This window comes from Sapajus apella, unplaced genomic scaffold (genome assembly GCF_009761245.1).
Source record: "Sapajus apella isolate SASKATOON/1434 unplaced genomic scaffold, GSC_monkey_1.0 scaffold16, whole genome shotgun sequence".
Classification (NCBI taxonomy): Eukaryota; Metazoa; Chordata; class Mammalia; order Primates; family Cebidae; genus Sapajus; species Sapajus apella.
In genome coordinates this window covers 10,530,408-10,653,430 of record NW_022436956.1, presented here as the reverse complement: position 1 = coordinate 10,653,430, position 123,023 = coordinate 10,530,408, and the positions used below count along the sequence as shown (strand labels likewise).

The 123,023-nt window shown below is 44.4% G+C and overlaps 4 protein-coding genes and 3 pseudogenes across 12 annotated transcripts; 3 read left to right on the top strand and 4 right to left on the bottom strand.

Annotated features, from left to right (window-relative positions):
* The first annotated feature begins 7,365 nt into the window (after nt 1–7,365).
* LOC116556095 lies at nt 7,366–7,960 on the top strand (annotated as a pseudogene).
* Nucleotides 7,961–18,968: 11,008 nt separating this feature from the next.
* LOC116556093 lies at nt 18,969–19,528 on the top strand (annotated as a pseudogene).
* Nucleotides 19,529–44,189: 24,661 nt separating this feature from the next.
* NRGN (neurogranin) lies at nt 44,190–51,560 on the top strand. 2 transcript variants are annotated; one of them, XM_032285089.1, is made up of 4 exons: nt 44,190–44,419; nt 49,855–50,081; nt 50,308–50,325; nt 50,764–51,560. In XM_032285089.1, exons 1-2 carry the CDS (start codon nt 44,405–44,407, stop codon nt 50,074–50,076), a joined length of 237 nt encoding a protein of 78 aa, XP_032140980.1. In that variant the 5' UTR covers nt 44,190–44,404; the 3' UTR covers nt 50,077–50,081; nt 50,308–50,325; nt 50,764–51,560. The 2 variants fall into 2 exon arrangements, with proteins under 2 accessions (XP_032140980.1, XP_032140979.1); XM_032285088.1 differs by having other exon boundaries at nt 44,242–44,419; nt 50,305–50,325.
* A 263-nt stretch (nt 51,561–51,823) lies between these two features.
* VSIG2 (V-set and immunoglobulin domain containing 2) lies at nt 51,824–57,474 on the bottom strand. 2 transcript variants are annotated; one of them, XM_032285087.1, is made up of 7 exons: nt 56,528–57,474; nt 55,898–56,055; nt 55,056–55,263; nt 54,070–54,228; nt 52,990–53,109; nt 52,731–52,875; nt 51,824–52,013 (listed from the first exon to the last, which is right to left on the bottom strand). In XM_032285087.1, exons 1-7 carry the CDS (start codon nt 56,586–56,588, stop codon nt 51,884–51,886), a joined length of 981 nt encoding a protein of 326 aa, XP_032140978.1. In that variant the 5' UTR covers nt 56,589–57,474; the 3' UTR covers nt 51,824–51,883. The 2 variants fall into 2 exon arrangements, with proteins under 2 accessions (XP_032140978.1, XP_032140977.1); XM_032285086.1 differs by having other exon boundaries at nt 52,731–53,109.
* A 95-nt stretch (nt 57,475–57,569) lies between these two features.
* ESAM (endothelial cell adhesion molecule) lies at nt 57,570–66,553 on the bottom strand. The gene is made up of 7 exons (XM_032285085.1): nt 66,314–66,553; nt 62,598–62,779; nt 60,811–61,012; nt 60,469–60,624; nt 59,100–59,222; nt 58,673–58,799; nt 57,570–58,418 (listed from the first exon to the last, which is right to left on the bottom strand). Exons 1-7 carry the CDS (start codon nt 66,381–66,383, stop codon nt 58,103–58,105), a joined length of 1,176 nt encoding a protein of 391 aa, XP_032140976.1. The 5' UTR covers nt 66,384–66,553; the 3' UTR covers nt 57,570–58,102.
* A 4,246-nt stretch (nt 66,554–70,799) lies between these two features.
* Nucleotides 70,800–106,149, bottom strand: MSANTD2 (Myb/SANT DNA binding domain containing 2). 7 transcript variants are annotated; one of them, XM_032285080.1, is made up of 5 exons: nt 104,860–105,395; nt 82,938–83,027; nt 78,632–78,887; nt 76,887–76,947; nt 70,800–72,338 (listed from the first exon to the last, which is right to left on the bottom strand). In XM_032285080.1, the coding sequence occupies exons 3-5, from the start codon at nt 78,705–78,707 to the stop codon at nt 71,486–71,488; spliced, it is 990 nt and encodes a 329-aa protein (XP_032140971.1). In that variant the 5' UTR covers nt 78,708–78,887; nt 82,938–83,027; nt 104,860–105,395; the 3' UTR covers nt 70,800–71,485. The 7 variants fall into 7 exon arrangements, 6 of the variants coding, with proteins under 6 accessions (XP_032140971.1, XP_032140969.1, XP_032140970.1 ...); XM_032285078.1 differs by lacking the exon at nt 82,938–83,027 and having other exon boundaries at nt 104,860–106,149; XM_032285079.1 differs by lacking the exon at nt 82,938–83,027 and having other exon boundaries at nt 78,632–78,731; nt 104,860–106,149.
* A 10,686-nt stretch (nt 106,150–116,835) lies between these two features.
* LOC116555959 lies at nt 116,836–117,358 on the bottom strand (annotated as a pseudogene).
* Nucleotides 117,359–123,023: the final 5,665 nt, after the last annotated feature.

Genomic DNA, 123,023 nt, shown 5'->3' with positions numbered 1-123,023 from the left:
CCCTCTCCTCCTGGCTTAGAGAGGAAAAGAAATCAATCCTCCAGGATTCCAGCTTCTCATCCCTCCCATTCCACTGAAAGCACCAGCTTCCAACACTTTCCCCTCCTGAACAAAGCCATCCTGCTTAGAGGATTATCAAGGGGGACCCAGAATTTATGCAAAGATTTAGATTCCCTGACTGGGAGAGGAGACCAGAGAGAAAAAGAGATTTTTTTTTCCATAGTGAATATATAGCAGGAAGAAAAAAAGAAATGAGTTAGCTTTTTCAGTAATTCTCTTGTTATACACGTAAAGTAACTAACACTCTGCGTTCCATACACATACACACGCACACACGCATACATCTAGTGGTGGTGATATTTGTAGTGAAGGAGAAAAAGGAAAATTTGAGCAATGGATGTGATATTATGACAATAACACATATGAATGACACTTTCTTAGAACTTACCTGGTTTTCCTCTTATCTCCCTGGCTGTTTCTTCTCAATTCCCTTTCCTGGTAACTCTTCAACTCCCCAACCACTGAATACTAAGTGCGCTTATGCTCAGTCTTTTGACCCCATTTCTATACTCACTTGATTTCCTGCAGTCTCATAGCTTTAAAATCCTTGTTCTTAATGATTACTCCCAGACCTTTCTCTCCTCTGCCTGAGAACTTCTATATCGATATTCAACTGCCTATATAACATCCCCATCTGGATGTCTATAGGCATCTCAAAAGTAACATATCAAAAACGACTCCTGATGTTGTCCCCAAATCTGAAACTTCCTCACACCCAAGTTTTTCTATTCAAAAATGGCTGCTCCATTCTTCCATTTCCTTGGGCCAAAAACCTTGAATTCATCTTTAATGCTTCACTTTCTTTCACACCCCATATACAATCTATCAGCAAAACCTGTAGGCTGTACCTAGAAAATAAATTCAAAATCTGCCTACTTCTCACCACTTTCATTGTTACCACCTTGGTCCTAGTTCATATGATGTCCTTGTGAATTATTGTGATAACCTATACTGGTCAGTGATTGTCTCACTACTGCTGCACAACCCATTCCAAAGTCAGTGCTTTAAGACAATTATCTTTTCTCCTGGGTCTGTAGGTCAGTGGTAATATAGCTGAGCTAGGCTGGACTACAACCTCGAGGCTCACTTTGGGTTTGTGGGCTGACAAGAGGAAGGTCTGCTTCAGGCTGTGGGCCCATGGGTCAACTGCAGCACAGCGCCTCTGCTTCATGTGTCCTATTCTGAGCCCATGCTGAAAGATGTTATCCAGGACAAGCTCTTCTCATGCTGGTCACAGAAGACAAACAGGAAAACCCAGCATTCAAGAGTACTTCAAGCTTTTGCTAATAATATCACTTCCACTGACATCCCATATTTAAAAAAAAAAAAAAGCCATCGAATGAAGCCCAAAGAGGATGAGGAAATACACTGTTCACCATGTATGCATAATACTACTACAGAGTAGTGAAGAATTAAGACCAGTAATTTAATCTGCTTTCTTGATAATTATATCTTTCCCACATGCAAACTAGACCCACTTCTATTCCAAAACCCCTGAAAGTTCCATCACATCTTTGAAGTCCAGGATCTCATGATCTACATCAGGTCCAGATACAGCTCTTCTTGACATAGAGACCTATGAATTAAAACTGCAAGTATCTTTTTCTCACATACCAAACATACAACAAATGATGGATTAGCGATGATAATAACCACAAAAAAATACCCTTATTCACAGAGGAGAAAAATGGAGGCAGATTATAGCCACTGGTCCATAACAATTAGGAAATCTCGCTGGACAATGGTTGTCAGGTTTCTCTATTGGAGGGAATTACGTTTCATGATTAGGCACTGATTCTGCTCCCTAAGAATGATTTTCCAGTCTATCTTCCATAGCTCTTGGTTCTACACTCTAGGGAATCATTCTTTTACCCTCATCTTCCTTAGTCACTTGCAAAGGACATTAGAGAATATGCCCTTTTTGGTGGGTAAATGGGTTCTTCAACCTGCTTTTTGCCTGTAGAAAATTAGAGCCCAATAATCTGTTTATATCCTCTAGAGTGTCAGTCTCTTTCAGCTGGTACTGGTACTTTTGCCAATAAAGTTCTTTTTTAAACTTCATGGATTTCCTGTGAATTTGACTGTAGTCAAGTCCATGTGCCAAAAGATGTGGTGCACTCACAATTTCTTTCAAAATATACCTCCCTTTGTCTCTCTCTCTCTCTCTCTCTGTCTCCCTCCAATACTACTAAGAGTGAAAAACTGAAACCAATATTTCAATATATAAAGACTTCTATCATAACTGCTGAGCATTCACTATCCCTTCTTCTCCCAGCTTCCACCTTATATTACTCAGGGTCTCCAGAGAAACAGAGCCAAAAGGATATATATAGATATATGACTAGGAATTTATTATGGGAATTGGCTCATGCACTTGTGGAAGCTCAGAAGGCCAACAATATGCTATGTGCATGCAGAGAACCAGAGAAGCCAGTGGTGTGATTCCGTCTGAGTCTGAAGGCCTGAGAACCATGGAAGCCAATGGTGTAGCTCTCATTCCAAGGCAAAAGCCCTGATAACCAGGGAGGGGGGCTACTGGTGTGAGTCCTGAAATCTCAAGGCCCAAGAACCAGCACCTCTGGTGTCCAAGGGCAAAGAAAAATGGATGTCCTAGCTCCAAAAGAGAATTTGCCCTTCCTCTGCCTTTCAGTAGGTACTGGTACTTTTGCCAATAAAGTTCTTCTTTAAACTTTGTGGACATCCTATGAATTTGACTATAGTCAACTCCATGTGCCAAAAGGTGTGGTGCACCATTCCCAAGAGAAGTTATCCTTCCTCTACCTTTTTGTTCTACCCAGGTCCTCAATGTAGTGTGCCCACATTGATGAGGGCAGACCTTCTTAGTCTACCAATTCAAATGCTAATCTCTTCCAGAAACATTTTATCAGCTATCTGAGCATCCCTTATTCAGTCAAGTTGTCACAAAAAATGAAGCTTCACATGCCTTTTCCCCTTTTCAATACATCAGCCAGAGTATCCTATTATTATTTAAGTCACATCATGTCATTCCTCTGCTTAAAACCCTCAATGGCTCCTCATTTCACTCAGAGTAAAAGTCTTCCTTATGGTCTACAAAGCTCTCTGCAAATCTTTCCTCCTGTTACCTCTGACCCCCATATCACTTGTTCACTTGGCTCCAGCCACTCTGACCTCAAAGCTCTTCCTCAGACATTCCAGGCATGTTCCTGTCTCACGGATTTTGCATATGTTGTTCCTTCTGCCTGGAGTGCCTTTCCCCAAGCATTGCTCCATTCCTTCACATCTTTAGTCAATGAGCAAGTCAGTGAGACCTTCCATGAACCACTCCTCCTATCTAAAATAGCTTTTTAAAAAAGCACTCCTCTTCCTCCTTTTTATTTATCTCCTTAGTTCTGGACACCATCTAATATATCTTGTTCACAGCCTGCTTCCCTCAGTAAAATCTATGCCATGAAGATAGAGATTTGTTATTCTGTTCACTGCCTGGTGCCTTTTTTACATGCAGTGGGAAGGAGTGAATCACTTCTAGTGGCTCATACAGAAGTTGAAGGAGCCCTAGCAAATCTCCTTCCATCTAATTAGCTTTGATTGAGTAATACATCTCTCCTTGAATCAATTATTGAGGCTGCGGGAAAGGAATGTGCCCATAAGTTTATGCATGTGACTAACAGAACCTGTCCCTGGAGTAGGTCAGTTCTGCCCAAAAATATTTAGCTGAAAGTAGAGGAAATTTGAAGTCTCCTATAGGAAACAGAGGAATAGAGGAATGTTGTCAACCAACAAATATCCACCACAATGCTTTAATCACCACATGGCTTCTCACTACACTGCATTTGTGAATTATTCATCAAAACCAAAGATGAGAGAAGTATCAAGACTAAGAGGAAGAAAAACGAAACAGCATGTGAGGGGTTAAGAAGACATGGGAATGTAGAAATTTAGGTAGCCTGCCACATAAATTGCAGTGCTAATGGTGCTTCCTGGAACTATGCAATGCAAAAAGGAGCAAAAGAAAGAGCTTTGGGTGCACCCTTCAATAGCTCAACCGGTAGAGCAGAGGACTATAGAGTATATAGAAAGAATTTTGGGTCTAGGATAATATGAAAAATCATGAGAGAAAGGGAGAACTTGAACTGTTTTAGAAATATATGCAAAATTTTTCTCTGTGGGAAGCTAAGTGTGAGAGTTTGTCAACATGAATTTTTCATAAAACATTCTTATGAACACTGTACCTATGGAGAAGGAGTCTCCTGTCGAGATCATCAAGCAGTTCTTTTTAATAGACACAAACCCAGCATAATTTGGAGGGAATTTTTCTCTGTTCCATGGTGACATGAAGCTCAGTCAAACAATGTCTCTGTGATCCGAGATGAACCCAGGATAAGGTCTCGAATTGTCACTGTCATTCTGTCTCTAAGCTATTACATCATTCACTTTCTTTGTTCTAAAGCAAACTAAACAGTAATTTCCCCAATTCCTCAATAAAATTAACTCAACAGCTTCTATACCTCAAAACAACTTGAGCTTTCCCTTTTTATATGCTTTCAACTTTTATTATAGATTAGGGAGTACATGTGCAGGTTTGTTACGCGGGTATATTGTGTGACACTGAGGTTTGATTCTGTCACCCAAGTAGTGAGCATAGTACCCAAGAGTTGATTTTTCAGCTCACTTCCCACTCTTTTCTTCCTGGTCTAGTAGCCCCCAGTGTCTATTGTCCCCCATTTTTATGTCTATGTGTATTCAATGGTTAGCTCTCACTTATAAGTGAAAACATGCAGTATTTGGTTTTCTGTTCTTATGTTAATTTGCTTAGGAAAATGGCCTCCAGCTTCATCCATTTTGCTACAAAGGACATTATTGCACTCCTTTTTGTGGCGATGTAGTATTCCATGGTATATATGTACCACATTTTCTTTATATAATCCACTGTTGAAGGGCACCTAGGTTGATTCATGTCTTTGCTATTGGGAACAGCACGGCAATGGATATATGAGTGCATGTCTTTTTGATAGAATGAATAATTTTCCTTTTGGTACGTATCCAGTAGTGGAATTGCTGGGTGAATGGTAGTTCTGTTTTAAGTTCTTTGAGAAATCTCCAGTGCTTTCCACAGTGATGAACTAGTTTGCATTCCCACCAAGAGTGTATAAGCATTTTCTTTTCTTCTCAGCCTCACCAGCATCTGTTCTTTTTTTACTTTTTAATCATTGCTATTCTAGCTAGTGTGAGATCTGTCTCACTGTGGTTTTGATTTGCATTTTTCTGATGATTAGAGATGTTGAAAATCTTTTTCATGTTTATTGGCTGCTTGTACATCATCTTTTGAGCAGTGTCTGTTCATATCCTTTGCCCATTTTTAAATGGCTTATTTGCTTGATTTGTTTTTGGTTTGTTTGTTTGGGGTCTTCTTTTTCTTTTTCTTTTTCTTTTTTTTTTTTTTTTTTTTTTGAGACAGCATCTTGGTCTGTTGCCCCAGTTAGAGTACCATGGCACTATCACGGCTCACTGCAGCCATACTCCCACCTCAGCCTCCCAAGTACCTGGGACCACAGGCTCATGCCACCACATCTGGCTAATTTTTTTATTTTTATTTTTGTAGAGACAGAATCTTCCTATGTTGCCTAGGCTGGTCTCAAACTACTGGGCTCAAGCAATCCTCCTGCCTCAGCCTCCCAAAGTGCGGGGATTACAGCCATAGGCCACTGCACCTGGCCTCATCTCTGATTTCTTTCACCAGTGTTTTGTAGTTCTAGAGACCTCTGACCTCCTTAGTTAGATGAATTCGTAGGTATTCCACTTGAGCTTTCTAACATTTGGATATATTTCGGCAGATAACATATTATCTTCAAATTTGGATTTTCCCCTGTAAAATTATTCCAATGTTCTTGTTTTATTGGGTGGGCAGCAGGGGTATGGGGTTGAGAATCCAGAAACCAGGTACTAATTTCCTACCTGTAGGTTTCTTTGCTTGAGGATGTTTCTAGAGTGCATTATAAACAGGACTAGGACTCTACTTTTATTCCTATTTTCCCTTTCTTGCTATCTGTAATGAACATATAATCCATTTTGTATCAATTTATGATGTTGATAAACTCATTTTTCCAATCTGAAGTGCTTTTTACAAATATAGCTACTCGAATTGACAATTATTTGTGCCTGTGATGCTCTCAGAAGAGAGTGTACATGCAGAATACAATACTTCAGAATGTGAAATTATTTTCATGAATGAAATATGCTTCAAAGTAAGCAGCCTCTGTTGTGTAGAGCCAAAAAATTAAAGCCTGCTGGGGAGTAATGTTATTATAACTAAAATCTCAGGAGCCACCACACTCATCACTGCACACTTTGACAAAGGACTATCAACACTGCAAGACCATCAGATCACCACAGAAACTGTATGAACTACTACCTTAAGGGGGTGAGATATAATGGGAACGTATGAGAATCTGCCACTATTCTACCCCTGAAGACGCACCTTATCTCAGAAGGCTTCTGAACAAAAAGTATAGCATCTTATACAAAAATAACTGAGATGGATTAAAGACTTAAATGTAAAACCCCAAACCATAAAAACCCTAGAAGAAAACCTGGGCAATATTATTCAGGACACAGGCATGGGCAGAGACTTCATGACAAAAAGTATAGTATCTTACACCACTGAAACTATATTACTAAGAAGCAGAGTCCAGTTTAATAAACCAAGTACTAAACCCAATTTTGGAAACTATCAGAAAAACTTGTTTTTTAATTCCTTGAAATGACAGAACATAAGCTCATCTGGACCCTTAATAAGCAGTTGGTAGGAAAGCATGATTCCTACAGTGCTGTTGTCCCAATGAGATTAGAGTCACTTGCCTTTAGATTGCTTGGGTAATGTAGTCAATGCTGTAATGTGCTACCCAGATCTGCCCCCCGCCTCCCCACTCTTTCAGGACTTAAAACTGCCTCTTTTCTAAGAATTGCCCTCAGCATTAAAGTTGTGCCCTCCCTCGGGGCAGCCCCCATTGAATGTCTAGTCAGTAATCTGGTACCAGGGCTGATCCCTCACCTCAAATTTAGACACTTTTGCAGAGCCATCCCAGCTGTCACCCAAGGGATTGACTAAACCTTTATGACAACCTTATTGCAGTTCAACCTCATCTATCCAGTCTTGCTTCTCTGTCATCCGGGTGTTGTTCCTGAATGCACTCTTTAGTAAACCACCTATACTCAAAGTCTGTCTCCAAAACTATGCCCCAAAAACCTGACCTATGACCGATTAAGTTGCAAATCTCTGGCATACTTGTGCATTTTAAAACCCTTTGCAGCTTTGCAGAAGCCACCACCTAGAGCCTTGTAGTATCAGCCATGGTCAACCCCACCGTGTTCTTCAACGTTGCCGTCAACGGCGAACCCTTGGGCCACGTCTCCTTCAAGTTCTTTGAAGACAAGTTTCCAAAGACAGCAGAAAACTTTCATGCTCTGAGCACTGGAGAGAAAAGGTTTGGTTATAAGGGTTCTTGCTTTCACAGAATTATCCCAGGGTTTATATGTCAGGGTGGTGACTTCATATGCCATATTGGCACTGGTAGCAAGTCCATCTACAAGGAGAAATTTGATGATAAGAACTTCATCCTAAAGCATACAGGTCCCGGCGTCTTGTCCATGGCATATGCTGGACCCAACACAAACAGTTCCCAGTTTTTCATCTGCACTGCTGAGACTGAGTGGTTGGTTGGCAGGCATGTGGTCTTTGGCAAGGTGAAAGAGTCATGAGTATTGTGGAGGCCATGGAGCACTGTGGGTCCAGGAATGGCAAGACCAGCAAGAAGATCACCACTGCTGACTGTGGACAACTCTAGTAAGTTTGACTTGTGTTTTATCTTAACCACTAGACCATTCCTTCTGTAGCTCAGGAGAGCTCCCCACCACCCCACTTGCTCACAGTGTCCTAGAATCTGTGCTCTTGCTGCAGTTCCCTTTGGGTTCCATGTTTTCCTTGTTCCCTTCCATGCCTAGCTGGATTGCAGGGTTAAGTTTATGATTATGAAATAAAGACTAAATAACAACAACAACAAAAAAAAACCTGTATAAAAATTCAACGATGGGCATATCTGCCTGTCAGGGGCTAATCTATAACAGAAAAAAATACACATTTCTTCTCTAAATGAATTACAGCTACCAAAACCCCAACTAGTAATGCCATGGCTCAGTTGTGTTCCTCTCAAAATTCATATGTTGAAGTCCTATTACCCCTAATGTGATGGTATTTGGGGGTGGACTATGAGAGATAATTAGGGTTAGATGAGGTTTGAGGGTGGGGTCCCTTATAAGGGTGTGCCTTTATAAGAAGAGACACCAGACAGCTTACCTCCCACCCAGCCTCCACTCACACAGGCACCAAGGAGAAAGGTCATGCGAGGACACATCGAGAAGGTGTGGCCATCTGCAAGCCAGGAAGCGAGCCCTCACCAGAACTCAACCATGCTGGCACCCTGATCTCAGACTTTCAGCCCCCAGAACTGTGAAAAAATAAATTTCTGTTAAGTCACCCAGCTTATGGTATTTGTTATGGCATCCTAAAAAGACCAAGATAAGTAACAACTGAGCACCTGATATGCACAAAACTTAATACCAGGTCAGTGTTTACCATCTTTTCTGAACCACTGACATAGTAATTCCTTTCTGATTTTGCTATAATGCACATACCTGAGTGACAAAGGGAAGAGAAAATTGGAATGGACGAGCTGATGGTGAGGGTTCAGGATTAATTATTGGATATTAAAATGGGAGAAGGATGGCAATGATCAGTTAGCTGCCACGTTGAGCTCATATCAGAATTTTCTGGGGCAACTATTTCTTGATTATTTAGCATCACTTCCACTTCCACCTTCGACCTTTCTACTTGTACCTAACTTTTCTTTTTGGTTTCTAGAACATTCATCAACCCAGAACAAAGGTTGAACCAAACCTGGAGATAAATCTAGATTAGCTTAAGCCAATCAGCACCTTCCATCACTCAGCAGCCTGTCATTATTTCTGAACCCATAATTTAGGACCATTTAATTGGGATAGTATTTCACAACCAAGGGTGATTTCACCACCACCACCACCCCTCCCCACCAGGAGACATTTGGCAATGTCTGGAGACATTTTTGGTCATCATCATGGCTCCAAGTGGAGAAGGGGAGTGCTGCTGGCATCTAATGGGCAGATGCCAGGGATGCTGCCCAACATCCTATAATCCTCAGGACAGATCTTCCCACAACACATTAGTATCTAGCCCAAATGCCTCAAATATGTTTGAGACCAGCCTGGACAACATGGTGAAGCCCCATCTTTACCAAAAATATCAAAAATTAGCCGGGCATGGTACCACGTGCCTGTGGTTCCAGGCTACATAAGAGGCTGAGTTGGGAGGATTGCCTGAGCCTGGGAAGTGGAGGTTGCAGTGAGCGGAAATTGCGCCACTGCACTCTAGCCTGGGTGACAGGGTGAGATTCTGTCTCAAAAAAAAAAAAAAGTAAGACTGTAGAGGATGAAAAAAGTATAATCATGGTCCTTTCCTCAAGGTAAAATAGATATTCACCAAGGAGATAAGACATACATCCACAGAAAAGTTTTACCACAAAAAGCACAAACCATAAAAGAAACATCTGATAAATATGATCATATTAAAATTTAAAACTTTCATATATCAAAAAAACACCATAAGCAAAGTGAAAAACACAGCACAGAATGCGAGGAGATATTTGCAATTCAAAATGCATAAAATTAACAAATGATTAGTATCCAGAATATAAACTCCTACTCAGTATAAAAGCTTTGCTTAGGAATGGTAAACACTAAATTCATGATAGGGAGGAACAGTAGGAGAATAGGATTGAAGAAGGCCCAAAGGACGGCAAATATACATATGTTTTATTTCTTTAAAATAAATAAGACAATGTTAAGATTTAATGAAGCTGGATGGTGGGAATATGAATGTCTCTTAAATTATCTTCTATTCTTATCTATATGTTTCAAATATATTTCACCAAAAAAAATTTTTAAGAATTCCTGCAAATCAGCAGGAAAAAAATTTTCTTTAATTAAACAAAAAATATGAGCAGCCAGGAGAAGTGTCTCACATCTGTAATCCCAACTCTTTTAGGAGGCTGAGGCAAAAGATCACAAGATCAGGAGTTCAACACAAGCCTGGGCAACATAGCAAGGACTCATCTCTACTAAAAATAAAAAGTAAAAACAAATAGTCTGGCATGGTGGCACATACCTGTAGTCCCAGTTACTTGAGAGGCTGTGGTGGGAGTATTACTTGAGCCCAGGAGGCCAAGGCTTCAGTAAGCCATGATGGAACCACTACACTCCAGCCTGGGCAACAGAGCCATACCCTGTCTCAAAACAAAAACAAAAAACAAAACAAAAAAAAATAACACATGAGCAGAAGAGAAACTCAAGTCCAATAAACATATGGCAAAATGATCCTCAGCCTCCTCCACAAGGGAAATGCAAATTAAGCAATAGTGAGATGTAATTTCTCATTCATAGATTGGCAAAATGCAAAAGACTGACAATACTAAGTGGATGACGTGGAAGGACTGGAACTCACTTATACTGCTCTTACAAATGTAAACTGGCAGAATAGCTAATCAACACAGTGATAAGCACACTTAGAGTTTAAGAGGGTCAATATATAATACCCCTCTTCCCAACCCAAATTCTGAACCAACTGAGGGAAACTAAGGAGGAAAGCAGGGATGAAAAGGGTAGTGTTAAGGCCAGGCACAGTGGCTCACACCTGTATTCCCAGCACTTTGGGAGGCTGAGGTGGGAGGATGGCTTGAGGCTAGAAGTTTGAGACCAGCCCAGGCATCATAGCAAGACCCCATCTCTATAGAAAAAAAAGCAAGGTAGTGTTTAGAAACAGAATATCAGATGGGACTATGACTGAATTTGACCAGTAGTTAATATATAGCCCAAAATAGATCAGGAGACTCTCCCCCATATAAATACTATTGCTGCCTGGACTTTGTGCCACCTCATATTGGGGAAAGTGAAAATGCCTTTGTTTGTATGAAGGTGGAACAGTCAATTTTGTGGTTGTATGGAAATTTAAGTGTGTTTAGTTGTGTACATATGAATTGCAAGTAGCCGAAGAAGACCATACCAATTACTAAGCCATGGCTGCTCAGCTTCCAGTCCCACTTTGAGTTACTTTGTGATGCTGGGGTTAAGCTCTGCAAATCACATTTCTCCCCTGCCAGGTGGATCCCTCTTAGACTTGGACAATAGGGGTCCTTAGAGGAGACTGCAAGGCTGGAAGCAGAGAGTGGCACAGTCTTCCAATGCCTGTCAATATCACATTGCTTATTCCTCACTCCCGAGCAGCAATTCAGTCCAGGCACAGTGAAATCCAGTGTCCCAGCACTCCCATTCGGCCTCATCATGCCCTCCCAGAGACACCAGCTCCAGCCCATCAGGTTCCCCCTCAGAGAACTGAGTTTCAGCTCTGTGAGGCTCTTTCTCCAGGTTTCTGAGTTTTAGTAATTCCAGCTTCCGGCCTAGGGATGATAGCTCCTTCTTGAAGTTTCTATCTTCATAACAGCTGTGTCTTCTCTTTGAGCTTTCTCAGTCAGTATGTTAACAATTCTTTATACCTGACTAACAGTTCTTTATATCAAATTCTGTTAAAACTAGTATAGTGGTTTCTGTCTCCTGATTAGACTGTGACTTATTTGGATGGAAATAAAAATGTCTGATTTTTTTTTACTTAGAAAGGTGGATTGGAGGCTTCTAGATTAACATGGATGGCTAAAAACATACAGCTAATTCTGCATCCTCCAAAAATTCCATTAAAACAAAAGCAAATGATTTTAACTAACACATGGGTAAGGCAACAAGAAATGAGACAATATCGACACGTATTGAAAGCTGGAAACCAAATTCATCCAGCAGGACTGTGAGAGCCAAATCCCAAACCCACAGTGAGGAAGGCTGAGAATCAACACAATTTGCATCACAAAATTCACAAACAGCACAGGATTAGCAAGTACCGGGTACCTCCAGAACTAGAAATAAAAGTTGGATCCCAGCACTTTGGGAAGCCGAGGTGGGTGATCACTTGAGATCAGGAGTTCCAGACCAGCCTAGCCAACATGGAGAAACCCCGTCTCTACTAAAAATACAAAAAAAAAATGTGTGTGTGGTGGTGCGTGCCTTTAATCCAAGCTATTTGGGAGACTGAGGCAGGAGAATCACTTGAACCCAGGAGGTGGAGGTTGCAGTGAGTAGAGATCTTGCCACTGCACTCCAGCCTGGGCAACAGAGCAAGACACCATCTATTAAAAAAAAAAAAAAAAAAAAGTAAAGTTGAGAGGGCTAAATATCAAAAACCATGATTAAAAGCCATTTGAAAATTATTCGATCCTTAGATTCCATGCCACTGGAAGCCTGCCCCTCCCTCATACTGGCAGAAATTTGGAGGTGTAGAGTCCAGAGGAAATAGAATAGTCTCTAGACTGGGAGGTACCAGGCCCTTTTGAGGATGGAAATACCATGCCCAAAGAAGAGGATTCAGTGATCATGGGTGTACTGAATCCTAAGTACAGAGACTTCCAGTTATCTTTCCCACACACTCCCCAGAGCACTGGTAGAAAGATCCTAACCTTCTAGATGTGAGATTGGAGGGTCCTTCTCTGAAAACATCTGGCCTAAAGATTACTGACATTAGGAGTTCTCAATAAATGTCCGATAACTTTGAAACTCCAAGTTGAGACTACGCACATCACATGATCAAGACCATGATCCAATCAACTTTCTGGTTCCCCACTCTTGAATACAATCACCCTGGATTGGCCAAGGATTGTGAGGTATTTGGGAAAACAAATACTTAAAAAAAAGTAAATTAACTTTGATATTATTAATATCAGAGAGGAAGCGGAGATGTTACATTCAATTTTTTAAAAGAAACATTCAGAAGTGAATGAAAAGAGCTTTTAGAAATGTAAAGCTTATTAGTAGAATTTTAAAACCCAAATAGAATTTGGCAGTTCCTCAAAAAGTCAGACATGGAATTACCACATGACCCAGCTATTCCACTTCTAGGTATAGCCCAAGAGAATTGAGAACATGCTTACACTAAAACTAGTGAACATGTGTTCATAGTAGCATTATTCATAATAGCCAAAAAGTAGAAACAACTTGAACATTCATCAACTGATGAATAGGTAAACAAAATGTGGCCTATCTATAAAATGAAATATTATTCAACCATAAAAAATGACATATGTATTATTACATGCTAGAACATGGATGAACCTCAAAACATTATGTTAAGAAAGAAGCCAGACACAAAAGGCCACACATTTTATGATTATATTTGTATAAAATGTCCAGAATAGGTAAATACAGAAATAGAAAATAGAGGCCGGGCATGGTGACTCATGCCTGTAATCCCAGCGATTTGGGAGGCCGAGGTGGGTGGATCACCTGAGGCTGGGAGTTCAAGACTAGTCCAACCAACATGAAGAAACCCTGTCTCTACTAAAAATACAAAATTATCTGGGCATGGTGGCATCTGCCTGTAATCCCAGCGACTCGGGAGGCCAGGGCAGAAGAAATGCTTGAATTTGGGGGACAGAGGTTGTGGTGAGCCCAGACTGCACCATTGCACTCCAGCCTGGGCAACAAGAGCAAAACTCTGTCTCAAAGAAAAAAAAAAAAGATTAGTGATTTTCAGTACTGGAAGTAGAGGGGAATTGGGACTAACTGCCGATAGGGTACAGGGCGATGAAAGTATTTTGGGGATGTTGTAATATGTGCAATTATGCAAGCAGTAATTATAATAAAAATATAATGTAATTATAACAAAAACCACTGAAGCATACACTTTCAAATGGTGAGTTTTATGTTATGTGAAGCATATTTCAATTTTAAAATACTTTTAAAGTAAAACTCAGCCAGGCATGGTGGCTCATGCCTGTAATCCCAGCATTTTTAGGAGGCCAAGGCAAGGTTTGGAGTTCAAGATCAGCCTGGCGAATGTGGTGAAATCCTGTCTCTACCAAAAGATAAGAAAATTAGCCAGGTGTGGTGGAACATGCCTGTAGTCCCAGTGACTTGGGTGGCTGAGGCAGGAAAATGGCTTGAACCCAGGAGGCAGAGGTTGCAGTGAGCCGAGATCACACCACTGCCCTCCAACCTGGGTGACAGACCTAGACTCTGTCTCAAAAAAAAAAAAAAAAAAAAAAAAATGCTATCAAAAATAATACTCAATAGAAGGATTGAAGAAAAAAAGTTAAGGAAATATCCCAGAAAGAAGAATAAAAAGACAAAGAGAGAGAATAGAAGAGAGAAAAATAGAAATTTGGGGAAAGAGAGAGCAGTGAAACAAAATAGAGTAACTTATGGATGAAAATTTAAGAAACATTTCCAGAACAAAAGGGCATAGTTTCCAGATTGAAAGAAACTTATAATTGTCTAGAACAATGAATAAAAGCAAATCCAGTGCAAGGCACATGGTAAAAATTTGTGAAAATTTGACTGAGGCAAAAACAAGCTTCTACTAGTTTCCAGATAGAGACAGACAGAGAAAGACAAAACAGTCCACACAGGAAAAGTGAGAACTCCAAAGAATTTCAAACATCTCAGTAGAGTCCACTGGAAATGCCTTCAAACTTTTTAAAAAAAATAAAACTATTGAGATATAATTCATATGTCATACAATGCACCCACAATCTGGCCAGGCACGGTGGCTCCTGGCTGTAATCCCAGCACTTTGGGAGGCCAAGGTGGGCAGACCACCCGAGATTAGGAGTTCAAGACCACCCTGGCCAACATGGTGAAACCCCATCTCTACTGAAAATACAAAAAATAGCTGGGCATGGTGGTGGGTGCCTGCAGTCTTAGCTACTCATTAGGCTGAGGTGGGAGTATCGCTTGAACCCAGGAGGCAGAGGATGCAGTGAGCCGAGATCGCACCATTGCATTCCAGCCTAGGTGACAAGAGCAAAATTCTGTCTCAAAAAATAAATAAAATAAAATAAAATGTACAGTCCAGTGGTTTTTAGTATGTTCGCAGTTGTGCAGCCATCACCAAAATCAATTTTAGAACATTTTTATTACCCCAAAAAAGCTCCATAATTATTAATAGTTACTCCCTGTTTCTCTCTGCCCCCATCCTCTCCCTACAATCCCTCAGGCCCAGGCAATCACTTGTGTACTTTCTATCTCTCTATATTTGCCTATTCTGGACATTTTTTAAATGACAGATAAAATTGTATGCATTTGTCATGTACCATATGATGTTCTGAAGTATATATCCATTTCTGAACAGTTAATCAAATGCATTGCCTCACATGGTTATCATTTTTGTGATAGGAACACTTAGATTCATTCCCTTTGCATTTTTCTTTTTTTTATTATTTTATATTTAAGATGGAGTCTTTCTCTGTAACCCAGGGTGGAGTACAGTGATGTGATCTTGGCTCAGTGCAACCTCTGCCTCCCAGGCTTAAGTAATTTTTCCACCTCAGCTTCCCAAGTAGCTGGGATTACAGGTGCACGCCACCATGCCTGGCTAGTTTTTTTATTTTAGTAGGGACGGGTTTTTGCCATGTTGCCTAGGCTGGTCTTGAACTCTTGGATTTAAGTGATCCATCTGCCTTGGCCTCCCAAAGTGCTGGGATTACAGTCATGAGCCACTGCACCTGGCCACATTTTTCAAGCATACAATATATCATCATTGTGCTATACAATAGATCTCTTGAACCTGTTTATCCTACCTGTAATTATGCAGTTATGCATCTCTTAATGACAGCGATACATACTGAGAACTCTGCCTTTAGACGATTTTAACATTGTGCAAACATCAGAGTGTATTTGCACAAACCTTACATGATACAGCCCACTACACACCTAGGCTATATGATAGTCTATTGCTCCTATTAAGAACCTGTACAGCATGTTACTGTACTGAATACTATAGGCAACTGTGACACAATGGCTAGTATTTGTGTATATAAACATACTTAACATAGAAAAGGTACAGTAAAAATGCAATATAAAAGATTAATAATGATACACCTGTACAGGGCACTCACCATAAATGGAGTTTGCAAGACTGGAAGTTGCACTGGGTGAGTCAGTGAGTTGAGTGTGCGTGAATGTGAAGGCCTAGGACATTACCATACACTATCGTAGACTTTATCATCACTGTAAACACTGTACAGTTAGGCTACACTAAATTTGTAAAAATAATAATAATAAGTGTGCTACAAGGTCAGGATGGCTACAACATCACTAGATTACAGGAATTTCTTCAACAAACTAACTCCCTCATAATCTTATGAGAACACCATTGTATATGTGGTCTGCCATTGACCGAAATGTAGTTATGTGACACATGACTGTACAGCCTTTGACCAACACCTCCCTATCCCCCCCATCAACTACTCAAGCCTCTGGTAATCCACCATTCTACTTTCTACTTCTATGAAGTTAACTGTTTTAGATTCCACATATGAGTGAAATCATTCCGTGTTCATCTTTCTGTACCTGGCTTATTTCACTTAAGATAATGTCCTCCAGGTTCATTCATGTCTGTGTGAGTGACAGGATTCCATTCTTTTTCATGGTCAAGCAGTATTCCATTATGTATATGTACCACATTTTCTTTATTCATCTGTTGATGGACACTTAGGTTGATTCCATATCTTGGTTATTTTGAGTAATGCTGTAATAAACATGGGACTGCAGATAGCTCTTCAACATACTGATTTTATTTCCTTTGGATACATACACAGTAGTGGGATTGTCTTCAAACTTCTCAAGGAAATTATTTTAAACCTAGAATTCTGTATGTCACCAAACTGTCCTACAAGTATGAGGGTAAAATAAAGGTATTTTCAGACATGCAGTGGCTGAGATATTTTCTATTTTCCCTTCTAGACCTATTCTTCGCTGTGTTTATGCACTAGGAGGATTTTTAAAATAACCTTCATCCATGAGCTCCCTGGCCTTCTAGGTTGGACAATGGCAGGCACCGGGAGGAGATCACAGAGTAGGAGGAGAGCGAAGTGATGATATTCATTCCCCTTGCCTCCCTCCTTGGTTCCCATGGATTGCCTGCATTCCTCAACCAAAGGCCACAGCTCTTATCAAACAGTCCTCGCCTCTAGCTACTCTCTCCAGGTTCTACCAACTGCTTCCTCCCCTTGATCCTTTGGCTTACCATCCACATCTCTGAGGTTCTGTCCCATCTCTTGTTGGTTTTTATTTACTCCAGAGCATCAGTTACCTATTGCAACATTAATGCTGCATAACTGCTACCGCAAAATCCAGTGTCTTTTAAAATACTATTTTTTTTTCTCATACATCTGCAGGTCAGCTAGAGCAGGGCTGACTTAGGCTGGGCTCGGTTGTGCATTTTACTTCATGCTTTGCTAGCTAGAGCAGCTATGCTTCCCACTGTAGATCTATGGGGTGGTTGGAGCAACTCTGTTCTCCATGTATCTCATCTTCTTTAGCAAACATGTTTCTTATGGTGTTGGCATTGGCACACAAGAGCAAACAAGAATATGTGATGCCTATGAAGGCCTAAGCTTGGAACTGGAATGCTGTCATTCCCACCCACATGTCATTGACTAAAACAAATCACATGGCCAAGCCCAAAGACACAAGGCAGGGGAGCACGGTCTGCCCATCAAGAAGGCATGAAAGGGTACAGATACAGATAGGGATGAAGAATTGAAGTCAATTATTTAATCTGCCACCCTGCCTTCATCTTTATGAATATTACCTTTATTTAATCCACATCAATTATCCCCATTTGCATGTACCTTAGCACCTAGAGCTTAGCCACATTTGAGTGTGGCTTAGTGGATGCCTCATGTTGCCTTCTGGGGTCCAGAGAAATGTAAGAATAGATACCAGGAAGGGTCCAAGAAAACAGACCCCCACAATAGGATTCTGATATTCTATTGCTTTTGTATTTAAGAAGCACAAAACTAACCTCCTTACCAGGAGAACAGTGGATACTGGTGATCCATGTCTTTCAGTGGCATAACAGTGACTAGACTTACTCTGTTGGTAGCAAGGAATAAATTCAAGGAGGATGGCAATAGAAATAAAGTGACAGTGGTACCTAGTCACCATGGTGACAATAGCGATAATAAAGACGGTAGAGTTAACTGACTGTCTCTGATGGCTCTAAACAGTAAACAGGGAAAAAAATATATTGAAAGCCTTGGATATCCAACTGAAAACATGATGAGAAATCAGAAGGTCTCTAAGATAGCTCCGATGGAGTCCTTCTCCTGTAGTCAATGGACTGATATGGAAGAAGACCACATTTAGAAAATGACGTTGATAGCTGCAAAGATGCAAAACCAACAAAATACTCAGATCCTCCAGTTTCAGTTTCTTACAATAAGCAAAGGGTACTGGCCGGAAAGAGATGGGAACCTGAGAGATGCATTATAGACCTTTGTGCAGACATGGATGAAACTAAGAATCTGAATGCTAAAATCCCCCTAAACCTCTCTGAGGAAGTTTATACCCTACAACCCCAATTCCATTGAATAAAATCCTTTCAATGACTATTTCTCAGGCAGTTCCCTTACAAAAAAAGAAAAAGACTTTCCTCAAGATCCACCGCTACTACCCCTCATTGCTTCCAGATCCACAGGGAAAGTAAAATGACGGCATGGTCCGGATTGCAAAGTACAGAGGTTAGGCCTAGAGGAGATAGACGTTATGCCAAAAGAGTTGCAGAACTTCGGGACAACTCATGGCGGCGGCGGCAGCTGCTTGGGCGCGGTGCGTGGTGACCGAGCCACGAGCCCGGCGGCGGGTGTGCGCCGAGCCCCGGCCCGGCCTGGCCCCCGCGTGCCTCCCAGGCTCCGCACCCCTGATGTTGCGTGGGTGCTGAGCCCACTCCGGCCTAGTCGATGGTGAAGTATTTCCTGGGCCAGAGCGTGCCCCGGAGTTCCTGGGACCAAGTGTTCGCTGCCTTCTGGCAGCGGTACCTATGACCACATTCACCTGGAACATCAGCCACGCCCGGCTGGTGGTGGTGGACCAGCGGTGTGTTTACCGTGTGAACTCTGACAGCAGTGGCTGGACCAAAACCTGCTGGGAAGCCTGGGTCTCCTCTAGCTTATCTGGTGTCTCCAGAGCTGTCCAAGAATTTGGTCTTGCCCGGTTCAAAAGCAACGTGACCGAGACTATGAAGGGTTTTGAATATAGCTTGGCGAAGCTGCAAGGCGAGGCCCCTTCCAAAACACTTGTTGAGGCAGCCAAGGAAGCCGAGGAGAAGGCAAAGGAGAAGACACTGGCAGCTACAGGAAGGCCAAGGACCTCGCCAGCAAGGCGGCCACCAAGCAGCAGCAGCAGCAGCAGTTTGTGTGGCCAGCCCACCGCCACCACAGCACCCCAGACAGCTTGGCTTAGCCCCTCTGCCCTCCCTCCATCATACTTTATCATTAAAAATCAACTTCCAGCCCCCCCCTCAAAAAAAAAAGAGTTGCAGAACTTCATTAACTTTTATCAGCAGGAGTATGGGGAACATTTACTTAAGTGGATTGTAAGGTTGTTAGGCCAAGAAGAATGTAACTTAAGACTTGATTAAGCTGAATTTATTGAAATGGGTGCACAACTGGGAATCAGTATTTAATGTCATGGTTTGAGCACTTGGGAAGTGGCGTTTATTGTCGGCTAGATTGGTCAATCTCAACAGCCAGCCACAGTCGATAAAGCTGAAATGCCAGAACTTCCTTGGCATACTATAGACAGAGGAAGAAGTGTAAATGTGAACAGGCATGAGAAAGCTAAAATGGATCTGTTATATGCAACTTGATTAACCCCTCCCTAGCCATATCCCCCCAGGAGGTCCCAGAGGCTACTCCCTTCAGTAAGGCAGTAAGAAATGAATTAAACTGACTAATTCTAAAACCTGAAATGCCGCCTTGGTTCACTAATCAGAATGTGCTTATGGAAGTCAGGTAAAAGAAGGAGTTTTGGTCTAAGTCCAGTGGGACCATGAATTCATTTTGTGGCTCCCAGTCTCAGGAGGTATATTTGAAATAGATATATTTAGTAATTAAAAGACCCTCATATCTGAGCTGCAGTGAGCCAAGATCGCACCAGTGCACCTCCAGCCTGGGCGACAGTGAGACTCTGTCTCAAAGAAAAAAATAAAAGACATTTAAAAACCCAAAAAACTGCCAAGATCCTTGTATCTGTTTCCTAATTCACGGAGTGAGGTCTATGGCCATAAGGGAGCACCAATAGTAAGTAGAAGACCCTAGAACTGCCCTACCCCAACCCATTCCCCCATGCCAAGCTAGTAACCCAAAGTAAACCTGCCACCCCAGAGGAACTGCAGTGTTAGTGCCATCCTTTAAAGACATGACAGAAGCAGAGGTGGGATTCTAACCACATCTCCACTTAGCTTCCTTCCTGGCTCTTATAAAAGCCAGATCGTTTTGGAGAATGACTATGGATTATTACAGACTTAATCAGCAGTGCCACAATGCAGCCCTTGGAAGCTGGTGTGTAGATATTAGCCTAACAAATTCCTCCTCCCATCCCATTCCTACCACCAAAGGAAATCAGAAGCACTCTCTTACCTCGGGCTATGGTAGTGCTCCTGCTCTTTGCTATTGTATAGTCTGGAGAACCTTGGTTATCTTAATGTTTTATAGAACATCACACTACTCCATTACATTGGTAACATGATAGAATGTTCAAAGGCTTGCCACATCAGTGAAGTTCATAAGGGTCTACAGGTCTAGTTCATATCAAGATATACTTTTTAAAGTAAAAAACAGCCAGGGGCCATGGCTCATCCCTGTAATCCCAGCACTTTGGGAGGCCAAGGTGGCAGATCACTTGAGGTCTGGAGTTCGAGCCCAGCCTGACCAACACAGCGAAGCCCCCTCTCTACTAAAATTGCAAAAATTAGCCAGGAATGGTGACAGGTACCTGTAATCCCAGGTACTCCCGAGGCTGAAGCAGGAGAATTGCTTGAACCTGGGAGGTGGAGGTTGAGTGAGCCGAGATCACGCCACTGCACTCCAGCCTGAGTGACAGAGTGAGACTCTGTCTCAAAAAAAAAAAAAAAAAAATTAAAGTAAAAAATAACCCCCTACCAAAAAAAGGCATAGTGCTTGGGCAGCCTCTTTGGATTCTAGAATCAACAGATACCACCTATGAATATATTCCTTCTACCTATTTATCAGGAAACTCATAATAAGGTAATAAGACTGTCTGTTTTGAGTGGGATCCAAAACAATAAACGACTTTGCAACAGGTCCAGACAAGGTATCCTTTCACTTTGAGTCACACAAGATAACACTGAGCAACTGGTAAGTGAATGCAGCAGGTAGTGCATTCCCTAGAAGGATATCTTGCATAGCTATGTTCAAGGAAAGCTCCTCTGGAATAGTAAAGGTGTGAGGTCATATGCTGGAAATGAAGGGCGAGTCGGGTCCAGTCAGGGAAAACAGCTAATCAGCTGGCGTATTGCCACGTAGCCCTTGTTTTAAAAATCCCAAGCGCAGGAAGTATTCCTAAATGAGAGAGTTCATATTAAGCTCAGAGTTTCCCACCAGGATTAGGACCCATTTCTACTCAAATTCTCCTCTGTGGAACCATCAGGAAGGAATGGAAACAGAGGTGAAGTCCATCCACCACACCACTTCTGCCACTGCCTGCGTCTCTCCGAGAGGGAGATCCGAAGTGAGCATCTGCCCGTCACAGTCCTGTGATGACTGAGGAGCCTGGGCGAAGAGCATAGTAAATAGTTGGCAAACTTAGCAGCCTTCGGAGCGGGAATGGAGAAGGGAATGATTCAGAGAGCAACGTGCAGGCCCCTGTAGCCGGAGCAGGACTTTTGCTCCTATTCCTCAGTGAAAGGGAAAAGGCTGCTATCCCCTGGGCCGGAGGGGGTTTCCAGCACCTTCCAGGGGAGTGGCTGAGCTTGAGGCTATGGGAACCCAGGATGGGGACGGCGAGGGCTGGAGTGGCCGCAGCAGCGAGTTCGCAGTCGGGCTGCGGGGAGGGAGGGTGTCAGCGGCGCCCACAAGATGTGGGGAGCTGCTCTGGGACGGAGATGAAGCAGGGGGAGTTTAAAGCAGCTTAATGAGTTGTTGCTCCCTAACCACACAGTTGTCAGCGGCCGTACTGTCTTTGTGGCTGAGCTCCTGGCAGCGCCGCCTCCCCACGCTGCGCTCCGGGCTGGCGGCTGCGGTTCCCAGCAGCTCTCCCGCCCGCCCCTCCGCACGGGTGCCCCAGCGCCTAGCCAGGGACAGGCCTCCACCTTTGTCTCCCCTTCTCCTCCCCGTCCCAGGGAGCCTGCAGCCAGGGAGCGGGCAGGCGAGATGCTAAGGTACTAGTTGTATTAATGAAAATGGCAAACACACATCCTTTCCATCTGGCAGCACAAAAGGATAGGCTGTTGGGAATGCAATTACCCCCTAGAGGAGACAGTAAAATATTTGTCAGGTTTAGCAATAAAATTAATATCCCCAATTACTAGCATCTCACTAACGAGATGAATACAAACTGCTTTTCCTAGTTTTAAGAGGAAGAACCTGTGACATAAAACCCAAAGCCCAGAATCTCTGCCACTGAGACTGACATCTTCAATGCCTGGAGACTCGGGGAGTTGAAGCTAGAGGAGAGGTTCCGATTGTCAGTGCCCTACACCCTAACCTTGCACAGTGGGGTTGTGTAGGGGGGAGTGTCCATCTGGAGCCTGTGCATCCAGGACTCTTGAGAGTTTGGCCGATCCCAGACCCACGTGACAAAATGGCCAAGGGCCCCACACACCTTGGCGCACTGGTCGCTTTCCCCAATCCATCTGCACAGGCTTCCAGGTCTCCTGCAGCCAGTGGTAGTAGCCTACTTATGGTCAGATATTTCCGCAATTTTCTACATTATTTTCCTTCATGAAATTTGTATATAGCAAAAGCTGACTTTGCTTTAGGCAGAGCATATGCTTCCTATTTATTGGAATAAGTTTTCTAGTTCCTTAGCATTCTGTTCACTGATATTCCATATGTTAAAAATATCTCTGCTTTTTCCCCTGATACTCAGTAGTAGGCAGCCACAGTTTTCCTCTATAGTTTTTCTGGGTAGAAACCAGAGCATGCTCTCCACAGCCTGGGGGAGTATTCTATACCTTTGCAGAGGATGACCTGATTTCCCACCCATAAAGAGAAATACGATTTTCTTACTCTCCACCGGTTTCACGGATAATGCTGTCAGGCAGCCTGATTCCAGGGAGGACCCTTATTTTAGAAAGGAAAAAGCTAAGATCTAACACGTTGTCTCTCACTAAGGGAGTCTGGAATCCTTATTCCTCTTGCAGGTCTATAATGTGCTCTATGTAGGAAGCAAAAAGAAGAGGATCTGAATCCTTTGGTGAGTCTGGGACTCTAGGAGATTACAAATAAGCTCTGCAGGAGCACTCTTCCCAGGAGGAGGGGGGTCTATGACTGCCTGGGGACCTCGCATGCTGAGCCCACAGCTCTGATGCCTCTGCGATTTCCCAGAGGTCCACTGTGGAGGCCATCGTCCCTGCTGAGCCCCCCAGAGACACAGGGAGCTTCGATCTCAGCAATGGGACATTGATTTTTACAACTCCAGCAACAGGAGAACAGTGAGTAAGCCAACACTACCCACATTTGAGAAACAGAATTTGGAGTTAAAATGGCAGAATCAATATTCAAAGTCATAGCTCTGTGTGTGCATGTGTGCACGTGTGTGTGTGTGTGTCTGTGTGTGTGTGTGTCTGTGTGTATGTGTTTCTGTGTGTGTGTGTGACTGTGTGTGTGTGAGAGAGAGAGAGAAGGAAGGAGAGAGACAGGGGAAAAGGGATTTTATGACTAAAAGGGAAGAACAAACAATTCCTTGGAGGGAGGCGATCTCAGTTGAATATGCTCCTCGTCTGTGCTGCTGGAAGACTGGAATAGAGGATGGAGTGGCCAAGGCCAAGGGTGATGACGATACACTCTACTGGCTCCATCAACCCAGAGGTTTCCTGGGAAGAACACACCCCAACCCCACCTCCTCAAAACCCATGTATAGGGGTGCAATCTATTGTCTGACCAGGGCATGATCCAGAGGCTGGGCTATAATAGATCATGGCTTGGTAGAGTCACTAGCATAGCAGGTACCACCCTGGGCCCCCAGATCTGTCTTCTTAGGCCTGCAGGCTCTGAAAGTAGATTGAACTTACATTTCAAATATTATGAACCTCATTGTGTTTCAAATATTCTTTTGTAAGCTGGTTGTCTATAATTTAGAATGTTTTTTCTCATATATGCAACACTCAACAAATGTTTATGGATTGTCTATCAGGTGCTGGGGATATAATGGTGAAAAACAGAGGTCATATTCCCAGATCCATCCATAAAAACCTATTTAATCAATAATAAAGGCAAACTAATCTTTGTGTGTGGAGCATTGCATTCTGAGCTCCATCTTGGGATACCTGGAAAATAGCATTCCCTGCCTTGGCAATAGCAGCTGAAACTCCCACCTGGTCCCTGCGCAACTGCAACCACAAGTAAGAAGTGTAGAAACCAATATTTGTTGAGTGCCTACTGTATGTCTGGCTGTGCTAGCATTTTACATACATCTATGAGAGAAACATAATTGCTCTTGTTTTACAGCTAAAGAATCCGATACTCAGAAGCTAAGCAAGTTCCCTAAGGTCACACGGTTACTAAGCTAGAATTTGAGTCAAGGCTGCAGATACCAAAGCCCATGTTTTTTCTTCTAGTCATCAACTGCCTCATTTTGGGCTTTGGGCAGGAAGGCCGGGGCAGCATGGGAAGGCACTGAGGGCACTCTTAGAGTGCTCTGGCCATGGGGCGCCGTGCAGCCATGGGGAAGTGGAGCATGCAGATGTACGTATGGATCACTTCCAGGCCCATGGTTCTGAAATCAAGCTCTGAGGGCACCAGTTTCCCTGACGTGGCTTGTTGCTGTTATTCACCTTGCTAGCTACCCCGGAATCCTTAGGAGTAACCAGGCATTCAAGCCACAAAGACTCAGCTGGAACTAAGAACCCTCTTCTTCCACTGTGTTTTCTGAGGGGAGATACTGTAGGAGTCTTGCAGGAGGAAGCCAGAGTGTGAGTAATAAAAGACTTGCTTATGTAATAGGAAACCACACTGTCTAGGGCACACAGACTTCTCTGGATCCAGGGAGCCAGAATTCCAGGGTTCTCATTCAAGTTTACCCACACCTGGATCCGTCTTTTTGAGCAAGTCACCTCGCTTTCTCCCGTTTCCTGATGTGCAACCTTGACACAGCAATGTTCTTTTTTACCCTTTCCCATGATGAGACCCCCAAAGAGTGGCTGTGCATAGCGGCCACTGGAGCTGCGTCGCACTCTGAACAACATCCTTTGGTTTCTCCCCCAGCCAACGCCTGTCCCAGCTCCAGGTGCTCACTTTTCTCATTCCCCAGTGGGGATGTGGCCCCCTTTTATGCCTCAAATGTCTTCAGTCTTCTCTAATGTGCCTAAGATGACTTCTGCCTGCCACCCCCCAGGGGCCCAGTGACTGTCTAGCTTGTAACTGTCTATCTGTGAACACAGGAAAGACATTGGCAGCTTCTACTTAAAATGAAATGTGTCAGCCTGGATGCCTGTTTTCCAGTTCCACCCCTGCCACTAATGAGATCTGTGTTCTGAGAACGTCACTTACCCCTCTGGACCAGTTTCTTCCTTTGTAACAAAAGGGGATTGAACCAGACGTCTCTAGGAATCTTGCAGTTTCCTAATTTTGAACCCTTTACCTAGGAATCTGAGCCACCTTGTACATCCATTCATTTCATCACCTTAAAAATGACAAGGCTCCACAGGTTTATTAAAATGGACACGTGGAAACGTGTACACAAATCCAGGCCCTTCCCAACCATGCACCTAGTTAGACCTCTAGTGTCGGTTCTCTGAGAGGCAGCGTTCCGCCACTGCAGTCAGGAGCTGTCTTCACTAGGGCTCTGCTCTCTCCCCCACCCTTGCACCTTTTCCCTGGCACACAGTCCTCTGCCCTAGTCCAGCCCCGGGAGAGTTTCTTCTGCACAGCAGGTGGCTGCCCACCAGCCGGTCCCTCTGGAAAGTTGGAGGGACCAAGCTGTATAAGAAGACATTTTCCTTACCCCAGCCACCCGCACCCCAGCCTCAGGACAGTTTTGCTCTGCTCCACACGCCCTGCGTGGGTTGGCTCCTGTTGCTAGGAGAACCTGACCATTTGCATTTCCTGCTGTTTTTATTTTAGATTAGCAGCCGCACTGCTGCAGGAACACAGGGTATTTTAAGAAAGGCAAAAAAGGGAAGGGTGAGGGGAGAACATAGGATGGGCCCTCCTTCCCATAGGCCCCCAAAACACTCAGACCAAGGTGACAACCATCCCAGACCCTGTCCCCCCCACAGGACTTTAGGCTCCTCTCCCCTGAACAGCACAATCGTTCAGTGCTGACACTTTCACAAACACCTTCAATCCATACAGGAACAAGTGGCCCAGTCTTCTTACACAAAACGCAGACAAAGGTCAAGCCTTGAAATCAACCTCACACACATAGCACCAGCTTTCCCATGTTTAAAGAACCAAACAAACAGAAATGCTTCCAGATTCCCATGTGCATTCTCCAAACCCAAAACACCTGATCTCCAGAGATGGCTCCTGCTTTTTTCTTTGTCCTTGCCGCTTCTCTACCCCAGAGACAAAGATGTGACTTTTCTTTCAAAGCCTTAACACAAATCAGCGTTGCCTTCCCAGAGCCCCCTCAGTTCTACTAATCTCTCCCTCCCCTCTTCTAAAGATCCCTGCTCCTTATCACCATTACCTTTTTATCAGATCTGTAATCTACTCTTCTGTCTCCTCCAGTAGACTGTGAACTTCTAGAAGCCAGTGTCTTTCTCATTTCTTTTCTTTCTTTTTTTTTTTTTAAAAAAAAAAACAAGGTCTCACTCTGTTGCCCAGGTGGGAGTGTAGTGGTGTGATCATAGCTTACTGTAGTCTTGACCTTCTGGGCTCAAGTGACCCTCCTGCCTCAGCCTCCTGAGTAGCTGAGTCTACAGGCATGTGCCATGATGCCTATCGAATTTTTTATTTTTCGTGTAGAAATGGAGTCTCATTATGTTGCCTAGGCTTGTCTCAAACTCCTGTACTCAAGAGATCCTCCCACCTCAGTCTCCCAAAGTGCTAGGATTATAGGTATGAGCCAATGTGCCCGACTGTCTTTGTCGTTGTTAATGTTAATCTCCTTATTACCTCCAGTGCATTTTGCTCACAGCAGATGTTCACTGACACTTTTTAAAGTTTGTTCATCGCCATCAAACACTTAGAGAGTCATATATCATAGACGGCCCAAAACATTCTCTACCATGAAGGCGCTCTTAGCCCTGTGAAGGAAGGCAAGTCGATAGTTTTAAACAATGTGACAGGTGTGGTTGTGAAGATCCCAGAACAGCTACAAGAAGGTTCCTGGGGCAGGGATGGGGGATAGAGAGAATGGTCAAGAAAATCAGGAATGGCTTCATGGACCTGACTCTTAGGAGGGATTCAGAGTCCATCAATGGGTGACCACACCAATCAGACGGAGCAGCTTGTGCAAAGGCTCAAAGATCTAAGAGAAATGAATTGAAGTGAATATATCACCCAGGTCCTAAACAAGCGGAATCTCAGACTGGCCCAGCTCACCCCTCCCACACCCACACCCCAGACCCTTCCTCACTGCATCTTCCCTTAAGAAGTGAGAATGTCTTCCCTCTCCTTGGCCACCTGTTTCAGGCTGTGGGGAGCAAAGTATCGCCAGGAAGAAGGTGTTTATCAGAGACCAAGCAAAGCTGTTCCCACACATACTCTGCAAAGCCTCCTACAAGGCCATGGTCTTCAATGAAACAAGCATCTCCTTTTTTAGCCTTCTTTCTAATAACCAAGCCCTGGTCAGAGGCTAACCCTGCCAACCTCACTCAGGAGGACCAGCTTCTGAGGACCAGTTGTGATCTTTGCAATCCATACCAAAGTAGACATTTCCATGTTAGGCTTTTTCCTCCAGTCAGCTTCGTCTGAGCAGGGAGCACAGAAACCCTTGAGAGATGGTAGCATTTCCTCCCCCAAAGCCAAGGTTCTTGACCTTTTGTGAGACAGAGACTGCAGCAGAAATTCCTAGTTGTCTGCCATTCTCTCCTTTTCTTTCCTACGAACACAAACACTGGTATTGTATGGAGATGCCCCATGTCAGCTAAACTGTCCTATTTTCCCAGCCTCTTTTGCAGGTAGATGTAGACGGTAAGATGGAAATGGATTTCTAGGAAAGTTCATTCACAGAGGCACAGAAAACTGGAGTGGAACTTTCTGATCTTTCCCACCCACTAACTTTTTCCTGCTTCCTGCCTAGAATCTAGGTGTTCAGCTGAGGCTCCAGCAGCTATCTCAAACCATAAGCTGACCTCAAAGATGGTACCACATGCTGAGGATGACACTGTGGATCACATACCAGCCCTACTGGAAACTCTATCTCCAAAAAAACTGGTGATGTGCACAGAAACAGTTTTGCAAACAATTTCCCGGGTTTGATGACCCCTGAAACCAGTGCACAGACCCAAGATTATAAACTGTTAGTCTTAGGCCAGGCTCCATGGCTCACCCCTGTAATCCCAGCTACTTGGACAGCGGAGGCAGGAGAATCACTTGAACCCTGGGCGGGGGGGTTGCAGTGAGCTGAGATCGTGCACAATTGCACTCCAGCCTGGATGACAGAGCGAGACTCTGTCTTTAAAAAAAAAAAAAGAAAAAAGAACTCAGTCTTTGGGAAGTGGGGAAACCCAGTTCTACCTCAACTTCTTACATAACTTGTTAAAGTGGAAAGAGCCTAGGATTGTGCTGTGATGTGTGCTCTGTGACTGGATGCATCCTGTCTTTCCTCTGGAATCCCAGCACAAACACCTTCCTTGCCTTATCAGTCTTAATAGTTCTGACGCAGGGCTGCTGCCGCCACCACCCATCTCTCCCCTCTCCCCAGCTATTCTCCCTGGGCTGCCAATCCCACTCCAAAGTCACTTTCTACAGCAGAGGAAATTAGCATTTGTGTTGGGACAGAAACTGACACTGCTCAGCTCTCACTGTCATTCTGCTCTTAATTAATATTTAACCTCAGAGAGATTGTGTAGCAGACGGAAGTGGCTGATGGGAGAACAAAGCCCTGACTGGCTCTCCTTTTCAACACTACCTCCCCTACTTGCAGCTCCTCCCCCTGCACCTTCAGGCCCTGAAGGACCCAGAGGCCCAGGGGGAATGGGCAGGAGTGGAAGGGGACACCCCTGGGGTACTGTGTACCCTTTACTGTACTGTGTGGATTTTCTCCCTTGGACCTCTTGTCTAGAAAGCCCTTCTGCAACAGAATGAGAGCAGCCAGTGCCCAGAACCTGATTCCCAGTGCCCAGAGCCAGACCCAGGCCTGGCCTGCCAGGAAGGATGAAGAGACAGGCGAGGGGGAAAGAAAAGCAATGCAAATGTGCCCCTCAACAGATTATATTTAATGATTTAATGCACTATTTTTAGTTGCCTTCAATCCCTCGGGGCTGTCAGGGCGGTTGCAGCCCCACTCCCCCGGGAGAGGAAATGACAGGCATTATTACCCAGCCCAGGAACACTGGTGCAGTGCGTGGTGGGTGGGGGAGGTGCTGCCTTGCCAGCTCCAAAATTTGGGAACTTAACTTCCAACGGGAAATCGAGGACACAGAGAAAGATGCAGCCTCAGGACCTCCTCCTCCCTTCCCAGCCAGTCAGCCAGATCACCCCACATGCACGTCCACTGGGCTCAGACCAGGCGTGTGGGAGTCTCCTCAGTCCCCAAGTTGTCTCAAAAACTAGGTTATACAACATCCTTCACTGCCAAGTTCTTCCTTCTCTCTAATCTTAGCCCTGCCTTCGGTCTAAGCCCATTTCCCCTTGCTCTGCAAGCAGAGGCAAAGGAGGACAGCTGGCCATCATCCCCCAGCGAGAGAGCCCTTCTTTGTCTTGGAAATGATTCAGTTTCCTCTCGGTCTTCTCATCTTCAACCTGAGTCATTCCCGTTCCTTGAACCTTTCCATACATCATGTTTTTTTTTAGCTCATCTTGTTGTCACTCCTCTAACCTTGCTCTGAATATATCCCCAACTCCTTCTTGCAACCCCAAACAGAAACTGGACTTTGGCCGGGGAAGCACCTGTGCATCAATTTGAATGAAAGAACTTATTATGTATCATCTGGAAGAGGTTTTCTAATTGCCTTGATTGTCTTGCCTCTCCATAAGACCAAACACATCTTACAGACTGCTCTGAACTTCCCTCACCCTCACCCAGCCAAGTGCAAGACTGATAAGAAGTGGCACATAACTTCCCATGGTGTTTAGGTTTAAATGAGATGCATATGTAAAATGTGTTGACCAAGTGCCTATAATTTACTTTGTAAATTATGCAATGGCATCTAAGTGGTAGTTTTTTTTATTACTGTGGTGCATACCAGATCTTTGGAGAATGCTTGTTTTCTTCACCATAGCATTGTAAATCATATAAACTGTAGCATTATACTATATTCATTCATTCATTCACTAAATATTTATTGAGCTCCTACCATGTGTCAGACACTATGCTAGATGCTGGGATATCAAAATGAAAGTCCAGGAAGCTCATGCCTATAATTTCAGCACTGTGGGAGGCTGAGGCAGGTGGATCAACTGAGGTCAGGACTTTGAGACCAGCCTGGCCATCATAGTGAAACCCCGTTTCTACTAAAAATACTAAAAATTAGCCAGGTGTGGTGGCAAGTGCCTGTAGTCCCAACTACCCGGGAGGCTGAGGCAGGAGAATTGCTTAAACTGGGAGGTGGAGGTTGCAATGATGAGCCGAGATCGCGCCATTGCACTCCAGACTGGGGAACGAGCAAGACTTCACCTCAAAAAAAAAAAAAAAGAAAGAAAGAGAGACCAAATCCTGATTCTACAGGCAGTCACAGCCTAGTGAGGAAGGTAAGACAGAAACAACGACAAGGCAGTGTCAATAAAGCACACACTTGACAAGAAGGCATATAGGGAAACGGGGAGCTGACCACAGCTCTTTACTCTGCAATGATTCCGCCTTGCTAGGCATCAACATAGCCATTTTTTTGACTGCCAAGATCCCTTCCTAGGGCTAGATCACCCCTGCCCCAGTCCATGTGGTCCTGAAGTGTTTGTCAGTAACATGAGCAAACACCCAAGAAAGGTTGCTTAGAGCCCTTTCACGAAATTTTATATACGGACACATAGAGAGAGATGGTTTCTTTTTCTCTTGGGGGTTTGGGGATAATAAGCTTCTTTTCTCCACCAACATAAAAGGCCAACCTGAGGGTAAATCTAACACAGAGAGACCCTGAGGGAGGCACTGCTGAGAACTGGAAAGAGAGACAGAAACCTGATGACATTGTTCTAAGCCCCTGATCCAGCCACGTCAGCCCAGCTAAGTGGCTTCATAACATCCCCAATTTTGTTTGAGCTAGTTATTCCAGAAGGAAGCTGAGGCCTGGGAGAGCCCTCAATGCCAAAATGACCTTTCCCAGAGGGGAGCAGAGAGGCAGAAAGTTGCTTAATATGCAAATTTAGTCTTCTGTCTTAATGGCTTCACACAGATTAAGGACAAATTCATCCAGGCAGGAGAGGTGGCCAAATAGTGGGGACAGCTTTAGAGTCAAACAGACTTGAATAGAAGCCCAGCTTTATTGTCTACCAGCTGTATGGCCTTGTTCAAGTTACTTTTCTGTTCCCCATACATATATTTTTTAACATATAAAACATGGGGGATGGTATTTGCTTCACCAATGCTATTTGCTTGGATTATTGTGGGCGTGACACAACATAAGGTACTGAGATGCGCGTGCATTCTTTAGTCATCCAGTCCAAAACACCCTTTTCTTTTGTGGAACTGCTCTTCCCCCACTCTTACCAAATGGTTCTGCAGGGCCCTGCCAGTCATAGAATCCAGCTGGCCCCACAGTTGTGCCACAGGCTGTGTCAATTATAATATTTCCCTGACCTAGCCACAAGCGTTGGCGCTGGGATGGGCATAAGGCTCATATCTGGTTTATCAGCCATCTCCTCTGGGAATTTTACAATTATTATTAATGAGGTTGGAGTCGAAGAATTCTATTTCTTCCTTGGTCTCAAGGCTCTACTGGTGTAAGTTCAGAGCTGCCTGCAGCCACTGTTCCGGCATTATGGAAATGTCAGCATTATGCAGAAGGAAGCAGAAACAAGAGCCATAAAGGGAGGAAGAGAGTCCGAATAAGATTTTACATTCCTGGAACTCCACCTCTGCCCTTTCAGTGAATCAGTGTTTATGTTAATGTAAGTTGAGTTTCTATCCTTTTCTGCCCAAGGAGTCTTGATCAATACAGTATGTAATGCACTTAGTATAAAGCAGATGGCACATAATAAATGCTCATAACAAAGATTTGGCACAGAAAGTGCTCCCCGGAAAATGGTTTAAGACCTTCCAGACTTATAGAATCTTTGCTTTAACTTGAAATAAATCCTTTCTATTTTTTATTTTTCTATTTTTAGAGGCAGAGTCTCACCCTGTTGCCCAGGATAGAGTGCAATGGTACAGTCCTAGCTCACTGCAGCCTTGAACTTTTGGACTCAAGCCATCCTCCTGCCTCAGCTTTCTGGGTAGCTGGGATTACAGGCATGGGCCTCCATGCCCAGCTAACGTTTTAATTTTTTGTAAAGACAGGGTCTCACTATGTTGCCCAAGCTGATCTGGAACTCCTGGGCTGAAGCAATTCTCCTGCCTTGCCCTCCTAAAGTGCTGGGATTACAGGTGCGAGCCACAGTGCCCAGCTTAAGATACATTTTTAAGCCCTTATATATTGTGTATATACATTGGTTTACAATAATAAAAATGTATAATAAAAAGAAGTGCCCCACCAGTGTCCCAGAGGTTTCCGCCTTGTCAGTATAAACCATTTCCATCTAATAATTAAAAGTAAGTAATACTCATTTTAAGGGAGACAAGAACTATTCGGGAGTCCTTGTCCTAAGAGTATCTAATCAACCTTTCAGAACATCAGAATAACTAGATTAGCAACTGTTATGGACTACCAAGTGCTGTCTGCAGGAATGGCAGAGGAAAGGAGCTGCTTCCAGAAGGAACTCCAAAGGCTGCACAAATGAGGGACTCTAGATGAACATTCACTCTGCCTTTAATTGATCTCCCAGTGCTAACCTTGGAGGGTTTTATTTTTATTCAAAGAAATGAGATGTTTCCTCACTGGGTTGTCTGACACGGTTGATCCTAATTCCCTTGACTAAGTTCATAGGTTAATGACTTCTGTCTGCCAGGCCAAACCAGTGGCCAGTTGGGTGGAATGAGCACCAGCCAGCCACTACCATTCAAAAGGGAGTAAGGACCTACCACCTAACACTTTTTTAAAACCAATATACATTGGCCATTTGGCTAAGAGATAAAACGCCTAAACCCATCCAGTCCTCATCTATCTCTGGGTCCTCATCTTTGTCTTAAAGAAATTTTCCTTAGTTATTAGTAATTCCAATTATAGCAAGCCCATACTCCAGACATAAGACAACTGGGAGAGGTTCACATGATAGAAATAGTGAGAGAGACCATGGCACGAAGGCTTGAGTGTGACTACAGGAACTACAAACAGTCACTTGGAATCCTACAATGGTTCTTTCAGTTAAGCAAAGCTAAGCTAGGGCAACCAATTAGAAAATCAAGGTTGCACAAGATTGCATTAATTTATGTATGAATTACAAGGTGTCCCAACTTAGGCATTTCAGGCCTGTTATCAAAGAATCCGTGGAAACAACTTGCACATGCTGTCCCCATCTTGTCAAAAGATAGGTGCATTGATCTGATGCATTTGAACATTTCTTGTATTATTGTGGCACATTAGGGATTCATTCACATAAATCTGGGTTTGTTTTTGGTTTTGTTTTTGTTTTTTTGAGGCAGTCACGCTCTGTCACCCAGGCTGGAGTGCAGTGGCATGATCTCGGCCCACTGCAACCTTTGCATCCTGGGTTCAAGCGATTCTCCTGCCTCAGCCTCCTGAGTAGCTGGGATTACAGGTACCTGCCACCACATCCGGCTAATTTTTCTATTTTTAGTAGAGACAGAGTTGTACCATGTTGGCCAGGCTGGTCTTGAACTTCTGACCTCAAGTGATTTGCCTGCCTCAGCCTCCGAAGTGCTGGGATTACAGGCATGAGCCACCAAGCCCAGCCTCATTCATATAAATCTTATAGAAAGACTGAATTATAGTGGCTTAAGTCTGTAGGATTATGAGGGTTTTTGCCTCTTGATTTTATCATGTTGATATTTTGCTTCATGGTCATAAGACAGCTGATGAAGCTCCAGACTTCAGCTCTGTATTAAAGGAATAAGAAAAGAGGGACTGGTAGTGCCATCTGCCTTCTCCTATCTGGGAAGTAAGAGCTTTTTCAGATTTCTCAGCAGAAATCTGCTTGTATCTCATTGGCTATATCTGCATCTTGTGACTAGCCCTAAACAGGCTTAGACTATGACCCATCGTCATGTCTGGATCCACAACCACCCCAACAAAATTGCAGTTGCGTTATCAAGCAAGAAGAGGGAATGCATGGATATTGACTAGGTAAGCAACAGTGTCTGCCATGATGGTTTCATTAAGGTCTACACAACCCCACTTATTATCCCAAGTGCAAACCTTCCTGTTGTCATGATCTGATATGTGTTTAGCAAATAGTAAAGTAGCATGGCTCCACCATCCTGTTCCAGTGGGACAGGACGTGTTTTCTCTTCAGCCTGGATGAAGTGGCTCACGCCTATAATCCCAGCACTTCGAGAGGCCGAGGCAGGTGGATCACTTGAGGTCAGGAGTTCAAGACCAGCCTGGCCAACATGGCAAAATCCCGTCTCTACTAAAAATACAAAAATTATCCAGGAGTGGTGGCACATGACTGTTGTCCCAGCTACTTGGGAGGCTGAGTCTGGAGAATCGCTTGAACACGGGAAGCAGAGGTTGCAGTGAGCTGAGATCTCACCACTGCACTCCAACTCGAGTGACAGAGTGAGACTCCAGATCAAAAAAACAAACAAGCAAACAACAACAAAACAAACAAACAAAAAAAAACCAAGAAAGTGTTGTCTCTAAGGATCAAACTATATATTTTTCCTCTTTGGAAGAATACCTATTAGATAGGATTGTGCCCAGTACAAATCTTTGACTGTCTCTACTAGGTGATTATGAACACTGAACATCTGTGGAAGAGTTATGTTAAGACCCCAGGGTCAAAAGAAAGTCTGGTTTTTACCTTCACTTCCTTCTCTCTAAGCATGCCTTTTCTCTAGGCAGAGAGAACATTTCCACTAACAACCCAATCCCAAAACAGCTCATGTTCCAGCTCTCCCCTCATTCATCCCACCCCAACACACAATCCCATGAAGGCAAAGCAAAAATAACACAAATACAGCAACCCAAATAACTATGGGTACATACCTCATTAAACTTAAATGTCCTACCCAAACTGCAGAATAACAAAAGCTTGTAGTTAATAATCCTTTGCCTTTGAGTGCTTCAGTCTGACCAAAAAGAAAAAAATAAGTCAAAACAAACATCACTTTCCAAGATTAGAGCCAAGGTTTATCTGGGTAAGAGAACTCTCATTTTTAAGTAAAGAAAGACATTTGTTCATATAACTAATTCCAAGTGTCATGTGTCATGATCCAAGTCCAAGGGTATGTGAAGTATCTTTCACTTTGGGTGATACCCTTGAAGAAGCTTTGGCTTGCCTATGGCCTGCCACCCAGCCTTTGCAATGGCTGACTTCTAATATCTACTCATCTGTATCTTGGCCATAGTGGATGACAGTCCACTGGAACAATCCTGTCAATGTCTTCTTTCTTCTGAAGTCCTAAACTTCAGAACATGCCAACACTTACTATGAGAGGCTCATATGAAAACTCAGTAGGAGATGATTATTGGTAACACCATCTTCAGCCAGATGGCTGACTTGGATTGGTTTAGAGAAGATGATAGCTAGGTCCTTAATTCCTCATAAGCAGCAGTGAAAAGGTGGTTTTCATCTACCCAACAGGCTGCTGTTTTGACCTGGTAGGCAGAAGTCATTAGCCTATGAGCTTATTTAAGCAACTGGGATATGTCAGAGCACCCAGTGAAAGAAATGTCTCATCTTTTAAAATAAAAATAAAACCCTCCAAGATTAGCACTGGAAAGAAATCTCCACGTGCAACAGGACATCAAGACCACGAAGCCCGAGAGTCGTATCCTCTTGTGATATCTCCCTAAGGACTGCCGCCACCAAGCTGGCTGCCCCACCCTGGCCTCTGGTCCAAGGCCCAGAATATAACTCTTCTTCCAATGTCCCCTCACACAGCTAAGACAAAGTAGAATTGCTTAACCAAGTTAAAGAAAGGAAATAATAAAATGGAACTAGACAGAGAGTGATGTTAAACTAGGTGCATTGGAACAGATGTGGCTCCTTCCTGGCTTTCAGGTCCTGTCTTGTTCTGTCTCCCAGCTGCTCCCGAAAAGTGGCCACCTCAGTATCAACATCCTCTCTGACTCAGCTCCTCAAAATGGAAGCGCTAAGACCAAATCTCAGAAAGATGAAGAGTTGCCTCCCTGTTGAAGGCCTAACTTCTGAGTTCTTGCTGAAAACATACCTGGACGTCTGACAGAATCATGGCCTGCTGCAAATAAGATCATGCCTGACCACAGCAATATGCACTTTTCTTTACTGCTTGCTCCCTCTGACATATATTCATTCATTCTCCTTATTCATTCAATTATTCAAAAAATATTTATTGACTATCCACTATGTTCTGGATATTGTGCTAAGGCTACAGTGGTAAAGAAAACATCTCTAATCTCTTTCCTTATTTTTTTCTTTACATTTTGTATTTTTCTTTTTTTTTTTTTTTTTGAGACAGTCTTGCTGTCTCAGGCTGGAGAGCAGTGGCACAATCACAGCTCACTGCAGCCTTGACTTCCCAGGCTCAGGGGATCCCCGACCTTAACCACCCTAGTAGCTGGGGCTACAGGTGTACACCATGCGTGGCTAATTTTTGTATTTTTTGCAGAGACGGGGTTTCATCATGTTGCCCAGGCTGGTCTCAAACTCCTGGGCTCAATCAGTCTGCCTGCCTCAGCCTCCCAAAATGCTGGGATTTTGAGGCATGAGCCACCATGCCCAGCCTTAATTTTATATTTTTCAAGCTTTATTGAGGTGTAATTGACAAATAAAAATTGTACATATTCAGAATGTACAGTGGGATGATTTAATATACTGGATGTATACGTTGTGAAATGATTACCAGATCAAATTAATCAACACGTCCATCACTACAAATAGATGCCATTTTTGATGTGCATGTGTGTGGTGAGCACGCTTAAGATCTACTCTCCTAGCAAATTTTGAGTAAACAATATACTAGGTTTTTTGTTTTTTTGTGAGATGGAGTCTCACTCTATTGCCAGGCTGGAGTACGGTGATGTGATTTTGGCTCACTACAATCTCCGCTTCCCGGGTTCAAGCAATTCTCCTGCCTCAACCTCCTGAGTAGCTTTGACTACAGGCACGTGCCACCATGCCTGGCTAATTTTTGTACTTTTAGTAGAGATGGAGTTTCATCATGTTGGCCAGGATGGTCTTGATCTCTTGATCTCATGATCTGCCCACCTCAGTCTCCCAAAGTGCTGAGATTACAGGCATGAACCACCACGTCTGGCCCTGCAATATAGCATTATTAACTGCAGCTGCCACATTGTACATTGGATCCTCAGAATCTAATCTCTTTCCCCACAGAACTCACAGACTAATGAACATATGCTTTAAAAATAAGTATTAAAAGGTCCTCATGTTTCGGAGAGACATACTTAGATATTTATGAATGAAATGATAATGGGGGAATCAGAAGGAATATGAATTAAATAAGTTTAATGATAAATTGAGAATTATTGAATGTGGATGATGGGTACAGTGGAGTTGATTACTTTATTTACTTCTGCTTATGTTTAAGTTTTTCTAAAATAAAAAAGTTTCTTTAAGTGTTAATATGAAGCAATAAATACTACATGCCAAATTAATGACACAGTGATGCTATGTCATTAATTTGGCATGACTGTGTCATTAATTTGGCATGTATGACTCCAGATTAGAACGATCAGTCCAAGTGTCCAGAGAGCATCCGCATGGAAAAGTGTGAGCCTGGGATGCTGACCACAAACAAGCAGGCAAGAGCCACTCATTCTGGATGATTTTAAGGGGGTCTCCATCTTCTGGATGAGTTCCCCTCTCCTTCTGCCTTGAGGTAGACAATGATAGGGAGAACGGCCTAAACTTCACTTGGTTCAGTAGGCATGCATTGCTGGTTAAACCAGGAACTTCTTGTCTCTGACTACCCAGCAGAACCACAAAAAGAGCCAACATCCTTAAATGAACTAAGAAATATGGTAAAAACTACATCTCATGTAAATCTTTTTGCAGAAATCAATTAAAACAGGTCTCTGTCTGGACCAACACTGAAATGCTTATTATTAGGTTTGTTCTAGAGTTTGTTATTCAAGTGGTTGGTGCCTTGTTATTAAAAAATTGTGTTGGTCTAATGTTTATGGGCAGGATGTGCTGGCGCAGCAGGGATAGGCGTTGGTTAATCATCAGCAGCTTTCACACATTAGGAGAGGTGGGGAAGCAAGCTGAGGAAAGGGAAGTGGAAAGGTAAGAACAAGTAGGTGTTTGGAGCAAAATAGGAATAATGAGCTACTATGTCCAGGACTTTGAACTACATCTGAGACCTAGAAAAATGGGATGGAGGCAGAAGAGGCAGACATCTGGTACATCTATAGGAGCAAGGACCAGGTGTGCATTAGATCTCTGAGGAACAGCAGGGCTCTGATACTGTACATGAATGCAGAGCACTGAGCTTTGGACATAAAACCCTGGGTAAGAGAAAGGAGAGTGGGATTGCTGACTCAGGGCCCTTCTGGGCTGGGGTGGCATGCACTCACAGTGACACTAAGTGTGGTACGTGGCTCACATTTGCTCCTGCCTCAAATGCTCTTCTGCCCACTCCCCGCCCTCTTCACTCATCTAAGTCCTATTCCTGCGTAAGCCAAAAATAAAATTCTAAGGCTTCCAACAGCCATCTGAACAAACCCCTCCTCTCAACGAAGGGCATTCCAAAGTTAACCTGGAAAACAAGTTCAGGCCATGATGGGAAGGCAGGGGGTCTGACATGCTTCATTGTACCCTCCTTCCTTTTGGAATTCAGGAAAAGCCAACCAGCATTAAGACCAACACAGACCTTAAGTCTGGTAAGAAACATTTACAGTCTATTCTCTCTGCAGCCTGCTACCTTGAGGCTTTGTCTGCATGATAAAACTCTGCTTATCATCGTATCCCAGACATTTCCTTTCTATTGATTCCAGGTCTTTAGATAATAACTCTTTCAACTGATCACCCATCAGAAAATTTTTAAATCTACCTATAACTTGGAAGCCACACTCCACCACAGCTTCAAGTGGTCCCACCTTTCCACATCAAACCAACGTACATCTTACAGGTACTGACTGATGTATTACATCTCCCTAAAAAATATAAAAACAAGATGTACCCCTTGTACAAGCTTGTAAAGCAAGCTTGTATCCAATTACCTTGGACACATGTCATTCCGGAGCTCTTGAGGCTGTGTCAACAGATGCATTATTAACTTGACAAAATGAACTTGCAAAGTTGATTGAGACCTGTCTGAGATACTTTTGGATTCACACTTGCTTCAAACCATCCTCCATGGAGCCCTCCTTGACCATCTGAATTCTCAGTCATTTCTCCCACACCTCAACTCTCATAACATTTACTGTCTGCTTCATTCCTTTGGTATCTATCATTTATTGCTTTATTTTATACATGCAGATGCCCACATATATGTACTTTTTCCATCAGATTACAACATCCAAGAGAAAGAGATTATGTCTGATTTGCTTAGCATATGCTATGCTAGGAGCACTGGAGAAAAGAAACACAGAGTTCAAGGTCAGAACTCCTGGGTTTTCATCCTAGTTCTGCATTTAATCAGAGAGCTAATGCTGGACAAATAGCAAGTCATTCTCCCAGCCTCAGTTTCCTCCTCAGGAAACTCTTTCCAAAAGAGGTTAGAAATAACACCACCTCCTAGGCTGGGTGTGGTGGCTCACGCCTGTAATCCCAGCACTTTGGGAGGCTGAGGCAGGCAGATCACTTGAGGCTAAGAGTTCAAGACCAACCTGGCAAACATGAAAAAACCCCATCTCTACTAAAAATACAAAAAAATTAGCCGGGCATGGTGGTGAGCACCTATAATCCCAGCTACTCAGGAGGCTGAGGCAGGAGAATTGCTTGAACCTGGGAGGTGGAGGTTGCTTGAAATCATGCCACTGCACTCTAACCTGGGTGACAGAGTGTGACTGTGTCTCAAAAAAAAAAAAAACTAATACCTCCTCACACAGTTCTTGACAGCACCACTTTAAATAATGGATGTGGTAGCACTTTGTAAAGCATTATTCAGATTTAGCCTAGAACTCACTCAAGAGTGTTGGTTCTTTCCCCATTTGGCAAATATATTAAATCAAGCCTTCTGTATTGCCTCCCTAGCAGCACCTTGAATGCAGCAGAAGTTCTAGAAATATTTACTTCTCTTGATAATGCTGCTAACAATCCTGATGCCGGCAATGACTGATACCGAAATGACTGCTGGTGAAAATGACTTAATGGCCACCCAATGCCCAGCGAACCTGATTTCTACCTTTGAATGTACCCCTTAAGCCAAGTGCTTTCTCCCCCTCTCCTTTCTGACATGTGGGGTGAGGGTGGGAAGAGGCCTCCAGCCTGGCAGAGGCCCCTTTAAAAATGTACCCAGGCTCCTCCTCTGCCAACCAGGTTGCTAAAAATACCACAACAGCAAAAGCTGAAATATTTGCAGAGAAAACTGAATTTCCTGCTACCTCCACCCCCTCCACTCAAATGGGTAAAATCCTGACCTAAGAAGCCCCCAGATCACTTCCACCAAAGGCACAGGCCTCTTCCTTTCCAGCCCCCTTCTGATTATGAGTCCTACCCTGGGCTTGAGCTGGGATGTGATGTTCAGAAAGTGCCCACTCCGAGGAGGGGAAGCCACAAGTTATTGGCAAATAGATTGTCATGTGCCTTGGCTTTTGTCCCTGCTTACTAGGACCAACCTTCTCCAAATCCCCTTCCATCTGTCCCAAGAAGGATGTGTATTGGACCACAGAAGCTTCCCACTAATCCATCTTTTATCGTCTCTTTTGTCTACCCCTCTCCTCTTCTGCTGTCTTGGCTTCTATTCCTCACCCCTCTCACCTCCATGCTTCCTGCTGGTTCCATCCCACAGCACCCACCAACATGCCCCAGCTGCCTCTCTAACCCGGCCCTTCCCTTCCAGAGCTCATCTCCTTCCCAGGCCAGCAGTCCTCCTTCAGTAGCTATGGGGGCTGGAGACTGTAGATGAGAAGTTTTGAAATTTGAAAAGCCAAGAACAGCTACGAGTTCAAGCTCAGCTGGACAGTAGGTAATACTCCAAAAGTTGACCAGTGGCACCCAGGCCCCAGGCCAGGCAGGCTACTGTGGGGAGTAGTGGGGAGTGACTTGGCATCATTTTGCCAAAGACCAGAGGCCTGTAGAGGCAGACCCAGCCATCCCTTACTGCATCTGTCCTTTCTCCTAGCTCATCTATCTGAGTATCACAAGCTGAGTCCACCAGTCTACCTTGCTGACAAACCCCAGCCACCTAGAGGCCCAGAGGAGGGACATTTTACCAGGGCCAGTGGGTGCCCTGGCCCCACAGTGGTTAAGGGGCCCACGCTGAGCATGTCTTTGGATGTCAGTGGGTGACAACCTGTGCGGGGTGTGTGTCTCTGGGTGTGTGGGCAGTGTGTATGTCTACATCTTTGGGTCTCTGTGTGTGTAATTTCTATGAGGCCATATGTGTTGCTGCTTCTGCCGCTGGTATTTGAGTTTGTGAGTGTCTGTCTTCTCATCTCAGGCTTTGCCTTCCTCTCTGTCTTTTCCTCACCTCAGAGCCTGCCCATCCCCCAGGGCCAGCACTGTGGCCAGTTCTGCGTAGGCGCCTTGAGTGGGCTGTTGCTGAAATGGTTGTTTTGCGGACGGAACTGACAGTTGCCGTATCTGTTCCCCCATGGGCCCTCCAGTGTTCAGAGACACCTTCACCCCACACAAAGGTGTCCTTCGGGAAGAGGGAGGGGCTGTGTTGCCTGCTTGGGAGTTTGTTGGGGGGTGTTGTAAAGATACCCCCACCTTCAGTTCTGACCAGCAGGAAGAAGGGCCCAGAGGCAGCGCAGTCTGCAGAGGGATGTTGCCTAGCAACTTGGGAGACTTTACTGCAAACTCACCAAATCCCGAATTCCTCAGCTCTAATTTGGGAAGAGAAAAGCACAGAGTCTAGGCCTGGAATCCTCTCTGTCCCCCAATTTCCCCCTTTTCTCTCCTCTCTGGATTCTGGAGTTGAAGTTCAGCAGGAATTGGCAAAACCGAAGGCCACAGATGTGCCCGTCATTTAGGCAAGGGCCTGAGTTCCCAGGACATCTGGCCATTTGGTGGAGGTGGGGAGATGGAGGATGTGCCAGAGACAGACTGGGGAACAGATTTTTCATTACAAAAGTGGGTGGGCCCCAAACATGCTGGGAGAGACACCCCTACATCCCAAATCTTGGAATCCCAGTTAGCATCCAGCTCAACCTGGGACCCTGAGCTGCTCACCCTGAATGGACACAGGCATTTCCCTCCCACTCAATTTCCCTTGGCAAGCAGAGCCTCTGGCCCAAACATCCAGGTGAGAAGGAAGCATGTAACCATCATGGGGTCACCGGGCATGGCCAGGGGCTGGGGATGCACTGCAGAGCGGTCTCAGGGTCTGTTGTCCCACCCAGAGCCACAGGGCATTTCCCTCCTTTGCTCCGAGCAGCAGCCATCCCTTCCTCCTTCCCTTCTCCGGGACCTTAGCTGAGAAAGACTTCCTAATTTTCTCAGAGAAGGCCTACCCTACCCACATAACAAGCCACACTGCCAGCTCTTGTACCCTGCCGAGTTGGGGGAGGTTGACGACCACAGCAGTGGCAGGCTGTCCCTCCCAGATGCTCTTTCCATAGCTCCCCTTCCCAGCCTCTCACGAAGCCCACATCCTGCCTCATCATGGACCTAAGAGCCAATTATTTCGAATTCCCTATACTTGGGTTTAGGATATTTTTCATCTTCTCACGAGCAAGGGCGAGGATGGCCAGCTTTTGTCTTAACCTGAGGCAATAGGTCAAGAGGTTAGGCAGAGTCTGCTAGGAAGAGGAGGAGGATACTTCTTCCAAGTTGGTGCCCACATACAAATACATACAAAATAGGTGTTGTGCAGATATGATTTTGTTTGTTTGCTGCAGGGCATGTGGACAGATCGATAATAGATATGTAATGCCGACAGCTTGAGCTGGGTGACTGTCCGTGTGCTTGCTTGAGGGCCGAGCACCGGCAACAGGGTGTCCGCATTTACCTGCAACTGAAGGTCTGCGTAGTTATTTTTGCAGGTTGTGTCTGCAGTGTCTGTATGCTGGAAGAAGGCCTGGGAAAATCATATGTGGACATGTGGGGCTTGTGGGCTTTTGTGTGGACGCATGCCCATCGCCAGGGTGCACCAACAGGTTTCTCCTTCTTGGCAGGAGTGATGATGAGACCTTTTTACCGCACATCTTAGGGAGCCTTTCTTTGCGGACTGAGGGGGAGTGAAGTTAGAGGGAGCCATATTTGGGACTCCTGCTAGGTTGTGGAAGTGTGGAGGGGTGCGTGGTTTTCTGTGAGCGGGAGGGGCTGCTGTGCCCAGATGTGGGTGTGTTTGTGCCTAGGGTGTCGGGGGCCTCCTTCTGCCTACTCCGGCGTACATCTGCCTGGCAGTCTGCCGCCTAGCAAGCCAGGGGACTGCGCCCGGGAGGATGGAGTGTGTAGGCGGCTAGGATACAAGCGTGTAGGCGAAGGGGCTGGGGCGGGAGGCGGAGCGCGGCGGAGGGAGTCGCGAGAGGGCGTGGTCCTCCCTCCGCTTCTCCCCGCCCACCCTGCCGGAGGCTGCTCCTGATTGGCTGCCCGGCCGTGGGGCTCAGGTTACATTCGCGAGCGGAGCCGAGCGCGGGAGACCGGACCCGAGAGCGGAGCTGCTGGTTCGGCGCGGGTCGGCGGGCGGCCAGCTGTCCCAGAGCCCCCACCCGGCACCACACAGACCCCAGGCCCCCGCCCTCCGCCAGCCTCCTTCCCCGCCGAGGAGCCCTGCCACCGGCATGGACTGCTGCACCGTAAGTTAGAGGGCCCGGGGGAGGGGCACTTGGCGGGGTCTGCTGCGAGAGACGCAGGAGAACGCCCTGGAGGGCGAGTGAGGGTTGGAAGTGGACGCGGAAGACCTAGGAGCAGAAAGAAAAGGGGTCCCTGCGGAGACGTGGGTGGTGGATGGTGGAAGGCGCCCGCCCGACTTGGAAGCCCTAGGACAAATGCTCCTCAACTCGCGGGGGCGTCTGAGCGCCCATCCGCCAGGCAGCCTCGGCTGGACCGGGAGCTCGGCAGGGCTCTGCACCGGGGAGCTAACTGCAGGTTAGACGAGAGGAGGCACGTCCTCCCCAGAGAGACGCTGGAAACCGTCGCCTAGAGACACTGCGGCCACTCCTTTCTCCCGCCTTTCGGCCCCCACCCCGTTCCCCATCCCACTGCCGCCGCCGTCGGTGGGCGGACACGCTGATCCTCATGACCCCCCAGCGATCGCCGAAGCGCCCTGTACAGCGCAGGCTGGTGTAGTCGATCCATATTGGTTAGCTCGGTTGTGATGCTGGCTGCAAAGAGCCTAGTCAGGGTGGTTCTGGGGAGGGGTTGTCCCGGCCCCCAAGGCCTTCTCCCTTGGAGAGGGCTGAGTGAAGTGACCGCTAGAGAGCCCTGCTGGCGAGGGAAGGAAGTGTCTGCAATTTGTCAGCGCCCACGCGGAAACCTGGGTACTGCGAGTGCCCAACGCCCGAGGGGGTTACGGTTAAGGTGACTCGGTATGAAAGCGCCTGGCACAGGACCTGGCCCCTGACTCACCGGAAGACTACAGTGATCATACGTATATGAAATTTGTTTGCTTATTTATTTTTTGCCCCTATACTTGGGTAAAGACTATTCCAAAATCCTTGTATTTTCAGCCATTCAGTCAACCAGCAAATGATAGAAGAGGTTACTGACTTTGCCACCCCATGGCATAGAAAAGAAAAAAAAAAAGTGAGCTTTGAAAAGAAAGGATAGCCCAAGTCTGTAATAGGTGAGACTTTCCCATGTCTGGGTACCAAGAGGCAGAGAAATCTTAGGGGTAAGTGGTGGTGGTTGCGATTTTAACTCTTATTAGTGTCAATAATAGTTGTCAGTTTGTGAATGCCTACCCTATATTTAATCATCACATCAACCCTGCAAGGTAGGTATTATTTCACAGATGTGCCTACTGAGGTTTAAAAAGTTAAATGATTTTTCCAAGGAAGCATGACTCCTAAGTGTGGAGGTAGGAGTCAAACGTAGCCCTGTCTTCTTCGAAGAGCTGTGCTTTAACCTCTCCTCTAAATATATAAAAGCAGTCTGCTCATAATAGAAAACGTAAAAAACTAGAGAAAAGTGTGAAAAAAAAAACATGTCAGTCACCTACAGTCCCACCCCCTGGAGAACACCCTGATAACATATCTCCTTCCAGCCTTTTCCCTCTGATTGTTATTCTACAGGAAGCAATGTTGTGGATATGAAGGGAGAATGGGCTCCTCATGGAGGTTCCTGGGCTCCACTGAAGAAGAGCCCCTCCTCCCAGCAGTGTTGTTTAGAGAGGATAAAGGGATGGTGGGTTCTGGGAAAGGAGCTGGGGGGAGGGGAGAGGTAAGGATGAGAGGGGAATATTGCTGGAGAAGGGGAAGTGGGAGACATGGTCAAAGAGGTGAGTAAATAAGCCAAGAGGCGAGGGAAGGAATAGAATTGGTCTCCTCTGTCTGCAGTAGTAATTAGAGTAGGCTGTGGGGGTCTGTGCCTGGAACTGTTGCCCTTGAGTGTCATACTGAGATTAGAAGACATGGTTGGAGTGAGTGTCCCTTAAAAAAGGAGAGGTTACCCACTCAAAAGGTAAAGAAGAAGCAGATACACAATTAACCCTGAGGCCCAGGGCCTGGGGCATGTCCTTCAGTGCACCAGGAGCCTTCCCAAGGTTGGCAGGGCCAAAGGGCTGAGCAAGAGAGAGCACCATTATCAGACTGTGTAGGGGGGCAGGAAGAAGAAGAAGGGGTGATGGGTGGAGGGGTGGGGAAGGGGAGAGCTGGGGTGGGCATTTTCCTCGCCTTTCTGTGGAGGGCTGGACTTGGTGCTGGGAGGATGCTAGGATGCGTAGGAACACCAGCATACCTCTTGGGGGGCTAGAGGCAGGTCCCTATTCATCTTTGATTCTGGAGCTCTCCTCACTGACCACCTCACCTGGTATTTGGGAAGAATCTACTCCTGCGTTATTCCTGTTTCTCCTTGCTACAGAGGCTCAAATAGAAATGAGGAAGAAGAAAACAGATCTGCCTATTTTTTAAGAGACAGAGGAATGGTTTTTTATTCCTTTTGATTCAAATGTTGCAGTTGCTGATTTACATAGCCATATATATGTGACTTTTCCTGCATTCACTGCGTATGAAAAGGCAAAGAATTATTATTATTTTTTTTGATCCTACTCGATTCTTTTGCTTAGTCCAGTTGGCTTGGCCCTGCAGAATTCATAGAAATAATTACCTGCCCTGAGGCAGTGGCTAGCAGCAGAGGCTACTGAATCTGATCCCTTCACTATTTGTCAACTGAGTGACCTTAGGTAAGTTACAAAATGTCTCAGAGGCTGTTTCCTGACTTCCAAAATGGGGATTAAATGAGGTAATATGTGCAAAGTGCTTAGTACAGGGCTTGACACATAACAAGCAGCAAGCAGGAGTAATCCTTAAAGCTATTAGGATTTGGGAGCTGACAGAGACTTTATTCATTAGGTTAAGTTCTAGCTGTGGCTGAAGAAAATGAGACTCTCAGAGGTGAAGTGATGTGCCCAGTTGGAACTAGAAGCCTCAGCTCCTGCTTTGCTGACCTGTGTACCTTCCACCTCCCCTGCCCCTCCCAGAAGTCCCTAGTTCCTATGGAACTCTCAGGCACACACCAGCAACCTTGGAAGGCACCAGTTAGGCCCCATGACCAATGAGCCCCTTCCCAGATCCTTTTAATCTTCCAGTTCCACCTGTGGCCACACTGGCCACCTGGCAGCTCTGTCCTGAAAATTCAGCTGGCAGGAGAGGGAGCTGATTCTGGGGAGGAGCATGGAGTGTCGGGGGTGGCTTTGCCTGTTATTCCAGCTTTCCATTCTGGATCCAGCTGGGGCGGGCGGTGACAGCAGGTCGGGTCTAGCGTGGTTGGAGGCAGATATCCCTTCCTCCACTCAGCCTTCCCACTCCTTCACAGCTGCAAGGCCAAGGAGGAGAGGGAGGTCAGGGATGGTTTTTTATGATTGTCACCCTCTTTTGAGAAGAAGCCTCACTATTCCCTGAGGATATCCCAAGAAAGACTTGAGTTCTAGGAATAAAAAATCCCAAAGGAGTCATTTCTGATTTTAGGTGAGGAATAAGATGTCAGGGAGCATTCTAGACCTGTGTTGGGCCCCTCCACAACCATACCTGCCTCTTTGTAACTCTTTTTTTTTTTTTTTTTTTTTGCGGTGTGGCGGGGTCTTCTACCAAAATGTAATTCCTTTTAACTGTTTTTAAATTGACTGTGGGCATCTTGAGCACAAACTGAAGAATATGAAGCCCAGGAAATGAAGCTAACCTTGGGAAACATGGTGAGGGGAGCCATTTATAAGCCTGGGCTTTGGTGTCTGGAATTTAAGTTTATGCTCCTGGGGGAGAATCTGGTTAGGGCAGTGATCACTGAAGCCTCACTCATATCCTGTCTACTTCTATGAGCTGGATGGGTGATGGCAGGGAGAGTGAATGTGCAGAACTGAACTATCGTTATTATGTGAAACCTTGGTCATCTGGTGTCCTAGAAGAAACATATAATGAAAGCACTAGAAGTCTTCATGAAAAAAAAAATCAAGGCAAATTCTTAGAAGCCAGAGGGCCAGATCAAAAGAGAAATGTCCTTCTAACTTCAAGGTAATCATCCCCATCCCGACTCACGCTAATACTGTAAGTAATGGTAAGCAACAAAGGGACTTGGAGGCTGAATTCCTCTCCATGCCATAGCCTTTCCTCTGCATCCTATACCATCAATTCCCTCACCCCCTCTACTTTCAGCTAGGGCAGGCTGTCAGAGACACATAAACAGTTTGGGGCATAGAGGTGGGCCTGATTATTATTAGGTTGAACTATATGAAACTGTTATTATATGACTGCTTTTGGCCTGCAAAACAACGATTTCACATTAACAATGTTATTTTTAAGGCAATCCTAAGAGCTACTATTTATTGAGCAGCTAGGTTGTGCAAGAGACTTTATGCATAGCGTGCTGTTTATTCTTCCCCACAACCCATACAGGTGAATATTATTATTCTGAAATTTTAGAGGAAGGAGCTGCGATAAGAAAAGATTAGATAGCTTGCCCAAGGCTACACACCTCTAGCAAATGGTAGAGCCTTGGTTGGTTGACTGGGCTGCATTTGCTTATCCTACAAAGTAGGAGTAAAAATATATTCTGGACTCTGAAACACAAAGGTCTGAACCTTGGGTCCACTGGTAACTGTATGAGCCAGGTAGGTTTTTAAACAGTCTAATCATTAGGTTTATTAAGGGTAACAATAAAAAGGTACATCACCGCTTTATTTTGGGGGGACTAAATAAAATAATGCCTGTAAAACACTGTTATTGCACCTGGAACAAGGTAAGTGCTTAAATGGTAGCTGTCACTGTGATTCCTTTCTTCCCCATAAGTATACCCTGGAAAGGGCTTCTTACTCCTGCTGGCCTTTTCATTTTCTTTATTTTCTTTTCTTTTCTCTTTTCTTTCCCTCCCTCCCTCCCCTCCCTTCCTTCATTCTTTTCTTTTTTCTTTATTTTCTTGGAGTGAAGCCTTTTCCCTGTCACTTCTTCCAAATCATCTCCTATCTTCTGTGTTTGAGCTCATTCTTGGGCAGTGGAAAATGAAGAGTCAATGGGAAAACAATTTCTGGGGCTCTAGCCTTAGGTGGGGGAGGCTGGCTCACTGACTAGTATCCCCATCCTTGCCCTAATTCCAGCTGTGAGCTTCTTGCAGTTCTACCGGGGAGAGGGCTGGGGCACTGAGGCTTCACCCTCTCCACGGAAAACCCTGGACTCAGACTGGGTCCTTCTGAGCTGGAGGTACCCTCTGAGAGCGAGGGACAGGTGGCCACTCAAGGAGTGCCTGCTGCTGTTTTCCTTGCTCCTCCTTTCCACCTTCCAAGCAGCTCTGCAGACCCCTAACTGGATGCTGGTGATGGACCTGGCTCTCCTACACCCAATCCTACCTGCACTTCTCTTTCCTGAATTGAGACACGTCTGTCCACCTGGCCCTGAACCTTCCTCTTCACCTGTCGCTGCCCCCACCTCAGTGCCACAGCCCTGCTCCAGGCGCGGCACCCATCTCTGCACCTCCCATCCCCGCGTCGCCATAGTCTCAATCTCTCAGGCCTCTCTATTCCTACCCCACTCCCGCGGAGTCAAGACCCAGTGACCCCACAAGAACCCTCCTGCTCCGCCCCCAGGAGAACGCCTGCTCCAAGCCAGATGACGACATTCTAGACATCCCGCTGGACGATCCCGGCGCCAACGCGGCCGCCGCCAAAATCCAGGCGAGTTTTCGGGGCCACATGGCTCGGAAGAAGATAAAGAGCGGAGAGCGCGGCCGGAAGGGCCCGGGCCCCGGGGGGCCTGGCGGAGCTGGGGTTGCCCGGGGAGGCGCGGGCGGCGGCCCCAGCGGAGACTAGGCCAGGTGAGGCAGCTCGCGGCGAGCTCACAGCCGCAGCCCTCCCCAGAAGGAGCAGGGGGAGAATAAGGGCCGGCTAGGGGGTGCAGGGGGGCATGGAGGGAGCTAAAGATTGAGGGATAGAAATCCGAGTCGGGAGGTGGGTGGGTGGGAAGAGGCTGAGGGTTGAGTGGATTCCAGGAGCTCACCTGTTTCTCCTGCATCCTTTCTGCCCTGCCCTGGACGGAAGAAGAACTGAGCATTTTCAAAGGTAATGAACACGGTCCCGAGGCGACGGGGTAGGAGAAAAGGATTGAATCCCATGTCTTCCCTCTGCTCACCCTCACCCCTCCCAGCGAGGGAAGATGTACCCCGCGCCTTTGCGTTTTCTGATACATTCAGACTTCCAAGGCTGCGATAGGGACACATCAAGACGCCCAAGGCTGCAACAGGGACACACCTGGACTAAGACATGCTCAGTCACCCCATTTGGCTGCACAAGTCTGGCCAAGGGGCAGAAAACACATCATGGCGCGCACACATACCTGCCGCGGGGCTCATTTCAGCACCATGACTCGGGCTGGGGGTTCTGGGTGACTGGGGCCCCTTGGCACTCCCCGCCCAAGGAATCTTGGTACAGAAAGGGGGAAGGGAGTGGGGAGAGGAAGTAGCAAGAGAGGATGGGTTCTCAGACCTTCTCTCCCCTCAGTTCCCGAGGAGAGATGGATGCCGCGTCCCCTTCGCTGCGACGAGACTTCCCTGCCGTGTTTGTGACCCCCTCCTGCCCAGCAACCTGCCAGCTACAGGAGCCCCCTGCGTCCCAGAGACTCCCTCTCCCAGGCAGGCTCTGTCGTCGCGGAGTCGCTGAGTCCGTGCCCTTTTAGTTAGTTCTACAGTCTAGTATGGTCCCCATTTGCCCATCCACCCCACCCCACTGTAAACCCTGCGCTCCCAAATCCTTCTTTTGCTTCTCGCCCACCTCTCCCCGCACCCAGCATGCAGCTCTGCCTCCGCAGCTTCAGTGCGCTTTCCTGCGCGCACTGCGGAGGGCGCCCTAAGCGTCACCCAAGTACAATTACTTAAAGAAAAAACAAGTCCTTTCGTTCTGTGCGCAGCTAAAAGGGGCGCCCTACATCTTCGTGCCCCAAGCCTAGCCCCAGGACTTTGGATCTGGGGCGAGATGAAGAGAAGAGGGTTTTTATGGTGTCGACGCCCCTTACTCTGATCGGAAGAGAAGTCCCTATCCCACACCTGCCTGTCACGTTCTCTCCCCTTTCCCCAGCGCACTGTGGAGGGCAGCCTCTCCAGCTCTCTTGTTTATGCAAACGCCGAGCGCCTGGGAGGCTTGGTAGGAGGAGTCTTCCGCGGCCCCGCCCCGCCCCTGTCGGCCCCGTCCCCGCTCCCCGCTGGGCTCCTGGGGCTGTGGCCGAAAGGTTTTTTTATCTCCGTGTGTGCATGTGACTGTGCTGGGTTGGAATGTGAACAATAAAGAGGAATGTCCAAGTGTTCAGAGGGTGCCAGAGGAGGGAGTTTGGGTGCACAAGGCCTCGGCTTGGAGCTTGAACAAGTCTCCTTTGGTCAAACTAAAAATCAGGACTGGTGGGGTGAGGTGGAAGCACCTAGGTTGAAACCTACCCCTTTTACCCAACCAAACTTCCTGCCTACCTACAGCATCATTTCTCGGACTTCAAGCCCATTCCTTCCCTTACTGTTAATACTCTTTGAGCCGCCTAGAGGAATTCGCTATACCAGCAGAAAGGAGGAGACAGTATGGTACCCGCAGACTTTAATTACTGATATTCCCCCTTACCGCCCTCAGGGATGAGAAGTCACACAACCATAGGGAGCTTGGACTTGGTGGTCGTCACGGTGCTGGCAGATGAGGGTCTTTCCAGGAGCCCCTTGCTAGAGTCAGCCCTCGAAGTGTGCTCAGAGACCCCAGGAGCGACCGCATCCTCCCTGATGGGTATAGGCAAGTTCTTAGTGAAGAGTTGAAGTCTCCTGCAGAAGAGGGCTGTCCTCTAACCTGGATGACTCTCACTGTACATGAGAATCATCTGTGGAACTTTGGTTAAAATGAAGTTTCTGGGCCTCATCACTCCCCAACACACAACTCTAGCAAGGCTAGGAAGTGGCCTGAATCTGAATGTGCAACTAGTTCCCCATGATTTCTGTCCAGGTAATCTGAGGACTCCACTTGGAGAAATATTGCTCTGATCCCTATCCTACACCCTGACTGGCAGCTAAAGTAAATGACAGAGGCAGCTTCCCCTCCCCTTTCCTGATTTCTTCCACAGAAGAACTGAACTCAGCTGACTGCTCAGGACAAATACAGCTTCTGGCATCTACAAGCCACTACTACTCCCAGGTGGTTAAAATATATGAAAATCCCTTCAAAACAGAAAAGTAAACTATTAAATAGGAGGGACTGGACAGTCCTGCAAACTGAACTTCCCTGCCACGGCTTGTGGACCAGCCACTCCACCCTGTACTGCTTGCCTTCGCCCTCAAATCCACAGGTTATACTGCTGTCACCAGAAAATCCCAGAGCTGAACAACATCTACAACATTAAATAAACACATTTAATGATGTGAGAGTTTGAGGGCTGCAGGCACCCACTTTTAACCCAAGCCCTTTCCTCCCTCCTTGCACCACCCCCCAGCCCTCCTGCTCACCGAAGGTCACTACCCTCATATGTCTCCTTGGGATTCTTCCCCCTCTCTTTCTGGAACTTGATCAGGCAGAACGCAGTAACTGACAGCAACAGCACACCCAGGAGCACCCCAATTAGAGCCCCGGCCACTCGGCCTTGTGAGGGTTCTAAGGAGACACAGGACCAAGAGAGTTGCAGACATTCCTTGGCCCACCAGCAGACCACTTCATGCAGCCTCCCAACACAAGCCTGCTGGCCTGGCCTCCACCCAGCATCCCTACCGGTCACAGAGAGGGTCAGCTCACAGGATGCACTGCCCATCTGGTTGGTGGCCACACAGCGGTAGGTGCCCGAGGAGGTCAGGGAGAGGTTGGTGAGAATGAGCTGGCCAGACACCTCATCTAGAGGATGAAGAGGGAGTATTCCACCACTCATTCAAGTCTGAGCACCTCTGTGAGGATAGCACATTTCATTTCATCCTTATAACAATACTGTCGGGGAGGAACTAATTTTTTTTTATTGGTGGGGAAACTGGTTCAGAAAAAGGAAGTAATGTGTCTGAAGTGACCCAGAGAGGAATTTCAAAGCTGCTGCAATTTACCTGTTCTTTCCACCCTACATAGCTGCCTTTTGGGGAGGAAGAGGGCTGCACACTCATGAAGGATTCAGACACTGGCAATGGAGTCGGGGTGGGGTGCTGGCTGGCTGATGTCAGGCTCCTGGTTTGGTGTAAAAGGCTTGATTGCTAGAAACTGCATCTTGTAGGGTGGCTCTAAGCTGACACAAATGCTTTTCTAAACTGCTTGCCTTAGAAGGCAGAGCACACACAAGGAAGTGATCTGGGGGTGGGGATCATTCATTTCTGGATTGATAAAGAGGTTTCCTGGGGCTGGAGAGAGAATAACTGGATCCAGGAAGAGGAAGCTAAGAAACTACGGCTCCTATGTATATGGTTCCTCCAAAGAAACTGGTTAAAAGATTCAAGCCAATCCATCCTAGTCTGCCTCAGTTTCCTCTCTAGGAAGTCTGGAAATGATCCATGACCCTTAGGAAACCTAAAATAAATCTCCCCAAAGCAGATGAGTGGGCATCATCAGAATGCTCCCTGCCTTCTACTCTCTTCCAGGATATCAGGAGTATATTTAGCTTGAGAAATACTCCCAGGATCCCCCGGCCACAGACTGTGCAGGAAGACAGGCAGGAGGGAACAATACAGGAGGCCAAGGAAGAGGAGGCAGGGAAAGGTATAGTGGTTTGTCTCATACCCCTCGTCATGGAACTGGTAATATGTCTGTGTGGGATTTAGAGACCAGATCTCCCCAGGTGTCCAATCCCCTTTTCCTGATGCCCTTGGCCCTTACCTTGAACCATGCTGCCAGGAGAAGGTGTAGGAGAAGATCCAAGACGCACCCAGTTGTATACTGGCCTGGGAGCCCCCTCGGAAGAGCTGCATCTCAGTGCAGCAGAGCCTCCCACAGAGGTTTGCCCATTCTGACTGCATGAAGGATTACTGGGGGGAACTGCAAAAACCATAGAAAGTTCCTCAGAAATCCTCCGACCCCACTCCCAGCTCCATTAGGTGCTACATTCTCTACTTCAATACCCCTGTCAAACAGTGGTCATTGTGTCCACACACCCCTGCATCCCCAGGAACTGAGGGATTTCCACTATTGGAAATTCTGATTGTTAGAGAAAATTCTTCCTCATGTGGAGCCAAAATGTGTGTAACAATATCCACCCATTGGTTTCAGTTACCGACCTCTGGGCCCACAAAGAAATTAAAATCTCTCCTCCACATGACAGCCCTTTGGGGGTTGAATCCGGCAACCGTATATACACCACATCCTAGGTCTTCTCTTTTCCTTCTAAACACTGCCAGCTTCTTTGACAGTTTTTCTGGTTGCTCATCTCTGAGCAGCCTCTAGTTTGGGGTGAGACAGAAGCTCTGAGCATGAGGTTAGTGCCCAGTAATAGAGGCCCTTGTTCCTTTGACCGCCACTCCCCTTCTCTGCCACTGACCTTGGGAGGGACAGAATCCAACTACCAATGAGAGGTTACCCCATGATAGAGCTGCTGGGGACAGACTCAGATCCCCATGTATGGGAAAGGCTTTCTCTCACACACTCTGTTATCAGGCCCTGATGGAGGAGATGCCCTCGGTGGAGGGTGGAGTTGGAGTATGACCATCTGGATTAGAAGACTTGGAAAGGGAGTATTTTCCCTTGGGGCCCCCAGTGCAGTTGTGTACTTGGGCTAAAAGTCAGAAATAGGAGATTTAGCAGGACCAGTGCAAACTCTCAGAGTATGTGAAAGAGTAGTTCGCTGGTGGATCCCCAGCCTGCCTTACCCAGCACAGTAAGATTGATTAGCCCCAACCCATTGGTGTAGAAATCTGGTGGGTTGTTGACTTGGCAGAGGTAGGTTCCAGTATCTGAGGGGTGGATGTCAGTCAGTTTCAGCGTGGCCACCCCCCTTGTGGGGGGGTTCTGAAGCAGGCTGACCCTCTTCGACTTAGAACCAGTTGGATACAGATGGCCATTGGTGAAGTACAGGATCTAGGGAGAGGCAGAAGACACACATATGTGCCTTTTTCTGCCTGATCAACTCTACAGTCCTTCATCCTCAAATTAGGTACGAGGCCCCTGACTTACGTCAGCCAGGGAGGCTGATACCCTATAGCTGGAACCTCAAAGGCTGTCTCCCCAAACCACCCCTTTTCAGGTGCTAAATGAACCAGATTCATTGTGCACTCTCTCTTTCCCTCTCCCTTCTCTCTCCCTCCCTCCCACCCTCCCCCTTCTCTCGCTCTCCCTCTTCCTTCTCTCTCTCTCTTTCTCCCTCCCTCTCCCTCTCCTTTCTCTCCTCTCTCTTGCTCTGTGTCTCTCTCTTTCTCTCAAAGAGCCAGAAGAGGCACGTATTATCTTGGTATCAGTCACAACACCTTAGTGTCAATGGATATATTAACTGAAACTCTGCACTAAGGCAGGGGAGGTGGAAATAGGGGCTATGGGAGAGGAAGGGAAGATATAGGGTGAGGCAGACTGCAGCCCTGAGAAGATCTAGGCAGAGCCCACTTACCTTTTCATCCAAGCACACTGATCCGCAAATGCCCCCTCCCGACCCCTGCCCTCATCCTGGCTTCCTGTCTCTCCAAGCCAACCCAGCTTCATGCAATTGCTCTCAGCTCACTGGATGGGAGTCGGAGATGGGCTTCCCAGGCTGCACAAAGCTCCACTCCAGGGCGAAGCCGTCTCCCACGGACGTGCTGTAGGTGCAGGTCAGCTCGGCTGTCTTCCCCACCGGCATGCTCAGCGGCTCAGTGGGTACCTTCACCTCCACTGCCAGCCCTGTGGCGGGGAACCCAAATTCCAGTGATCTGGAGGGTTGGGCCCACTCCGGTCATCTACATTGAAAGCTGAGGGCTCCCTCCCCAGAGCACAACCCTTTCCCCTCAATCCAACCCCTCCCTTCCCAAAACCTGAGGTTTCCGGGACTGGCCGGGTCTTTGTGGGTAAAAGGGCCAAGACTGGGCCAGGTAAGAGGGTGTGCGTGTTTAGCAGAGAGAGAAAAACACTACCCCTGCGGTGGGTGGTTCAGGCCTGTACCACGGAGAGGCTGAACTCCGCCAGCTTGGGGGCCTCTCTCCTCTGCCCTCTTGGCCTTCAACACCCCCTCCTGGCCTCACCCCAGGCACCTTAGGGCCCGTATGGCCCATGGCAGCCTTAGTTGGCCTGGCAGGGACAGAGTGGGTCCCCAGGAGCCGGGAAGCCGGGCCTGTGCCCTCCAGCTCTGTCGTGATCCCGCCCAGCCCCTCCTCACCACTCAGGCACAGATAGCCTAGCAGGGTCCCGCAGAGAAAGGGCCCCGGGAGCCCGGCCATGGCCGTGTCCAGCTGTCCTGCTCCTGCCAGGTGAGCGGTTGGTCGAGGTCAGTCTGGGGTGTCGGGGAAGGAAGGGAGCACCCAAGGGTAGCCGCCTGGACTGGGCAGGAGCGAGACTGGTATCTCAGAGCAAACAGGGGAGAGGCCAGCACCACAGGTTAAAAAAAAAAGTGCTCCTCCCTCCTCCCTTCCAGCCACAATTCTGCAGTCCCTCTATCCCTGCTCCCTCCTTCCTTCCTCTTCTCCCCAAGGTCTGAAGGCGTCAGGCCTTGGGAAAAGGGCTGGGCCTTCTGCGGAGACAGGCTTGGCACTGGAGCTCCGGAAGGAAAGCTGACTTGGGAAGACGGAGTTGTCCTGATACCCCAGAGCTGGCAAGTGGCGTCCCCACCTCAGACCTCACTGTGACTGTGAGCCCCAGGCCACAGACCCTTTCTGTCCACGCCACTTTTCATTTCACCACTGGGGATGGTAGGAGTCTCGGTAGAAATGAGCTTCTCTCCATTCCCAGAGCCACTCCATTTTAGGGGCAGAGAAACTGAAACCTAAAGGAGACCCCACCCTTGGCAGGAAACATGGCAAAATTTGGACACAGACCTGCACCCCATACTATGCCCAGCTCTCCCTCAGTAACAAGGGGTATCTCTTCCAGATGGGCAAGAAGGTATCTTTGTTAAGGATGCTGTGGTCTGGGAGAGGAGCCCAAGTGAGCTTTCTCTGCCCTGTCCCTGAAGAGGAAGCAGGTGAGGCACGCATACCCCTCAAGCTCCTGCTCCAAAGCGTACTACATCCCCCTGCTGCTTAGAGCAGCTTAGGGTCTCCTCCCTTTCTCCATGGGACAAACAAGGACCCTTCTAAACACCAGAAGAGCTGCTCTCATCCTGTGGGGAGAAGCCCTCCTGGGTACACAGCTTGGGAAGGGGTCTGCTTTGCATTATCCAGAAGCTCAACTTCTAGAATTCTTAGTTTGAAAAGGCAATTTGATTCTTATCCCATACAAACACAATGCATCTTTATTGAAATTTGCAAATGAAAACACACATTTCATGTTAGTTTTAGAAAATACATTCCCTATCCTCTGTTCCAGTAAAACCTAGTCAAGCCAGCCGGACAGGTTATATCAATGCAGGGAGCTGGAGTGGGAGCAAAGGGTGGTGTGAGATAGGGGTGGGGTACAGATCAAGGAGGCCTGGGAGACTCGGTGATTGGCAGTCTCTGCCAGGGCCCTTGGTGAGTAGCTAATTTCAGCATCTGGCTTCACAGGGAGAAGTGGTGGTGGTGGGGGGTGCAGTGGAGGCTCCTCCCAATTCCAGATCCACTTCTTCTTCTCCCTCTTCTGCAATCTCCTGGACACTTGGGTCTTACTGAGACGGTTTTCCCACAGTAAAGAGAGGTAGGGATAGAGGACTAAGGGTCTGGAGTGTGACTACTCTTCCATGACTCAGGCCTCTGTGCTAGAGGTGACCCCTATAGGAAGGAGAGACTCCAAATCCTTTAGCCAATGACAAGCTGGGTCATCACACCAGAGACCCAGCTTGACTCTGGGCGGGCACCATCACTGGCACAGCACCCATGCGGCCCAGGGCAGAGGAAGAAACCCCACCAGGGATGGTGGTTACTGCTCGAGTGTGGCCCCCATCTGTCGTGGGCAGTTTTGGTGAGGGCAGGACCCTGCTGGAGAGACTGGGAGTGGGGGTCAATGAACCAGGCCTGGGAGGGCCGTGGGGTGGCCGGAGGGCTCGTGCGGAGGTGACAGAGGAAAGGGTCCCATTCCTGGAGATTGTGTCTGAGCTCTTGGCCCAGGGCAGGGTCCGGGGAGCAATGGCATCCTCCCTAGTCATCAAAGAAGTAACAAGAGGTCAGAAGTGAGACGGGGAAGGAGGAGAAAGTTTCTACAGGCTTGATCTTATATTCTATCTCTCCCTGCACACTTCAGTACTCCTTTCCCTCTCCTTAAAACTTGCCCACAGGAATGATGTTTCAGCCACTAACCCCCTCCTTCCAATAGATGAGAGCTGCCTGAATTCTCAGACTCTGTGAGGAGAGCTGGAAGAGCCCTCATTGCAGCAGAGACCAGGAATACTTACTTGATATCATTGGCTGGCTCCTCCAGGGCCTTGCCCCGGCGGTGGTACAAGAGGACCAGCCCAGCCAGCAACCCCAGTCCAACCAAGGTACCCACAATAGCTCCAGAAACTACCGCAGCTCCAGGCCCTGGAAAAGGCATCGTGTCAGAGGGGCACACCCAGCTGAGGGGTTCCCACATCTCTTCAATCCCACTCCCCCGACCCCACCTGCCACCATATACATTCTCTCTTTTTCCCTGTCAAGGAGAGGGGTGGCTGTCAAGCAGGAAATGGCCAGTCACAGACCAAATATTTGTACAAACATTTGAGCAGGGCAAGCTCCTGGCCCTGTTGCAATGAGAGGCCTCAGCAGACAGGCTTCCTCCCCTCTTGCAACCTCTCTCCCACCATTGACCACTCTTCTTAACCACACTTACCCCTCACTGACCTGTGCTCACTTCCAGGGTCACATTGCACTGGGCAGTGCCCACCTCATTGTGGGCCTTGCAGACATAGATCCCAGACATGGAAGAGGAAAGGTTGGTGAGGCTTAAAGACCCACGGATGATATCTGTGGACACAATTTATCCATCAGTCCAGGGATCCTCTTTCCCATTAAAAAAAAAAAAAAATCTTGTCCCTTCTCTGGAATGTCCCCTTTGACCGTCTGGAAGTCATAGCTTATCTATTCCCTGAAGCGGGGGAAAGGTGTGACAGCTGGGATCGGCTCCCAGCTGCGGTCTGGCTAGCACAATACCCTCTCTATTCACTCCTCATTCACTGCCCTCAGTGGAAATCTGACCGAAGGCTACAGAGAAAGTGATGCTCAAAAAAGCCAAAACACCATTTTTACTTTTATTTTGCCAAGACAGCGTGATGAGAGAGAAAGAACACTGGGGTAGGAACAGGCACACGTGGGCTCCAGAGCAGGCCACAGGACTGACTTTAAGCAAGTTACTTGATATCTGAGGATCTCAGTTTCTTCGTCTGTAAAATTGGGACAAGATGACCTCCCTGATGGTGTTGAAAGGACTATACAGACTAATCATTATGACAGTTAACGTTTATTGGCTGCTTACTCTGCACCAAAGACTGCTCTAGATTCTTTACGTGTACAAACTTACCACAATTTCCCAACAAACCTGTGAGGTAATAAAGATTGTTTTAAAAAAGAAAAAGTTCCTATTATAAAAATGGTCACGTGAAAAGTAGAAAGAGAGGCAAAATGAAAATCCATATTCCCACAACCTAAATCCAACATTTGCTTTTGGCCATATTTATTTTCTTTCTTTTACTTAGACACTTTAAAGCAAACACTTCAGCATAAATCTCCAAAAAAAAGGAGTAGGTTGTTCCATATCACCACAATAGCATTGCCACGCCTTGGAAATTGATAAAATAATTATCTAAAATCATCAAATACTTCATATTAAAAATGTTTCAGTTATCCCTAAAATATTTTTCATAACTGGTGTGTTCAAGTCACACTAATGAGTTCAAGCTGGTGTGTATAAACTCCACATTTTACAAATTCAGGAATGAAGTCACCAAGTCACACACAGCTAGTCACTAGAAGAGCTGGAATTTGAACACAGACACTCCAGCTGTAGAGCCTCTTTCTTGATAGTACACACAATGAATGCACCTAACACAATACCTGCCCTGGCAGGGCATCTTCTCTGCCCCCCATTCCTCCACATCTTCCTCCTCCTTCCCAGTACTTGTCAGCACCGGCTTCCCTTTTCACCCCAGTCCCTGTGGTACCTCTCATCTTTCCCCTTCCAGCCTATCTCGGCTGTTTCCAGAAGTGTCCTCACCTAACGCTGGTGCAAAGAAAGTCTGGAAGGATGGGAGCTGCCGGTCCCACTGGTATTCGGCAGCGGGCTTACTCCTCGGGGACTGGCAGCTCAGGGTCACGTTGGCCCCCACACGAGGCACACCCAGGAGACGGCAGGACGGAGGAGCTGGAGGAACTGGGGAAGAGGAGACTGATGAAAACCACACCAGGAGACCCACTGATCCTTTCCCTCTGCCCCGCACCCTTCTGTCACTTCATTTGTCCCTCCCCTAACTCTTGCCCTCAGCCATTTAGGAGAGAGACCTGCCAGACCTCCCTGTGGGGGTGGGGAGGAGTCCACAAGTCTGTGCTTCTCACTCACCCAGTACATTGAGTTCTAAGGTTTTGATGCTGTAGCCCCTACTGGTGCCTTCTTTGTCTTGCACATTCACAGAACAGCTGTAGGGGCCAGAGTCTTTCTCCTGGAGACCCTTCAGCCGCAGGGACACATTCCGGGAGGGCATAGAGTAGACCAGGGATACTCCACGTTTGCTTGTTGTGGCCCCATTGATGTAGGCCAACACCTGGTGTGGGGCATAACACATCCCCGTTACTACTGCATGTATATACTGTACCGCAGGCTCAGCCAGTCTCCCTCCCCCAACTGTCATTTTCCAAATGCCCCTCACGTGTACCCATTCTTCTAACCTGAACCAGCTCCCCATTCACCTTTTGTCCCTAGCCTCCTCTCACTGCCCCTGGGTCCTCTTCACCAGAACAGTTCTTGGTTCCTGTGCATTGTCTCATCTCCCAGTTGCGGTGTTTAGAAAGGTGACATGACAGTGAGAGCAGGGACAATGTTGGTAGGAGGTATGTATGCAAGCAACTCAGACTGCTGGGGTAGATCCAGGTTTGTAAGACCTGAAACTTACACATTAGGGGAGGAATCTTCGAGGAAAAAATATTTAAAAAAATTTTTTAAGTGTCAAATGAGGCTGAGCATGTTAGAGCACGACTGTGAGCACTTCAGGAGGCCGAGGCAGGTGGATTGCTTGAGTCCAATAGTTCGAGACCAGCCTGGGCAACACGGTGAAACAGTCTCTACAAAAAATACAAAAATTAGGCTGGCATGGTGGCGTGTGCTTGCAGTCCCAGCTACGGAGGGGACTGAGGTGGAAGGATTACTTGAGTGGGGGAGGTAGAGGCTGCAGGGAGCCATGATTGCACCATTACAGTCCAGCCTGGGCAACAGAATGAGACCCCATTTCAAAAAAACCCAAATGACTTCCTTGAACAGTTTTCAGGGGCTCCTAAACATTGTTTCATTCTCTTCTGGGTAAATCTGTATTTGGATGTAAGCCTGGTGTCAAGACAGATGGGTCAGAGATTGTGGGAGGAGATGGCCCCTTGGCTCTCAAGGTGGTATAAAGGGGCAAGGTGACAGGGAAGGATCATTTGGGAAGAGAATTGGCCTGTGACTCGACAGTATTCAAAGCAGAGAATGTGAAAACAGAAATATGCTTTTTTGTTGTTGTTGTTGACAGAGTCTGACTCTGTCACCCAGGTTGAAAGTGGCTCGATTTTGGCTCGCTGCAACCTCTGCCTTGTGGGTTCAAGTGATCCTCCTTCCTCAGCCTCCCATGTAGCTGGGATTACAGGTGCACACCACCACACCTGGCTAATTTTTGTATTTTTAGTAGAGATGGGTTTTTACCATGTTGGCCAGGCTGGTCTCCAGCTCTTGGCCTCAAGTGATCTGCCTTTCTCAGGCTCCCAAAGTGCTGAGTTTAAAAGTGTGAGCCACCACGTCCGGCCAGAAATATGCTAACTTTTACAAGTCGTGCATGTTACTTCCCCTAAGCTTTCTCAGCCCTCAACTTCCATTCTTCCTCTCCTTTTTCCTCCATAACCAAATAAAATGCCTCTCCACTTTCACGGTGTTTTGTGTCCTAGAATTTTTGGGAAAGTTGGGCAAAAGATAACTGGGAAGTCCCTAATATCAGAACAAAAACTGAACTGGTGCAGACTTCTGCTCTTCCCTGAAACTCCTTCCCCGGCCCCCATGACCCGGCCCCCATTCCCTCGCCACCCCTCCCACCGCTACCAGCTCTTTCCTTACAACCCGGCTGGGCGCAACAGGCCTCTGGCTGAGAGATGTTCCTCCCTCACCTGTTCCTCATTCTCTTCTTTCAGTTGGAAGAACCACATCACAAAGGGCATCTCCCTCGGCTGGGCTGAAGACACCTCCCCTTGCAAGGTGTACCACGCTGGAAGCACCACTTCCCCTCCCTCCACCGCCTGCAACTTGGTGGCGGGCACGTGCAGCTGCAGCTGGGCGCGCGAGGGGGGCGCTGGAGACAAGAGCGAGGCGTGAGCGCCCCAGACGGGCTCCCAGCTCCGCCCGCGAACCCTGCCCAACGCGGCTCCACGTCAGAATGAGGAAAGTTGCGCAATGGCGAAGGAGGAACCTTGCGGGGTCCGGCCCCAGGAGGCCTCAAGGGGTGCCCAGGGACCACTGGCTCAGTGTCCTGCCTCATTTCATCACAGCTTCCTCTCTCCACCGTCAGCCTCTACGGTTGTAGCGGGGATGGGGACACATTTCTACGCATTTGTTCGTATCCAGAGGCGCTGGGCAGATTTCCAGTCGGGAGGGGAAGATGTCAGGAGAAAGGGAAGATCGACCGCTTCTGTTGTATGCTCCACAAAGCCCACTTGCTTCCCCAGTTTTCCTGAGCGAGAGCCAAGGGAGAGTAGCGATGCTGCTCAGGACCACCAGGGTCCCTCACTACCTACTTCTCGATGAGCGAAGGGAGTTGGGAGGCCGCCTGGTTACTGATTAACCCTGCGGCTCCTTCTGAACTTGCGGGAGCTGGAGAGTGTACAGCGGCCCAGCTCCTAAGCCTGACTCAGTGAATGTGGTGCTCCCTGCCCTCCTGCACAATCCCAACAGCGGGCTTCCCTGGGAAAACGGAGGGTTGAAACCCAGAAAGCACCTGGGAGCCCTTCTGGAGTCCGGGCAATCTAGGCAGAGGCCTCTCGGTTGGCAGGGAATTACGGGCAGCCCGAACGGCGATCCGGACAAGTATAGGGCCTCCCCTGAGTGTGTCCGGCGTTCAGGGGGTGGACCCGGGCGTAGGTTTCAAGGAGGGGGCTATCGTTTGCACCACAGTGTCCAGAAATACTCATCCTTCGCCCTTCGGAGAAGCAACGGAGCAGCTAACTGCTAAGCCCTTTGGGGAATAACTTCGGGCTTGCACACTGCCTGAGGATGCTGGCCGCCCTAGTCCCGGGCCCTACTCCCCGCAGGCCTCGGCGCTCTGCCTGGGAGCTGAAGACGCCACCTCCGCGTGGCGAGCAGGCGGCCGACACCGTGGGAAGAGGCCGCAGCCAGGCCCGGCTCTCCGCCCTCGAGCTCGCAGAGCCAGGCTGAAGGCCTCTAAGCACTGGGAGCTGATCCGGCCAGGATGCACGCCACCCCCACCGCTTCCCGGCTGCGCTGTACAGAACCCCCACCTCTGTTCCTTGGCCTTCGTAGCATCCCCCTTCCCATTTCCTGGAGGATCCCTGTGGTCTGGGCAGGAAATTTGTACCCAGTGATAAGGCAGAAGACAATGAAGGGGAGGGCCGCTAGACCGGAGGCTCTACCGGAGAAAACAATCCCCGCCTCAAGGAACTGGACGCCCCCTGGGGGCCCTGCCCACTGGCCATTCTGCCGAGGCCCGGCGCGCCTGGGGCCTTGCCTGCGGGTGGTGCGGGCTCTCCCTCAGCCTTCCTGCAACACACACCGACAGAGCGGGCAGAAATGATTTCCGCCAGGAAACTGCCTGGGGCCTGGGAGGGGCACGCGCTTCCTTCACTTTGGGGACCACCAGCGTCCTCCCCAGGTCCCACATTTAAAATTCCACTTTACAGAAGGTAGAGGAGGCTTGAAAGAGATTGTAATGGACACACTGGGGTCTGGGCATGGGCTCCCTGCTCTTCGCCCTGTCAGAAACTAGGAACAGAAGAGGGCCTGAGGCTTTTCTGCCCTCTGTCCTGGGTGTCTGCTGGCTCGAAAGCCCCCTAACTGGTCAGTTTTTTTTTTGGTCCCAGGGTCCAAGGAACCACTGGGTGAGAAAAGGAGGCTGGTTGGGTCTGAGCGAAGGACACAGGGACAGCCCAAGAAAGGGACCCTTCGGGCTCACAGCCCTCTCGGACACCAGAGTGAGGGAGCCGGCAGGGGCCGAAGGAGAGCGAAATGGGCCCGCTCCCCAGGGCTACTATTTTTAGTCTCCCTCTTTCTCTGAGAAACTCCCCCCGCGGGCTTCTCACGCCCCAGGGGCAGCAGCGCTGAGCCTCCGAGGAGCAAGCTGAGCGGGAGAGCCTCCCCAAGAGCCCAGATGAGTGGAGCCGGGCGCCTGCCTGTTGCCCCGCGGTCACCAGTGCCATTAACCCTCGAGTAGCTGGCGGGAGCTGGGCAACCCATCGGGGGTGGATGCCAATAGAACTTTCAAGTATAGGTCTTCAGTATGACAAATTGAGGCTCAAAGCTGGGGTAGGACAAAGTGTTGCAGATGAGCAGCAGGCGAAGCCTGGGATAGCAGGCAGCCAACTTGAGCTGTCCTCCCTTGCTTCAGAGATCCCAGCCCCTACCCCCCCCCCTCCCACAAGGAAGGGGGATAGAGTTGGGGTGGAATGCAGAAGGAACAGAGAAGTTGAAGTTGGGAAAGCGGGAATGAGAAGTTTGAGGGATCCTGGAGCAGGCATCCCTGGCTTTGGTGTGGCCAGGGGGACTGTTCTTGAAACTCACTTTGTCCAAGAACCGTAATATTGCATGCCCCAACACCTGTGGGACACAAAACAGGCTAAAGGGGACCCTGGTGATCTTCACCTCAGTCCCCATCATTGTGGCTGAATTTCACTCTACATCTTTCCAGGCCTTACTTGTCTGACATCCTCCAACCCGAGCAATGAGTTAAATATGGCCAAACCCACCCTTCACCACCATGCAAGATCCTTGAAGGGGGATAGCAAGAAAGCCTGATGGAAAGCAAGTGAAACAGTTCAAAAGGGCTTAGTCCTGCCGGTCCTTCTCTCCCAGATGGAGTTCTGAGCCACCCCAACTCCAGCTGAAGCCAGCGTCCCTGGAGGACTCCAACACTTCCCAAGCACTTTCTCCAAGGAGGTTCCCTTCCTCTCTGACCCTTGGACACCCTCCTCCCTGTTTCCCCTTGTCCCTTTGGCTCTGAGAACCAATAGTGGTGGCGAACCTGGAGTGGGGGTGTCACAATTCTGTTTCTCTGTGCATTTGAACCCTTCCGCCATTTCCTGTGTCCCAAATGACCTCACGGTCGTCCTTTGAGGGCACCTCCCTTGATTCCCAGGGCAGGAAGCAGGAGGGGGCAAGAGAGAGGATCTGTGCTGGGGAATTGACCCGAAGTGCGTGTGTCAAGTCTGGGGACCAGGGGAATTCCCCCGGGGGATCTTCCTCATCAGCTTGTGTGGGGGGTCGGGGATGAGAGGGGGCTAAAGTTAAGTCCTTAAGCTCTTTAGCCAGTGTCTCATCTAGCGGCTCAGCTCATCCGGCTCTGCTGGGTGGGGGTGGGGAGTGGACAGGGAGAAGAATGGTTCCAATAACTCACCCCAGAGGTATCCAGATCTTCCGCGAGATGCCCTTACCTTCTCCCTCTCCCCAATCCCTCTCACACCCAAACTGGGAGCTGTCCCCGCCAAAGCGCGGAGAGAAGTCAGCGCCCCTCAGTGATGCCCTGGGGTGGGGTTGGGAGGTCAGGGGAAGAGGGCGAGTCATGGGACATAGTCTCGCAGCAGGGCCCAAAGTTCTCCCTCAGGGTCAAATTCACCCCATCCCGCATCCCAAGTCCCCTCCAGGTCCGGGTTTCACTCACCGAGGATACTCAGCCCCAAGAACAAAAACAGCAGCAAGTTGGTTACCGGGGACCTGGGCAGGGAAATCATGGCCCTCCCTGGCCCAGGCGGAGTCAGGGGCGACAGCTGCGGGGATACAGGGACCCGCAGGTGCCGAAACTGCGCGACGGCGGGAGCAGAGCGTGCACGGGAGCCGGGCCGCTGACACCCAGGGCGGCTCCAGCCCAAGTCTGCGTGCTTGTGTGCCGGTGGCGGGGTGGGGACCCAAGGGCGACAGAGGGGCGGGGCATTCGAGGGGGCGGAGAGGTCGCCGTCCTCCCGGGCGGGGCGCGCGGGGTCTGCCGCTGGGGGGCGCCCCCAGCAAGAGGACAGCGGGACCCCCGGCCTCTCCCAGGTCAGGACGCAGGGAGGGGTGGGGTAAGTCGTGATAACCCGAGAGCCAGCCAGAGAGTGGAGGGGGAAGAGGAGGCTCCAGAACTATCCTGCACCGTACCCTCCCCTTCCGCCGGGGTGGGATAGGGTGACCAGGAAGGGTGGGAAATTTGGGGACTATCCGACGTTGGAACCACCAGTAATCCTTGACTTGTAAAAGCTCCAGGGCTCTGCCTCCAATGACCGGCTCCAAGCTTGGGGATGCTGGGTCCCCGGCCCAACCAGGGGGGCCGTTCCTGAAGGAGGAAGAGGGAGAGCAGAGTTTTACACTGGCAGGGAGAGGCGGGAGCGACAGCCGCCTGCGGGCTCTGTGGGAGGCGGGGGCTGCGAGGCCACCGGGGCGCGGCAGCAAGGGTGACGGCAGAAGCCCTGCGGGAGCCCAGGCCACACCGGGACGCGCCAGCGCTGGCTGGCGGCGCAAGGAATCTTCACCTGAGGGCAGGAAAAAGGAACGCTCAGTGAGTTCCGCAGACCCCGACAACCCAGCACGGAGAATTACCCTGGCCTGTGCCTCATACTCCGAGCAGGGAATGTTGCACAAGATAGCCCCAGGAGCCGAGCGGGAAACTGAGGCAACGCGCATGCAGCTCCCAGCTTAGCCCCTGAAATGAGCGGCGTTCGGGCCTGAAGCTGACTGGGGAGGAGGGGCAACTGCGGGAAGGTAGGCAGGACAGTCCCTCCGTTTCTTCTTTATTCCCCGAATCTTCAGTGCCTCCCATTCCCGCAGTGAAAGGCTCAGGCACGCTCTGATCCTTTAATTCCCGAGACTAGCTCGTGTTCGCCGTGATTTGAATTTAACGCCCCCCTCCCTGTGCCATTCGGTCAAAAGGCACCTTTGCGCCCTCTGGCGGCCGCTGCTCCCTTACAGCAAGGCACGCACCTGTTCTTGCTTCTCTGTCCAACAGCGCGCACGCGCGCACACACACAAAAGATGCTTGAAACATCCCAGCACAGCTCAACCACCCAGCAAACGTCACTGAGGGCAGAAAGCATAACAACGAATTCCTGGTGCTGCCTGCTCTGCGGGCAGAGCTGTCTGAGAAGAAAAGCAGCTAGGCCTGCGGGATTCCATTTACTGCACACAGTTGTGCTGTTTTAACAGTGTAGTCCCTGGGCAAACACTGTGCACAAGATCTTTTTCTATACAGTGCCTCATACGCACTCTCAGCTGCTTCTTCCTAGTGTGACCTGCCTGGCTCCTCTTCAAATACCTGCCATGCAGTGGGCTGGAGAGATGCCTATGCAAACATGAAATTGCTCATGCAAACCCTGGAATCTAGTACTTGGCAGCTCAGTGGCAGCAAAGACAACAGGAAGAGATACCTGCCAGTCTCACACTCTTGTGCAGGGAACTACAAACTTGGACTTGCCAAGCAGATTGTGTGGTGGGGTTGGGGGTTGTTGGTTTGGTTTTCCAATTCCATCACACTCAAATTTTTCTTGGCTTTAGTCTGCACTGCGAACCATCTCTTGTAAACACCCCTCCTTTGTTTCCAGACAAGTCACCCCTAGTAACTCCTTCCAAGAGAGGAAGTAAAGTCTTCTGGTTCTAACCCAGAAACACCAAGTATCTAATCACACAGGCTTTGTTCATCCTGATCAGGTGCTACGTAAGGTGTAGCTTCAACAGTCATTCCCTGTAGCTAACTTTTCCTTCAGAATTCAGATCCCAAATTACTTGTGACATAGGAAGCAAAGCAGCAACCAATGATTTATAGGCAGTGAATGTCTTCATGTGACACAGGGGCAGTCTCTTCAGGATTCTTTGACCGTAAATAATTTTCCTTACTGTCTCCTATTTCAGCTATTTCTTTCTTCTGACCCTGAGACAGTCAAGTAGCAGAAGTTGGCATAATAGCTCCATTACTTTCTGAAAATTTTCACCGAGATGCACTTGAGGCTGGATTGCTTTTCACCCTGGTGTAAATCATGAATGCCAGCACAGATGATCTGTGTGCCACCTGGGAACTGCTTACATAAACATCTCTGCAACAGCTAAGTTCATAGTTTCATGTGAGAAACTTGCAGGCCACTAGTGCTTCTTCCAATCACACCTCATCTTAGATTTCCAAAGTATTTCCTAATATTTATTTTTACATTTGAATATACTTTCTCTGTCCCCCTTGAATCAGTTACAAGCCTTCTTTAAGGTCTAAATAGTCCATTTCTTATTTTTGGCAATGCTCATAGTTATCTGACCTCCTGCTATCTTTTCTAGACTGTTCTGAACAAAGAGACTGGAGATACAGTATCAGCAAGCTACTTTCTTGGTAAACTTCCATTTCCCAATGCTCATCGTTGTCCTTTCCCAGCCAACCATCCCAAGCCAAATGGTAAAAACATCTATTGGATTCAGCCTTTGCTATCTTCTCCATGCCACTCACAGTGGGTCTAGCAATGTCCCATTCTCACTAATGTTTGGTAGGTCTAAAACATTCTTATGAAATGTTACCCATTCGTATGAAATGTTCTGCCTCAGCTAAGCAACTAACAACAATGGGAAGATGCAGAAAAAAAAAAATGCATAAAGCATGTTAGTTTTCGGACTGGTCAATGGCAAAGTTTTAGAGATGCCATGAAGTATTCCTGGTAATAATACTTTTTCCTACAGTATTTAGCACTGAGTACTATGAGATTATTGCTACAAGATGGTCAAGAGTGCCTCAGCCTTTAGGATCAGAATTCTAAGTTCCAAAGAAGAGCAAACTCAAGGAGGATTTCCTCAGGCCTCTGCCTATAGATGCTGCCCAGGGAGAACAGGTGCTACACTCAAAACACTCTCAAGATACTTATATTCTCCTTGAACTAGTAGTCATTTTTGGCAGCTCTCATCAGAAAACAACCAACTCCATAACCTCAGACTCAAATAAAAGAAATAAAAGCCATTTCATTGATTATAAACTCTCTAGTTATTACAAAAATAAAGAAGTGTTAACCAACAGGCATCAGAATGAGAAAAATCACTGATTTGAGAACATTCAGCTTGCAGGAGAAGAACATTTTTGGTTAATATGTAACTATATCTTCAGTAGTATAGCAAAACGGAAGAATGAGAATTCTTACCTGGATTTGCAGCTCACTTAAAGTAGAGCACTTAAGAGATGCTGGGAAATCATTAAAGATAAATAACCAATTTCACAAGTTCCTGCCATGAGATCAAAGAGATCCTTGACTATGCTATTAGTAAGTGATTCTGAGCTCCGAGTACTAACCTGTAAGGAGTAGTGGTTGGTCCATTAGAAATCTCTGAAAGATCTAAACATGACAGTTACCTTCCCAATGGACTCATACCTGTCAATTCCCTCTCCTAAAAAAATACTTTTGGGCTGGCCCCAGTGGCTCACACCTGTAACCCCAATACTTTGGGTGGGAGGATTGCTTAAGGACAAGAGTTTGAGACCAGCTGAAACACAGGGGGAAACATAGCATAATTTATCATAGCATGATAAAATAAAATTTATTTATGGTTTTGGTAGAGATAAAACATACCAAACACAGGGGGAAACAAAACATGAGATATTTATTTAAATAAATAAAAAAAAAAACATTGCTGGTGTGATGGCACTCAAGCCTGTAGTCTCAGCTGCTCAGGAGGCTTTGAGGCAAGAGGACCACTTGAGCCCAGGAATTTGAGACTGCACTGAGCTACGACTGCACTGCTGCATTCCAGCATGGGTGACAGAGCAAGACCCTGCCTCAAAAAAAGGATGTTTCTATTGGATCCTTCTATCCTTTTGAGAGACAGTAAGATTCCATCAATTTTCCAGCTGTACTCCTTGAGAGCTGCCCCTGAGTACTGAGTGTAAAAGATGAGGAATGACTCTTTTACAAATTCATATACTTACGGTCAAAAGGATTATCCTAGTCACTTTTAAAAGAACTGCAGAACGAGATGTCCAGTGACCTTTGGTACTCTGACAATAAATGATGACATTGGTCGGCAAGGTATAGAGAGTGAAAAGACGTGAAGATACCCTGCTCTGTTTGTTCTTTTCATTCTTAGCAGTAAAGTCAGAGCACAGCCCCCACTGCCAGTGCGGCCACACTCTGCTACAAAAAGCTCAACTAGTACGCCAAGAGGCCAGGAATTACTTTAATTTTTTTTTTTTTTTAAAAAAAGGTTTAAATGGCAACACAACTGTAAAGTTGGTACATCACAGAAACAAAGGTCTTTGCAGGCAACACTGATTGGAAATAGCAAAACACTTGGTTGGTGAAAAAAATGAAACTAAACTATATACAATAGTAGCTAAGGGTGATATTGAAAAACAGTCTTTTTAACTGTGAATCAAGATTTAACTTGCCATTATCTATTGCTTATTTATTCAGGGTTGTAAATATTACTTATATAGAGACATAGAGATGTGTAAAAATGAAACATTGTGAAAAAAATACAATTTTTCAATTTCATATGAAACTCAAAGTATAAGTTTTGTCCAATATGGAATGTACCTACATTTGTTTATATTAGGGCTCTAAAACCATTTAAAAATTGTTTTTCTGTTTTTAAAAAAGAAAACAGCTGACCCACCATGCAAGTTTGCTATATATCTTGCTTGCTCAAAATGAGCATTTGCAGGTGAGGTCTGTTTTTTTCTCTGGCCAAAGTCTACTATGATTCCTTAGAAGTTGTACTGGCCCAATCCAGGAAAGAGTTTCCATGAAGAGTCTGATGGCAGCATCTGGATGAGGGGTGGTCTGGGTAATGGGAAGTAAATAGAGAAGGAGCTAAGAGCCCAAATCCTTATGAAGGATGACATTCAGTTGTTAAATTTTAAGGGGTATCCAATGGCTTTTTCCAGGCACTCAACTAAAGAGCCAGCGGAAAGGAAATCCCTCTCTACTTCTACAAATTTGATATAGATGGATTTGGGGGAAACTCCGGGATCCACAATACAGTTCTGAGACAAAAACCCGTTAATACCAACCCAATCTTTGCTGAAGGTTTTGGTATTTGCTTGGAAATGTAAAAATAAGCACTGCTGCAGAGTCCTGACCTCAGCAATCCCGAGGTAGCAATATGTAATTCGGGTGGGTTCTATTTCCACCTGTAATGAGGCTTGTGGTGAAAGGGTTTCCAGGTCAACCCGGCCCTCTTTTCCTGGGTCCAGGGAACGTTGCTCCATGTGGGGTGAGAGGGGCCTCTCAATACATTCTTCATAGCCAATGGCATAAAGGCCTGGGCTTTTAGGAATACCTCCAGGCAACAAATATTGAACAACATTCCCACCGGTTGGTTTGGAGTGGGCAATGGGTATCCAGTCAATTTCCATGTGCAACTCCAAGCACCTAGCTTCACTAATAGTGATCTCTAAAAATTTGTAGTAAACATTTTTCCAGTTCATTTTCTGCACTCGGGTCATAATGATCCGTCCTTCAGGCTTCTCAGAATTGAAGTACTCCCGAAGTCGCTTGCCAAGGGGCACCTGGGAGCTGATCTCAGCATAATGGTAACGGATATCCTCTTTCCAACGGGTGTTATAACCAATTCCAAAAATGGCCAGTTTATTAGAAAGATGGAGCCTTGAAAAGTCTGTCCAGCTCTGAAAAAGTTCCCATTTCAACTGTACTGATTCCAAAATCTGTACAATATTCTGCATGATGTCTCTCTTCCTGGAAAGAGAAATAAAAGTCAAATTCCCCAAGTGTCTAGAATAGCAGTGTCCAATAGAACTTTCTGTGAAGGAAATGTTCTGTATCTGCTGTCCAATACGGTGGCCACCAGAACTTAAAATGTGGCTAATGTGAGGTATTAAATTTTTAATTAGATTTAGTTTTAAATTACATTTAAATAGCCACATGTGACTAGTGGCTACTGTACTAGGCAGTGTAAGTCTAGATAATCATCATATTAAAATGAGAGAAAAACACCCCTAGCAAGTTTCTAAGAATTAATGATAAACTGCTTTCCATGACTTCTATAGCCTCACTGTATCATGTTTAATCAGTATCAATACCTTAGACTCTAGGATTTCAGAAATCTACAGATCATAACATTTTAAAATGGCCATTATGTTTATCATGCCTTTCAGACCTAACTACCTACCAAAATAAGGTGAAAAATGCTGTATTTAGAAAAGTATCTGGTGTCACTTAAAATAATTAACAGCTTAATTTCTAACCTGGAAATTCAGAAAGTCCAATGTTTTTGGCCCATACATGTGTGCTGTGGGAAAATATGCAACTGATTATGACTAATGATCTTTTTTAAATGACATTTTCTATTTGTCTGAAATTCATTACTATTCCCAAAATTGAAAGAAGTCAGGTTAGCATATAATTAAGATCTGGGAATTCAGATGGAAAAGCCTCACATTAGGCTTAGATTTCAAGAGAGAAACATTCAAGATAATGAACTGAGACTGTTCTAGGAAACCCTTTATAAAGGGAAGCAAAAATATCGGAATTATTTCAATTTTGACTCATATACCTAACAGAATAAGACAAAAAACGCTGGAAATTTTTTTTATTTCACAGGCTGCTTAAATCATGTAATCTGTATATATATGAAACTATATAAAGTTTGTTTCTCCAGTATAGCAAAACTTTGATACTGTAAGATTGGTTTGTTAAATATTAACTTGATAACAAACTACTACACTCCACACCAACTACAGGTTTAACCTACGAAAACACTCAACTACCACACTTACATAAATCACACACAGGCAAGCAAGGAGGGTGTACATGCTGATTTGCTAACAGCTTTTTGAAAGGAGGCTTTGGAAGCAGCAGAATCCTTGAGACTTTCCTGTTACATTCTCATGCCTTCTAGGGGAGGAGCTTTGGGAACATTCTGGGGAGGCTTCACATAGCCATTCTGAAGTCTGTCCTCTTGCTCTCCTTGACTTTCTTTGCAAGATGGCAAAAAATGAATATTTTGTTATCAGCTGCTTCTTGGAGCTAAGAGTAAGACTGCCCTGAATTTGCCCTCTATCCTTTAGTTTGTCTTGAAAGCTTTCAAGTATCAGAGTGCCTATCTAGATGAAATCACTGCATTCTCGGGGAATTATTCCTCTTCTCAGAGGACACAAAAGCACTTGGTCAGTTTTATGATGTCTAATTGTGGTGCTTATGAGGCTAAGACACAGACCATATTTCTGCATAGGTTGATGCTTAAAAGGAAAATGATCTTTCATAGCTACCATCTTTCCCTGCCCTTCTTCGAAATGTTTTATTGATCTTACAGAGGGCTATGCTAAGGGCTGGGATGAAGGACAGAGATTTTTGTCTATTCTGTTCAATGAAGTGACCCAATGCCTGATATATAGTAGGCACCGGAGAAACGTGTGTTGAATAAATGAGCAGCCTAGGGGATTAGCTAGGTTCAGCTAATCCTACCTATGCCTACCTATAGAGAAAAGGAAATCCCATGCCCAAATCACGGAATTTTACTCAGCATTGTCATGGCACTAAATCATTAATGCTACAGTCAGAGCGTGCAAAGAACTGTCTTGAAGAAACTATTGCACTGGAAAATAAATGGCCTACCCAGACCCTGTTCAGAATCCCTCACCCTGAGAGCTGAAAGCTGCAGGACAGGCAGCACTAGCTGGAGATTTCTGCAGAACCTGTCTTTTTCCTGCCCTGCTGAGCTGAGCCTGAAGCTGATTTGAGCTCAAGACTCATATCAGCGTTTCAAAGCTATGGAGCACAATGAGAGCTAGACCAAGTTATTTAAACAATTCCTGAGAACTGTCTGTTACATTTCCTGGTTTTTGAAGTTCCAATCGCCAGAAAAATTTAAGTGGTTTGAGGTTGCTGACACCAAATCCATGAAATTTGAGTTCATTCCTAGTTATATCAACTGGGCCTTCCTTAAAGGTCCTGAATGTTTATAAGGAAGAGGTAAGGACATTTTAGTGAAAAACGAGTGTTTTTTTTTGCAGAATAAGGGTTTGAAGGTACAGATTTGTAATAATTTTTTTTTTTTTTCGGGAGATAGGATCTTGCTCTGTCATCCAGGCTGGAATGCATGGTTCACTGCAGCCTTGACCTACTGGACTCAAGTAATCCTCCCACCTCAGCCTTCTGAGGTAGCTAGGACTACCTTGTGCCTGTAGTATAGTGCATCTACTATACCCAGCTTTGTAAGATGGTGATCTAGCTATGTCTAGCCCAAGCTGGTTTTGAATTCCTGGGCTCAAGCAATCCTCCTGTCTTGGCATCTCAGGGTGCTGGGATGACAGGCATGAGCCACTGGTGGTGCTTGGTCTTGTAATAACTCACTTTTTTTTTTTTTTTTTTTTTTTGGGACAGAGTCTCACTCTGTTACCCAGGCTGGAGTGCACTGGCACGATCTCAGCTCACTGAAACCTCTGCCTCCTGGATTCAAGCGATTCTTGTGCCTTGGCCTCCCGAGTAGCTAGGATTACAGGGTGTGTGTCATCACATCCAGCTAATTTTTGTGTTTTGTTTTGTTTTGTTTTTTGAGACAGAGTCTTGTTCTTGTTGCCCAGGCTGGAGAACAATGGCATGATCTCAGCTCACTGCAACCTCCACCTCCTGGGTTCAAGCAATTCTCCTGACTCAGCCTCCCAAGTAGATTACAGGTGCTCGCCACCATGCCCGGCTAATTTTTGTATTTTTTTAGTAGAGACTGGGTTTCGTCATGTTGGCCAGGCTGGTCTTATTTACTCCTGACCTCATGATCTACCCGCCTCAGCCTCCCAAAGTGCTGGGATTAAAGGAGTGAGCCATCGTGCCTGGCTATAATAACTCATTTTTTACAACAATAATCAGTTTCGCTTCCTTTGTACACTTTGATGTCACACTCCTAAAAGATAACTACTTCCCAATGAGAAATGGCCTTAAACTTACTGATGTGGGTCATTAGCTTCTTTTTTGAGGAATGGAATAATGGGCACAATTTGGGGGAACAACTCCTCATCCCTGAACTCTTACCCTCTCCCCAGACATGGAATCAGATGACAATGGGAATTCTTTGATTCCAAAGAGAGACTCTGAAAAACAAACAAGCATTTGCAAATGGGAAGTGGTGCTGGTGGCTTGCTGAATAAAAACAACTAATGTGGCCAGGTGTGGTGGCTCACACCTGTAATCCCAACACTTTGGGAGGCCGAGGCAGGCAGATTACTTGAGGTCAGGAGTTTGAGATCAACCTGGCCAACATGGAAAAACCCCGTCTCTACTAAAAATATGAAAATTAGCCAAGCACGGTGATATGCCTGTTGTCCCACCTACTTAGGCTGGAATTACAGGTGCTTGCAGCGAGCCAAGATTGCACCACTATGCTCCGGCCCGCATGATAGAGTAAGACTCTATCTCAAAAAAACAAACAAAAAAAAACAACGAATGCTTTCTTGTTGTGTTGCCTGTTACCTATCACAGCCCTTTTCGCCTCTTCTCTGCCATCTCTCAGACATCAAGATCATATGCTCCAAGGTTAACAGGTGAAAAAAATGAATGGTGTTTCTTACTTTCTCCACAAATTTATCTGCCAATATATTCTCCTCAGTAATTACATTTAATCAGGGACTCACTTAAAGCTATTAAAAAGAACCACCAATACAATGTCACTGGTAATTTCAGGAACTAGGATGTCCTTGCACAAAAGATAATGCTAAACTTGGGGAAGATCAAGCTTCGTGGACCACTGTCCCTGGACCTTCTTAGTCTTTCCTCTAGCAATTGCTTTCTTTTCTAAATGTTTAATAGGCCATCTAAGAGCTTTCTTTTTGATTCCCAAAATGTAATACTTCAGGTGTCCCTCTGGTCTGCCTGATCATTTCACCTAACCCCAGATAAACTCAGGTTCCTGTGACTCATCTTTGCGCCGTAATTAAACATCCAGATGTCCACATCCACACACAGGCAAACACCACAAACATGCCTATTTCCATGTAACACATTTATTTCTTCTTCTTCTATACAAAATTCTCAACATTTTACATAACCACTGGAAGAGTTAAGCTAAGATGTAAAAGAATGTATAGACGTCACAGTTCTCGGAATTACCAGTGATGCTATGCTTGTAATGCTTTTTACTTTAAGTCCTTGATTAAATCTAAAGAATGAATAGACATGCCTCCTTGGTGAATGGCTGGAACTTCCAAAACATGTCTAAATATTTTCTGATCCTCCCAATGGTCATTAAACTTAGGCAGACACACTTTCTGGAAAGGTGAAGCATCTACTTACTGTGCTTCTTCAGAAGACTCTTGTTTTATTTTTAATGTTCTCTTTGTGATAGGTATTTCATCTGAAAAGCAAAGATTTTGAAACAAGTTATATTTTCCTAAGCAATGGCATGCACATATGTAGATAGGTAGCTATGTTTACTGATTATTCCATATTTTCCAAGACCAGGCTTTTACTCTAGTGTCAAACACTGTCCTATGTCAGATGTATAAATGTAACTCTTATATAATGAGATGCATACATTTATATGCAAGGTCAGAAACCAGCTCTACAAGTATGAAATTCTTCAAGGTCACCAGTGGATTTCTAGCTAGGAGCTTAAAGCTTAATTTCACTGCAGACATGATTTTAAAAGGACAAGAATAAAAATAATTCTGTTCTATTTAGATTTTCTATGTAGGTTTTACAAAGCAATTATTCCCCCAATATCAGGATCAACATATTCTGCATACTGCTTTTTTCCTAAAGGTTTGAGTGACTTAACTCTCTACAGCAAAACCAGTGTTACGGAATGCCAAAGTAATTTAGACCTTATTTCTCCTTTGAAATTAATCGGTAGTGATCGCCTACCATCTACCCCTTTTATTCTTCTAATCTTTAAGTCCGTCTTTTATATGTCATTAGTCTTAGTTTTATAACCTCTTTCTTCTTTCACTCACTCTCTTCCAGTATTTGAGAAATATTTTTAAAACAACATTGCTAAGAAACATATTAGCATTTAGTCCTTTTTCTTTTGAATTAACATTTTTCTATCATCACAAATTTGGTAAAAAACAGAGCCCATGAACTTTTATCTAAAGGTCTGGGAGCATGTTTATAATGCCAATCCTACTTATACTTCCTTGGGGGCTACCTAAGTACCAAGAGCTGGAAGCAAGAACACTTCCTTCCAAGCAAGCTCTCATTACACAACCTGCTGTTAATGTGCAATGGCTGACTGATCAGTATCTCCAAATTATGAAATCAATATGAAAATCAAAATTGGAGCACGTAATGCAAAAAGAAACAGAACAAACCCACAATGACATGTACACTCTTAATTAGACCCCACAAGTTTAGATTTGATGGTCAGGAATTTTATTTCCATTTTTAATACCTATGACTGTATAAATCCTCCAGTTAATACCTATGACTGTATAAATCACTCCAGTTACTGTTGGGATGGGGTCCCTTAAGAAGTGTGAAGGAATATGATCACACAGTTCAAATATCAGCCCTTTTCAAGGTAAATGGAAGCTTCCCCTCATTTTTTGTTCAGACTCAAGTCTGGGAGAAGATCTTTTCCAAATCATAAACAGAAAGAAAAATGTATTTGGGATGAAGGAAGGAATTCCTAACATAGCTACATCTACAGCAGTTGGGCCAAGAGTCATTATCTTAGCAGTCATCTCAGAACTAGAGGGTACAGAATATTTTGCATAGGATGCTACCTGTCACTGAGTGTCCTTGTATAGGTCAGAATTAGAAATTCTTCTGTGTTTTTGGGAATCTTGTTGATAATCAACTTGTCAAATGAACAACCTCAAGCACTAGTTGGCAGTTTAAGGCTAAATCAAGGATGCCCATATTAGACTGGGGCATGGAAATGCATAAAAGACATACAAGGCAGAGATGTCCTTTATGCCTTGTGCTGACCACTATAGAAACAGCACCAAAAATATTTACAGATAATAAGTACTGGTACATATATATAAAGGTACATAAATACACACAAACATAAGTATCAAGTATGTTGGCTTTCTTACCCAATTCCTGATCTGTTGGATAGCCATGGAGATCCTGACTGTGGTTTCCCCAGTCCTCCTGTGAATAGTCCTCCATAGTGCTGCCATCTGACTCCAGCTCCTGGTACAAGCCACTACTGTTAATAAGTACAGGCTGGCAGGGCTGAGCATCCCATCCTCCCTGACCAAACACCTGTTCCAACTGTTCAAATGTGTAACTGCTCTTTCTTTTCCCAACACCATGTTCTTTCACCCGACTGTAACACCTGCGAAGGGTCTAAGACACAAAGTCTTTTGTTATTCCTTTAAAGCTGTACTTCCTCTTCCAGGTACGGACCACAGATATTAATTACTATTAGACAGACACAGACAGACAAACATAGACACATTGTTACAGGAATGCTAGATTTCAAATTCATTATTATATTAGAAAAAAATACTAATTTAGCATTTACTCAAACATGTTATAATTAAAACAATTATTTTGCAATTAATTATCCATTAAACAACAAGAAACATTACAACATTATTGCATGTACCCCATACACAAATTTTTAAACCCCCACCCCCATTTAAAAAGAATAAGGGGGGGGAAACAAGAAATACCAGCCAGCCAATAGGATGCACACCTGCCACAGAAGAGAGAGAGTTGCTGTTGTGCCCAGAATTTGGAAAAAGTGAGGGAAGGAGGACAGAAAGAAGAATTTCCCAAAGCAAAGAATACCTGCCTTACTCTTGATTAAGAGGTAATGAATACAGGGTAAAAATAATTGCCTAAACAAATTAGCTAGTAAAACATATTACTTACATAGTCTGTATTCCTTACTAACTCAGTCTTTATGGAAGCTGCTAAAATTCAAAACAGAGGTCAAATCAATAATGCTACAAATTCCAGGTCTCAAACATCAAGGATCAAGAAACAGTACACTAATACCTACGTCTAAAACTAGACAATCAATTAGTCTATTCTACCAATTCAAGCTGCCAGCTAAACAAGCCAACAAATGAAGCCAATGATTTCTTGTTGGGGGGAAGGACAGGGCAGAGGGGTGTCATTTCACTTCTTTTTCTGCCATGTAGCACACAGCAAATAAATATCATTAGGCAAGTCCACAGATAAAACCTAAATAATTTTATTATCTTGTACAACCCTTCCATCTTTTCCCATGGTCTTTATTTCTAACACATATTTCTGATTATTAACCCAGTTTCCTGAGTTTAATGGTACATCTTATGCTATCTTACACGGGATTTCAAAAGATAAATCAAAGGCTTAGTCCCAGCTTCCAAATTTAGTTTAGTTGCATCCAGTCTCTATCCCACCTCTGTCTCCCTTTGTTCCTTCTAATCTCCCTTCTACTTTACTTTTACTGAGAATGTTCTTGAAATAATATCCCTTTTCCCGGGTGGTTACCAAATACTTTCTAACTCAACTGTGCAAAAGTTCACCTCAGACTTAATTTATAGGCACTGCCAGACTATAAATTTCTCCTAAATGTGAGATTGCTCTCCATAAGCCAATATGTTAACTATTCTCACCGAACTAAAACAACTCTTAATAATCTTTATAACGCTTCCATGGAAGTTCAGTATCTTTATTTATTTTTATTTTGAGACGGAGTTTCGCTCTTGTTGCCCAAGTTGGAGTGCAACAGCGCGACCTCGGCTCACCACAAGCTCCGCCTCCTGGGTTCAAACGATTCTCCTGCCTCAGCCTCCTGAGTAGCTGGGATTACAGGCATGTGCCACCATGCCCGGCTAATTTTGTATTTTTAGTAGAGACAGGGTTTCTCCATGTTGGTCAGGCTGGTCTCCTGAACTCAAGTGATCCACCCGCCTTGGCCTCCCAAAGTGCTGGGATTACAGGTGTGAGCCACTGCACCCGGCCAGGAAGTTCATTATCTTTAAATCACAGTTGACAATCTATAAGACACTCTTTCAGATACTGTAAAAATCTGTCCCCGAAGCCAGAAATCTAGATGGGTAAAAGGATAATAAAAGCATGACATGTGTGATGATCTTCCTCACACAAAAACAGAGCAACAATTAAGAGTCTCCAACCCTAAGCCAGCCAGCCTAGGCCCTGGACAAGCACCTGCCTCATTCTTCCTTTCTTGAGATCGCTTCTGGAGCCTCAAATGATACCTTAGAGAACTGGAGTTTCCAACAATACACTCTTTTTAAAAGTGTTTCTTCTTTCTCTTTGTAAGAGATAGTCACAATTACATAAGACAAAACTTTCTAGAACAAACCAGAAATACGAACTTGGGAAATGTGTCATGGGCAAACCTTCCAGTGGAAGGAGACAAATGTCTGCAGCAGAGCTCATTTGACTTTCTACACACTCCCCCTTTCCCAGTGCCCTCTGCCCTCCTTGCAGGGATTGGAATTTGAATTGCAAACATCCCTTGCCAATTTATTTTTATCTCACAATGTCTACTTTCTGCCTCCAAGAACACCCCAACCACTCTTTTCAACTCCTCCAAGGACCGTAAATGGAGAGTCCCAACCATGTCCCTTTCACCCTTCCAAGGCCATAAATGGAGAAGGAAACCATGCCACTGCTCACTACTTACTGACTGCCCAGAGAAAAGCATTCAGCACACACAAGAGCCCAGCTGGCTCTGTTCTGAGGGTTATTTCAGAAGTCAGGGAATAAAACTAACATTCCTTTGAAGAAAGGTACCATACTCATCCGGAAGGAAAACAAGCATAAGCAAAGGCACCAATCTCTGGCAAGAGACACGGTAGGAAACCACAGAAAAGACTCTTACTTTCTTTGGAACCACCAAATTGAGCTTATACTTCACTTGGCTTATGTAATTGTGAATAAGGAAACTAGCAATATCTAATGGTCATACATCCGAAAGAAACGTGATACATTTTGTAATTTATCAAAGACACTAACAGATATTGCCACCTCTTAGTTTGTAGTGTACTTTTGTAATACACTTGAATAGTGCAACATGCTAGCATGTAAAATATCTATCAGGGCCTGAAGGAAAGATGTTAGGTAGCTTCTAAATCCATGATAGGAATTTGATGTATTGAAATCATGTTAAAAAAGATTTCACAACTAATTTTAACTCTCTCAAGATATAAATGCACTTAAGAGGTAACTTCTGGGTTCAGTAAAGACCACAGATCCAAGGAGACGCTGTTTAAATAGAACACATCAATTAAGAAAAAGAGAATAAGAACTTAAACTTCGGCTTGACTGCTATTGTAACAAACAATGGGATGTAGTTAAACTTGAGGGAGTTTAGAGATGAATAAAAAGGAACCATGGAGAACTTCCAATTATCACTCATAATAAAGCAAAATAGGTTACACTTTCCACACTCTAAATTAGCCAAAGCATGTAATTAAGACTGTGTGTTAACAGTCCTACATAAACCAACTTAAAAATCTACTCTAGAGCTGAGATTACAATAATGCTCAGAAAAACGAAGCCCCAGTTCCCATTTCAGACAGCTCTCAAATCCAACAAGAACCTCGATATGGCTTTTTTGGAGAACCATGTCTTATTCAACACAAAAATCTTGCTTCCCTTCCTTTTTCCTTTACTTTACTCATCCTAGAAATCTGTAATAAATTAAGCTTAATAGTTTCTAAAAATTAAGGTCTGGGGTGGGGGCAGAAATTTGCTTAAAATTATTAAAAACTATTCCCTTTACAATTAAGGATTATAATTTTCCTTACTATTGGAAAGCTCCCCAGTAAACTGACATGATGCTTTTGTCTCCTCCCTGGAGGAAGAGTTGTGAGAGAATACTGTATCCTGATTGAAGATGTAGGGATATAGGTCAGGAATCAAGAAACCCTGGATTGAAGAACTAAAGCATAGGTAACAACTTGATTGGTGGTCAACCCAGAGGAGTTCATGGGTATTTGATTTGGAAGAAATGGCAAGGGAATGCTTATTAAATCCACCATGACAAGTGCTTAATGACTACAAAGGCAAAAGAACCAGAGAAAAGACCTGAAAGATGTCCCATTACCAAAGCAGGAAGAAAAATAAGATGGCTGACAACTGACAATTTATAGGACAGAGTGAAAGTTTTGCCAAAGTTTAAGATTACAGTAAAAGGAAATGAGAGAATAAAAAGATGACATTCATTGTGGATGAATGTATGGGGAGTCTATGGGGGAGGGGGAAGGTAAACAAAGGCAGGAGTTTTAGATTGGCAGGATTGGGGGTTTAACGGCAGCAATGCAGAGAAAGACCCAGGGTTACAGTACACGTAACATTAAATACAGTGCACAATGCAGCTATCTTGCCAAAGTAAGTAAATCCAGTATTGGGTTGTATAAGCAGAGGAATCACATGTAAGCTATGAAGGTGGCTCTTCCTCTCTATTCAGCACCGGTGAGGCCACAGCTGGAGCACAGCATTCAGTTCTGGGCATCGAACCAGCTACAAGAGAGGGAAATTGTAGAGTTCAGAAAAGGGCAAATAAAATAATGAAAGGCTTGGAAAATAAGATCTATAAGCAGGGACAGTGGTTTCATCAAAGCCCTTCCTGACATTATCTAAGCTACTTTTGGGGTGAGATTAAGGTTTATTTTGCTTCAGTGTCCTCCAATCCTTTGACTCTCAGGAAATGGGAAGAATTAAATTCTTCCACGGTAGGGCAAAGTAGAAAACTAAATAAATCATAAAGGCATATGCCAGCCAATTCCAGTACTGGCTTAATAATTTTCTCAAAGTTTGCCCCATTTCATACAATCATAAAATAATCACCAGGACAAAAACCACTGTTCTAGCTAACTGACCATACATGGAACAGAGCATTATAATGAGGAGGAACAGAAATAAGGCATAACAGCTACATAAATGTGTTGTTTAGAAAACAATGGCTTGATCAGTCTAAGATGTCAGATGAAAAATAAAGTCAATCTGCAGGGAGGACAGCTTAGTTATAATAGCAGGAAACAATGTTACAAGAAAAAACAGGCAGTGAAACAGATTTTCAAATGTAGTTGTCAAGCTGGCCACACTAGAAATGGATTACACGGTCATCTTAATCCACTGCCAAGTACACATGATAAATTTAAGATTCCTTTTACTCAAATGATTAAAGAACACACTTATTCACAAATAAGGCCTTAAAAATCACATATTATGCTCCACAAGAGATGAGGAAATTATACTGGGAGTAAATTTCCAGTGACTGATTTTCTTATAAAATTGTTTAAAATGATACCTCAGACTAAAGGAGATGTGTATTGTGAAGCAACAAAGGTCTTTGGGAAATAGATCTTTCTTATTCCTTTAAAGTTACTGCCATTGTAACTGTTAAAAACAGTTGCTCTTAGTTAATTGAGGCAACAAAACACCACCATTTAATATCTTTAAGAAAATCTTTAACTTCTTTAGCTATATTTTGTTACTGTGAGCATAAAAGTAAGAAAGAAAATACCTTACATAGCATACATAAAAAGAATTTCTGCACACAGTAAAAAAGGGGTTAAGAATCTAGTATAAATTTCTAAATACATCTTTTGACACAGAGCTGTAACTAAGGATTAGGAAATTACCTAAGGCAAAATCCATGTGGGGCTAGCAGAACTTTTGCTACGTTTTTTCTTAGGTTTTCTGTTCATTGATATCTGACAAATTGATTTGCCAATCCCCTAAATCCTTTAAAACCAACCAAACAAAAACACCCCAACAAAGTAAAACCAAGAAAGAAAAATGTAGCAAACTCGTTTCACACTTAATGCTACAGAGCAAGTTTTGGCAAGTACAAAACATTTTTATTCTTAAATCTTTTGCTTTTCCTTTGCAGGGCAGATGTTCTTAACCTTTCTGAGTCATGGATCCACTCCTCAGAAAAATGCACACATACACAACCTGTTCCATACAATTTCAAGGGAGTATATGGACTCATTAAAGATCCCATACAAGAACCTCTTGTTAAAAAAATTCTGCTTTACATTATGTAGTTCTTTTCTTCATAAAACACAACATATATTAGTTTGAAACCCTAATATAAGGTAAACTTGTATCTTAAGTTTTCCAGGAGATTCTAAAGATTAGAACAACTAATGTAAGTACAATTACCAGTTCACTTACTATCCTGCTCATTTAGACAAAGAAGCATTAGTATTTCCTTTAAGAGGTAAATTAGCCAAATTCCCATTTCTTGAAAGAAATAATTTCTGTCAGTAAAAGCATACAAGGGCCGGGTGCAGTGACTCACACCTATAATCCCAGCACTTTCGAAGGCCGAGGTGGGAGGATCACCTGATGTCAGGAGCTTGAGACCGCCCTGGCCAACATGGTAAAAGCCCATCTTTACTAAAAAGACAAAAATTAGCCAGGTGTGGTGGCAGGCACCTGTAATCCCAGGTATTCGGGAGGCTAAGGCAGGAGAATCATTTGAACCCGGGAGGTAGAGGTTGCAGTGAGCCAAGATCGTGCCATTGCACTCCAGCCTGGACAATAAGAGCGAAGCTCTCTCTCAAAAAAAAAAAAAGTAAAAGCATATAAGGATATTACTTTACTCTTCACAAAAATATAGCACTTCTTGGCCAGGTGTGGTGGCTCATGTCTGTAATCTCAGCACTTTGGGAGGCTGAGGTGGGTGGATCACGAGGTCAGGAGTTTGAGACTAGCCTGGCCAACATGGTGAAACCCCATCTTTACTAAAAATACAAAAATTAGTCAAGTGTGGTGGCAGGTGCCTGTAATCCCAGCTACTCGGGAAGGCTGAAGTAGGAGAATCGCTTGAACCTGGAAGGTGGAAGTTGCAGTGAGCTAAGACCTCGCCACTGCACTCCAGCCTGAGCAACAGAGTGAGATTCCATCCTTAAAAAAAAAAAAAAAAGAAGAAATAAAAAATATAGCACTTCCTTCTATCTGCTAGGCAAGAAATCTTTTTCTGAAGTGATAATTAAGCAATATTAAATATTTCATTAGTTATGCTGATTATCTGTTCCAACTGCATCACACAGTACTTGATCATTCATATCTGATTGACTTATCAATATAGATGCCAGACAAATTGTGTCAAGTAACAACCTAAAACAGAAAAACACACATCCAGAAACAAGTACAGAAAAGTAAGTCTTGATACGCTCTTAAGCTCTCATATCTTTCAGCTTTAACACTGCCTAATGACCAAAGGGTCTCACAGGAATAGGCAATGCCTATAATCATTCAATCCTTAACCCAAAGGGATCACGATCTAATCTATGACTCTATTAAAACTGTTTCTATTGTGATTATTAACGTCTTCTTCTTTTTTGAGACAGAGTGTCGCTCTGTTGCCTAGGCTTGAGTGCAGTGGTACAATCTCAGCTCACTGCAACCTCCACCTCCCAGGTTCCAGTGATTCTCCCACCTCAGCCTCCAGAGTAGCTGGGACTACAGGCACCCACTACCATGCCTGGCTAATTTTTGTCTTTTTAGTAGAGACGGGGTTTCACTAGTTGGCCAGGCTGGTCTCGAACTCCTGACCTCAGGTGATCCTCCCACCTCGACCTCCCAAAGTGCTGGGATTACAGGTGTGAGCCACCGTGCCCGGCCAATGTCTTCTTAATAACTAAAAACAGTCCTTGAACTTTGTCCTTAACTCATTTGACTTCCCTGCAGCATTTGATACTCTTTATCACCTATTCATATCACTATCTTGGCAAATGTCTCTTTATAACACTTTTTTTTTTTTTTTGAGACGGAATCTCACTCTGTCACCAGGCTGGAGTGCAGTGGCTCAATCTTGGCTCACTGCAAGCTTCGCCTCAAGCGATTCTCCTGCCTCAGCCTCCCAACTAGCTGGGACTACAGGTGCACACCACCATGCCCAGTTACTTTATGTATTTCTAGTAGAGACGGGGTTTTACCATATTGGCCAGGATGGTCTCGATCTCTTGACCTCGTGATCTGCCCGCCTCAGCTTCCCAAAGTGCTGGATTACAGGCGCGAGCCACTGTACCTGGCCTATAACACTTTTTATAATATACTGATCCACTAAGGGTGGGTGGAACTGCCTAAGGTCCTAATTGCAAACCAGGCTCCAACTTCTAAAACGTTATGGGGCCAGACACAATGGCTCATGTCTATAATTCTAGCACTCCGGGAGGCCAAGGCTAGAGGACCCTTCAAGGCCAGGAGTTCAGGACTAGCCTGTTCAATACAGAATACTGCAAGACCTCTTCTCTACTTAAAAAAAAAAAAAAAAAGTCTGGGTATGGTAGAGTGCACCTGCAGTCCAGCTACTGGGGAGGCTGAGGCAGGAATGTCCCTGGAGCTCAGCAGGTAGAGGTTGCATTGAGCCATGATCACACCACTGCATTCCAGCCTGGGCAACAGAGTGAGACTCCTATCTCTAGAAAAAATAAAAATAAAAAACATACAAGTTCTGAATGGAAAAGAACCTTAGAGATCATCTAGTTCACCTTCTTCACTTAACAAATGAGGAACTAAGGCCCAAAGATAAATAAGTATTCCTTTAAGAGGAGTTTGGCATATGAAAATTATCAAATGCCACTTAAGAAACTTTAATGTTTCCTAAGAAAGTTATTTCAGTAGATTGTAAGCTCCATGAGGTAGGGATTTTATCTACGTTGGTTGTTTCTATTCCCCAAGTCTAGAGCAGTGCCTATCACATGAGGCTTATTCAAAAAATATATTTATTCAATACATAAATTAAGCTAATTTTAAAGCAGTAAATCACTAGCACGAGGATAAAATTTTTCTTAGCAAAGAACATCAGAAAATTTATTGTTTAACTAAAACAAATTATAAAATCAATGAATCTTGGTAGGCAGGGCTCCTGAAACTTTCTGAAAATAGCTGGGCAAGGTTATTTTTAAAATATCTGTCATTCTTGTTGTTACAGCTTTCTTTGGGCAGGCAGGCCACATGCCAAAGAGAGCTCTGCCGCCCTGTCCAAATTTTATTTCTTATGCTTTACAGAGTAAACAAGTGAATGAAATATTCAAGAATATAAGGTAGTTCTACCAAAGACGGGAAGGCAGAAAGACTCAATTGTTTCCTGATTTTAACAGGGTCAAACAGAATGACCACCAAAAACAAAGAGATCTTACCTCTCTGGAGCCTCAGTCTCTGTGGGGAACTGTTCAGGACTGAATCCTATCAGCTTGCACTTCATTCTGAATCTGGCTATTAAAGACTCAATTTGTGTTTATAACTGGTCAGTACTGTCTCCATGAGAGAAGATTCTTGCACAGAATATATATTAATAATTCAAGGCCAGGTGTGGTGGCTCAAGCCTATAATCCCAGCACTCTGGGAGGCTAAGGCAGGCAGATCGCCTGAGGCCAGGAGTTCCAGACTAGCCTGACCAACATCGAGAAACTCTGTCTCTACTAAAAATACAAATATTAGCCAAGCACGGTGATGCACACCTGTAGTCCCAGCTACTCAGAGGCTGGGGCATGAGAATTGCTTGAACTCAGGAGGCGGGGAACGCACTGAGGTGAGACTGCACCACTGCACTCTAGCCTGGGTGACAGAGTGAGACTCTGTCTCAAAAAGTAAAAATAAAAATTAAAAAATAAAGTAAAAACAAATTTTAAACAAAACAACATAAAATTCAGGAAATTTTGATTGTCAGTGAATATCAGGTTGTAAGTTTTCTAGGTTCTTTCATGCTAGCAGCTGAGGGTTGTGCCCATTCAGATTACTAAGAAAAAAACCCTCAAGGAGGACAATACTAACTGCTAAAAACAAACATTTTCCCATGGCTCAAGGAACTAAATTCATGTAACCATAAAGCTTCTGACCCTATGCTATGTGTGCTTCTCATGGACACTCATACAATTATCTCAGATGAGCAGTAATACTTAATAATTAAGTCACACCTAGCATGCATGTTCATGTATAGGGCTTCTTTAGGGTACAAGAATCCTTCAAAACATGGAATTCTTAAGTGCTTTTCTATTTAGAACAATACAGGTCAAAAAAGTAGGGTATACTGAACTATTTCAATATATAAGCAGCAATAGGTAGCTAGTTACCAAAGATAGCAGATAACGCTATTTGTCTAGAACTTTCTCCTCACCTGAAAGGGAAAAAAAAATCAGTTGTTGGCAAAGAACCGACTAACATTAGAGGTTATTTTCATTTGACCTCCTATACCACCTCTGAAGTTACTACGTCAGCAGCGCTTTGAATCTTCTTCTCAGTACTTCACACCTTAGGGCACTATCTCAGAGGTATTCAGATACACTAAAAATGATACTACCGTTTATTCGTATTTGGTATCTAAAACTCATTCAAGAAAATTATCTAAAATATATCTGGCAGGGCAGGGGAGAACCAGTCTTCTTTAATGGACTCCCAAACGCTTTCCACTACGAACCAATTATTCCATAGACAACCATGTCTAAAAATTAAGAACACCCCATCACCTCAAAAATCCGCACACAGCTTTACCATTACAACACTGTATTGCTTCCCAAATACGAAGGTGTTCCCATTCATGAGACCAACGTTTAAAAGGGAGACTGTGCAGAACAGGCTTGCCCTGAAGCAGTAGGCACTTTACTCCTTTCATCTGTTGACCATGTGATTCTCTCAGTTCCGTAGTTATTTTCTTACTAAAAACTACCATCTATAGTGCAAAGATAACCTATAATAGAGATGTTTCCATTAGTAAATTTTACACATTTGATTATGAGAAAAAGAATCCTGGCATGCAGATAAAACCACACAAAAAAATTAAGGTCATCTGAAATCTTCTGCCAAGACATCTGGTTACAAACATTAAATCCAGATTCATTTACTTGTGAAAATGTAAACATTCAAAAAGTATATATTTTTCACATTTACACAGTGTAAACTACAGGTCATCAATGCATGAAAAGAACACATCTTCATATTCTGACATATATTCTTTCTAAGAAAAACCTGAAAATAAGCATGTTTTATTACCAGTAACTGTCCTAGGTGACCTGAACTTATTTAGGAAATTGTTAGAAAGAAATTCAGGCAATCAAAACTGTTTTTATAGCTAATTTGGTGGAATGTTTATATTCTATTCTTAGCTTTACGAAGATTGCTAAGAGAAACAGCCATATGAAAAAATATCTCCGTACCTTCTACAAAAACCAAACATTTTCCTTACACGGTTCAATGTGCCATATAATGAAGGTAAATCATAGCTACCACTTCCTGAGTGCCGACTGTGTGCTGAGATTTGGGCTAAGCAATTTACGTTATCATTCCTACTTAACAATAATGTTAAAAGAGTGCCCCAGGAAACAGGGTCTGAGAAGACTGTGCAGGTATGCTGGAGAAGGCTCCTCGAAACCACACGTGACAGACTGAGAACCAGGGCTGGGCACAGAAAGAAGTTAAAGTAAGACATACTTGGAACAGCAGTCTCTGCTAATCCTAAAATGAGGTATGGAACTCAGGTTATCCTTCAGAATTATACCAAAATGAGGCAAGGAGGCTGGACATTTGTATTTCAGCACTGACCGGTCACTGGATTCAGGCTGCCACCAGAGAGTGGGGAGCCTCACCTCGAGTGATACAATTCCCTTGGGCAGAATTAAATTCTGAGGAAATCAACCAGAAGCCATCAGCAGTCAGCATTACAGGCAGCTTGCGGGCACGAGCATCTCATTCCTGGGAGAGGGATCTGGGTAGTACATCACATGTATATGAAGAGATATACGGTTCACCCCTCTTTTACAGACAAGAAAATTATTAATGAGACAGATAATGGTTACGAGCTTACCCAAAGTCACGATCAGTGTCTTTAATGTAACTTCATCTTCGGTTTCAAAACTAAGACCTAGTATATTTCTCTTCAAAAGACATTGAAAATTCTGGCAAGTCACTGTATTTTTCTTTTTTTCTTTTTTTTTTTTTTTTTTTTGCCACAGTTGCCAAGAAGCTCATAGCTCATTTTAATATTTAGTTTAAGTAAACATATTTACCTAGGTTACTGCTATTTGTCTAAATCCTGATTTCTTTTCTTTTTTTTTAAATATAGGATCTATGTTGCCCAGGCTGGAGTGCAGTGACTATTCACAGGGACAATCATTATGCACAACATCCTTGAACTCAGGGGCTCAAGCAATCTCCCTGCCTCAGCCTCCTGAGTAGCTGGGACTACAGGAGTGTACCACCATACCAAGCTGGCATTCCCTGTTTTATTTTCTGATTCTACTTTTAGCTTTCTCAATATGCCAATATGTTTTGTTTGGTATATCATATATTAAAAAACAGTCCACCTCATCCCCATCATCTATCTCTAAGATGTACCCGAACCATTTACACGTTAGGTAAACAATGGCAGGCATAAGGGTAGTGGACATTCCATAGTCTCCTCTGATAAGCCACATCCTTACCTGCTTTTACTGTCAAAAAGTAATTCTACGTTGTAAATGTTTCTCCTCCTATAATTCAAACTTACTTCTTTCTGGAGGAGTTGGTCATTCAATAAATACCATCATTCATGTGAAGTCTTGAATGAATGACTCAATCAATCTTCTACAATTAAGTCTGTACTATGTTTCAATACCTATTATAAATTCTTCCTTAGGACTTCCAAATCTCCTGTGGTTTTCATCTTAAGAAACCACCAATTATCTGCAAGAATTTTAAAAAATTCTTGTTTTCATTTCAATGACAAGAAATATCAGCATAATGCTGTCCATCTGATTGTTACTATAAGATTCTGGTATTGCATTTATGACTGTTGATAATCACATTATTGCCAAAAACATGACTTCAGTTTTCAAAATTTAATAAAGATGAGCTGATTCAGAAGGAGGTGATATAAGCAAGTGGTTAAGAAGAGCATGGGTTCCAGAGAAAGACTGCTTAGTTTAGTGCCACCCACATGGAAGCTTTGTGATAAATTAATCTCTCTGTGCCTTAATTTCTTCATCTATATGGTGGGGCTGGTAACAGTACCTCCATCATAGATTTGCTTTTGTATGATTTTTTTTTTAATTTTTGAGCATTAAATTTAAAAAAAAAAAAAAAAAAACATTTACAGCTGTCTGCCTGATTGCTTGCACTCAGTAAATGTTGGATTATTATAACTGTTGCAAAAATGATACAGTCACAGCATATGAGGACCAAAGGCCTTATGAATTAAGGTTAGTTCAAGTAAAGTAGGGCAGCAAAGTGTGGTATCACGAGGCGCAACATGGATAGGAATAACATGTAGGAGTAACATACTCATAAGAACCTTACCCTAGCAATTAGTGTCAGAGTCATATTGAGAAAAGCAAGCTTCAGCTAAACCACATCATCTAAGCATCATTAAAGGAATGCCAACTTTTCTTTTTTTTTCTTCTGCTGCCCAGGCTGAAGTGCAGTGGCATGATCTCTGCTCACTGCAACCTCCACCTCCTGGGTTCAAGTGATTATTCTGCCTCAGCCTCTTGAGTAGCTGGGACTACAGGAGCACACCACCAGGCCTGGCTAATTTTTGCATTTTTAGTAGAGATGGGGTCTCACCATATTGGACAGGCGGGTCTCAAAGACTTTTTTGATTTTTCATTTTATTCAAAGTATTTCAAACAACTGTTTGTGTTTAATAACATGTGAACTCTACAGGTAAAAGGAGTTCATACCTAGGAGTACCTATGCAAACAAATATCTTTTTGCCCATACATTATTTGAGTTTCAGAAACACCTGGCTATACTGTCATAGCTTCTTTTACTTTTTTGCTCAGTTCTTTTAAAGATAAAAGCCAATTAGTGCCAGGGGCAGTGGCTCCCAGCACTTTTGGAGGCCAAGGTGGGCAGATTGTCTAAGCCCACAAGTTAGAGACCAGCCTGGGCAACATGGCAAAACCCCACCTCTACAAAAAGTACAACAATTAGCTGGGCTTGGTGTCGCATGGCTATAGGCCCAGCTACTGGGAGACTTAGGTGCAAGGATCGCCTGAGCCTGGGGAGGTTGAGGCTGCAGTAAGCCGTGATCACACCACTGCACACCAGCCTGGGCAACAGAGCAAGACCCCGTCTCAGGAAAAAAAAAAAAAAAAGCCAATTAATTAATCATCTTTAAAGATTTATAGTCTTGGCAAGAATGTGGTGACTAACACACTGACATATAAATCAATGGGGAAAAAGGAATCCTAATTACTCACACAGAGTGAGGATTAGACCTCACTCACTGGGCAACCTCTCTACAAGAAGCAGAAGGCAGGCAAAACTTAGCATGAATAGAAATAATAAATGTGAATAACCCATATATATTCTTGGAGTTCGACAAAACAAAAAGCATGGAGATCTTTCATTCCTTTTTCGGTGCACAGAAATTTACTGGAATTAAAATCAGACTTACCACTACCATTTCTTGAAAAATATCAAAAGGCTTCATGGATATATGGTTACACTGCAGTGAGGAAGTGAAAATTTTTCCTCTTAATTGTATAGTGTGCTTATATTACTTATATAAGGAAAATGTAATTATTTTATACCGTTCTAAAATTGGACAAACTCTGATTGCTCAAGGCCCAACTATTAACCATGTTTCCTAATCGTACAACAGAGAAGGGATATCTCCTGGTTTTGCTTAAGACTGACTCTTTAGGGCTCCACGAAATGCCTGGCACAAGAGCAAATGCTCACGAACTGATGGCTGAATGAATAAGAATATAGCACTTTCCTGCTTGGTGGTACAAACCTCAATGACAACCGGATATATATAAGATAAAGGAATTATATAAAATCATGTAAATCATTCTTAATAAAACAATGGCAAATGAATTTCTATTTCATAAGCATAATGAAAAGTATAGAGCTCAACTTCAAGGATTTATCAAGGAATATAATATTTGAGGGTCTTTTTCCCTAATTGTGTTAAGGTGCATAATACATGTTTTAAATATCACGTTTTCTAACAGAATGTAAACTCTTTGAAGGCAGGGTGTTTTTTGTCAGCTTTGTTCATTGAGGTATTCCCAGAGCCTAAATCAACACCCAACATGTAAAAGGGGCGTGGTTTTTGTTGAATGAATGAATGGAATATCCCTTAAGATGGGGTACAGGTAGTGGAGATACCAAATATTAGGTTGAAGTACTTTTTAACCTATCCTATTCTCTCTAAATTATAAACCAGCTATTTCCCTTTAGAGAAAAGTATTTGCAAATTAAAAAAAATAATAAAAGCAGTTTTGGGTAGATATGAACTTTTATTCTGATTTTATTAATTATCAATTACAAACATAATTAGTTTATTTGAATAAAGTAAGATAGTAGAGAGACAGTACTATAAATTTCAAAGGCTATTACAACAAAGTAGTCTTACATAGGCTGAGAAAATGCAACTAGAAAGCATATCTAAGTAAACAACTTCCGGTACTGTATTTATATTGAATATTTGATAGCCCAAAATATATAATGTATGAATACAGCCAAGTATACAATATAAAATAAAATGATGGCTGCTGTTTCTAAAATACCTAAGAATAAACACAGGTTTGTATTTTACTAACTAGTAACAACACATCCTACTAAGTGAAAAGGTAACACTCACTTGATTAGTGCCAAGAAAAAAAAAGTATTTACCATTGGCTTTTAAGGACTTTTCTCAACTAAATATAGTTGAGAATAATACAGATTTAAATGCATTCCTTTTCTCATAGCAGACATCCTTCAATTATTTACAACTGGAAGGGAGAGGAACTCCAGATAATTTATAACATATGCATAGGAGGCACAGATCCACTAGGCATTAATTTTCAATACTGAATGAAGCTTCTGCAATGGTAAATATTAATAGCACGCAGAACACAGTGGAATAACCCCACAACAGAAATAGAATTAAAAAATATCTAATGATAACTGCAATCCTAACAGTTAATTGTTTTAAAAAGTTCTTTAGAGTACTGGTCTGTTGTTTTTGAAATTCAGTTTTTCCTCCTCTTTTATTTCATTTGTTTTCTTAACATTACAAAGATATAATTTTCCATAGAAAGAAACTGCTGTACTACCTTAACAAAGGAGCACACGTCCAGGTATCTATCTACATGACACTTAACACTTCAAATATTAGATCTGAATTTTAGTTCTTACTCTCTGATAAAGCAGGATAATCACTTTTGAAGACCGGGAAGCAGAATTGAAGAGTCTGTAGAGAGTACATGCTAGAGGTAAGACAGACAGGACTGTCCTCATTTGGTGTTTTAATTGGCTTTCCTTGGGCTCTTAGAAATCAAGCCTAAAAACTTAAGCTATGAAATACTATTATGGTCTTTGATGACTACAGCCAAGAATCCTCTGTGTGAGTTGGTAGGGAAGTAGACAGTGAGTTGTCTCACAGGTTAGAATCTAACAAATCCTGGAAATTAAAATGTCCATATTCTTTGAACACCCCCTTGGTTTTGATGTATATGAAATTTATCCCTGTGTCCCCATCTTCATTACCACTGCTTTATTGCACCTTCCATCTAGCTTGCTGCAAGAAGCTTCTAAATGATCTTTTGTGCTTCCAGACTTACCCTTTCTATTCTCCACATTACAGCCACTGACTGTTCTAAAATTTAAGACTAACAATGGAACTGTCTGGCAAAATCCTTTGATGATCAGAATAAAGTCCAAACTCCTTAGCACATCCCCTGACCTCTTGTTTATGTCTCCAGTCTCATTTCTTACTACTTCCCACTCCCCCTCTTCACCCTTTATCTCAAACCCTAAGCTCAAGCTATCTAAAACTACATAATATAACACATTTCACCATGATATCTGGGACAAGAGCTGTTGCAAATAAATGATGTTTCTGGAGTTTTGATATCTTAAGTCTAAAAGAAAACAATGAATGAAAAAATCTCAATCTCACTTATTATCTTCTAGTCCTCTTTTATCTAACTGTAGGTTATGCCCCATTAGTGGGTTGTACAATTAATTTTAGCAAGTTGTGACTACCTTTTTAAACATCACAAGTGGGAGCTAAAGAGATAATGTGTAAGGAGCAAAGACGTGAACTGTTCTGGTGAAGAGGACCCAGGGGCAGTGAGAGGAGGCTAGGGACAAAAGGTGAATGGGGAGCTGGTTCAGGTTAGAAGAATGGGTACACGTGAGGGGCATTTGGAAAATGACAGTTGGGGGAGGGAGACTGGCTGAGCCTGCGGTACAGTATATACATGAAGTAGTAACAGGGATGTGTTATGCCCCACACCAGGTGTTGGCCTACATCAATGGGGTCACAACAAGCAAACGTGGAGTATCCCTGGTCTACTCTATGCCCTCCCAGAATGTGTCCCTGAGGCTGGAGGGTCTCCAGGAGAAAGACTCTGGCTCCTACAGCTGTTCTGTGAATGTGCAAGACAAAGAAGGCACCAGTAGGGGCCACAGCATCAAAACCTTAGAACTCAGTGTACTGGGTGAGTGAGAAGCACAGATTTGCGGACTCCTCCCCACCCCCACAGGGAGGTCTGGCAGGTCTCTCTCCTAAATGGCTGAGGGCAAGAGTTAGGGGAGGGACAAATGAAGTGACAGAAGGGTGCGGGGCAGAGGGAAAGGATCAGTGGGTCTCCTGGTGTGGTTTTCATCAGTCTCCCCTTCCCCAGTTCCTCCAGCTCCTCCGTCCTGCCGTCTCCTGGGTGTGCCTCGTGTGGGGGCCAACGTGACCCTGAGCTGCCCAGGGAGTAAGCCTGCTGCCCAATACCAGTGGGACCGGCAGCTCCCATCCTTCCAGACTTTCTTTGCATCAGTGCTTGGTAAGGGCATTTCTGGCGACAGCCAAGACTATGGCTTGGGAAGAAGAAAGATGAGAGGTACCACAGGGACTGGGGTAAAAAGGGAAGCCAATGCTGACAAGTACTGGGAAGGAGGAGGAGAATGTGGGAGAATCGGGGGCAGAGAAAGGTGCCCTGCCAGGGCAGGTATTGTTAGGTGCATTCACATGTGTATACTGTTATGAAAGAGGCTCTACAGCTGGAGTGTCTGCCTTCAACTAGAACAGAACATTTCAGAGTTACATGTAGTTAAGTATAGTGTCATTACGTGGATTAAGTTAACATTTACAAAGCACTTTGAATACTGCATGTCACATGGTAAATGTTGGTCATAATCACTGGTTTTGGGAAATTTGTTTCAGTTATACATATATGTTATGTGACTACTAGGTCCTAGGGTAAAATATATTTCTGCTTCCTGTGAGTTGTGGCCAAAAATGATGTACTGCTTTGGTTTTTCTTTCCAGTATACAAATTAAGAAATGAGATACATAATGGATATTTGCACAGCTGCAATTCAACGCCATGAAAAAGTTGTTACTCATCACAACATATAAGTGACCTAGAATTGGTATGCCCACTATAATGTCATCCCTAAACTCCTGGCTCCAACCTTTTACATGGTTATGATACCATCTAGGCATTATTTACAGCTCTTACATCACTCTTTCACAAATGTCATGCACTACTGGCAAATTGTTCTTCAATTAAAAAGCATGACTTTTTAAACAGCTGAACACTTAAAGATTTTTGAAACTATGTCACTGTTTGGATGCTTCCAGTTTTGCATTCTTGGGTAAATATCTCTCACTGTATTTGCAGTTTGCACTATTTCTAGGTTATGCTGCCTCTGAGCTTTTACATCAACTACTCATCTACCTTGGAGTCCACCTTCACCTCCACAATCCACCTTTTGAAAGCCTCAGATGTGTGTGCTTCTGTAGCACCATGAGCGTAACATTAACATGACACACAAGATCTTGTTCACAATATTGTAATCGGGTCTTTAGCAATCTGAATCCTTTATTAGAAGGTGGACATCTTGAAGGTAATGTTATACTGCCATATTTCTCATACGTACTTCAGTAGGCACTCAAGTATTTGTTGATGAATAACGAAAAAATTCAGACCTTATTTCAGACCTTAGTATTTAAAGAAATCTTGTGATGAATCTGTCAGTTGAGTCTGATGACAGGGAATGAGCAAAGTATCTAAATCCCCTGAACTTTAGCCAAGAGTTAAGTTCCACACTTTTCCCCTGTAACCTGTCCCTGTTTCCCTCTGGCTTTCTAATGGCAATGGAATTCAAGAGCCCAGCACCACTACAACAGGCAAGAAAGACATCAAAAAGATGCTGAGTTCTAAAGCAGCAGTCTTTAACTAGGGTAACTTCCTTTAACAATTGATGGAGGGAACTTGAAACCTTAGGAATTCCTATCATTCCCCCTCTCCTGTATATTGTTTAAGGTATCAATCCTGGCCCCTGAATTTAGAATAACCAAAGCAATAAAGGCTAGTGATATTGTTTCTTTTATATGTAACTTAAATATTTACTAAACACCAAAATTTTCAAGAGACATTTGATAAAACCCACAAATCATAATTTTATGTGTATTTTTCAGATTAAGTTTGTTATTCATTACATTTTATCGCCAATTCTCATCATATTCATCTCATACTAGACTTAACCTTTTCTACATCAACTTCCTATAAATTTCCAAACACATGATGAAAAATTTTTATGTAAGCTTAAAAATCTTTGAGAGGATATATGTATTTCAAACTCTTTTGAGAGTACACAAGCAAAAAGCTTGAACACCCATTATTCAGAAGCTGTTTGGGCCAATAAAACAGTCACTAGCCACAGGTGGCTATTTAAATGTAAATTAGGTAAAATTAAAAATTCAACTTTGCAGTCACGCTAGCCACATTTGAAGTCCTCAACAGCCACCTGTGGCTAGTAATGCCATACTGGACAGTGCAAATTCATAACACTTTTATCATCACAGTAAGTTCTATTGGACAGGGCGTCCTAGTTGAACCTACGATATGCACTGTTTGCCCCAGTGTGCTGAAGTTATAATAGTCTTATTCCTGGCACCACCTCCAGGAATGGCAGGCCATTCTTCTTGACTTTGATCAAGGTTCCTCCTCCACAGGAGTAAAGTGACAGAAAGGTCAAGAAGGAACTTTGAGCTCCCCCTAGAGGTTTGAGTAGGTGGCCATGAGAATCTTTATAAAGATGAATTTCACAATGTGAATAACAACTTTTTACCTTGATACTGTTCAATATGGTAGCCACTAGCCACATATGGGTATTTATAACTTAAAACTAAATTAGTTAAATATAATTTAAAATTATGTTTCTCAAGCACAATGCCACACATTTAAAGGGCTGAACAGCCACATGGGACCAGTGGCTATCACACTGAACTGAGGTAGACAGAGAACATTTCCATCATCGCAAAATTTTATGGAACAGTACTGTTTGCACTATATGCTTTCTAAATTATTTTTCCTTTTACATATCCTCTTAATGAAGTAGCCTGAATATTTAACTCCACCCTTCAGTGTATTTCCAAAAATGCCAGAAAATAAACCCAGAAACCTACTCATTTACAGTTTTAACATGTGTTTGTTAGCGCCTTTCCTTCCAAAACTGAAAACCTAAATGTACGTATATGATTGGTAGTAAAAGATGGTCTATTCTTTGAAGCCTCTGTCAAATTCACAAACTAACAAGCAAACTGGAAGGCACAAGATTTCAGGTAACGTTGGGATGGTAACAACAGAGATTAAATATATAAAAAATAACAGAAACAAATCTAAATCTTTCTTATGAACTATGTGAGTGGCTTATCTTATTTCTCAGAAATCTTTCAATGAGAAGGTAGAAGAAACGTCTTATCTGCAAACACCAAAGAGAAGTCCTTAGAGATGGGCAGAGTCTGTTAAAATGCTTATCAGGGACAATGGTATCTTTTTGCTCCAAGTTTGTTATCTTTGCCCTGCTGGTTCTTACAAACAAATAATTGCAATTGCTAAAATGAAAGACCAAATACACTATACGGTGACTTTCCTGTTACAGTACAAAATTTGTTCTAAAGATAATGACAATTACTGATGAATAAATCTAAGCAATGTCCCTAGAAAATCAATCATTTTGTTTGCTGGGCAGAGGACTCTTTAATTTTTATGTACTTATTTATTTAGGGACAGGGTCTCACTCTGTCACCCAGCCTGAAGTTCAGTGGCACAATCTCGGCTCATTGCAACCTCCGCCTCCCAGATTCAAGCGATTCTTCCACTTCAGCCTCCTGAGGAGCTGTAACTACAAGTGTGTGCTACCACGCCTGGCTAATTTTTTGTATTTTTGGTAGAGACAGGGTTTCACCATGTTGTCTAAGCTGGTCTCCAACTCCTGAGCTCAGGCCATCTGCCCGCCTCAGCCTCCCAAAGTGTTGGAATTACAGGCATGAGCCACCATGCCCGGCCTCTTTTACCATTTTTAAATTTGTCTGATGTGCGACCAGCACTAATTCAGAAAAGGCAAATCTTTTAGGTCACATACAATCACCTTGCATTTCATCTTGAGGCAGAGCTAGAAGTACACATCTGTTTCAGACATAAAGCCAACTCTCAAGAGGCAAATTTGTGGAGAACACCCAAAAATGTGGGACTTGAGAATGAGTTTTGCAGTGCATCAGATTAACTGACTCAAGTGTGAATGCAGCAGCTGGCTCAGAGGGAATGCTTTCATGAATTCCAAGTCTAGATAGGTCTTTCAACTACTACAGTATGGACGGTGATGAGATTCTTCCCTCCTTTGAAGTCATCACACTTACAGTCTGCTTTAGGCAAATAACACTTAATCAAGTACCACCTTCCATTCCATCCCTTGTGTTGTCTTGTCCAGTTTTTTAACTTATTGATGTATGTATACAAGGCTCAGATGGATTTTAGGCTCTTGGACTACGGGAATTGTATACAACACTTCTTTTATTTCTTTTTCTTTTCTTTCTTTCTTTTTTTTTGCAACATTTCTTTTATTCATCCTAACATCTAATACCTAGCAGACAGCCCTCCACATAGTAAGCACTCAAGTATTTAGTGACTGGAGATATGAAGGCCTATAGAAAAAGAGAAAATCATGCAATCACTAGACAAAAGACTACCTAAATTTGTGTATCTAACGCCACAATTAGTCTGGAATTGTTAGCAGACAAATTTCCTTCTGGCAAACAAACAAAAAGGCAACACAACTTCAGGATAAACAATCTATGTTGCAAGGTAGTGTCAAACACATCCATTTTACCCAAACCATAGAACAAATACCATACCAGTAACATGACAGACATCAAAATGAAACTTTGCAGCAATAAACAAATGTTTATATCTGACTGTAAATTATAATCTTGTGTGTTTAGAAACATGTTCATTTAGACAGTATTAAAAAGTAGGATGTTAGTCTCAAAATCCAAGAGTTAAATTTTCAATTCAATTTCAATACGTATTTATAATTTTAACACTTTCACTGTATAGCTAAGAGGACCAAGGCACAGCCCAGAGAAGGTAAGTGACATGCTTTAAGATTATTCAGGACGGTGGTCAGAAAAGGTGCTGTAAGACTCAATTTTCTGATCCTTTACACAATGTGAGGAAAGCTGCTAATCAGAAATTATCTGACTAAAGGAAGGTTTGCATGGAAAAATTAAAGTTACTATATATCTCTTCCTTTTAAAGTTAGAAGAAATTTATTGGGTTTTCATAGTGGAATTCTTTTTTTTTTTAAGAGACCAGATCTCACAATGTTGCCCAAGCGGGAATACAGTGGCTATTTACAGGTGCTATGATCAAGGCACACTGCGGCCTCGCCATCCTCCCACCTCACTCTCTAAAGTAGCTGGGATAACAGGAGAGTGTTACCATACCCGGCTCATAATTGAATTTTGACAGGAATTTCAAATATATTAGACCAGAAATGTAATTGATGCACACATATTCCTTTTCTGTGAGCCTCTGACATTGAGTTCACTTGTACCTTGGTCTGCACAGGAAGTTTCTCCTTTTCCTTTTTTCCACATCTTACTACTTGCTTCTATTTTGTAAAATCTAAAGTTTCTTTTTGTAGTTCTCATCAACACAATAAAGTGAAAGAGATTTTTGAACTCTTATTTTAAATCTGCATTTCTAAAACTGGGATCTAATGACTTCTTTTCACAGATTTGAGATTCTCTGAGGTTTTAAGACACTAGTTTTATTTTCATAAGCATAATTTGAGTTACTTGAACATCCACCTCATAATCGTGTAGGAATATGATTTCAGTGACCACATTTGATTCTGCGCTGAAGATTACATTCACATATTCACACTACAATAAGTCTCCTTAAATGCAGTATCCTTCAGACTGGGTTCCAAAGTCTGATTTTGCACTAAAATTTGAATAATACTGATGCAGATTTTTATATTTTCCAAAATTCTCTTTTTAGACTTTACTTGGTGAATTAAATAAGGTCGGATGTGGTGGTTCTCGCTTATAATCCCAGCACTTTGGGAGGCCAAGGCAGGAGGATCACTGAAGCCCAGAAGTTTGAGACCAGCCTAGGCAACACAGGGAGAACCTGTTTCTAAAAAAAGGAAAAATAAAAAATTTAAAAATTGGCTGGGCGTGGTAGTGAATGCCTGTAGTCCTAGCTACTAAGGAGGATGAGGCGGGAGGATCACTCAGGTCCAGGAGTTCGAGGTTCCAGTGAGCTACGATCACGCTACGCAGTTCAGCTTGGGCAACAGAGCAAAATCCTGTCTCCATTAAAAATAAACATAAAACAAACAAATAAATAAATGTGTGTCTACTATATGCTAACACAGCAGTGAATAAAAGAGACCAGAATCTGTCCTGAGAGAGCTTATCATTCTGGCAGGAAAACTCAACATTACCAATGAAAACGTCTGGGTTCCCTGACTAAAATCACATAAAGAGTAGAGCATTTTAAAACACAAATCAGTTATCTGCCCTCCTTGTTAACAGCTACTATGTATCAGAGAGCCCATACTTATCTTCATATTCTCAAAATATCCTAAGATTTTGAGGTCAAATTTGTTTTACCTGTCTGGAGACAGGTAAATCGATCCTCTTTTAAAAATTATTTAAAGAAATTAAATCTCCTTTCTTTAAGTTATCCTTCTCATAACTGGACAATGAAGCAACCCAAGTAGATACTCTCTGGTTGCAAAATAATTTTATAGAGAGATTTATATTCAGTGAGGTTTTGACAACACACTTTTTCTGTGTGTCTGGGAAATTTCTACGGACAGAAATCAATCAAGCTAAAACAGTTAAAAATGCCTGAAGTGGGGCCGGGCGTGGTGGCTCATGCCTGTAATCCTAGCACTTTGGGAGGGTGAGGCGGGTGGATCACGAGGTCAAGAGATGGAGACCATCCTGGTCAACATGGTGAAACCCCGTCTCTACTAAAAATGCAAAAAATTAACTGGGCATGGTGGCGCGTGCCTGTAATCCCAGCTACTCAGGAGGCTGAGGCAGGAGAATTGCCTGAACCCAGGAGGCAGAGGTTGCGGTGAGCCGAGATCGCACCATTGCACTCCAGCCTGGGTAACAAGAGCGAAACTCCATCTCCAAAAAAAAAAAAAAAAAAAAAGCCTGCAGTGCACTTCTAAACTGAAGAAGAGGTAATGGATAGATGCTAACCAAGATAGTGTAAAAACTCTCCCAAAAATTTAACCTTGGCTGGGCACGGGCTCACACCTGTAATCCTAGTGCTTTGGGAGACTGAGGCAGGGCAGCTTGAGACAGCAGGGAGTTAAAGCCAGCCTGAGCAACATAGAAGACCCTGTCTCTACAAACATTCTTTTTAAATGAGCCAGGTGTGGTAGGGCATGCTTGTAGTCCTAGTCCTAGCTACTGGGAGGATTGTTTGAGCCCAGGAGTCCTTCAGCTTTGGCAAGAGAAGGAGAGTCTGAGTCCAGGAGCACTTCAGCCTGGTCAAGAGAGGGAGATCCAGTCTCTAAATACAGATAAATAAAAATTAAAATGTAATCTTAATAACTTTGAATAGAACAACAGATGAGATTCAGAAAAGAGTAGCTTTGTCCTATTAGCTACGACTTTAATGTCCTTGTTAAAAAAAAAAAAACAGAGAGAGCTTAAGAAGTTCCAAAGATACATGCTACCAAATAAACGCAGAATTTAAATTTGTAATGGAGTAATTAATGAGTGGCAAATTCCTTGAACGATAGTATCTGCATAGTTTTCAAGTATCTTAGTTTCTGGGCCAAGTTTTCTAAGCAGCATCACCAAAGGAATACTATGGAGTCGAGACCTGGAGAACTTTGGTGCAATTTCCCTCCTTTAGCTTACTCTAACTCATTATTTCTCCTGTTGGACTTTATTATTGTTTATTGTTCTTTGTATGATTATTCTTACTTATGATTGTTATTAGTGGTTTTTGCCAACCCCTCCAGAGTTTCCCGGAAAAAGTGCCAGCTGTATCAGAAAAGAAGTGTACAGATAATAGGACTAAGTAGTATGAGTAGTTCAGTAAAAATTGGGAGAATCCTACCACAATCTTTTTAGCAGCCACTATCATGAGGAAACAAACAACTAAAATACAACTCCTTATCTACCAATAATACAAATATGAACGCCTAAAGTCAGTAGTAGTAGCAAAATCATAACCTGGCTGTGATAAGATTTCTAGCCCAAATTAAGCCTCTGCATTTAAACATGCAGGTACACAAGGATGGCCAGATGCACACTGAGAGCTCTACTTGTCACCACATCTGGCAGTCACTGAAGCAGGGAAAAACTGACTTTCCTGAAGGAGCTTCTTCCTCAGAAACAGCAGAGCCTCAAGACTAACTAACTCTGGAGGCATCGACAATCCAAATTCCAGACTAACTCTTGGCCAAGCTAACTTTCATGGTGTCCACTAACTCCACAATAACAATACACAATCTGGCCACAATCAAGCCTTTCCAATTCTCCAAAGCATCTCTAGCCTTACTCGTCCTTCGTAGCTCAAGATAGAAGCAAAGCGACTGACACAAAGGCCAGTCGTCCCAAGGAGCTTTTTGCAGGGCTCCGCTATGGCCACTTTATTAAATATTCCTAAACTGGGGGCTCAATGTCCCCCCCTTCTTCCCTTCCTCAATCCCGCCCCGGCCGGTAAGCCTCTGCCTGGGAGCCCCTCCGCCTGGAACAAAGCGAGGGGCCCCGGCGGTGGGGGCAAGAGGCGCCAGCGGCACGGGGACTACCGCACCGCGCACAATGAGAAACTATCAACTTCAGAGCGCAGGAACATCCTCAATTGGCAAGAAAGAGGGGCGGCGGCAGGCACGCCCAACTTCAAACTCAGGAAACCTACGGGCTGGCGGCCACCTGGGAAAAAGCCCCCTTCCCAGGGAGAGAAGAAAAAGGCAGAGGAGATGCGAATCGCCCACCGGGCCCCGGAGGGGAGCCCTGCCCTCAGACCGGCCCCCGCCCCCGAGGCCCGCTTCCCCGCCTTCTCTCTGCCTCTGGTTCGCTGCCCCAGGCCGGGCGGCAGGTTACCTTGATGCGCTCCCGGCACTGGGACGGGGTCCGCTCGTAGCCCAGCTCGGCCAGGGCCCGGGACACGCGCTCGTACATGGCTGGCCCGGGGGCCTTGCTGCCGAACACCGTGCCGGCTCCCTCCAGCTGCTGGTACCGCGCCTCCACCAGCCGCTCGTTGCCCCACACTGCGATGAGCGCGTTCGTCTCGGCTGGCGTCCACGACATGCCCCGGCAGGCGGCGGCGGCGGCTGCCGCAGCCCCGCCACCGCCGCCACCAGGGGAGAAGGAGACCGAGGACGAGGCGGCGCTGCGGCCCCCCAGCCCCAGCCCAAGACCCCCGGACGCCGCTGCCCCCGAGCCCGCCGCACTGCCCGGCCCGAGCGGGGAGGCACCCCGAGGCGTGGAAGGGTCGGACAGCGATGGATTTCCGTCGCTCAGGCCACCAGGAGAAGCCGGGGAGAGCACCTCCATCTTCGGGATTTTTAGCGGCGAGTTGGCGGGCAGCTCCGAGCCACAGGGCGCAGCCATCTTCCAAGCCGCCGCCGCTGCACCGCCCGGAAGTGACGCGCCCGCGCATCCGGCCACCGCGGTCTCCGGGGCTGCCCTGGGGCCTGGCTCGCCCGAGGGCGGAAGGCTTCGGGTCTCTGCAGCTGAGGATGTGGCTGCCGGGCGGAGGTCATCCGATCCCCTGGGCCTTTCTCCGCGAGCCCTCCCACGCCGCCCGCTCCTCTCCCGGGGCGAGGGGCGGGAACGAGGCGCGCCGAAGCCCCGAGCTGAGGAGAAGGGTGGGGGCATGAGGGCGCTGGAGTGAGGAACAGATTGGAGCCTTCCCACTTCCTCTCCAATCTCAGCCCCCGGGAGGAGGGGTGAGGCCCGCAAGGGGGCCCGGAGTTAAGGAGGAATTGACCATTTATTTCTCTCTCCTGTCTCCCCCGCCTCTGCCCGTCTTCCCTCTAAGCCGGCCTCTAGGTGCAGAGGCTGACGTCCAGGGTGGAGACCAGGGAAGCCTCCAGAGGGTGTATCCGGGAAGCCACCAAGGCTGAAGGGAGAGCGGTTCTGAGGGGGGGCTTTAAAAAGCAGATATGGCCCAGGACAGAGTTCCTACGCTATAGCTTTTCAAGAAACCCAATCTCACTAATTGAAGAACAGCAACTATTTAATTCCAGTTATCAACTATTGTTTTCCAGTTAGTCTGGGTAGGTGTGACCGTTTGTAGAATAGTCTTCATTGCGTTGGTACAGTTGTACCAATTGAACATGTAAAAACTCCTGAGCCCAGCAGAAAAGTTACTTTACGATACCGTTCTCCATTCTCCCTGCTTTGGAAGTTGCATCGTTTTCCCGGTTTTTCATACTCCAAGAACACTATCAATTATGACAGCTCTGTGCTCCCTATGAATTAGTGTATTAGCCACTCCTGAACGTTCCTTAAAGTGGTGGAACTTAACAGCACGCCACATCCAGTACAAAGCTGTACGGTATTACCCTATTCTCCAAAGCTGAAAATCTTAACTGTATATCTTGGATCATTAACTTAAAAACCTCAGCGGATTTTTTTTTTTTTCAAAACAGACTTATAACTGAGGATGCTGACCAATGAGTTCGAATAAACTATGCGATATTTTTTAAGATAACAAATGTATGTTAGTTTTTTTAAGCTGAGGTCAGCTACGTTTGGGGGAGACGTGCTTTTTTAAATTACTGTTTTATTTCAATTGATTTTTTTAGGGGGGAACAGGTGGCATTTGGTTACATAAATTAAGGTTTCTAGTGGTTATTTCTGAGATTTTGGTGCAACCATCACCCAAACAGTGTACGCTGTACCCAATGTGTAGTCTTTTATCCCTTCACTATCCCCCTGCCCCGCTTTTCCCCCTGCCCCGCTTTTCCCCCTGAGCCTGGGAGTCCCCAAAGTCCAATGTATCATTCTTATTGAGATCAGCTAAATTTTTAACTCTGAGACTCACTGGAGAGAATGACTGTGGTTGTCTTTGGTTGTTACTGAAAAGCCAAAGGATTAAGCAATAGGGATAAAGTAGAGGAGGAGATAATTGTCTTTGTATGTCATGTGAAAATGCCACCATAGTTTATAAGCTAACAGTAAGAAGCCTAAGGAAGTTCCCGAATTTATGAGATCCTCTTCCCTTTTTTGTTAATATTCACTCGGGGTGGCTGGCAAAATATTGGGGAAAGTTAGAGATTAGTCTCAAACCTTTTGGAATGCCAAAAGATTTTACTGGGGCAGGCGGAAGGCCCCTTAAGTTAGGATGATAAGAAGCTTTTCCTAGTTTAAGTCTGTTTACCCTACATCCTGTGGTCTCTAACTATTTACTCATGTAAACTTTGTGCTGGGTGGCCCTATTGGGGAGATCAAAAGGGAATTACCTGTTAACAGTGTTTACTCTGGGCCTGGAACCTAAAGCTTTTATCATTTGTAAAACCACTCTTTTAACCATGTTAATTATCCACAAGCGGTGACTTAGAACCTCTGTTATGAATAAATGTGTGGATGGACAGAGGGTCTTGGTCGATTGGTTGCATTTCACCCTCAGAAAGGAGCCAATGGCCATCTCTAGCCCACTTGTATCACTGTAATGGTGTGAGTGAATTCATTCATTCCTTGTTAAGTCAGGGTCTGCAGGCCATACTTCCGCAGGTGTTGACCAACGTCTCACTTTTTTCCAAAAAAAGATGCAGTCTGGCACCTCAGTTAAGAATATTGGACCCTAAAGTCAGACTGCCTGGCTTCAAATTCCATTTCTGTGACCTCAGCAAAGTTACTTAACCAAGCTCTCAGTGCCTTGTTTTCTTCATCTGTAAAATGAGGATGACATCACAGCATTGTTGAGAGAACTGATTTAATACAAGTAAAGTCCTTAGAATGGTGCCTGGTTCACAGTAAACATTGTGTGAGGACTCTAGTAGAATCTCAAACATCTGTTAAAGCAAAATTAACTCTTATTCAGCCCGGTGATAAATTTTTTAATGTCATGAGGTATTTAGTGTGTATGAAAGGGAGAGTTGTGCCTAAATCATATACCAAATCAGAGATGCCAGAGATGTGTGTGTGTGTGTGTGTGTGTGTGTGTGTGTGTGTGTGTGAGAGAGAGAGAGAGAGAGAGAGAGGGTCTCACTCTGTCACCCAGGCTGGAGTGCAGTGGTGTGATCTCAGCTCACTGCAACCTCTGCTCCCAGGCTCAAGTGATTCTCCCACCTCAGTCTTTCAATTAGCTGTGACCACAGGTATGTGCCACCTCACCCAGCTAATTGATGTATTTTTTGTAGAGATGGAGTTTTACCGTGTTGCCTAGACTGATCTCAAAATCCTGGGCTCAAGTGATCCTCCCACTTCAGCCTTTCAAAGAGCTGGGATTACAGGCATGAGCCACTGCACCCAGCCCTCCAAAGAGTTTTAAAATTACCGCTTTAACCTCTCATCGTCCCACAAGCCTGAAAAAAAAAAAAAAAAAAAACCTCTCCTCCTATTATCATGGGATCCTTGGGATGTCGCTTTGCCAGCCAGAAACCTCCTTGGCTGGTGGTGCCTTTGCCCGTTTCGCTCAGACCCACTAGGCTCCTTCCACCCACTTTCAGCCTGGCAGGCTGCACTCAAGTCATGCTACCAGCACGGATCCCATGCCTGCCAAGGGTGAACCAGGTGCAGAGTGGCAAGGGGTGCATGAGTGAGAGAGCGTTTGGTCTGGCCACTACACCCAGCCAGGCACATCAGCTATGGAAGGGTGGGCAGCTCCAGGTGCCAGCGTGGGCACTGACTCCCTGTGAGGCTGCGGCTGGACCAGGTGTACTGCACATGGCTTCTACTGCTGGCACCAGGGAATGTGGTGGCTCCCAGAAGCTTGGAGACACCAGGAACTGCAGAGCCCCAAAGAGGGTATCACAGCCCTGGCTGGGGAGCTTCTTGATCTGGGCACCTCGAAGGGCCACAGCTCTTCTCTCCTCTCTTCTCCTCATCGTGCACAACGTGGAGAGTGAGATGCATGTTTCAGCCCTATTTGTGCTACAGCTCTTTCAGTCCCACCATTCAGCAGGTCCCAAGTTCCTGTTCTTCATCCAGGAAGAATGAGGTATGCAGACAACCAGAAAACTGGAGGGTGAGAAAGGGAAAGAGGCGCTTTATTGAGTGACAGTACAGCTCTCAGGAGACCCAACGTGGATAGCTCCTTTCTGTAGGCAGGTTGTCCCAATGAGTGCAGCAGAGAGAACTGGAGTGGGTAGCTCCTATCTGCAGGCAAGTCATCCCGTTATCTGCCTGAGTCTAGCTGAGTCGGGGTTTTTATGGGCTTCAGAGGGGAAAACGTGCCTGCTGATTGTTCCAAGGGTAGCCATAGGGTGGCCCCGAAAAGCATTGTAACTTCTCACTCGGGTCCACAGAACTGGCAGCCTGGCCCCAGGCCACAGGTTGTCCCTGGCTTGAAGGTGGGGACTTCATAAGGACCTACCGCTTTCTGCTCAGGAGACTACTGCCTGCCGCCGTCAACCTGCTGTCCACAGCACCCATGGCACCCAGGTTGTTTGTGCTGAGGGGTACTTGCAGACCCACACTGAGCTGCCTTCAGCCTCCCTCCCATGTTTGTTGTCCAAAGTCCAGAGGGGGCTGAGGCAATAGGGGCCTGGTGTGTTAGTGCTGCCCTGAGCGCGAGCACACCTGGGCAGGTTGCAACAGCACTGAGGCTCACCTCAACTTGGCTCCGAAATTAGATTGGCCTGGGGAGTGGGAAGAGGCCAGACAGTGGGAGCAGGCATTTCTCAGCCTGCAGGGGCAGGGGCTTCCCAGGTACCTGAGAATACAGGGATGCCTGGTCTGCGGCTGTGGCTGGGAGGCTGCCTGTGCCTGGGAGGGTGGTGCTCCTGCCCTGCCATCTCAGAAGGGGGCACCTGTTCCTGGCTCTTGCTGGCTCTATGGAGCACACAGCTGGGCTGCAGCTGGCGTCTTTGCAGTAGCCACTCCAGACAGAGCATTGCTGCTATCACTATTGCCTAATTTTGGATGATTCTTAAATCAACCCTGAGTCATACAGGAAGACTTCCTAAATAACATGGCATGATTGAGAAGTCGCTCTTCCCACAAACTTCTGTTTCTAATTATTTCTGTATTACACCTTCTCCACCTCGTGCCCATACCCACCAGTCTACATAATGATAAAAAGTTGTAACAAAAATGAAATTTCCAGCAACATCCTAAAGTTAAAACTAGGCCAATACCATAAAAGCTGTTAATACATATTGTATACTATATAGACACTGCTAAATAGGCATCCAGGATCACATATTTGTCATATTGGCTTACCATGACTACTCCTGGATTTTGGTGGATGTGTGTGTAGCCTGTGCAAGACTTCATAGTCCAGTCAATTTATGGAATGCCTACTGTGTTTGAGGTAGTGTGGTGTGCCTTTAATTGTAGATCTAAATGAATAAGTAAATAAAAATCTATTTAAGAAGTAATGTATGAAATATCTCGAAAATAATATAATGTGCAAAAGAGAATAAGACAGTACATATTAATCTTCTATCTGTGAACTGTCAACTGCTCCCTTAAGTTGTATCATCCTTCATTCTTTTCCTCCACAGTCTGTGTCAAGTGTTGGTTTTTTAGCTTTCCTGTGTCTTCCCTGAGGTGACTGGTCAGAAGTCCTCTATCTAATACCTACTCACACAACCTGGCACCTCACAATCCTGTTTTCAGTTTTAAAAGCTTCGTTAATTCTGTTGCATGCTCTAGCCCTTATGTTTTATGAGTCAGTGTGTTTGTTTTGTTATCTTATTTCCTTCACATTCCACATCAAGTCCTATTACCTCTGTCTCTGAAATATTTCCTAAATCTGACCACTTCTCAACCCTAGTCCAAGTCTCCACCCTGTCTTTATTCAATAACTGGACTTCCTGCTTATACATTTGCCTGCCTACACAGTAGTCAAAGTGAACTTGGTTTTTAAAAACTTTTTTCTTGTGACGTATGCATATAGAGGAGTACATAAAACAAATGTATAATTATATGAATTATTATAAAGCAAATACCACATAAGCAACATCCAGATCAAGAAATAGAAGATTTCCAAAACTCTAGAGATCTTGCCCCACTCACCCCTTCCCAATATTACCCCCGTCTCTCTTACAAAGATAACCACACTCCTGACTTTCTTCACAGTTTTATTATTTTATTATGCATTGCTAAACACTAAAGTTTTCCTTAGTTTTGAACTTTTTATATATGAAATTATGTAATACCTATTGTGTCTGATTAATTGAATATTATTTTTAAAAATTAAGGTTCAGGCCAGGCACAGTGGCTCACCCCTGTAATCCCAGCACTTTGGGAGGCCAAGACAGGCAGATTACCTGAGGTCAGGAGTTTGATACAGCTTGGCCAACATGGTGAAACCACGTCTCTACTAAAAACACAAAAATTAGCTGAGTGTGGTGGCGGGCACCTGTAATCCCAGCTACTCAGAAGGCTGAGGCAGGAGAATTGCTTGAATCTGGGAGGTAGAGGTTGCAGTGAGCCGAGAACGCACCATTGCACCCCAGTCTGGGCGACAAGAGCAAAATTCCGTCTCAAAAAAAAAAAAGAATTAAGGTTCATATATGCTGTACGAGGCTGTAGCTAATTCTTCTTTTTCTGTAAAATGCTCTTTTGTGGATATGCCACCGTTTTTTCTTTTGAGACAGCATCTCATTCTGTCACCCAAGCTGGAGTGTAGTGGCACAATCACGACTCACTACAGCCTCAACCTCCTTGGCCTCAAGTGATCTTCCCAGCTCAGCCTCCCAAGTAGCTGGTACCACAGGTGTGCACCACCACACCTGCCTAATTTTTAAAATTTTTGTAGAGGCAGGATTTTACTATGTTGCCTAGGCTGGTCTCCAACTCTTGGGCTCGAGCAATCCTCACAACTCCACTTCCCAAAGTACTGGGATTACAGGTGTGAGCCACTGTGTCCAGCCCGTTATATCATGTTTTATTTCTCCATTCTACTGTAGAATTTTTTAGTTGTCTCAAAAATTCGTATTTTTTGGGATATTATGAATAATGCTGCTATTTGAACATTCTTATACACATCTCCCAGGTCATATGTCCAAGTATTTCTATAGCTCCCTCCCTTTCTCCCTGCTTCCCTCCTTTCCTCCCTCCTTCCCTTCCTTCCTTCTTTCCTTCCTTCCATGTGAATACAAAACTATTCCAACTCCATTTATTGAAAAAACTATCCTTTTCTTCCCTTTTTTGTAATGTCATCTTTGACATAAACCACGTATCTGTATATGCATGGGTCTGTTTCTGAGCTCTTTCTTCCATTACATTGGTCTGTTTGTCTATCCATTTTTCTATTTGTGTTGCTTGTGATAATATCACACCGCCTTAATTACTGTGAGTTTATAATAAGTCTTTTGTCAAGTACAGGAAGTCCCTCCTTCTCACCCACTTGCTTTTCCTCCTCCTCCTCCAAGAGTAGCTTGCTATTTTTAACACTTTGCATTCTCATATACATTTTAGAATTAGTTTGTCGTGTTCTACAGAAAAACTGTGCTTATATTGAATGGTATTGCATTGAATCTATTGGGCAATTTGAGAACTGACATCTGTACAATAATCACCCTTAGAGTCCTTGGAAATGGAATAAACCTTCATTTAGTTTTTAATCTCTCAATAAAATTATATAATTTACTTCATAAAGGTCTTACACATTTTTGTTCAATTTATTCCTAAGTAGTTGATTTTTAAATATGCTTTTATCAGTGGTATCCCTTTTAAATTTTTCTTTCTTTTCTTTTTTTTTTTTTTTTTTTTTTGATACAGAGTCTCACTCTGTCACCAGGCTGGAGTGCAGTGGCGCGATTTCAGCTCACTGCAACCTCCACCTCCCGGGTTCAAGTGGTTCTTCTGCCTCAGCCGCCCAAGTAGCTGGGACTACAAGCACGCACCACCATGCCCATCTAATTTTTGTATTTTTAGTAGAGATGGGGTTTCACCATGTTGTCCAGTATGGCCTCAATTTCTTGACCTCATGATCCACTCACCTCAGCCTCCCAAACTGCTAGGATTACAGGCATGAGCCTGTATTTTTTTTCTTTTGAATCAGGGTCTTGCCCTGTCACCCAGGCTGTAGTGCAGTGGTGTGAACATAGCTCACTGCAGCCTCAACCCTTGGGGCTCAAACAAACCTCCTGCCTGAACCTCCCAAGTAGCTGAGTCTGCAGGCATGCACCAACACATCTGTCTAATTTCTAATTGTTTTTGCTGGTTTATAAAAATACTAATTGATTCTCTCATTTTCTATCTACTAATCCTTATGGAGCAGTTGATTAAAATTGTAAATCATTGCACATCATTCTCTTTTTAAAAATCTGAGCCTAGTGAGACCCTGTCTCTAAAACAAATTTTTTCTTTTTTAATTAGCTGGGTGTGGTGGTGCACATCTGTGTTGCAGCTTCTCGGGAGGCTGAGGTGGGAGGATTGCTTGAGCCTTGGAGATTGAAGCTGCTGTGTGCCATAATCGAGCCACTACACTCCAGCTTGGGTGACAGAGCAAGACCTTGTTAAAAACAAAAAAACAACCACCACCACCCACGAATGCCTTTCCCTTGGAATGATATAATCAAAACTCTGCCATGACTGTGGTGGTTTTAAAACATGTCTGCTTGACATGTTTTAAATTATACACTTTGACATTCTTCCAGGATGTCTATGTTTCCTCCCCTTGAATGTGGTGCATCTTGGTGACTACCTTGTTAAACCAAATGCAACAGAAGTGACGCTGTGACTTTCAAGGCTAGACTTGAAAATACCCTGCAGCTGCTGGCAGTTTCTCTTGAGATGCTTGCTCAGAGATATTTCATCCACCATGTAAGAAGTTAGGCTATCCTAAGTGCACATGGAGAGACCACAAAGAGACCAAGAGAGGTAGCCAATGAGCCAGAAATGTGCCAGCCTCCTATTGTCTTTCTGCCTACTCCAGGCTCCAGACTTGTGAATGAAGAAGTGTTGAGATGATCCCAGCCCCAGCCACCATCTGATGACAACCACAGGAGAGATCCTAAGAAAGCACTGCCTAGCTGGCCCCAGATTCATAAGCAAAATGAATTATTGTTGTATGTTCTAAGCCACTAAACTCTTGGGTATTTGTATGTAGCAATAGATATGTGGAACAACAATCTGCAAGGCCCTTTTAACCCTGAGCTTAGCCTACTGTGCAAACTTTACCACCTGAGATATGCTCCAGGAACACTGGCCTCATCTGTCCCATCAAACAAGTCAAGTTAATTTCTGTTTTGGAGCATTTGGGGTTGTCACATCTCCTTATCTTAGAACACTCTTAGCTCTTCCAGTGACAATTCCCTTCTTATAATTCATCTCCTCAAATATCACCTCCCCAGAAAGGCCTGTTACCATCTTGTCAACAGCACTTATTTTCAGAAAAAATTTGTTTATGTATATTAATTTTCTCATGTATTTATTGTCTGCATTTTCTTTCTAGAATGTAAGCTGTTTGAAGCTGAGGACTTTGTCTGTTTTGTTCACTTCCAATAAATCCAGCACTTAGAAGAATGACAGGCAGGCTTTCCCCACCAACCAAGTTGGAATAACAGGGAAAAGACATACCCTTCTATTTTCAATAATTGGAAACCCAGACAAAATACATGAAACACTGGTTTTCAAGACATAGGATATCAGACACTCAAGGACAGGAAACACGGAGATGGGAAACAAGGTGAGCATGACGACTGCCCAACATTACAGCTGGAAAGAGTTTCCAGACCGTGGCAGAGAAGGGGGGATCCTCAGAGGTTCTGTGGTCTCCTGAGTTGAGGAGACAAAGTTGAAATTCTGGAGTGGCCGGGGCAGCTAGAGTTCATAGAGCAGAGTACCAGAGAGAAAACAGATGCACAGAGAGAACCTTAGACATCTGCAAAAGATCTCCATCAGCTCTTCAGTTGTCCATGTATCAGTACATGCATGTGACAAAGCATCCCAAGGCCAAGGCCAGGGGAAGAATCACCTGAAAGTGTGAAGAGAATACTTGGAGCACGCACAAACCAGGAATAATTTCTGTTCTCACCAGCCAAACTGGAAGACCCCATAGATAAGGGGCATTAGGTAGAGCAGGGATCCCCAACCTCCAGAGCCATTGCCCAGTACTGTCCATGGCCTGTTAGGAACTGGGTCACACAGCAGGAGGTGAGCGGCAGGCTAGCCAGCCATCCATATTTATAGCCACTCCCCGTCACTCGTGTTACCACCTGAACTCTGCCTTCTGTCAGATCAGCAGCAGCATTAGATTCTCATAGGAGCACCAACCCTATTGTGAACTGTGCATGCAAGGGATCTAGGTTGCTTGCTCTTTATGAGAATCTAATGCCTGATGATCTGCAGTGAAGATGAGGCAGTGTTGCTAAGAGGCAGGTAGTTTGTTGCTGGGGAGTGGCTGCAAATATAGATTAACATAAGCAGAGAGGGTTGACTGCACAGAGTCCGTAATAAAACAGTTGCCTGCAGACTCACATCAAAACCCTATCAGTGAGTGTCAAGTGACAATTAAGCGGCATCTGGCGGCAGACTTTATAGTGGCAAGTGAGTTGATGTATTTCAATTGCACTGCTGTCTCTGGTAGCAGGTTTTAAGTCAGAATCTGACACTTAATTTAGTCTGCGCATAGCCTGCCCATTATTTTATTTACCACTCCTGTCTGTGACTCTTTCCTGCACTGCACACTTGTCTGTCACAGTTTTGGTAAGCCCACAAGCTAACCCTAGGTAAATGAGTAAAAAGCAAACATCACTGCAGAGCTTCTTTGAAAAGCAAGAGAGACCCAATGACAAAGAGCAGAAGACTCTAAGACTGCCAACAAAAAGAAAGCTGCACTTAAAGGAAAATACCAGGCTGGGCGTAGTGGCTCAGGCCTATAATCCCAGCGCTTTGGGAGGCTGAAGCGGGTGGATCACTTGAGGCCATGAGTTCAACATCAGCCTGGCCAACATGGTGAAACCCATGTTTCTAAAAACAATGAGCCGGGCATGGTGGTGCATGCTTGTAATCCCAGCCACTTAGGAGGCTGAGGCAGGAGAATCACTTGAACCCAGGAGGTGGAGGTTGCAGTGAGCCAAGATCGTGCCACTGCACTCCAGTCTGGACAACAGAGTGAGACTGTGTCTCAAAAAAAAAAAAAAGAAAGAAAGAAAAGAAAAGAAAATGCCAAAAGTACTATTTAAATTATTGGGTCAATTGCAACAGGTGATTCACATTCTCCAAGCGCACTTTGTACAACATGTGATGACCAGCTATTCAAGGAAGCCATGAAAACTTCAAAACTGCTTCACCACCTGGAGACCAAGCACCCTGCATTAAAAGTCTTTGGAGTTTTTCAAAAGAAAAACATGGACACAGAGAACAGAAGCAGTTATTGAAGGCCTCCACTTCCTTAAATGTGTCTGTACTGAGAGCATGGTTCTTAGTGACTAGCCACATCACTAAAGCTAAAAAGCCCTTTAGTATTGGTGAAGAGTTGATCCTGCCTGCTGCTAAGGACACTTACTGTGAACTTTTAGGAGAGGCGGCAGTTCAAAAGGTGGCACATGTTCCTCTTCAATTAACACCATAACTAGACAAATTGATGAAATAGCATAGGATATTGAGGCATAATTGTTAGGATTAATGAGTTGCCATGTTACGCAATCCTTAAAAGGGTTTTGCCCCAAAAATAGACTTGTACATAAATGGTCAATGATTTTCAACAATGGTGCAAAGGCAATTCAGTGCAGAAAAAAATAACCTTTTCAACAAACGGTGCAGGAACAATTGGATATCCATAAAATGAAGTCGGATCCACCCTTTGCACCATACACAAAAATTGACTCAAAATATATATAGATCCTAGACCTAAATGTCAAACCTAAAACTCTAAAATTTATCAGAAAAAAATGGGATAAAATCTTTGTAGTCTTGGATTAGGCAAAGATATTTTCTTTTGTGTGTTGGGGGGTGCATAAAGAAACCTTTAATGAGGGTTCAACATGTAAGAGGAAGACCTTGCAGAGAGCCAGCGCTCAGGCCTAGCCTCCTCACGTGTACATGGCTCTGTAAAGGTTCTCCAGTCGGTGCTGCTGTTTTGAGTCTTATCTCCTCTGGGCTTCTCACAAGTGTCATTATCAGTGGGCAGGTCCTGACAGCACAAGGGACAGGGCTTTGTCTTGCTTAGCCAGGGCAGAATGCAGTTGGAATGGAAAAGGTAATGGCAAGGCATTCCAATGACAGTCTCTTTCTCCTCAAACACACGGGACACTGTGTGTCTCTCAGCCTGAGAGCTCCTGATGACTGTCCTGGGGAGGTTCCCAACCACCGTCTTGGCAGCTGGTGGAGGCTGATGGTGACTCCAGTCTACTACCAAGTCTTCAAAGTCCATCCTATTGAAAAGTGATTTTGTAAGCTCCAGCAGCATGTTGGTTAAGGTTTCCTGCTTGGGGTTGAACAGCTTGCAGTCATGTTCCTTGAAATCGGATGCCATGGCTGCTCAGCTCGCTGACATAGCTCTTGGACTGGCGACATCTCCATAGATTTATCTATTATCTAATAAAGACATTAGATCTGACACCAAAAGCACAATCCGTAGAAGAAAAAAATGGATACATTGCACTTCATTAAATTAATGTTTTCTCCTTGAAAAACAATGTTAAGAGAGTAAAAACACAAGCCACAAAAAACCTGTAAATTACATATCTGATAAAGTACTTGTACCCAAAATATGCACAGGAATATCAAAACTCAATAATAAGAAAATCCAATTTAAGAAATTATTTTAATATATATTTTATAAAAGAAGATATACAGATAGCAAATAAGCACATGAAAAGATATTGAATATTATTAATCATTGGGAAATGCAAATTAAAACAAAATGAGATACCACTACACACCTATTAGAATGTCTGATTTTAGAAGACTAACCATACGAACCGATGAGGATTTGGAGCAACTGGATCTCTCACACGCTGCCAGTACATAAATGCAAAACTACTTTGAAACACAGTTTGTCAGTTTTTTAAAAAGTTAAATATACATCTGCTTTATGCCCCAGTCATAATTTTTAGACATTTCTCAAGGGAAATAAAAGCATATGTTCGTTCAAAGATATACATGCATATTCATTGCAGTTTTATTTGTAATAGCCAAAAACCAGAAACAGCCTAAATGTCCAGCAACAAAAGAATGGACAAAAAAAATATGTTTACTACATAGCAGTTAAAAGCAATGAATCACTGACAGACACAGCTGCATTAAAAAATAAGAGGAAATGAATTACTGATACGTGTAACAAAGATTACTCTCAAAATAATTAGGCTAAGTCAAAGAAGTCAGACCCTGCTCCCTAAAGGAGTATATACTTCATGGTTTAATCTGTATAAAATTCTATAAAATGCAGATTAATATAGGATAACAAAAAGTGATTGCCTGGAAATGGCTAGAGGACAGAGGAGTCAGAATCAGCCAGGAGGGATTACAAACATGCACAAGGAAATTTTTGAGGGTAGTGGATATTTTGAGTGTGGTGATGGTTTCACAGTTGCATGCATATGTTAGCAGTTATCAAATTGTGTACTTTAAGTACGTACAGTTTGTTGTGTATTAATTATGCCATAATAAAGTTATTATAAAAAGCAGTTTCAGGCAATAGTAGGCCCTCAATAAACATTTGTAAACTGGTCGTTGACTTTCTTGGACTGTGACTTCTTAGCAGTTAGGGATTGATTCTTTCGTACATGTTTATGTAATACCTGGCAAAATACCATGTTGAAGTAAGTGCTCAATAAATGCTATTTTCAGAATGTTATGGACTGAGCTCAGGGGCTCATGCCTGTAATCCCAGCAGTTTGGAAGGCCAATATGGGTGGATCACCTGAGGTCAAGATCAGCCTGGCCAACACGGTAAAACCTTGTCTCTACTAAAGATACAAAAAGTTAGCCGGGTGTGGTGGCACTCAGCTACTTGGGAGACTGAGGCAGGAGAATCACTTAAACCTGGGAAGGCAGAGGTTGCAGTGGGCTGAGATCACAACATTGCACTCCAGCCTGGCCAACAAGAACAAAACTCCGTGTCAAAAAAAAAAAAAAAGAAAAGAAAAGAAAAAGAAGGAAGGTTATCATCTATTACCTATCCATCAAATTAGTGTCATTTAAGTGAGACTAAAGATAATATATTTTTTCTAACAAAATGTTTAACTTCATTAGCAATTTAAAAATACAAATTAAAATAATGAAATACTGTTTTTAACCTTTCAATTTGGAAATAATTTTAAATGATAGAATAAGCCTGCTGTTTCGTATTTGGAAAAACAAAAGAAGCTATTTTCATTTCTAAAGCATGTTATGGTCAGACAGGGTGACTCACACCTGTAATCCCAGCACTTTGGGAGGCCAAATCACTTGAGGTCAGGAGTTCAAAATAGCCTGGCCAACATGGTGAAACCCCATCTCTACTAAAAATACAAAGAAATTAGCCAGGCATGGTGACATGCACCTGTAATCCCAGCTACTCGGGAGGCTGAGACATGAGAATCACGTGAACCCAAGGGGGCAGAGGTCACCGTGAACCATGATTGTGCCACTGCCCTCCAGTCTGGGCAATGGAGCAAGACTCTGTCTCAATAAATAAACAAAAAAACCATATTATCATACCTACTTGACAAAAGATTGGGAACATAGGTGCTCTCTCTTACTCTGCTAATTAGATGTAAACTGGGAGAAATTTTCTGTTGGACAATTTTAGTAAATATCAAAAGCATTAACAACTTGAGAACCCTTTGATCCCACTGTCCCACTTCTAGAAATGTATGCTAAAAAATCAAGGTTGCACACAAGGATTTAGTTACCAGATTGTTCATCACTATATTGTTTATAATACCAAAAATTAGAATTGGCCTACAAAGCCAGCAGTGAGACTGGTTAATAAACACTGCTATATTCATTCCATGAAATATTATTTTGACATAAAAAAATGGTATAGTAAATGAGCCAGTTGTGTGCACCCATAGTCTCAGCTATTTGGGAGGCCAGCCTGAGCAACATAGTGAGACCATGTTTCTAAATAATAGTAATAATTGGCTTGTTAAAAGAATGAAAAGACAAGCCACAGACTGGAAGAAAATATACGAAAAATACGAATCTGATAAAGGATATGCCTCCAAAATATACAATGAGTTCTTAAAACTCAACAATAAGAATTACAAACAATTGAATTTCTTAATATAAGCAAAAGGTCTGTACAAAGATCATAAACGGATGCAAAATATGAACGTGGAAAGATGTCATTAGGGAATGGTGTACTGAAAAAACACTGAATTACTGCTACACTCCTATTAGAAAATAGTAAAATGCAAAACACTGACAACACCCAACGCTGGCGAGGATGTGGAGCAATAGGAACTCTCATTCATTGCTGGTAGACGTGCAAAATGTGCAGCCACAAAGCTAAACGTGGTCTTACCATGTGATCCAGCGATCGTGCTTATGTCCACACAAAAACCTGTACATGAATTTTCAACAATTTTATTCGTAGTTAACAAAGCCAGAAAGGAAGGAAGACGCCCCTAAATAGGAGAGTGGATAAACAAATGGTGGCATATCCATGCAATGGAATAGTATTTGATAAAAAGAAATGAGCTAACAAGCCATCAAAAAACATGAAGGAAATTTAAATACATATTCCTAAGTGACAGAAGCCAGTCTGAAAGGTTATGTTTCCTACTATAGGATATTCTTGAAGAAGTAAAACTATAAAGAGTAAAAAGACCAGTGGCCACCATGGGGGAGGAGGAGAGGGATTAATGGATGGAGCATAAGGGACTTTTAGGGCAGTAAAACTCTTTTGTATGATATTGTAATGGTGGATATGTAACATTATACATTTGTTAAACCCCACAAAACTATACAACCCAAAAAGTGAGCCCTCATGTAAATGATGGACCTTAGTTAATGCTAATATATCAACATTGGTTCGTCATTTGTAACAAAGGTACTATACACTAAAGCAAGATGTTAATAATAGGGAAATCTATGTGGGGTGCGGAGGGTTGGGGAGGAGACTCTCCGTACTGCTGCTCAATTTTTCTATAAATTCAAAACTGCTCTAAGAAGTAAAGCCTATTAAACTATGTTTTTTTTAAATAGGCTTACACACATTTGTTAATTCGAAAAAGGGCTAAAATAAATATGCAACTGGTTTTAGGACTGGCTAGGCTGAATGGTGGTTTTCTTTTTTGTTGTTGTTTATCTTTGCTTTCTTACAAAGAAAGAAGTTATGGTCTTGTGATTCTTAAGAAAGGGTACTTTGCATAGAGCCTGGTGCTACTAAACACAATAAAAAATCACTGATGCTGTTTCTTCTCATCCCCATGGAAGGTCTCCCATCCCCATACCCACCCCTATCCAACACCGACAGCCTTGTCACACTATCTGACTTGGGACCACCAGTACTAATCTCATCATGCGCTTTTACCTGTTGAAGGGACTCACCATGAGAAGCCCAGGAATCTGAGGACGTTCTAAATGTTCTGAAATTTTGTGCCCAAGAGACTCTATAAAACTCTCTTTTCTAATTCTGTTACTCACCCCTTCCAAACTCTTCTGGTATTCAGGGTGGATGATCCAAAAAAAAAAAAAAAAAAAAAATCCCTATGTCCTCAATCTCTTATCAGACCATTCTTTACACTTTCTGGCTCTTACTCAAACTTGGCTCTCTAATTTCCCCCTCAGCCCTCATAAGTGAGGGCTGTTACTTCTCAGCTCACTGTTTCTTCCTCTCTCTGTAGTATCCACTTGGCAAAACCACAATCCTGTTTAAATCCAACTGTGTGCCTATGCCATGCCTGCACCATATAACTGCTCATGGCTAGGGAAAAAACCACAAAACCATGCCTATTGGTCTTCCTTTCAATTAGATGTGATCACAGATTTCAAGTGCGCTCTTAAGGTGGCTCAGCAACCATTTAGTTTCTCTTATTCATTCTCTCACTCTTTTAGAACTATGTTGTGCCTTTGGCCACCTCAAACTTCCGAAATCTCTTTCCCCAGTCTTCACTCTTCATTGTCTTTCTTTCTATTTCACCGAAAAAGAAATGGAAACGATTAGAATCAAGGCTCCTAACACATTTACTTACCTGCATGGTGTACCTTCAGTTAATACTAGTTAGTGGTCTCTACTTTTAGTTAAGATCAATTCCTCTGCTTAACCACTAAATACTATCACCTCTACCTACAGGAAATTTTCTCTTCCAAGTCCTTCAGCAGCAATTGTTTTCCCCTTGTATTGGATCATTTTTATCAGTATATCATGCTTTCAAGATTTTTATCTCATTTAAAAAAACCCTCGAATCCTACCCTCTTCCTCCAGCTACTGTCCAATTTCTTTCCCTTTAAAAAAAGATATAGCACAGCTGGATGCAGTGACTCACGCCTGAAATCCCAGCACTTTAGGAGGCTGAGGCTGAGGCTGGTGGATCACCTGAGGTCAGGAGTTGGAGACCAGCCTGGCCAACATGGTGAAACCCTGTCTCTACTAAAAATACAAAATAGAGCTGGGCATGGTGGCACTTGCCTGTAATCCCAGCTACTTGGGAGGCTGCTGTACAAGAATTGCTTGAACCCAGGAAGCAGAGGTTGCAGTGAGCCAAGATTATGCCACTGCACTCCAGCCTGGCCAACAAAGAGAGACTCCATCTAAATAAAAATAAAAAAGATATAGCTACTTTATTGAGATATAATTCATATACTATATAATTTGCCAATTTGAAGTGTACATTTTGATGATTTTTAATTCCTTCACAGAGTTATCCAACCATCACCATAATCAACTTAGAACATTTTCATCACCCAAAGAAACACCGTACCCATTAGCAGTCACTCCCCATTTCCTCTCAACCACCCCAGCCTTAAGCAATAACTAATATATTTACTCTCCCTATAGATTTGCCAATCCTGGACATTAATATGAATGGAATCATATAATATGTTGGTTACTGTGACTGACTTCTTCTGTTTGGCGTAACGTTTTCAAGGGTCATCCATATTGTAGTATAAATTAGTAATTCATCCTTTTTTATTGCCAATGAATACTCCATTGTATGGATAAACAACATTTTATCATCATCATCAGTTGATGGCCACTTGGGCTGTTT

Excerpts from the sequence above, each read along its gene's own strand:
- VSIG2 (XM_032285086.1), bottom strand. The coding sequence starts at position 56,588 with ATGGCCGGGCTCCCGGGGCCCTTTCTCTGCGGGACCCTGCTAGGCTAT. Across the intron at positions 54,229-55,055 it reads AATCAATCTTACTGTGCTGG|TTCCCCCCAGTAATCCTTCA; the intron begins GTAAGGCAGGCT and ends TGGTTTTTGCAG. Across the intron at positions 53,110-54,069 it reads TCCTGGCAGCATGGTTCAAG|ATGAGGTGTCTGGCCAGCTC; the intron begins GTAAGGGCCAAG and ends TTCATCCTCTAG.
- ESAM (XM_032285085.1), bottom strand. The coding sequence starts at position 66,383 with ATGATTTCCCTGCCCAGGTCCCCGGTAACCAACTTGCTGCTGTTTTTG. Across the intron at positions 61,013-62,597 it reads AAGAAGAGAATGAGGAACAG|GTGTTGGCCTACATCAATGG; the intron begins GTGAGGGAGGAA and ends GCCCCACACCAG. Across the intron at positions 59,223-60,468 it reads TTTCTTTGCACCAGCGTTAG|ATATCATCCGTGGGTCTTTA; the intron begins GTGAGGACACTT and ends TTGTGTCCACAG.
- MSANTD2 (XM_032285078.1), bottom strand. The coding sequence starts at position 105,636 with ATGCCCCCACCCTTCTCCTCAGCTCGGGGCTTCGGCGCGCCTCGTTCC. Across the intron at positions 78,888-104,859 it reads AGTGCCGGGAGCGCATCAAG|ACCCTTCGCAGGTGTTACAG; the intron begins GTAACCTGCCGC and ends TTTGTGTCTTAG. Across the intron at positions 76,948-78,631 it reads TCCAACAGATCAGGAATTGG|ATGAAATACCTATCACAAAG; the intron begins GTAAGAAAGCCA and ends TTTGCTTTTCAG.